This window comes from Rhinolophus sinicus, linkage group LG03 (genome assembly GCF_036562045.2).
Source record: "Rhinolophus sinicus isolate RSC01 linkage group LG03, ASM3656204v1, whole genome shotgun sequence".
NCBI lineage: Eukaryota > Metazoa > Chordata > Mammalia > Chiroptera > Rhinolophidae > Rhinolophus > Rhinolophus sinicus.
The window spans coordinates 199,389,100-199,508,457 of NC_133753.1; the positions used below are offsets into that span (position 1 = coordinate 199,389,100).

A 119,358-nucleotide genomic window follows, 5' to 3' on the forward strand; every position below is an offset into this window, starting at 1 on the left:
GGTAGAGGAGTCATACCACTATATTCCCGCTGGTGGCTGGGCCGGAGACACAGGTAGCAGGAGCCACACGATTTGCAATCCATACTCTGCCGCCTGGCAACTTAGCCACCATCTTCTTGCTAGCCCCCATTTTCTACTAGCGTAACCAAGGCAGTTATATTAGTGGCCAATGGCTCACTGGTTACAGCTGACGGCCAACTAGCCACAGCTGATGGCCATCCAATCACAGTTGATGGCTATTTACTACCTGAGCCAGCACCTTTCCACGTGAGGCCGAGAGCCTGGAAACAGCACTCCTGGCACTGTCCCCCACACACCCACCACTCACTCACTCCCTGTGACTCATCACTGCACAGAGGACAGGCCCTGGGGAGAAGGGAGCAGCACCCCAGCTTGAGTGGGAGGATAAAGCACCTGAGACATCCAAGGGGTGGGCCTGGGGTTGAAACGAGAGCTGAAATGAGAGCTGGTGGGAACAATGGGGTCAAGAGCCCAGGTAAACAGTGGGAATCTGTAGGGTCTAGAAGAGGCTGTTGGGGGAAACAGATGTGGGTGGACCCAAGAAACAGCCATGTACCAGCCCGTAAATGTCCTCATGGATCCCGCCTCCCAGGTGGACCCTGCCCCAGGGGACCCTGGCCCCTAGATAAATCCCGCTCCCCCAGGTACAACCACACAGCAACCCAGCAATCACCCCCAGGTCATCCTTGAGGTCTCAGTGTCACATAAACACATCTTTCATTTGAATGAAGTTGGGAATGTTTAAGAAAGTAGTGCATCCGAGTGGAGTCCGCAGTGACTTTCTGAGAAGTCTGACCACCATTTCAGTTGCCAGAAAGAAGCTGCCTGAGGCTGTCGCAGGAAGCACCACAAACTGGTGGTTTAAAACAAAACATTAGGACCAGACATCAGAAGTTGAGGTGGGAGCAGGGTGGCGCGCCCTGTACCTGTAGGGTCCTCCCAGCTCTGCCATCTCTGCTGCTCCTAGGCTGGCAGAAGCATCGCTCCCGCCCCCCATCTTCACCTGGTATCACCTTGTAAGGACACAATCACATCAAATTACGGCCCCTACCTCCCCTCCTCATTGTGTCCCCGGTCTGTGCCCTGGTGGCACCTGTTGTTGGCTGCCATCCTGACCGAGGCGTGCCCTCACAGGAGGGCAAGGCAGGGCAGCCCTGGGGTTCCCCCGCAGCCACGACTGGTCTCCTCTGCACAGACACCCCCGCGCTTTCAGGCCCCGTGTTCTGGGGTGTCCTCATGGCAGCAGCCTGGCCTCTGCGTTACACATACGAGAGGGCCAGCACTCCAGGTGTGGCTGACTGGCAACTGTACACACGTTCTCATCAGCTAAACCAACACCGTCAGGAGCCCCCAAGTCAGAGAAATTTACTAACTTCAAAGCTGTTTTTTCAGCCAAACAGCAGGTGTTTTTACACAGTGACCCAGAGACTTGGTGACTCGATGGTGGCCCAAGGCAAGATGAGGTAGTTCCCGGTTCGGGCTGCAGGCTGCCTGTCCTTAAGCTCAGGGTACTTGGCAGCCTGTGCGAGGCTGGCACTGGCCTTCAACGTGGACACCCATTGCCCACCCACCAGGAACACGGTTCCCCCCACCGTGCCAGCACATCCGAGCCTGTCCCCGTGATCACGTGCACCCACTGCGGGGACTGTGCTGACACTGGCATTCAGCTTGGCAGCCAATGCTTCGCCCACTATTCTGCGGACGTCCCCAAAGCGGGCGTGACCAGTCACTGTCACAATCAGAACAGGACACCGGCCAACACAACACGTACCACTTGGGTGCTGTCAGCACCTGAACACTCACCCTGAACATTTACTCCAGAAGTAGCTTGCAGTGAAAAGAATGTATTTTTATTATTAAAGGGGCAATGATCAATGACGATAAACAATTACTTAAAACTTCTTACTGCGCACTGCCAGATGCCGTTCCAAGCAGGTCGGAAGTAGGACCCAGATTAATACATTTCTGGAGACATAGACGTTAGCTTGACACCTTTAGGAAGGTTCCATCGCTCCTGAGCCAAGACTTGTAAAAACGGCATCTAATTTTCAGTTACTCAGTTCCACTTGAGTTTTGATTCTATTTGTGAATTTTTCATGAAATGAAAACGCCATCTCGGGCATGTCTTAGAGGAAAAAGCCCGTGTCCACTGACCCTGCACCTGAGACGTCCTGCAGGGGACAGAGAAGCTCGGGCGCCTCCTGCCTGAACTGGCCAGGACCTGGGGACCTGTGCTGCACACAGACACCAGAGCACCACCCGTCTGCAGAATCTGCTCACTGACAGCGGTGAGGGGGGTCATGGGCTCACCGTTTGTCCAGTGTAGCTTCCCATGAGCCTGGTGTGGAGATTAATGTGTAAAACAGGGCTACCGCTGAAAGCAGACGCCATGGAAACGGCTGAATGACAGCAAGGTCTCAGGGACCCTTGTCAGGAGTAAGCACGGCTCCCAGATCCTGATAGCACTAGATGGAAAGCTGCGTTCACGTTGCTGTCACTGGACCTGACACTGCTGTTCGCACGGCCGCCCCTGCTGGGTACCAGGGCTACTGCCTAGTTGTGGGGACACCAGTGGGGCCCATGCGGTCGCCCGTAAGAAACCTCACGCCGGCACATTCATGCCTCCAGCTCTGACCTTTATTAAGCAGCAGAAGGTCAGAAGGCGGGCACCCAGAGGGCCCAATTCATGACTCTCGTCCACAACAGGACGAGGGGCCAGAAGCTGCCACCACAGCACCTGTCCTCTAGGGAGCCATGTGCTCGGCACCGGGGCGCTGGCTGTCACGTTTCCCAGGGTGGGTGGAGAATGTGGGGTCAGACTTGGGCTGGAAAGCGATGGGCTACTTGAGGAGCTTGGCCACATTCAGACTGGGGACCATGATCTCCCTGAAGATGGGCACGTAGTTTGGACTCGCCTGCGTGGTGCCCTGCTCCAGGCTCTCGATGATGGTCTGCTTCATGTCCCGGCTGGCGTCCCCTCGCACGGCCAGCAGCGCACCGATGTGGTCATCCCTGGGAGGGGGAGACGGCAGGGGTGTGGGGTGCACTGCACTCGCTCGGCCCTGCACTGACGTGAGCCTCCCGGCCCCAGGACTGGGTGGACAGCACAGGTGACAGGTGCACCCCGACCCGGCCCCCATGTCCCATCAGAGGGAGAGAAGCCTGGGTTTTCCCACAACTGTGGTCTTTTTCTTACTCGAAAACCACAGTTTATGTGCAGGTTGCTTCCCTAAATATTTTTAAACGGACTGACCACAGCGGGAGAACGCTGCACGGCACAGCAGCACTGGCTCTGGCCCCTAAAAGCCAGCCCAGAGCAATGGCTGGGTTGGAAGGTGTCCTGGCAGGCGTGGCACACAGGCTCCCTTCTTTCAGTCCATCACAAGCATAGCACAAGCTTCCTAAAACCACGGTGCTCGGCCACCTTCCCACGCACCGCGAGCTCCTGCCGGGCCCACCCACACTGTAACCCTTATGGGGTACAGGGACCAGGGAGGGCTTGCAGGATGGCACAGGAGACATCACACATCCGCCACTGCGCCCAGAAGCCCACCTTGCTCACAGCTGGCAACTGCCCAGCTCATCCCTGAAGGAGCCCGGAGCCGGCATACTGTCACCCCTGGGGTCACACCTAATGCCCAGGACCCCGAGGAAAACCCTGCCTCTCTGCTCCCCACATTCCAGCTGAGACAGAAGCGTTACCTGAGGTCTGGGTACTTGCTCACCAGAGTCGACACCTCCAGGTAGAGCAAGGAGGGGTCCGTCAGCTTGATCACCTCGGCGACGGCGGTGATCGTGTCACAGTACCCAGCCGCGTCTTCGCCAAACCCCTGCAGAGAGCACGGAGGCGGTGAGCACAACCTGTGGCTCTCACTCTCTCATGACCAAGCCGGCCCCCTCCCACAGACACCTCAGACTCATCCCCACAGGGCGGGTCCCGTGAGACACTCAGCAGAGGCGGGGTTGGGGTCACCAGCACCTCCCATGAGGGAGGGGATGCTTGAGCACTGTGTCTGGAGCTGAGGTCCGGCTATTGCTGCCCTGCCAGCAGAACAGTCTACAAGCTGCCGCCCTGAGCATGTGCCCCAACCCCCAGGTCAGATGTGCACACATCTCTTCCTAGTCACACAGGAACAAAGAGTCACACGGTAGCTTGGTTCCTGATGAGACTGATGTGACCACTGGCCTGGAAAGCCCGGGTGGGCCCGGACGAAGCTGCTGAATGGCACCTGTTAGTGACAGCTCGGGACAGGGCACGCGCTGGCGGTGGCACTCACAGAAGCCAGCTTCCGGAAGAGGAAGCGGAGCTGCTCGGCCTCCCGCACCATCCGGTCGGCGCCCTCTTTACGCTCCTCGGGGCTCCGGAACGAGATACGCTTCTGCATGACGGCCCGCAGGTACTCCACCACCACACGCCGCTGCGCCTCAGCCGTCATCCGCTGGGGACAGGGACAGTCAGCGCCGTGCAGCCGAGGCCCTGACCACACTGCGAGCACAGCCGAGTACAGCAGGGCGCCCCTCCTGGTCCCCAGTGAACACAGGAACCAGACTCTGGAGAAGTGTGCCAGAGCCCTCAGTGGTGACCAGAGCTGTGGACAGGGCTGCAGTGGGCAGGAGCCACGCAGTGGGCACCACGGGACTGGCCCTGCACCTCAGCGCAAACAGGATCGAGTGCCCCGAAGCCAAGCCTGCCTGCAGCCCCTGCTGACATGTCCCTCCAGCAGCAGATGCCACTGCAGGATGGCTTCCTGCCCACGCGTCAGCACACCCCTCTGGTGGCCCGTCAGCCGCTCTTCACGCGCCCAGCTGTGCCTGTCTCCCAGGCACTGCACGGGGTGTGGAGTGCGGGCTCCTGGGGGGCGGGGTCCCAGGCCAGTTCCCGGCCCCCACAGGCCGACATGCCTCAGCAGAGCAGACACTGTGCCTTGTCCAGAAGGCTGTTTAACTAGTGGTCTGTGCAAATGGTGACAGAGCTTCAGAGAGAAGAGGAACCGTCCGCACATTTGGGGAGCTTCAGAGAGGCCATTGCTTTCTTCACAACACCTGAGCACACAGTGGGAGGTGGCACCAGGCAGGCACCACAAACGTGTAAATAAAGCTGCGAAGACAAGCCTCACAGCATCAGTCCCAGGCCAAACAAGCTGTGTCTATTCCACTCCCTGCGCCAAAGGGAGGGGCCCCATGGCCCACAGAAGACAAACAAAGTGGCACCCAGCAGCCGCGTGGGGCCACCAGCCCCAGGTTCCGGCAGAACAAACGTTCTCTCTTCAGGCATGAGCTCCACTCATACCAGGAGACAAGTCCCCAGGACAGGACGTCGGCCAAGACCAGCCCCCGGCCCAAGGACTCCACACATGGGATCAAACACCAACTATTAACGCACAAAATGTATGAAGAAAAAAAAGCAGAACCCCCAAACTGTGCAAACAACAGGAGATTCACCACTCTCCGCACCAGAGGCTCCTGGAGTTTGAAGGGACCCGTCAGCCAGGCGGATTTAAGACACCTGGGTCTCCCTGCTGGTGCCATGTGTCATGGCAGAAGAATTTCAAGTTATGAATTAGACAAGGATGCTCCATGTCCAGAGCAGCAAGACAAGGAGAGGCCATAAAAGCTGTAAGGACCAGAAATGAACACAGTCATGGTCATAGATGAACCACCTGCCTGCAGAGACCAGAAAGGACCTGCAGACAAACCCAGGATCAATCAGAAAGTTTTAGTGTCTGGATGCGACGTGAACATATCAAAACCACTCACATTGCCTCAGCCGGGGGGAGCGCAAGACTCGTAATACCAGCCTGCGCCAGGGAGCTGTGTCCTACACAACTAGACTGAGAAACAACGGCTTGAACCAGACTGGGGGGGGGGGGGCGGAAGAAAGGGGGGAAAAGAAAACAAAACCACTCACGTTCCTAAACAGGTGGAAAGCCCGATTTTACAAAGTAACACTTTTAACAGCTACACAGCAAAAACCAGGCAGGGCCCTGAGTACACCTGAGAAGGACACCCGAGCCCTGGATGAGGACCCTGGCTGGGGACACAGCGGTGGCTTCCGGTAAGACTCGGAGACTCCAACAGCAGGTGACGCATGGGCTCCCTGTTGTCACGGGGCTTCTGCTGGAGGAGAAAGGCTGGCAGCCGCAGGGTGCCCTGGCGGGGATCTGGAGAGGGGACCACGCCTCTTGGGCCACTGCCCCACCTGCAGGGCTTGGCATCTGTGGCCATGCGCCAGTGTGGGGTTAGTGGGGTGTCAGAAAGCATGAAGGTAGATGCATGGTCCAATCTTCACTCAGGAGCCCTATCACCTCCACCGCCATCTTCTCTTTAGACACTGATGGCCCCTACCTATCTTGGGTCAATAAAACCTCCTGTGAACTTCTGCTCCAGAACTAACCTGACACTGCATTCTACAAGACAACACGTGGGCTCCAGCACACAGGTGGGCTCCCAGCAGGTGCCCGCCCCACACTTACCTTTTTATACGGCGTTTTGATTTTGGCAAAGTCATTGAAATAGTCCTCCACGGTGACACAGATGGTGTCTACAGCGTTCGAGCCCAAGAGCCACTTCCTCGTCATCAGCTCACTGAGGTGCTGCTGCAAAGCACAGGCCAGTCCACGTCACCTCTACTGTCCCCAGATCACGTGCGTCAGGAGGGAGGCGCTGCCTGCCTGTTCTGACGTGAGTGTGCACGGTTGTGAGCACACTCCTCTGTGAGGTGTACAGACATGGGTGCACACATTTCCTTCAATGACTACGTGTACTTGTGACACGGACATTTGGTCATCTTTTTACTCAATTCTGACGGACATTTACAATTTCTCACATTTTGCAATTACAGAGAATGCTGCAGTGAACTTGTACATTTGTGCAAGTGAAATTCCTACAAATGGAACTGCTCCAAAAGTATGCAGACTAAACCCCGATTCAGTGTTTCCAAGCCGCCCCCCCCGCACGGGTCAACTCTACACAGAACACACAGCAGCTCTTCTCATGCCCTGACGACCCCGAGAGCTAGCGACAGTCCCTCCTGCCATCCTGCCAAGCTACGAATGCCAAGTGCAACGTGCATTTCTCTGAAGAGCAGTAACACTGGGTGTGTGTTTCATGCTTAGGACACCTGTGGTCCTTTGTCAGTGAAGTGGTTATTCACATCCTTTAGCTACTTTCCCATTGTCTTTTGTGTATTTTGAAATGATTTCACAAAGGCATACATTTCATTTGTTTTCCAAACCATTTTCGAGAAAGTTGCAGACACCATGAAACAATCCTACAAGCTCCATCATCCAGGAGCTCCTTCCCAGGGGACCTGAGGTAACCATGGCTTTATTCTTTAAACATATTTTGCTTTCTGCCCACATGTCTACAAAATGCTGAACCATCTCCATAGCTCTAAAAGAAGCCTTACTTGTTCACAGTGTATCACGCCTCTGACACAAGGCTAGCTGCATTTTGTTAATAACTTTGGTTTCTATCTTTACTCAGAACTGAGCCTGGTCTAGGCGACGTGAGCGCCAGGCCCACACCTGGGCTGGCCTGCCACCAGGCTGTGCTAGGAAGTGCAGCGTCTTCCCTCGACACGAGACTCCACTGTAACCACTGCAGTTACTGAGAACTCCTAGGCAGCTGTGCCGCAGAACCACAGCGGGTCTGCACCACACAGAGCACCTCCACAGAAGACCAGGGCCCTGAGCATGGGGGATGCAGGCGCCCACCTCCAGGTCCAGGAAGACCTCCTCCAGCAGGCTGCGGCAGCCCTCGTCCGCGATGGCGTCCAGCACGCCGTCCATGCTGGGCTGGCTCAGGGCCACGGCCTCCTCCCCACTGCTTTTCAAGTATTTCCTTTTCAAACTGACGACTGACTCCCTGTGGGAACAGGGTGGCTCAGGAGACTGAGGTACCCGCCGTTGCACCCCGGCCCGTGGCCCGCCCCCACCCCCCTGCTGCCCACTGCCCCGCACCTGAAGGTCTGGCAGTTGTTGATGATGGCCACCATGTACTGCACGTAGCAGGGCGGGTTCTGCCGCTCCCGCAGGTGGTCCTCCTTGTACAGCTGGGTCTCGTCTCTATACCTGGGGACACGGTCACCGAGCGCTCAGCGGGCAGGGGCTGCCGACAGCACGACCCATGGCACCCCACAGGTGCGTCCCACACCAGACACCCGACCAGGTGACTCTTTAAATAGGAGTACAAGAATTTCTGGATGCCCTACACTAACGGGAAACTGGAGATGCTGCTTGTTTTAAATGGACCAATAAAAGCTGTATCTGTAGCACCTCTGCAATGGGTGCCTGTGTGCAGCTGGGGAAACACCAGCTCATTTTATCTGTCACAACTCGCCCAGAAACTCATACAACAGTCCTGGGAACACTGTCAAATGCTGGCTGAAATGTCCCTTCCTGAACCTCTCCCTAAATGCACCAAATGAGAAATCAATCAGTCTTCAGATGTCACAAACACCAATGGCTGACATGGCCACATGCCATTGGGCACGCTCCCACACGCCCCACCGGACACCACGGCATGGCAGGCCTTCCGAGGGGGCCGCACTGGCACCACATACAGGGAATCACTCGGCACTGCCTGCTGCCCGGGACGCTGCGCAGGCACAGGCTGAGATGAGGGGACACCCTCTCCTTACAGCACAGGGCCACCTCGTCCTCTAAAGGAATGACCGCCTCGGGCCACCAGCCCGAAGGAGGCTGGTGGGGACTCTAAGTGAGGGGCTGGCTGTCAGCTCTGGGCCGGCAGGGCAGAGGGATACACACGGTGACTGTGCCGCCACATCAGGGCTCCTGCAAAGCAGCAGTGAGCAGGGGGAAGGGGGGCACACCAGCCTTCAGAGCCATCTGTGCTTTGCGGCCGACGGGACCTGGAGCAGGCAGGGGGAGGCTGGTCACCCTACGAAACAACCAGTGAGGCCCCACCAGCCAACGGCGTGACGAGGAGGAAGGGTTTCTGCCCTGCTCCAGAGACCTGAGAACCCAAAGGACCCCACGCCATAAAGGGAGGTGTCTGCAACCCGCTGTTCGAGGGCCCGTGGAGCGACCATGCGCTTTGTGTGGGACGACAGCGCTCTAGCCAGGGTGGACAGCGCTGGGGAAACGCCGCCGCGTCCCAATGTCTAGGATTTCCCTTAGTCATGTCAGCAGGGGAGGGGAGGGCCAGGGGAGGCACAGGGGGACTTGAAGGCACAGCTTTTGAACCTGTGTTTATGTCGTTCCGTCTACTTCTGCACAGGTCTGGAATTCTTCACGAGCAATTCCAAGGGAAGGAGGTGTCCTGGAGACAAAGTTCCCGAGCCCCTGATCCAGGGCTGGCTCTGCTGGAGGGGCCCTCCCCGTGTGGGAACATAAGTGACCTCTGGGCCTGGAGCTGTCCCCCTGCCAAACACCACCCCACCCCCCACCCCCGGAAATTCAGGCAACAGGAAGGGTAGGTGTGTAAGGAGACCCTGACTCCTGGTGACGAGGCTGGCTCTCAGGGGACTGCGTAATCCGCTCAAAAGGCTCCGTGAATCAGAATGAGAAAGGCTGCGTTTCTATTAACAGAAGACGGTGAGTACGATCACCCGGCCTTCAGTTCTCTTCTAACAGCAGGCGTATTAGGAGCAACACGTTTTTGCTTCTAATTTTTAAAAACATGCATTTTCAGAATGAGCACACTGGCAAAAATACATACCTACTTAAGAAAGAGCTCATTTGCTGAAGACACAGAACTAGTACCTTTGTTTTCAGATCTTCACTTATCTGAGCAGCAACTTGGAGATTCTGCTCGAACATCTGAAAGTTGAAGAATTTATGAGTTAGACTCAGAAGAGCACAGGTTTCCCATATTACCCCCTCGTCTGCTCACTAGTTGTTAGGACAGTTTAAATTCAGAGAAAAAAATGAAACCACTTGAAAAACCACAGAATTACTTAAACAAACAACTTTCTCATCAGGTACAAAACCAAGTGAATCATTTCCTAATTACCGCCAACAGGCAGGTCTCCATGTGGGGGAACCTAACAGAGATGGGGCCCAAGGAGGTGGTGATACGGGTGCCAGGGGCTGTGCTGTGAGCTGTGCCGTGGATTTGTTAAGAATTAGGAGGACACACTGCAGCTGAGGGGCAGGGCCGGCAGGTAGTGCTCACTCCAGGTCCTTGTCAGAGCAGCTGTCATGACGCCACAGTTTCCAGAGTAAAAGAAAGGGTGAGGACCTATAGCTAACTAATGGTGGCACCCAGAGAAAAACACAACCAGCACTCAGCTCTGTCGGCTGGAGTCCCGGCCCTGTCAGCAAAGTGCCACATGAATATTCCAACAAGACTCGGCCCCCTACTGTCAGCACCACACTCAAAGGGAGAAAACGCCACAGTCCAGAGAACAAGAGGAGGGCACTGGTGGCCACCGGCAGGCGGTCTGGCATTAGAAAGTAAATTAACCGTAAGAAGGCATGACTCTTGCTCAAGTCTAAAGGGCTCTTTCCCAAACCCGTCAGGTTAGACTCAATTTTGTGGCATTTATGGAGACACACCTTGGCTGTTTACAATATCAGGAAACTCCAAACAAGCAAACTCAGAAATCTGAGCATCGCACACCAACCAGTAACACAGAATTAGGTTCCATATCAAGTCCAAAAGGATTAGGAAAAGTACGGTGACCCTGGGAAAAGTACGTGGCAGGTACGATCCTCAGTGCCTTCAGCTGCAGACACAGCAGGGTCTGGGCACTGGGCAGGCTTCGCTACGAAACAAGGCACCTTGTTCACCTGTAAAACCCGCAGACCCACTAACTCCCCGGAATGAGCCCTAGACTCGCACAGATGGTACCTGGAAGACGATAGCCGGGAGTGTCGTCTGGTAGTACCCGTCTTGGTCGGCTTCCGGCTCGGTCTCTTTTACCCAGTCTTTTTTGTCTGTTTCTAGAGCTTTCCGCAACCAGGCAATGATGTTTGACTATGGAAGTGCAGCATGATGGGAAGGAAGAGAAGAACAGGCCCCTGAGCCAAGGGCACAGCGGGGCAGCTGCAGATCCAAACAGCACCCTGGGAATCCCTGCTACCCAACAAGGGGACGCCAGACAAGTCGTCCCCAGGGCCGATCGCAGTGCGTGGTGCCCCCGCCAGCTTCCGCCCACCAACCCTGCGTGGGCAGGCCGGGTCTGTCAGAAGCACATGGAGCAGAGAGGCGGACGGCCTCCGGCAGGCCAGACCGTGAAGACCAGACACCAGCTGTCACCTCGGAGTGCAGAGCTCCTCTTGCTTCCGGGCGGGGGCCTCTGTCTGCAGGTGCGGGGGCCAAGGAAGCAGGGCCTGACCTCATCTTGCTCTGAGATTGCCTGGGGTCACTGGGCAGCACTCGGTGCCCTAACTGCCACCTCCCACTTCTGGACTCAGCCCTAACAGGCTGGCCAGCACCACTGCCCATCAGTGGGGCATCGGGGTCTCGCCAACCTACTGGGGACAGGACACTCCTCTAGCCAGAGGCGGGGGTCCGCACCTGTGGAATGCACACCCCACACAATTTCCAGATCCAGGACTGGACACGGGGCCACTCTCCTCAAGTGACCAGCGAACCCAAACTCCCACAAACAGCCAACGTCAAGGTAGGGTTCCGCCCGCTTCTGCCGCTGCCTCCAGTCCCAGTCTGACTCCGAGAGCCGGCGCAACGGCCGGCACTGCGCACAGCCTGTGTCAGGGCTGCACACTGCTCTTTCTACTCACAGTGAGAGTTGACATGTACGTGTCCAGCAGCTCAGAGACCACGTTTGGAGAAAGCAGAGGCTCCAGGGCAATGACATCCACTTCCGGGGCCAGGTCCACGTTCCCCATCATCTCTGTGCTATGGGAGAAGCAGGGATGAGAAAGGCTAACGACACAGGCAGACAATTTTCCGGTAAACGCTGCCGTGCCTTTCCACACGCAGACACGTGCACCCTCACAGCTGCAGTCAGTGCGGGGAGCCCCGTGAGGGCGAGACCTGTTTGTTCTACGCTTGGCGCCTCCCAGGGGGGCGGGGGGCAAACAGGAGTGCAGAACAGATATGTTCTATGAAGTTGGAGAGCAACGTCCAGAGCAGAGAACACGACATCCACAGTGACACCCAAGTCAGCGCGAGTGTCACTGTGCCAACGCCCATGCTTAGCGACAATGACAAGAAGGCAGGGGTGTGAGCGAACCTTCAGGAAAAAGTGTTCCTAGGAACACTTACTACCTGCGCACATGGGTGGCTTCTAAAAGCCCAAGGTTCAGCTGCTCAGAAAATTCCTCTGCCTTACACTGCGTTCCCTAAGCACGGACTGAAATGACACTAGTCCACTTCACATAGGGAATCCAAGGTCTGGCCGACTGAAAAAGCACTTCATAAAATTCCGCAAACGTTAAAAGACTATCAACTTAACCTAGATTATTTTCACCCAAGAACCGGAACTCAGCGTGAAAATGTCTATAGCATGAAGCAGCCCAACTTTTCCTAGAGCGTGCGCTGGGCTGGGACAGGTGACCAACAGGACAGCTGTCCAGAGTCCCAAGGTCCGGGAAGTGCTCCCAGTGTGGTAAGAACAAAACCACCCAAGAAACTGGGCATGTCACACAGATGCACGCCCCAGGTCAGGTGGCTGGAGCATGGACGAGGGCCCAGGGCCTGGATTCGAATCCTATTCCCACTCACAGGCCGTGTGAACTGGGCACATGGCTCCCTGTGCCTCAGTTTCTCCACATACAAAACGAAGATGATCATAATGGTGCTTCCATGCGGATGACAGGTGTAGTTCACAGCTGCAGGGAGGGGACTACCGGCTGGGACTCCCTGGCTGTGCGAGGGCAGCACAGGGCTCCGAAAGCCCCAGCCACGATAAGAGTCATTAAGAAGATACTGTCTGTTTTTCTGTGTTAAAATGTACACATTCTCTACTATAAGCAGTTACCAAACAACAAACAAGACACAAACAAATCCTGAAACCTCACTGCTACTATAGGGGTTTAATTCACTTCTGCACACCAGTGACAAGACAGGCTGAAAGAATTCCAGCGCAGTACTTGTACCGTTTTCTATTCCCAAAATGTGCTTTCCTCTCCACTAGCGAATCTTAAAGAATTTCGGGATACCCCCCGCCCCGCCCCACACTGCCTCGTTTTTCAAACCCTACCTCAAACTGATGTGCACATGAAGTGGTTCATGTCCCTTTTGTGAAATGACGAAGCCCCAAGGCTGAAATGTGAAAAGGGTAAGTGATTTTTCTAGCAAACCGGTGAGAAGAAACCAAACCTGGGGGAGGAGTGCACAGGTGTCCCACCAGCCAGGGGACTCTGTAGGACCTCTGGGCCCCATGTCCTCACCTGCTCACAGCGTCCCAATGGAGAGGAAGTGGCTAGGGCACAGCGAACACTCAGGACCCAGTGCACCCTGCCCTAGACTGCCGGACATGGGCTGATGTCAGTGGCCAGGTGACACAGACAGAGACACCCCCGACACGAGCACTCACCCAGCCAGAGGCTGGGTCCTCACCTCCAGGATGAGCTCCCCACAGGCGGCCTAGAAAATGAAGCCACTGCCCCGAGCAGAGCCACAGCACCTGCCTACGTCAGTGTCCACAAAAGAAAACACAAGACCAAGTGCAGCTACCTGGTGTAGGTGTTTAAGACCCACGTCAGCAGGCTCACGATCTCATTTGCTTCCAGGTCTTCGGACGCGAGCTCCTGCATCCGCATGCTCAGGGCCTGGTGGTACATGCCCAGGAGTCTCCTGAAGATGTCGTACTGGGGCGGGAAGCACTGAACCATCAGGGTTTTGGCGACGACGAGGTCGTCCAGGACGTATTTCCTGATGATTTCCAGGTGGCGGACAAGCCACATCTTGTCGGACTCCCTGGTGTCCGCCTGCGTGCCCTCGATCCTGGTGGTCACGGTCCTGTCCAGGATGGCGAACATCTTCTCCTTCCAATTCTTGGGCCTCCCGGGAGGGACAAAGCCAGTTTGCTTTTTGCGGTCCAGTATGCGCCTGTCAATCTTTTCTTCCCTCTCAATGATCCTGACTACGGACACCAGCAAGGTAGGGTCACGGCGGACGGTGACCAGCGACCTCTGCAGCACCATCCACAGCTGCTTGGCCAGCTCATCGGACAGCCCCTGCGTGCTCCCGAAGTAGCCGTGGATGAGAGTCATGTCACGCGTGTTCCCGCTGTCGGTGCGGTACTGCTCGTACATCAGCCCGTCGCGGGAGCACTCCAGGTCCATCAGCTTCCGGTGGGCTTCCAGGAGCGCCCCCTGCTCGATGAGGTCCTGGGTCTCCCGCACAATCTCGGGCACTAAGGAAAGGCACAAGGCGGCACTGTGAACACTACCCAGGGAGGTGCAGGATGGCAGGAGATGGCGGGGCAGGGGGCACCGGGGTCTGCCTACCCTCCACCCCCACCCCCCCAACAACTTCAGAGTCTACCGAAGCCACCGTCCCCCAGCCCCTGCCCCAGCCCGTCCCGTGTTCCTGGCGCAGCGCGCACACAGCTTGGGTGGGTGCCAGGGGCGCCAAAAGGACCCTGCGCTCCAAATCCTGGGGACTGTGCTCCAACTGCTGTGGCTGCTTCTGATCCCAGAGGTGCACACACAGAAGCGGCCCCTTGTTGCCACCCCCCCATTGCTGAAAGCCCTCCCCCTCCAGAGGACTTCCAGGACCAGTGCCTTTTACCCCCTTCAATTTTCTTTTTCTCTTTTGGAAGGCAGATGTTTAAATACTAGGTCATTCCAAAGCAACTTCACATACAGGGGAACTGAGAATGTGGCTGCACAGCCCCAGGCGAAGGCACAGGCTCAGACAAGACCTGCGAAGACCTTAGGTTTAAATCTCAGGCTAATCCTCAGCACACACAGCCTACAGCACTCAAAATAAACCAATCAACCAATGAACAAAAATCGGCATACTTGGGGGAGGAAAGGAATCTGATTTCAGGTTATCTCACTATTAGATTCAAACGTCCACTGTTCAATGAAAAGAATCACAAGGCAGACAACAGCATAGGACAGTAAGGAGGCTCGAAGGAAGAGCTAAACCAAGAGAAGCTGTCCTCCACGAAGACTAGATGGCAGATCTACTGCACAAAGACCTTAAGCCTGCAAATGCTCACAGAGCTAAAGGAAGGTGTGCAGAAAGTCAAGAAAACGACACGTAAACAAAATGGAAATACAACTATAAATGAAGAGAGAAGTCTAAAAAGAAACCACCCCCCAAAATTCAGGAGCTAAAAAGTACAATAACTGAAATAAAAAGTTACTTCAGGGATTCAAGGCCTATTTGAGCCAACAGAAAAGAGAACCAGCAAACTAGCAGACAGCATGACGAAAACTGACTGAAGAAGCGTGAAAGGAGCCCACAGGACCTTCAGGACACTAACAAGCTGACCAACATGCACACGGGGGAGCCCAGGAGAGAGAAAGGGGAGACAGATTATCTGAATAATGGTGGAAGTTTAACAAATTCGGTGAAAGACATGAATATAAACAACCAAAAGCTCAATAAACTCCAAGCAGGAAAAGCTCAGAGACCCACAGTGAGACACATAATCAAACTGCTAAACACCAAAGACAGCAAGAGAATCTTGGAAGCAGCAAGAGAGAAGCAACTCATCACACACCAGGATCCTCAGTAAGATTCTCATCAGAAACTTTGGAGCACAGAGGACAGTGGGCTGGTGTATTCTAAATGCTAAAAGGAAAAGACTGTCACCCTAGAATCCTATACCTGGCACAAACTTCCTTCACAAGTGAAGGAGAAATTCAGACAGTCCCAGATAAACAAGAACTGAGGGCGTTATGACCACTAGACCTGCCCTGAAAGGGAGTCCTGAAAGTGAAATGAAAGGATATTAGACACTAACTCAAAGCTGTATGGAGAAACAAACATCTTGGTAAAGATATGTACACGGGTAACTGTAAAAGCTAGTACAGTGGTACCTCGGTTCTCGAACGTCTCCGTTGACGAACATTTCGGTTTACGAATGCCGTAAATTTTATGGATCTATGGTATCATTAGATAGTAAAATTCATGCTAAATTTGCAGTTTTAGGGGTTGATTTTAAAGGCGTGGAACGGATTAATCCACTTTGCATTACTTTCTATGGGAAAAACGTGCCTCAGTTTTCTAACGTTTCAGAACTTGAACGGTCTTCCTGAACGGATTATGTTAGAAAACCGAGGTACAACTGTATTATTGTAACTTTGGTTTGTGATTCTATTTTTTATTGTATGCAATTTAAGAGACATTTAATACATTTAGAGAAAAAAATGATTAGTCCAAATATAGTACTGCTGTAATTTTGGTTTATAATCCCACATTTTGTTTCCTATGTAATTTGAGACTAAAGTATTAAAAAAAACCTTGCCTATGTTTTTGGAAATTATGGTTTTGGTATTAAAAAAAACTTGTCTATGTTTATACACAATGTATAAAGATGCAATTGTGTGACATCAACAACTGAAAGGAGGTGGGGACAGAGTTGTAGAGGAACAGAGTTTTTGTATGTTATTGAAATTAAGCTGGGATAAATTCAAATTAGTGTTATAACTTCAGGATGTTAAATGTAATCCCCACAATGTTAACCACAAAGAAAATAGCTATAGAATATACACAAAAGGAAATAAGAATTAAAATGTTTCAGTAGAAAAAAAAAATTCAACGAAACACAAAATAATGCAGAAAACGGACAAAAAAAGCTGTAAGGCACAGAGAAAGCAAATGGGAATTTGTCTCCTTATCAGCAAGTTGGTAACTTTATATGTTAGTGGATTAAACTCTCCAATCAAACGACAGATTGGAAGAATTGATTAAAAAAATCATACACTCCAACTGTACGCTGTCTACAGAGACTCCCCGGAGATCCAAAACACAGATTGAAAGTGAAAGGATGGAAGAGAGTCCATGGAACTCAGTAATCAAAACAGAGCAAGGGCAGCCAAAATAGAGCTGAAATAAAAAAATTACAAGAGACAAAGAAGTATATACAGATGGTGCCAAAAATATGTATACACATTTTAAGAAAGGACAAAAACTATTAAAAGTGCAATACTCAACATAAACCAATATTAAAAGATGACTACAAGTCATATGTATACATTTTTTTGGCACCCCTGGTATTAATAAAAGGTTCAATCCAGCAAGACTATACAACAACTGTAAACATTTACACACCTAAAGACAGACCATCAAAATATACGAAGCAAAAACTGACAGAATTGAAGGGAGAAACAGGGAGTTGTACAATAACAGTTGGAGTTTTCAATACCCCACTCACAACAATAGCTAGAACCAGGCAGCAGGTAAGGAAATAGAGGATTTAAACAACACAAGAAAGCCACTAGATCTGACAAACATATACAGAACACTCTACCCAACAGCTACACACATGTTCTTCTCAAGTGTATGTGGGACATTTTCCAGACACACCATAGGTTAGGCCACAAATTAAATCTCAATAGATTTAAAAGATAGATATAATACCAAGTGTCTTCTCTGACCACAATGGATCAAGTCAGAAATCTGTCACAGATGAAAAATTCACAGATTTGTGGACATTGAACAATACACTCCTAATCAATGGGTCACAGAAAAAAAAATCACAAGCGAAATTAGAAAATACTGGAGACAAATGAAAATGAAAACACGAAACACCAGAATTAGGCGACGCACGGGAAGCAGCGCTCAAGGAGAAGTGGACAGCTACCAACACGTGACAAAGGAGAAAGCTCTCAAATCAACAAGGAACTCGGAGAGAAGAACAAGCTAAACCCAAAGCTATGGGAGGAAGGAAACAGTAACAATTAGAACAGAGCAAAACAGAGAACAGAAAAATGATAGAGAAAAATCAACAAACCAAAAGGTACTTCTCTGAAAGATCCACAACCGACAACCTTTAGTTGGATGGGTCAAGAAAAACAAGAACACAGATTCCAGTACTCTAATCAGCAATGAAAGTGGGGATATTACTACCAATTCTAAGACATAAAAAGGGGAAGAGAATACCACGACCAGTTCTGTGCTGACATACTGGATAACCCGGATGAAGTGGCAACTTCCTGGACACGCACAACCTACAGAGACTAAATCACCAAGAACAGAACATCTAAGTAGACCTCTAACTAGTACGGGGCTGGCGGGAGCGGCAATGGGGGGCTCTCATTTAATGGGCGCAGAGTTCCAGGGCCTTCTCTCCCAGTTCTGAGCTACAGTGGACATACAGCACTGTACAAAGAGGTTCAGTTGTGTGAGATGCAGCGTTCTGGAGAGGGGGGTGGTGATGGCTGCACACCAATGTGAAAGGACTTCATACCACAGAGCCGTTCACTTGGTCAAGGCGCTGAATTTCGTATCATGTGTATTTTACATTGAGAAGCGTGTGCATGGCAGGGGGTGGGAGGGGTTGTGTGCATGGCACCACTGAACACAGGCAACGTGTCAAGTCTACGGGAGCCAAGCACAGCACCCTAATAAGACACATACACATGGAGGCATTTGTTCATCAAGGGAACAGGATTATTTTCAATCAACTCTGGGGATGAACCGCTTCTGGTAAAGGAACCTTATGGTCACCTGGCATTAGCGTTACAAGGTGGAAGGAAACAGGAAGTGTAAGCGGAGGGACACTAACTGGGAAGGCCCTGGCTGAGTGTCATGACGGAGAGGCTAGCGTGGGGACTTTGTTCCAGCTGCAGGCTGTCACCAGTCATCCCCCCGCCCCAGTGTTGGCAGTGCTGTGCCGTTCCTGGGGGGACACAAGAAGCAACTCGGTCATGACCCCAGGAAGATGAGGACGCAGGAAGCAGTAGGGCCAGGTATTCAACAGTGCTGCCACCAGAATCTGCCCAGGTGTGAGGAGTCCAGGACACAGGTCCCCAAGGTACGACGTGGCAGGAGCGAGGCCATCACAGCAGTGGGCAGACGGGAAGAACCACACCAGGCTACACTCAGGGCTCGAGCAGTGTGTGGAAAGGCAGAAAGAGCTCGCTCAAGGCAGACATGGGATGAAGGAAAGGAAAGGGCCAGACCATCCAAGGCAGGCCTCTTGCTGGGATGTTGGTGGCCATGACAGAGGCAAGGGGACGAGGGGAGACGGGCCCTGGGGGGCGGATGAGGAGCTCCTGTCACAGTACCCGTGAGGCGGCTGTGCTGCACCGGGAGACCCCCCCCCCCCAGGTGACGGCAGGCCATGGAGCATTCTTCCCACACTATGGGGGTGTTGGGAGATACTGTAATAAAGGATCACCCCCACACCACCCCCAGGAGCCCCAAGGCCCCACCGAGTCCGGCCCCTCCCCTGTCCCCACTCTCCTGGGCCCTGGCCTGTGCCCACTCTTCCTCCGGGAAAACTGCTACTCTCCTTAACCACCTCTCCCTCGGGGGGTTGCTCACTCCGTCCCATCTGGGCACAGGGCAGCTCCTCCCAGACCACAAGCTCCTTTCAAGGGGATGGTGCCTCTTTATTCCCTGCACCTGGCGGTCCGGTTTGCCCACTGCTCTCCCGACAGCCACACGGCCGCTGAGGGGTGCTGCTGACACGGCGCTTGCCTTGTTACCCATTTCTGTGCCAAGCAGAGAACTACGCACCGTTACTTGCTCAGCTGACCATTTCCATCCACGTTCCAAAGCAGCAACTAACTGCAGGTGGGAACCACACTGTCCCCCCAGCACAGAAGCGGGGCCTGGCTACCTGAGAAGATGTTCTTGAGGTTCTCCACGGCGGCGGCGAGCTGGCTGTGCCGCACCACGGCGTCCTTCACGTCCTTGAGGCTCTCGATGGTGTTGATGCTCTGCCTCCAGTCCTTGCTGACGTCGGCCAGGGACCGCTGGATGTCCTTCACGTCGTTCAGCGCGTTGTGCAGCTGGCTCAGGCCCGTGCGCACCCCGTCCAACTGCGACTGGATCGCGGCCTGGGGGACAGCGGGCGGTGAGCAGGCGAGGGACACACCCCATAGGCCCAGCAGGCTCCAGCGCACAAGACATTTCAAAAGCAGGGTACAGTTGGTACCCAGAAAAGACAGAAACTCTCTTGGGCCTGATGCCCAAGCAGCGCACCCTTCTTTTCCGTGGAACAGAACAACGCCTTCCAAAGCTTTCTGAGGAAACCTCACACCTTCCTAAGTCCAGACCGTCGGCCTGAAGACAATGGACGCCAAGCGTGTGCCCCGCGGGTCCCGCTGTCACCCCTCACATGGCAGGTTCAGAAGGGCCCATGCATGATCTCCCAGGGGGCTCAGGTGCCTACCCGGCCTTCTTAGGGGCAGAAACTGTCAGGACCGGCTCCTCAGCTCTGGGGGGAGGAGCCTCCTGCCATTCAGCTCCAGGACGGCCAGCCCCAGTGCAGACTGCAGCGACCCCTGGAACGCGGACTTACTCCGTGGGTCCCTCAGAGTGCCCCCCAGTGAGCCGTACAGTCAGAAGGGACGGAGCAGTGGCAGGTGGATTGGAAAGGAAAGACCGGGTGGCACAAGAGGTCAGGAACACCTTTCGCTCAGGAGTCTTAAGCTGCACTTAGAAATAATTAACAAACTAAACAAGGTTTCTAAGTCACTACTGATCATCGCTGGTTAATCCCACAAGTTTCAGAACAGATTAAAATTCTGACTATAACTGTAGCAGGTCCACACTCTTAAAATTAATATGAAACTGCCGTTCCAAATCCATCCAACGGATTTTGGGATGCTTCCTTGTTACCACTGAATGGCCTCGGCTGTCTCATCCAGCAGGCCATGACCTTACCTGGATGCTAACAATGTTTTCAAGTGGAGAGCAGACCTCACTGCCATAACGGTGTGAAAAGTTAACTTTCCTTGAAGACAAATGCTCAAGACCCTTCTGCTGCCCCCTCTGCTGCCCACCAAGGACAGCAGGCCAGGTGTTACCGTCTTTGTAAGTGCACTGGGTACGCGTTATTTCATTGAAACTCACCTCTTCATACGAATTAAGCTAAAAGCCAACCCAAATCATGAAACACCTAGAGAAGAACGGTTTTCTTTCTCACCCCACTCTCACACATTCTGGGGAAGTGTCTAACTCTGCTCCCCCTCCCACCCCAGGGCCAGCAGGAGGGCACCTGCCACAGCATGTGCTGACAAGATCGAAACAAAACGCTCTCTGGAGGCACTTCGCAGACGAGCTCCTAATAAACTAAGAAGAGCTGTTACGTTTCTAGTATTTTTTTTTTAAAACGTTTGATAGACACCTCCAGGTGCTTAAAAAGGTTGTTCCGCTGGTGATTCTAATATTCCCACATCTTGTTTGTAAATCTACTGATTGGTAACATCTTGTCAGAAGGAATGTACTAAGTGAGGTAATGATCCACTCTGCCTTTTTCCAAATTACAAAATCTAATTTGTAGCAAAATTACGATAATGACACTAAACAGGAACCTGAAACTCGAAATAAATGGCTGTCCTGCCTGGACGGCAAGCAGGCGCCCACAGCCTCTCCGGCCTCATACCTTCAACCTGGCCTCCACGGAGGCCTTCTTGCGGGCCTCTCTTCTGCGGTACTGCTCCACCTTGTCCAGCTGGTCCGGGCGCTGAAGCATCCCAGCTACCCTCTGGACCGCAGTTGCAACAGCCTCCCGGTCTGTCTCCTTCATGGTGAACAGGCAGGCCGGATCTCTGAAACTGTCATAGTAGAGGGACCCTGTGCGTGGGGGAGGGGGAACAGGAGAGTTAGGAAGGGAGAAATGTTAGGTGCAGAACTTACCCCCCAATAGTCATAATGGAGCTATGGGGACAGCGTTTGAGATCATTCAGTCACGAAGCCTGAAGGAACGCTAAACTAGGATGACCAACTCCTTCATTAGAAACACAAACCTTCCGATCACAAGTATGGAGAACGCTCTGCCTTTAAATGGCACGGGGTAATCTCAGGGATAGGAGGTGAGCGAGTGGAGGGCATCTCTGTGGACCCCAGACCACTCAGCGTATCAGATGTCAGTCTCCAAGGTGCTTCTCTCACCCAGCCAGGGCCAACCTCTCAGTCCGGGGACCTCCACACCAGCCCGTGGCCATGCCCGTGGGGCAGCTGCGCCAGGACGTCTCTGAGGACGCAGAGGCACAGGACAGCATGCACCTCACCAGCCCAGCGGCAGTCCCGGCACACATCCTGTCTGCAGCACCCAAAATACCATCTGCTACTACTTAACAGCCCTAGACAACGGGGAGCGTGCAGAAGGCACACGCCCTGCGTAGCTCAGGTACAGAGCACAGACGCTCCGACACCAAGCTGACCTGCCTCCACCCCCTGTGCCACCAACACCCCGCTCATGGAACCAAAAGTGTATTTGGTGAGTCAAAGGAGAGGGTTCAGGAAGAATCCGTTCCCCTCGACTCCAGCTATGGAGCCTCCATTTCCACGCACCTTCTCAGTCACGAGAAAGGCCCCCCCCACGTTTTTCATTCCCCATTCCCACGCTCTCAGAAAATCACGGACCGCAGGAAAGCTTCCACTAAGCCTCTGTGTTAAATAATGCGCATTTGTGCACCACATGCTTTTTCATTTCTTTCAAACGGAACCAAACTGCACCACTGTCTTTCTTTCCTGATTATGAAATTATGGATAACGATGCAAAAAACCTGAACAAGGCAGAAAAACACACAGACGCCAGAGGCCGCGCCTGGGAGCCGGCGTCCTCCTAAGCGGACGTCCACCCGTGTACACGACCCTCATCTGCTTGTTTGTGTTTCCGTTTAGCTTGGACACGCCGTCAGCCTGGCCTCCGCCACCAACACCTGCACGGCCTGCACTGCGGGGCTGGCGGGCCGCTCGCGGAGCACAGCCGGGCGGGGCGCCTCAGACGGCGCCGCGGGCCTGGGGGAGCCCGCGCTCCCGGCCGTCGTCCCCGGAGGCAGCGGGCGCCCTCGGCACCGGACGGGCACCGACGCGAGGCGGAGCCCGGCGCGAGGGAGACACGGCGGCGCCCACGGGGAGGCGACGCCCGACCGCCGCCGGAACAGACGCGGGGCCGCGGCGGCCGAGGCGCTGCAGGGCTGCGCCGTCGCCCCGGGCCCGCGCCCGCCCGCCTGCCCGCCGAGCCCGGGGAGGGACCGCGGCGGAGGCCGGCGACCACCCCCTGGGGGCCCGCGCCCGCCCCACCCCCGCCCCACCCCCGCGTCCGCAGGGGCCTCACCGTCCGCGCCACCGCCGCCGCCCGGAAGTGAGCTGCCTGCGCCACTTCCGCTTCCGGCCGCGCACCGGAAGGGCGGGCCTGGTGGCGTCTCTGCCCACGAGCCGCGCCCACCGGCGGAGACTGTCGGGACGCGCCTGGCGCGTCCTGCCCGCGGGGCGACTGCGGGCGGGAGGGTCGGTGCCCGCCCGGCCTCCGGCCCCCGGCCCCGGCCCGGCCTCTCCCGTCGGGCACCGGCGTCCCCCCTGCGGACCGCGTCTCCCGGACTCCCGTCACCCGCGGTGTCGCGCACGTCCCCTCCGTGGCCGTCGCTGACCTCTCCGGGCCGCTACCTTTCGCCGCACCCGGTTTCGCGCGCCCTCCCCACGGCTGCCTCTGCGGCTGCCCCCGTTCTGTGTACGTCCGCCCGCCACACTGTCGCAGGGGCTCTGTCTGCAGGACAACGCTTGGCACGCGGCGGGCAGGCAGCAAACGGGCGACCGAGGCGGGCAGCCGTCGGACACCCTCCGTGTCACCCGGCAGCTGCTTCGTGAGCTGGAACGAGAAATGGTCTCCGCCCGTCTGGGAGCGCGGACAGATCGGAAGCCCGCGTGGGGGCAGCCCGCGTGGGGCTGGCGGTCACTGCTGCGCGGTCCCGGGACCGGCCGGGGTCCTGGAGCAGGGGCTTCGCTGGCCGGTGCTGGAACGGAGGCCGGAAGAAGCCCGCGGACCAGCACCCGACTCCCCGGCGAGAAAACGTGCTAGAAAGGTGTCGGGGCTTGTGTGTTGTGGGAAGAAGCACTGTCTGCCGCGACTCGGACTGAACGGGAAGCTTCTCACCGTTGCCGACTGGACTGGACCACGCACCGCCTGCAGGTCGGCGGGTGCGGCGGGAAGGAGTCGGGAGGGAGGCGGGGACGGGAGCGGAGCGGCGCGGAGGGAGGCGGGACGCACAGCGGGGGGGGGCAGGAGGATGGAGGTGTGCGCGCCCCCCGCCATCGCCACAGCCGCACAAACACAAGCTGCCAAACAGCTGACCAGGGGCAGAGCCTCGCTGTACCGAGTCGTGGCAGGTACTGTTTCGTCTGTACCTAGGGATTGTGAAAATAGAGCACTGTGTTGAGCGATGAATGTAAACAAGTTAAAAACACTTTGGAGGTATACCGGTAGTGGCATTTTGAAAACTAATGAAGAAAAATTTGCCAAAATGATCAAAGCTTTTAGGACTGTCACTGCACAACACAGCAACATTAAACAGGACGTAGGAGACGCACGCAACCCGCGTCCCTAATTTCCTCGGTTCACCAGGAATGGTGAAAAATGTGACGCTTTATCTGGCCTCCAGAACCGTGACAGAATCAATTCCTGTTGTTTAAAAAAACAGTAGTGTGCTGTGTTAAAGGACATTCTTTTTTTTCCTCCTTAAAACTAAAACCACAAAACCTTGATTAAAGACCTTTTTTTGGCTTCTGTTTTTGGCAAACCAAATAACTGAAAAAGCCTCCTGTAAAGAACAATAAAAATAGCGCTCACCTTTTTAAATGCACAGGAGAATTCACCAGCAAGCACAGGAAATCACTGGGGGAATGGGGTGTGGGGGTGTGGGGGGGACAGAAGCAGAGAGAGGAGAGAGTGAGGTGGGGAAAAACTGCAAAACCATTGCTGGAGCAGGAGTGTGGGGGACACCCAGGATGGGGTTTTCATACCGATACGGGGCAGATGGGGCCACAGCTCCAACCGGTGGCCTCCGACACTCCTCCACGAAGCCAGGATGCTCAAAGGGTGCACCCTCAGTGCGAGAGTGGACCAGGGGAAAGAACAAAACCCCAAAAGCAGATTTTTTCCAGGTACTAGGAGCCCCAAGTCGGGAAAGGCCCCCAAGAACTCATAGCTAGGGCCTGCAGTTCACTGGGGTTTATGCCCTCCTCAGCCTAGAAGCTCTCACTGAAACTCACCCCTTGGCAGAAGCAAACTAGAGAGGCCCCTCCACCTTGGCAGGAGCAGGAGGGGAGTGAGGCGGCTTGTTCTGCAGCGTCCTGAGACCCTTGTCTGTACTGGGGGAACAGGGACCTTAATTAGGTCCAACTTAGACTTTGTGAAACCCACGTTAATAATAACCACTGAAGAAACGGAGCTGTGACTTCCAAACAAATGGGGGGGAGGAACACAGGAAACAAGCAGTCCCATATGGATAGTAGGAAAGGCAGAAATGCCCAATGGTCTCTATAACTACGAACACAAAACAAGTAGAGATATGTCCAAATTTATCAATTATCAGAACACAAGTGGATGGATTTTAACACAGCAAAAGTTACAAATGAGGAAACCTCATGAATAAGGGCTCCTTAGGCGTGGAGGAGGTTTGCACACGGCCATTTGGGGCCTAGAAAGCTGGTGTCAGACAAAATGGGCTTTATGTCAAAAACAGTTACTTTTCTTAAGATGCTAAATGCATAGACTACAAAGAGATAGTTTGCTATGCTAAAATCTTAGACTCTTGCATGATTTTTTAAAAAACCTTAAGTGAAAAAAAAAAAAAGCTGCAGACTGAGTGAATCTGGAAGTGCAAAAACAACCACAAATCCCTGGGGGGTGGCGGGTGGGGGGGATGGGAGCTATTATAACAAGGGCCTGTGGGTGTTGCCAGGCCAGCGTCCTTAGGGGGCCATGAGGGCCCCCTCCTGCCCTGCAGCACTGGACACCTTCCAACCACAGCCCAGGGGCATTCCCACTCAGGCCCTGCCTCCCTTCACACCTGTGACCTGCCAGCCCTACAGGACCTTGTCCCACCCTCTCCGCCCCTCTCCCTCACCTGCTGGTCACTTCAGGTCTTGGCTCAAATGGCCTGCCAGCTGGCCTTCCCACAAAACTGCCAGCAGGCATGCCCCCCCCAACCCCCGCACACACACACACAATGTGCTTGTGTGGCACCTGTCCCCTTGCTGTATCACAGAAGTTGGTGGTTCTCTGGTTACGTCTCTCCCCTCCCCCATGCACACACTGTGTCAGATCCAGCATGGCACTGATGTCTGCCCCTGCCATGTCCCCATCACAGGGCCTGGCATTCAGCAGGGACCGAACCACTACTGTTGAATGATGGGAGGAAATACACATAAAACAACTGCCATCTCATGCCCTCTGAAGGACAAAACCAAAGCATGTGACAACACCCAGTGTTGAGGGGACATGAGCCCCAGGGGTGCTGGTTGGGTGTTGCTATAGTCTGAATGTTTGTGTCCCCCAAGCTTCATACGCTGAAACCTGACCCCAAAGGTGATGGTGTGAGAAGGTGGGCTATGGGAGGTGTTCAGGTCTCAAGAGACCCCCAGCACCCCTTCCAGTGGGACACAGCACCCTGGTCTCAGGGTCCAACCTCCAGAATGTGACAAATAAGTGTCTGTCGTTGATGAACCCATCTGTGATGTACGTACAGCAGCCCGAGGAATGCAGCAGCAGGGCCACGGGCAGCACTCTTGGGGTGCCCTCAGCCCTGAGAAGCACACCAGGGGTCTGGGATCGACCCCCATGCCTGGCTGTCCTCACAGGAGCGGGGTAGTCACGTGACCGAGTGAGAGTGGGTGGCCCCCATCTCAGGTCTCAGCAGAGTGAGTCTGAAGAGCACGAGCCAGACAGGGAGGGGAATGGGGGGCAGAGGGTGGGCAGGCAACCACTATGGAGGGAGCAGCTGGGTGTGGCCCAGCTGGCTGGTGGGGGGCTGGCTGGTCCTCTCTCCCCTGGGAAGGACATGGGAGCCTTAGGACTGCAAAGTCTGGGCCTGCCGGTAGGGGCAGATGCGTGCTCTGTCCAGGGTACCTGAAGCTTGTTCAGTTTGGGGGGTGTTCTTTGACCAAACGAAGGAAACCAAAGCACCCGTCCCTGGGCCTTGGGAGGGTCTCTGCCTGAGCTCTGATGACCATCGCCCACACCTGCCACCAGGTCCTGGGCCCGGCAGGGCTGACCCCACAGGGTCCCCACACACACATGGGGTGGCGTGTATCTGCTCCCTACAGAACAGGTCAAATCTGGGGTGTCCTGAAGGCACCCTCAGTGCTGGGCAGGAGAGCGGCTGGTGGACAAAGGGAGGTAGCGCTGAGAAGCACTGCTGGGCCACAGCAAGAGCTGCCCAGGTGGCCTCTCCGTGCGACTTGGTTCCGTGTTCATGTTCATTTTCATTACCACCTTCCATCTGGCGGGAAAAAGACTGTCTTTGAATGGAAAGTAAGCAACACACACTTTAAAGGAAATAAAGCAACTTCATTTGAAAAATCAAGTGGGTGCTTCCATTTATGGTAAACACATATTAACGTGATTTATTTTACACCAACATTGCAAATGTAATGGAACTACAGTATCGGAAATATATTTGAAAGCTCTTTTAAAAGGCACCGAGAAAACCACAAAAAGTTACATTATAGTGCATCCATCTGTAAAATTCAACAAATCAGTCTAGATACCTTTTTCTTCCCTAGAAACTGCAAAAGCATAAAATAGAATTTGTGTTTCCTCCCTTCCATCCGTTTCCACCTTCTGCTTGATTTTAGCGTATTTCAGCTACACAGGCCAAAGCTACAGATGGCAGAACCCACATCTGTAATTGGTCCCTGCTTCAGAGCAGAAGTGACCACATCTGCCCCTTCTACATCCCATCAGTGTCTTCCCCAGTTTTCAGGATATAAAATAACGGAGGTGCTGACTCAGGAAGTTCTGTGGCTGCTGACCCAGCACAGGAAGGGCCTGGGCCGAAGCAGCATAATGAGCGTCTCAAGAACACAAAACCTGCGGAGTACAGGTGCAGGTGCTGAGTACAGGTGCAGGTGCTGAGTACAGGTGCAGGTGCTGTGTCTGCATCGACGGAGCGTCACCTGTCTGCCCACCTGCGACCAACTTGGTGCACGTGGTCCAAGGAGAATGAGGACTCACGGGTTCTTGAATGTTGAGAGGAGATAGGGCTGCAGGACGCCACGGCCCTGGGGGGCAGGACGGCTGAGTGCGTTCGGAAGGGCTTCTCCTCACATGAGGCTCAGGCCTGCAGCTCTTCTTCGGTTACATGGGGTCTGGCAACATTACAAACATGCAATGACAGCTCTGAACCCCGTCAGTCCCATGTGTCCCCAGTTACATGTCACACGCCTGCAGAACCGCCTGTCTGCTGCACCCTAGAGGGAGGGCAGCCCGTGTCCCCTCAGTTGAGTGAAGTGAGAGGAGGTGCTGAGAGCCCTCACCAGCAGGAATGGAAAGGGACAGCTACTTCTGAGGACGCGCGGCTCCCATGACAAGTTGCTGGCTGGCACTCGCTCTGCTCGGGAAGGAAGCAGGAAGACTGCATTGAATGCATGGAAGCCCCAGGAGCAGAGGCGTGCAGTGCTTGGCGAGACCTGGGTGGACAGGGGACGCTGGGCCTCCTGAGAAGCAGGTGGTCCTCAGGGTGGTATCTACTGCAGCCCAGGACCTGGACACTAACACCCCAAAGCACCGATGACAGAGGACAAGCCCGGGCTGAAGAGCAGAACGTTCCAGATGGTGGAGCAGCAAGTCCTCACCAGGGGGCTCCTGAGACGCCCAGGCAGAGGGGACTTTACGGACAGCTGTCCTTGTCCCGACTGCCGCCTCCTGCCTGGTGCTGGTTCCCACACCCCGAGGTGATGCCCTGGGGACCCCTGGAACTTTGCCAGCAGCCACGAACCATCTCTGGGTGGGGGTTGGGAGTCACCTTCACGTTCTGATTTATGCTTTGTATCCAAATTTCCTGCAATCAGAACACATTACCTTTACGACTTTTTTTTAAACATTATAAATCTAATAATTCTTCCTGGGATGGTGATTGGAGTCCTCATTAGAGAAACTGTAGACAGTTGGCAAGACAGCCAGACACCGCAACCTCCCGCTTCTTTCCTGTTTTCACCTTCTGTGCCTCTAAACCCAGACTCTCTGGACTCTGGGTCACATGATGCACGAGACTTCTGAGCCTATTCAAGACCCTGGAGAGGCTTCCAGGAGGGACAGGGCACCACGCCGTGACTCTCCACTGCGGGTTGCGGAGCACACGCTGCAGGGCCGGCGCTCACAGCCCCACCTGCCTGGAACTTTCTAGATTCCTTCCGTGAATAGGTGCACAGTCCCCTACAGCTCAGTTACAGCCCTAACTGCCGGTCTCAGCCTACCTGGGTGCGGACACCTCTGCAGTCTCGGAGAGCTGCGGGCGAGGTGGGGCTTCGGGACATCACCTCACACTGTCCCGCACCTGGACGTGACTGGCCACAGGCAGGGCTGCAGCCTGGAGGCCACCCAGCAGGCCCACGCAGCTGACTTTGGCCGCTTGCTGAAAAATGCTAGTCCCTCAGAGAGAAACACTGTCACTTGAACAGACTCAAGGCCACTTTGCATCTAAGGACTCTGGTGATACTAGAAAAATATAGACCTGCTCTTGCGTCTGCTGCCCACAGGTGACAGGCAAACTTGTGCGAGACTGCAGAGTGACAGGAAAGAAGGGCTCCAACCCACACCCGCCCAGCTGACAGGAAAATCGGAACACGAGCGGACGCCACGTTTAACGAGCGCCCGGCTCTATGGCAGGAAAGTGCATTCGGAGGCTGTGGGTGGCACCAGTGTCGCCAAGGCACCTTTAGGGAGCATCCCAGGTACCCCACCCTGGCTGTGAGAGGCCCACGGCGGGGAGTCCAACGGCTCACGCTTGATCATGGGTGGGGTCCCGGGAGCTCTGCAGTCACAGCCCAGAGCCGGGGGCTGGTGGCCCCGCACACAGAGGCAGCGGGGAGGCTCCAGGCACACACAGGGTGTACAGGGTGCAGGGTGGACTGGGGCCAGCTCCCTGCCGGGCCTGGGGGCAGCCCTTGGCATGCCGTGCCCCAGGTGCGGGCCGTACAGGTGGTGCCTAGAGTCTGGCTCTGTTTTCAGGTGCATCCTGGTCGGGAAAGTGACCAGCTGTCTCTTGGCCACATCACTGGCTCCCAGCCACACATGGCTTGGGGACAGGGAGTAGCCATCTGCTGCGTCCTCGGACCCAGAGTCACCCTCCATCTTGATGGGCACATCTAGGGACAACATGGGATTGCACGGGGCCCCTGGGGGCATGGGGACACCTCGCAACTTGATGTCCTCGGTGGAATAGGCCCCTGCTGCGAGACGCTGTACGCCAGGCTGAGGGAGCCGGTTCTCCATGCTCCCCTGGGGGAAGGGGCAGCTGGCGGGAGGGTGCACCTGGCCCTGAACACCATCCCGCAGGGCTCTGCTGGCCCGGCTGGCGTAGGCACTGGGGGGCTGGTGACAGCTGGGGGAGTTCCTGAAGGGACTGACACCACTGGCAGGGATGGTGCCCGGGGTGCCGGGGTAGGGCATGCAGGAGCCCCGGGGCACAGCGGGCATGGAGAACACGTCACTCCTGCTGGGCTCCAGCTTCAGCTTGGCGCCATCCTGACCATGCTTCCCTGTCACCCAGTTCAGGTGCTTCGTGGGTCTCGGTGTCTGGAAGCGGCAGTCGTATGTGTGTGTTTCCCTCCGCACCCTCAGCCCTGAGGAGGCGCTTGGCACCTTCCCGTGCTCCTGTCGTGCCCTGTCCCTGTGGAGAGGAGAGGGCGCATCAGACAGAGCAGCGGCGGTGATGCGGACTGAACCTGCCGTGTATATGCTCATACTGCGTGCCCTCAGCCTGCACACAGCCCTGCGAGGCCAGCACCAGCATCCTCCCTTCCTGTGTGTGACCCTCCCACTGCCTCCTGGGCACCTGGTGGGGTCCATGAGGTGCACGCACGTGGGAAGGGTCAGCCACACCAGTGACTACTAACGGGGCAGATGGGGCTCTGGGTGGTTTCTGTGCACCAAGCCCTGTTGCTGACCATGCTGCTGCTACGCTCATGACATGGTGTGACATCACTGTGACAGGGAAGACGGTGACAGGAGGGCGAGGTGGAGTCTGGCAACTGCATAGCTTGGCCCGTCCTCCAAGAGGAGACCCACTGGTCAGGGAAGGGAGCCCAGAGCCGGGGTGGGGTGGGGCAAGCACAGAGGGTTTCTGAGCAAAGGTGAGGGTGGAGGACAGGGCGGTCCCCCAGGGCCCAGGCTACAGGCGGAGGGGGAGTCCAAAGGCCCTGGCAGTCCTGGCTGACGCTCCCACTGTCCCCGGCCAGTCCCCATACGTATAAAGACAACTGCTAGGACAAGAAGCATGTCTGGGTGTGCTCCCTGTGTATCTGCAAGTTCCACTAACAGCGAGATTTAGTTGTCATGGTCAAGGCCACCAGACCTGCCACCAATCACTCTTCTTTCTTAACCCCCGGCTGTGACTTAGCGAGGCTCCGGGCTGGGCAGAGGCACCACTTACCCTACGGCCCCCTCGGGGTCAAGGACGAGGTCAGGGCTGCCCCTGAGGCACAGGCACATGGCCCTGGCTGGGACCCGGGCCCAGCGACAGGCGTCCATTTGTGCCCTGAACACCGAAATGCCGTTTTCTCCATTGTTCCTTCCTGTCGGGAGTCAGAGAAGGGAAAGCCGTCACTGCGTGAGCTGAACGGCGCCTGGACTGGTGAGCGGCTCTGATTTCAGTGGTCGTGACTCATGCGGTTCCTCGGAAATGCACAGACCAGTGCCCATAAGAGCTGGCCATCGGCCCAGCCTCGCTCCTTCCAAACGGCATTTCCATGGACTACGCCACGGTATCCAGAGGAAGGGACAGCCTCCAAGGGACACAGACGACACATTTACCCATTTTAGAAAGATGAGATAGTGAACTTTTAAAAGTACCTGCTAAGTAATTGGGTTTTCCGCTCAATTCTGACTCATACAGACTCCTGGTAGATTTTGCTCTGCGAAGAACAGATAACAGCAAAACAACAAGCAGATTAAATGGGTTGATGAGGGATGTCAACGACATGGTGTGACGCCCAGGCAGGGAAGATGCAATAATTCACACTTTTCAACTTCGTACAGATTGTAAAGCCTTTTCTCAGCAATAGGTTTGCTGAAAATTCCAATTTACATCACGTTTGAGGCCAATAAAGGGTTAATGAATCTGCTTCAGAAAGCAGACGGGCACACAGAATGGGTTTTCAGTGCTCTGGCTTTATCGTGGATGGCCAGAGCAAAAATACAGCCGACTTGTGACCTGCAGCACTCACGTTCTGCAGGTCCCCAGGATCACTAGGTAGGTGAGGACTGAGCCCTCGCCCTAGTGTGCACACACGCACGCACACACACGTGCACACATGCACACACGTGCACACACACGTGCACACATGCATACACATACACACGTACACACACGTGCACACACGCACACACACATGCACGCACACACAGTTTACGCACAATCCTAAATCCCAAAGAAACTCCTGCTAGATTTTTTTTTAATTACTTTTCAAGAGAAAAACCAAGGCTCAGAAGCGTTAGGGACTTGCTTGGGGCCACCCCTCTAGCAGCGGCAGGAGTGGGAACCAAATCCCCTCCATGTGGCCGGGAGCGCTGCGAGGCCCAGCTGTCTGTCCCCTGGTGGGGAGCAGAGACAGAGAGGAAGGGGTGGCTCCCCCAGCTGGATGGAGCAGGCCGCTGCGAAAGCCCTGGGCGTAGAATCCGACGCACAGGTAAGTGCTAGGGGCAGGCGATTCACACATACAGAACGCGGGGACAGCCGCGTGACGGCCGTGTGACCTGAACGTTGGCTGATGAACCACTCAGAGCAGCTGGGAGTTCCCCCATCCAGAAAGTCGTTTGCTTCTTTCCTGAAAGGCTGGGTGCAGTCAGCCTTCTCCTAGGGCCTTTGCTTCCCCTTCCGAGTTTTACTAATATTCAGCACAACGTGGTGTCAGGTATTGACTCGGCTGTCGTCGTGTGTACCACCTTCACGTCCGTTACTGCCTCCCCGGAAGGTGTGCGACCACGCCGCACGCAGAGATGCGCCCGCGCGCCCCGCTCAGCCCCGCGGCCGCCTGTGCAGCCAGCCTGCGCTTCCCCACCCGGACGCCAGGGGGCGGCCGGCCCTGCCTTGCACCCCACCTCTAAGAGGCGGTGGGAAGGTAGGATTTTCCTCTCTGGTTCTGTAGGGCTGGAAAGACATATGCAAAAGAGAAAACTCCTTGTGTGAGTTTCCATTATAATTATCAAGCCGCAACAACGTAAAAAGCAGGAGGCTCCGAGACAGTAAGTGAAGAGGGGGAGCACTTCAGCGTCGCAGTGCTAGTGTGCGCGGTGAGAAGGCGGGCGTGAAGGTCACCGCAGGGCACACATGACCTTGGCCCTGGGCTCTGCACAGGTGGGCTGGTCCCTGAGCAGTAAGCTCTGCTTTGGCACACTTTTGGCATGACTTAGCTCGCATCATTCTGTACTGTTTCTCCTCCCTTGTATTTTACGACATTTTGCATCTTTAAACATAAGAAAGCATATCTAATTTAAAGCTGCTCCACAAAACTGCTGTCTTAGCATGCAGGCACATGTCAGAGACCAGGAGGACCGTCCCAGGCTCACAGTGGCTCTGTCCCTGGTAGCCACGCTCAGTACAGGCGTGCGACAGCAGCGGCAGAAGGCAGCGGCTCCAACTGCAAGCCCGAGGCTGACCACATCACTGTCACCAAGGGCAGAAACGAGCAGGTTAGTGTGACAGCCACTGTGGCTGCGGTCGGGTTTTCTAATCGTCTAAATGGTCGTGGGAGGCGTCACTGGTGAACTGTGGACGCTGAAGAGGACTGGACACTCAGACTCACCAAAGGGGAGCATCCTGAAGGTGGCCTCTGGGGCTTGAGAGACAAGCCTGCGTGACTAGACTGCCACGGGAGGACTTGGGCACAAGTGGCATAGGCAGTGTTTGCTGCCACAGTTCACAAACGTTCTCTTTCCTAACAGTGGCTTCCATAATGTGCTAGCTTAGAAAGCACCACACTTCGCATTTTATTGCTTGCTGGAAATGAAGGAGGAGTAGACAGGCAGTGCTGCGTGCCGGGCACCTCGCTATAAGCACCAGCCACCATGAGTGTGGCTGCTGAGGGGCTCTTACTCACTTTGTGTCCGTCGTGGCCGCGATGTCTGCCCTGTGCTTTGCCCTCAAAAGCGCGCCCTTCATTTTCATTTCTGCCACAGAGGGTAGGAGGACGGGCGCCACTACGCAGAACAGTGAGAGCCGAGGGGACAGGGCTGTCCCCGACAGCGCCTTCCTCTTCTGTCCAAACAGGAATTTTAGTTTTCCTTGAAACTGCATCGTCTGGTGTTTTAAAGACAGAAATGTGTTCACAGAGCAAATTAGCAACACGGTCAGAGGACGCAGAACTGACATTCTCAGAGCAGAAAAAAGGAAAAGAATCTTTTCCTGAGTCACTGAGGAGACATGAACCATCCCCTCCATGCTTGGCTCCCTTGGGACACGGACTGTCCCAAGGCCCTCGGATTGACTCACGGTTTCTCCAGAGCCTCCGTAATATCCTTTAAGTGACAACCGTGTTTTTGGGTGTGTACTCTCGAGCCACCCTCACACGGGGAGCGTGAATGTGCATCAACTTAGGCTGTCATTGACCCAGGTTACAGCCACCAGCCAGTCCCCCAGTAGCATTTGCTGGAGTAGATCATTTCTGAGGACTGTTCCAGCTTTAACCGCCATTTCCAAATTATCTTTCCTTCACTAATGATGCTAAAACTTAGGGACAGCTCGATTCTGTTTATCTACAGCATATAGTGTGAATTTAAAAGCCAGCAAGTAACTTAGGACTTTGTGATAAAATTTTTAAAATCTCAAAATAAATAAGTAAAATTTAAAAAATAAAAAGATCTCTCTACAGTAGAAAAGTTGATCTATAATTGAGTTAGTCACCAAGTGCCTTCTGGGTACCCCTGGCCATTGATGCAAGAATGACCCCACATGGCCCCACTCTCTCCCTACCCAGCCATCCATTTATCCATCCCTCTATCCATCTGTCCTTTCATCTCTGGTTCCCCCATCCATCCATCTGTCCATCCATCCATCCGTCCATCAGTATTTTCTTCTCTCCTTCCCCCATCCAGCCATCCATCAACCATCCATCGATCCATCCATCCATCAACCATGCATCCTTTCATCTGTCCATCCTTCCATCCTCCTATCCATCCATTATCCATCCATCCATCCTTCCGTCCACACACACATCCATCTCTGTATTTGTCTATGGATTACTGAATGAACAAATACCTGCAAAGCACCTAAGCTACTATATGCCAGTCACATGGTGTGAAGGATTCAAGGCAGTGCTATGCTGGGGGGTGTTTAACATCAGGCTCTCCAGAGGAAAAAAAAGACTCAATTTATACTGTTTGCCAAATATTTAGGTGTAAGTATTTCCACCATCACTGATTACAAGCTACCAACCTAACGTCACCTGGATCTGAATTCCTGAAATGTTAACAGGCTCCCATGCACAGCACCAGCCAGTTCCATGTCACAACACCTCGCCCAAACTGTGACAGGGGGTTTCCACACTCACAGGTAGAATTGGGAAGGGCCTGGAGGCCATGCAAACGCTGTGCTGCCCACGGGCCTATCCTCAGCTCATGTATTATAAGCACCCGAGCACTCTCCAGCATGTGCAGTAATGAAGTTAAGGGTAAGATATAATCCGACACTTTTCAAACTAATGTCTGTTGCTTGTTTCCTCTACTCAGTGTATTTACAGTTTCATTTTAAACCTATGTTTCAATGTCTGCTTGAATGTATAGGAAAATCTAGCTATATCTAGCTATATTAAAACTCTTAGTTTCCTGCAAAATTTAGAACTAAATATCAAAATAAAAGCATTTATGGACAACCAACTGCCTAAACAAAAGACGAGCAATTGTGTGTATATCAGGATCGTGGTACAAATGAGCAAGTGCTTCTATTATGAAGGGTCCTGGGCGGGGGGGGGGGCGGGGGGGGCGGCCTGCAGCAACAAGAGATCTACCAGATGCTTCTGCTGTGGGGCTGGGCCTGGGACTCAGAGCTGGTTCAAGAGACGTTCCCACTGCCAACCACCAGCAACCTCCTTCACTGTCCCACTGGATAAAAAGAAGAAAATCCCAGGACCAGAAGCTATCACTTCGTTATCCGACGGTTGAAGCCAAAATATTGCCATAGACAATATGGTTGCCCGGAGGCAGCCAGGAGTGACTCTCTAAGCTGCTGTCACTCTGGACAAAGTCAAAGCAACTTGGCAGGTTGGCTGGCCTGAGGCAGGTGAAGTGGGCCCAGAAGCACAGCATCTCTGGTGGGACCCCAGTTTGGAGAGGTGTAAGCTAGGTGAGGCTCAGGGAGAAACACGTAGGGCCCAGGAGCTCCAGGACACACAGCCTGGGAGGGAGGGCAGGTCCTGAGTCCTGGGAAGGGTTTCAGAGACCCAGCAGCTCAGCTCCCTCACTGGTCAGGCGGAGCCAAGAGGGAGGGACATGGGGAGGCAAGTGGAACCAGAAGGGGGGGAATGTCAGGAAACTGGGTGGTGACGTCTGGAGAAGGGGCCTGGGTGGAGGCAAAGGAGGGATATTTTTGTTTTTCATTCTCTACTGTTCTGAAGTGACTGAGTTTGTATCATGTACAGCAATGTTTTCATTAAGAAAACAACAACCGTTACTGCAGAAACAAAACAACCAACAGGAAAAGGTGAATAGAAACTGCACCACCGGTGCTGGTCACGGGTCTGTCTGCACTGAGCCTGGGGAAGCCTGGCTAAGGCTCCTCAGGCCAGACCCATGGGCAGCTTGGAGGTGGGATGGTCTGGGGGTGCATTTCCTGAAAGCGGCTGGGGGTGGCTCAGAGGGCAGTGAAGCTGCTGTGTACCGCGTGGTGGGCTCCAGGCTGGAAAAGGCCGGCGCGAAACAAGCCCAGACAAGCACCGATGGGACACGCCGCCAGCGGCACTCGAGGGCTGGTGTGCAGGGGCTGCTCTCTTCCCCAGAGCCATGTAGAGGACAACCCACAGACAGGCCACTGGCAGCCACCCACCTTGCCTCCCCAGATGCACACTGAGCACCTGCTACTGTGTTTCCCCGAAAATAAGACCTCGCCAGACAAGCAGCTCTAATGCATCTTTTGGAGCAAAAATTAATATAAGACCCAGTGTTGTCTTATATTATATAAGACCCATTATATTTCTGTTCTATTCTATTCTATAAGACCCGGTCTTACAGTAAAATAAAACCCGGTCTTATATTAATTTTTGCTCCAAAAGACGCATTAGAGTTCATTGTCCGGCTAGGTCTTCTTTTCGGGGAAACAGGTAGGAATCTCCAGCATAGCCCTGGCCCAACGCTCGGAGGCTGTGTCAAACACCCAACACCAAACACCAGGGGTACGTCCCTCCCAGGGCCACAGCTCAGGTGGGGAGATGGACCCCCGAGGGACCCACAGGGAGGGTAGGCAGTGGTTGGGAGTCTAGGGGCAGCAGAGCACATACCCGATGGGGCCGGAAGCTAAGCCTGAGAGGCCTGCCCTGTGGCACTGGTGGCAAAAGGCCCTGGGATCCTGGGGTCAGAAGGTCGCCATGTTGAAGTGCTGCCCAAGGATGCGGCAGTGGGGTTCTTGGGAGGCTGTGACCACAGGAGAGTGTGGGCACTGGGCTGGGGAGGGGCAGTAGTGGAGGTTGTGGAGAGCGACCCAGGCATCGGGGGTTCAAGAGGCAGCAGGGTCTGGCACTGGCTGGGGCCCACTCTGCTGTGCCCCTGGGAGGGCATGTCCTCCTTGCCCCTCGTCCCCTGTGGCGAGGAAACAGTCAGATAGGGGAAGTGGAAAGCCCAAGAATTGATCTGCAAGAGCCATTCAGCCCTAGAGCCTGGGCAGGAATGGAGGCCCGGGACCTGTGCCGAGAGGTAGGAGGCTTTGGTGCCTGTCGGTCCTGGGCAGCGGGGATGTGGGGGCTGGACAATGCTCTGAACAGGAATCTCAGATAAAGGCACCGTGAACGCAAACCCATGACAGCGTACCAGGCTGCTGCAGGCTGTGGCACTCTGCAGCGTCTGTCATGCGTCAGCAGCCCTTGTCACCACCTGCTGAGAACCTGCTCCACCTGCAGCCTGACCCTGGCCCGGACGTGCTCACTCACCAGGAAGCCCGATGTGCTGTCTAGGAGGCAGCGCACGCGGCAGATGAAGCAGCGCGTCAGGAAGGCCGAGAACTCCGAGGGGCCCGCACGCCCGTCCTGGGCCCTGAGCAGCCGCCCCAGGACGGCATCCTCTCCTGCCCACGTGGACCAGCAGTGACCGAGAGAGACCATGAGAACACTCTGGTCAGCAAGGTGGCACATGTGACAGCACGCAGTCACCACGCCGCACACACGCCTGCCCCATCACGCACAGCCACACAGCTTGCACTCCCTGTGCCCCCGCCTGTCCCCAACCCCATCCCCAGAGACAGCTGCTGTGATAGGTGTGCTCAACATGGTCACACGCATGCAGGACACCGCAGTTGTTTGCGTTGCGCTTCATAAAACAGCGCCATGTGTGGGCCCCTGGGTTACTGTCACTCAGCTTCACGAGAACTGTGCTGCTGCAGCTGCTGTGTGCAGCTGTGTGGGGGACTGTCCTCCAATCAGTTCTAACTCCTGGAGACGGTGAGAGAACCGGAGTCGGGCCCTAGGGCCCCGGGGACCCCACCCTGTGTTCCAGCGTCCTCTTGAGGGCCACCCCCCTGCCAAGTGCGTGGCCAGCAGGCAGGGGTCTTGCCCATAAGGAACAGCATCTCTGAACAGACAACAATCCTTTGGGGCTTTTTCCAGGTAAATCTAATGTGGGCCAAAGGGATTTCCCAGGAGGCATGCGACCCGGGGACACAGGTGCCGCAGCTTCTTGGCAAGGTGTCGGAGCGCACAGAGAGGTGACCAGAGATGCCACCACCCAGGGCCCAAGGGCCACGGGCCACCAAGAAGGCGAGACAGGAGGGAGGAGGTCCCTGAAGGACACAGGACTGGCATACCATGCTCAGGGTGAAGGGAAGGAGAAGGGAAGCAGGTGGGCAGTTCTCAGGTGCATGTGTTTATGTGAAGGACTCCAGCCTGGGGAGACGCACCTGGCTCTGAGCACAGGGGCTGCCCACACGCCACCTGGGGGGGGTCCATGGCCCAGTGCAGCTGCCGGCAGAAGTCCTGGCGGTCGTCCACGTGGATGTAGTCATAAATGTTTTGGTGCATCACGTCCGTCTGAAACATCACAATACGTGTCAGATTTACCCTAAGTGAGTTCTCACCCATTTCCAGTGACTGCCACCTGCACAAACGGCTCAGCTATCTGTCAAGAGGACGTCACATCTGTGAAGGGAAAGTCCACAGAAAAGACAGGAGCTTGGCCTCGAGGCCATTCCCTCCCTTGGGGGACGCACCTCGTGGCCTGGAACATAGAGCCACCAGCCCCTCTGCCACCCGCCAGGCCGTGCCCTCAGGGGTTGAGCAGGAGGTTCAGAGACCCAACGTCTTCTGGGGCCAAGACACCCACTTTTCTAATTTGACGCCGATCCTCCATGACTCGGAGGTCTCTCCAGCTATATGATTTGGGCACTCTCAGCCTCTGTGCTATACTCGAATTGCCCAAGTTTACCAGGAAAGTGTCCCTGTGAGGTGAGGGGTGAGCCGCCAGGTGAGACAAGAGCTGGGCCAGCGCCTCCTGGTGACATCTTTCTTCCCAGCACCTCTAGGCCTGACTCTTGCCCCTTCCAGGATGCCACAGGACCCAGAAGCCCGCAGCCTTCTCTCTGGGCCTGTCTCCCCACTTGTCTCCCCACTGAACACAGGGGCTGACCCTTGTGGGCATCAGGTCCATACTGGGAAGCCACCATCTGGGCCACAGGCTGTGATGATAGGTGCTGCCGTTGTAACAACGTTCTCAGAGTGCGTTGGTGAACGACGCACGCCCGTGCACGTCTCTGAGTTCTCTCCCCTAACTGTTGCTCTGATGCTCCCAGGAAGGTAGAGCAGGAAGGTGGTCGTAACTGCAGGGTGGACTCTATCACCTGTGCACTCCACAGTGCAGAGAGACTATGTTTTCACAGAAAGCAGTGGGCACAGAGGTCACAAGTGGTGTCCTTGTCAGTGCCCAGGATCATGAGCTCAGGGCATGAACGTGGGACTGACAGACAGAGACCAACTCCTGGTGGAAGTGGATACACCAGGCTTTCCCTCCAGGTCTGAAACTGCCGACACCCGCCTCACCTGATGGCTCTAGTCTTACCTGATAGCTCTAGTTTCACCTGATGGCATCCGCCTCACCTGGTGGCTCCCGCCTCGAGTCTCACCTGGTGGCTTCCAGCTCACCTGAGGGCTCCCACCTTACCTGACGGCTCCATGATCACAAGTACACTTCCCACAGGGATGTTTTCCTAATAAACTTTTCTGATTCAAGCATAACATATAGGCTGAAAAATGCCCAAATCATGAATACACAGCCTGATGGGTTCCCCGTATGACCACCACGCAATCAGGAGACAGGACAGCAGCAGCACCTCTGAGACCCTTCCCTCCTGCAGGCGGGGTCACGGGCACGGCCAACAGCACTGAGAGGTCTGCAAACGGAGCACTGGGTTCCCTGGTGCGTCCTTGCTCGCTCAGCATCCCAGCTGTGACATTCACCCAGTTTTTGCCACCATTGCTGTATGAGTTTCACTGTATGAATACCTCTGGTTAATTCCCGCTACGGCTGATGGGCGTTCAGCTGCTTCCCGTTGTGACTCGTGGCCTGTGGCATGTGACGCAGCCACATTTCTGACTGCACACCCAGAAGTAGAGTCGCTGGCTCACGGCAGCAGAGTTTCAGTTTCAGTAGATAATGCCAAACAGTTTCCCAGAGCGACTATACAAGATGCTCTCCCACTGTGGCAAGTACGAAAGTCTAGTGGCTTTACTGGCCAACATTTGGTGCTTTTAGCCTTTGTCATGTGAGCCACTGTGGCGGTGTATCACAGTTTCTTGGAATGTTTTTAACTTGCACGTCACAGACACTAATGAAACTGCATCTTCTCACGTCTGTTGGTCTTTAGATGCAAGTGTGTGTGCGTGCACACATGCGTGTTGCCCATTGGTGTCTTCTCTCCGTTTTCCAACGAGCTGTCATGCTGTTTTGTCTCTTTTTTCCTGTTCTGGAGACGAGGCCTTGGTTGCAAACATCTTCTCCACTCCCTCTCTGCCTCTCTGCCCTCTCAGTGGATGTCACACAGCTTGTACATCAGTCTTTCCTGAGAGGGTTTTATCCCAAGAAATCTTTTCTCCTAGCTCTCCTAACTCTGCCCTGTTATCTTCTAGAAACTTCTACCATCCACCTGATATTTACTGTGTATGGTGTGAGGCAAGAGTCAAGACCCCTTTTTCTGCCATGCAGATCTGGTTCACCCAGTTCCATTGATTGGCAAGACCACCATTTCCTCACTGCTGACAGGGCCACCTTTATCCAAACCCCACATCCGTGCACACGTCTGCTTTTCTCCAGTTCTCTGATGGGTCCACTTATCTGTCCTTGCTTGGGTCCCACGCCTGTCTTACCTGCTGAGATTGTAGAAGGCTTGCATCCGGGATCATAAGTGTCCCGTGATCGTCACTGCTGCTCCCCAGCCCCCTCACAGGTCTCCTGGGCCCCTGCACTTACAGTTAGCGTGTCCGTTTCCACCCAGAAAAGCTGCTCAGTTTTTGCGTTGATGTCATTAATTCTATACCTTGATCTGACGTCTTTATAACAATGTTGAGTCTTCCAAGTCCTAAATATGGCAGACACTCCATTTAGCTGATCACTTTGGTTTCTGTAACGAATGTTTTGCCTTCTGTGTGGAGGCATGACACATCATTTGACTCATTTGGGAATCTGGTGTTCTTCCATCCTACTGCAGATGGCTGGCATGTGCCCTCTACGGTTTCGGGAAAGGGCAAGATGATGCTACCCTCTGACCTCTGAGCACTGGCTGTCACCATCCTCAGCAGGCTGCATGTTCTTCTCTCGTGACTTTGAGTCAGTGACCCCAAGCTCGGCAGAACCCTGTTTGTCATGTCCACACTTTAGTTACCTACCGAAGGGGCCATGTGGAATTAACATCCTAGGCAAGTCTGTGGCTTAACCAAGCCGCAGGCGAAACATGAACTTGGAAGAGAAACTGGAGATGACACTTCTGACCAAGACCAATCTGAAGACATTCCATGTGAATATTCTTTAGCTTGAGGAAACAAGTCTGTGTTGTAATAATTAGTGTGGCATGTCTGACCACTCTTAGTCTTTCTTAATCTCCCAGAGTCTGGTTACTACGACGTGAGGTCAAGAGAAATAAATGGTGAGAAAAATGTGAGGAGAAGATAGAATGATCTAACAACTATTCAAATGGACAAAAACAAACATGGTTTTGATCAAGTATAAGCAGTCGCTATTCTAGCTCCAAACCATCATTTATGGAGTTAAGAATGAAAGCATTATTTTAACAAACTGCCCTTTCCAGCATCTTCCCTTTTTTGTGCAAAGTGTGTGTGTATCTGTTACCCTAACTGCTCTCATCAGCAAGCTCTAATATCACCCTGATTCACACAGGGACAAGTGCCCCCAGCTGCTGGCCTTGGAGAGAACACACCACTTCAATCAATACACACTGACAGCAACTAACAGACACATCGAAACCCACGTGTTCATCCCTAAAAGTGCTGGACTTGAAGACAGACAATGGGCTCAGATTGTGACAGGAAGTAAGTGGTTCCTGTCTTTTTGTAAAGTATTTTACACTCGAACCTCACAATAGCACAAAGCTGTTCCAATATTTTCATGAAATATTTTGCATATGTTAGAGGCAGTGCCTGATTTAATGGCCTTTGGAAATAATTTCCTTACAATAAAAGGCAAAACTTTTTTTACTTCTAACTCTTGGAGGGAAACGATCAAGCTCCAAGAAAAAAGAGACCCGATGACACATTCAGACCCAGAGTCAAGGTCGCTGTGCAGGACACTGCCTCAATCACGATGCCAAGGCCTGCTGGATCTGCGAAGCATGGCCGGAGAATTCATGGGCAGCTCAGGAGACGGCCCCCAGATAATGCACACCGAGGGAGGTCGTGTCCTGTGATCTCAGCGCTGTGCCAGCAGTCCCCCAGCGAGCGAGCCAGCCACCCTGGCCACATCTACCAAGCTAGTGGTCACTTAGGGTCCTTGGGCGCTGGTGGCCCTGTGACTCCAGACTCAGGAGCCTGCGCTCTGTGGGGTGGAAGTCTGCGTTTGGGTTCAGAGTTCTCCTCAGAGTCTTCCTTCCTGTCCCAGAGGCCGGGCTGAGGCTCCTTTTGGTCCCTGGGCCGTAGCCCAACCCCTTGACGCACCTTTTCTTGGAGGCGCCGCTGCCATCTGGGTTGAGGTGTGAGGGGGCCTCAGCCCCAGCTCGCAGCCCCACCTGGACCCATCCCACCTGGCTGGCCTGAGAGACTCCCTGGACACAGGCATACCTCTTGCCGTGACCGAGCACTGGACAAAGCTGGGGTGTGGAAACCCTTATCTGATACAAGCTCCCGGTAAGGAAAGCTTGATTCTGGAGACGTTTACATCTTGAAGATAACGAGCATTCGCAAGGGAACAGAACCCACCACGAAGCAGACTGAAGGCTGTACTTACCTGATGAAAGCCCAGGTAGTCGGCGATCGTGGCCGATGCGTAAAATATCACCCCTTCCGCACTCACGACCAGAGCAAAGCCGTCGAGGGACTGCAAGAAACAAAACTCGAGTTGGCTCCAAGATACGTCCATGTAGTCAAAGTGGAAAAGGTGGAAAGTTTTGTATTCAGCTTTCAGCCACTTCTCCCGTTTTGTGGTCTGTATTGATAACCCTAGAAATGCCTACTTTCCATTTATTTATGACCATTTGCAGCAGTTCCCAGGTTAGGAGATGACATGGGACCATATAAGGCTCAAGACTAGGGCTCCTGGTTTTCTGATGTCCACAAAATTGACGTTTCATAAAATGTAAACATCATCAGGACAGGATGAGACACATTAGTACCTGAGACAACACAGGGCAGGAGCCTTTCATTTCTCGTGTGCTTCCCCACTCACTCACCTTCTTCCACCTGTGATTGGGTTTTTCTGAGAGGTTTTACCATGAACACGTGTGGAATTCCATCAAGTGCTATTTCCATCGCTACTGAAATAATGACACACATTTTTGTTCACCTATTAATGTGGTGAATAGATTTTACGATGAAGAATCATGTTCTCCTGCACATGTGGGGCAATCGTATCCGCTCCTTGGCCTGGTTTGCTTCGCCTGGGAGTCACTCGTACACATGCCCCGTATGTAAGGAAAGACCAGGTCATCAGCATCTCTGTTCTGCAGGTGTCAGCGCGTGTGACCATCAGCGCGACCTGGACCCTCCCCCTTCCTTCGTTTTCTGGGCCCTCTTACTTAAGACAAGGATCATGTGTTTCTTGAGCGTCTGGTTCACCTCAGCTCTAAGACGATCCAGTCTGGGCACTTTCAGGGGAGATGGTAAGTGAAAATGGGTAGATTTATTTAGTGGTTGTTAGCGTATTCAAGTTTAAAATGATTTTCTTGTATCAATTATGGCCTTTTAATGTATTTTCTAGCAATGCATCCATTTCGTCTTGTTGTTAAATTTATTAGTGTATGTGTTAACAATGTTTTTATGATTATCAAATCTCAGTTTTATCTGTAAGTATTGTAGATTTTTTTATGTTTGGAGAAAAGCAGGGCATCTGCCTGTTGTACTTGACTTAATGTCTCCCTTCATTTGAAAAGCAAGCCCTGCAGCCCGTCTTGCAGTGGCTTCTCAGAATCGTCACTAGTGAAGATGCACAAGGGACCAAAGCCACCTAACTGCATGACCAATGAGCGTTCTAACTGCTTATCATCAGTCATCCATCTATCCTCTATTGACCTATGTATCTAGCAACATCTATCTGTCATCTGCTGATCTATCATCTATCTATCATCTTGATCTATCATCTATTGATCTAGTACCTATCATCTATCATCCCCTTCATTGTCACAGTCACCACAATGAAGAGCACACCCTGTATATGTCCTTGTGAGTGTCGGGCACCCTACGTGGAATATCTCATTCGATTTCATGTCACCTCCATGAAACAGGCACAGTTATGACTCTTCTCCACCAGCACAGAAGCTGCAGGTCAGGGAGATACCCAGACAGTGGAATTCAGAAATGTTTCAATTTGTATCTTTAAAACACAGACATTTAGAGACTTTAAATTAACTTTCATGAAGTTTGTGGCCATCAGCAGTACATAATAATACTTACTTCTCTTAATTCTTGACCATCTCGGTACTCTCTTTTTTTCTTTTTGTAAACCTTTGCCAATTTGATAAATTAGTTTACATTATTATAATTTTCACTTCTTTCATTATTAATGAAATTGAAAACACTTCATACATTCATTGGTGACTTGTAATTCTTCTTTGGTAAATTGTCTGTGCACATTGTGTGCTAATTTTTCTATTAGAGTTTATAAATATCAACTTCTATGAGCTTTCAAATTACTGATATTAAAGCTTTCTGGGCAGCCACCTACTCCAAACCCCCACACTTCTAAAACCGAATGGAAAGCCGTGAGAACAAGCAAAGCTACACCGACCCGTGCATTCCAATGAAGACACTGGAAGCCGATAAACTTCAAATTACTCATAAGCAGAAAAGGCAATACCAAGTCTCAGGGAGCCTAAAAGACTCTTTCAAAAGGGAAAAATGTAGAGTCCCCCCTCAACAAACTAGGAAAAGAAGCCAATGAAATACACTCTAAGTAGAAGGGAGGAAAAGCAAAATAAGAGTGAAAAAAATCAGTGAAAATTGTCTAAAGCAGTCACATGATAAAAATGTTCAACAAAATCAAAATCTGGTTCTTTGAAAAGATTATTAAAATTGATAACCCCCTAGTAAGATTGCTCAAGAATAATACAAATTACTGACACTGGGAATTTTAAAGACTACATCATTACAGATCCTGCAGACACTAATAGGATAGTAAGCAAATATTAACACTGATAATCAATAAATTAAACAATTAAAATGAAATGGACAAATTCCTTGAAAAGCACTAAGAAAAGTGATAGAAGAAGAACTAGAAAATCTCAATAGCCCAACGTCTACTAAACAATTTGAAGTTGTGATCAAAACAATCCCACAAAGAAAATTCCAGGCCAAGACTTAAAAACATAAACTACCCAGGAATAAATCGAATGAAACATACTGAAAACTACGGCACAGTGCAGAGAGGGGACCTAAGTAAACTGAGACATGTGTGAGCTCCTGGATTGAAAGTTTCTATAGACACAGAGCGGTCCAATCTTATCAAGGTGGGCTTTTCCCATTTTGTAGAAATTGACAAGCCGATTCTAAAATTCATGTGGAAAAGCAAAGGGCCCAGACTTGCCAAAGCAACCTCGTGAAAGAACCAAAGTGTAGGATTTGTACTAACTGCCTTCACGACTCACTCTGCAGCTGCGGTAATTAAGGCCACGCCGCATGAGGACAGACTAACGATCCCTGGTCAAGGTGGCAGGGCCGTCCAGTGGGGAAGGCACAAAAGCATCTGGGACAGCTGGTTCTCTGGGTGGAAAAAACGAACCGGCTCCTATCTCATTCCAACACGTTCAACTATTAAGGTATAATTCAAACAGGAGAAGCCACAGCGCTGCTGAAAATATGAAATGAACACATATCGAAGAGTTTAGTCAAGAAGGAAGCAGTGAGGCATCCAAACCAGTCTAGAAAGTGCTGGGAAGTGGTGTCTCCAGGCTGAGGCTGCCCTGGATGCAGAGCCAAACCCCCACGGACCCCGAGTGGCCCTGCTCCCACCTGTCTTGGAAAGGACGCGCCACCCAACTTCCTGCCTCATTTCAGGTTCGGTAACTTCCAGGCACAGAGGTGTGAACACCAGTGTGATTCAGACTCCCTGCTGATGTTTCTGAACAAGGAGGCCCAGGCGCCCCGCTGCGGCGCCCACGGTCCGTGCCGGGCCCCAGATGATGACCACAAATCTTTGCAAAGCCCGTCGCCAGCCACCGGCCCTGGATCTCAAGGGACTTCTAAAGAACAGGAAACTGACCCATCCAACCCGGGCGCCCAGCAGACTGTGTCTGGGAACTAAGTAGATTGTGCTGTGTGTCACTCCAGGGAGGAGCGCTGGCCCCACTGTCCTAACGTCTGAGCAGGGAGGGACGGGCAGTGGCTGCCGGGACCTTATCCCAGGGGCTATTCCAGAGTTTGCAAATGTGCCAGTGTCCCCAGGGCCTGTGCTATCGGACACACCGTATTTCTTGGGGGAAAACCTATGAAACATTGGAGATTTGCCTGTTTACATCACTTAACAGAAGACCCGGTCTGCCTGGCACGATGAGCACAGAAGGACACAGCTGTCCCCACTGTCTTTGGCCACTGTGACTAATGCTGTTATGACCAACGGCACTGTGAGACCATGAGCACAACTTCAAGAAGGCAGGGATGAGATTCACTTCAAGAACTCTTGACTGTTCCCTGCCATCCCTGCCTGGATGAAAGCGGCCCGCAATGAGGTTTAAACATGCCGAAGACAGCACCCTGGCCTCTGGCCGCCCATGCCCGTCGTGCGCTGGCTTCCATGAGCTTTGCTTCGAAAACCCAGGAGCTCCTGTCTGCCTGGGTTTGATGGGAACATGGGCTTGCACCCTCCCTGCCCCGAGCTCAGCAGGACCTGGGCACACCGATGGGGACGAGGGCTTCGGGGCCTCACAGGGAGACTGGGGTTGGTACCACCCTCTTCCCGGGCAGTGACAGGGGCACGTTTGGGCAAAGCAGGACAGCCGAGCGCCTGGCTCCCATGTGGGCTCAGTGGATGAGGTGCTGTCACCACAGCAGCTCATGCGTTATCAAGAGCCAGCACCAGCGTCACAGGATGGGGGACCCCACAGACAGCTGGTCCAATGCCCACCCCTTCAGTCTCCTGCAGCCCCACCCCTGGGATTTGGGCAGAGTGGGGGTGATGCTGGGTTCTACCAACGGTTGTCAGAGGACAAGGCATCAATTTTAATAGACCATCAGCGACCGTCTGCTGTCACAGCAAAGCCCTAAAACACGAGACCTGATGGAACCAGCGGGCCGCATGGCCAGGTTAACATATGCTAAAGGGCAGCGGCCAGAGTCCAATCGCATGCCGGGCAGTGGTGGCATGGAGAGACCTCGAGTTCGTCACCTGGAGGGGAGGGGGTGCAGCCACGGGCAGGCACGGAGCCTCCCGGGTGGAGCAGGTAGGCGTCCCCGGGTCTCCCAGTGCTGAGGTTGCTGTGCACGGGCGATGTGGCACTAATAATAGTTTCAAGACCAAAGAGAAGCTCGAGGCTTCAGTGTTTAAAACGCCTTCTTAAAAAAGACTTTATGAGATTAGTCACAACCAAAATAACCTTAATTTTAACTCACAAGGCAGAAATTTAACAAAAGAAAAGAGCATAAAGTGCGGTTTGCCCCGTCATATGGATCCAATATCGAGTGACTTGCTGGGCCAGTCATCACGCCAAATGCCTTTAACATGTGGGCCCATCTTTGAAATATGCACCGCGAGCATTTGTTTGTTTTCTCTCCCACTCTCTTTTTAATCCTACAAGAGTTTTGTGTTTTTTCAAACATGGTACATGGAAAATGAGATCACTTTTCCAAGTGGAAAAAAGGATTTGGCCCCAAGCACCAGGCTGCACTTTTTTAAGGGGAAAAACATGGCATCTATTACTGCAAGTCACGGAATGTGCACCTGCCACTTCAGGGCGAGGGTCCAGGTGCCAGCGCCGCCCGCCCGGCTCAGCCAGACACTGTCTCTGCCCACAGCCCCTCTGTGGAGACAAAGGGGTTGTCTGAGAAAGCCGGGCTTCCTTTGGCCAACCCTTTGAATATCCTGATCTCTTCCAGTCCTGTGGCAGAAAAAACAGCCAGCAAGTACTTCAAAGATGGTTTTGTCAAGGTCACAGCAGAGGGGAAAAAAAGGGAAAAGAACAATTCCCAGCCCCTCATTGCTCCTCCCGGAATAAAGGGAAGCTGGGGGGGTGGGGGGCGTGGTCCCCTGAGAGCCATCGCCACGGTCACGGTCAGGGAACAACACCACCAGGCCAAACCCACTAGTCACGCAAGCGAGTGAGGGGCACCGACCGGGTGTCAGGCAGCTGGCTGGGCCTCCTGGAGCCAGATCACTCACTGGGCCTCTGGCGGCTGGCCGTGTGCGTGCGAGCGAGTGAGTGAGCGGCCTGCCTGCTCAGGGGGTCGGGGGAGTGGGGGAACTGGCTGTTTACAGATCCCACAAACAGTAAACTCAGCCTTGAATCTCTGCCACCAAGCAGGCACAGAACTTGAGGGCCATCCTTGAAAGATGTGGTGAGGGGTGGGCTGGCTGGTAAGGCCATGAAGATGGGCAGGTGGCCCCGGCCTCCTCCTGCTAGCCTAGCTGTGTCCCGGCAACCACTGCCCTGGGCTCTCGGCCTGTCAGGTCTGGGGAGCGACTTTCCTGTGGCACCGACACCTGCTGAGCAGAGGTGGGGACCGTGAGGGTTGGGTCCTGGCCCCCCAGCCCTCCCTGGCTCCCCGTGCTGTGCCAGCAGGAGTGGAGCCCAGACCTGGGCACAGACATCTGGTTCCTTCCTGGGTAGAAGGTTGCTATTTCAGAAACACTTCAACCAAGTGCTGCCTTTTCCACTGTGTGACCTTGGGCAAGTTAATTAACCTTTCTTGGCTTGGGTTTCCTCATCTGAAAAAGTGGGAATGTCAGCGCTGACTACCTGTGAGGGTTCAGCGCACACCACGCAGCACAGCACAAGCCCAACAGCAATGCTGGCTACTGTTATTATTATTATTATTATTATTATTGTTATTATTATTATTATCGTCATCAGAATGCAAATATTTGTGCTGCATGTGTGATTTGACATCAAAGTGTGACAATTACTACTTTTTAAAGAGAAGAAAGCCTGGTTTGAAAACTGGGATCTGCTTTCTGAATGCACGCATCTCTTAGTGTGAAGTTTCGCGCATGAAAAGCACAGCTACCATCAATGAGCAGACAAAGGTGCTGGCGACCCTGATGGTGAAGAAAGCAGGGCGCCATCTGCGAGAAGCGGCTCATCCTGCCAGGGTCGGGGGGGGGGGGGCTACACCACTGATCCCTGAAATTCTGACCTCACTCTGAGTGTGCCCTGCACCGCCGGCCTCCGCTTGTCCCAGACCTTCTGGGTTGGAATCTGCCTTTGGACAAGTTTGAGAGCTTTCCACTGCACGTGGGCGTTAGAGCTGGGGTGGCGTGGGGACAAAGCGCCCCTGTGCAAGTGTCAGCGAGAACGAGGCCCCGCAGACACTGGCAGGGTGCAGCCACCTCTTCCCACAGAGACCCGTAGCCCCTGGGGTGGTGCTCATACTGGGCACCACCTGCACCAGCGTCCCCAGTGTGCCCCACATGGTACGGGGCTCCAGGACAGAGCAGGCCGGGTCCCCCCAGGGCACCAGCACACCCAGGTGACAGGCAGGTTCTCAGGCTCCCCTGTGAGCCCAGGATGACCCTGAGCCAGCCAGAAGGTCCTCACAAACGTAGGTTCTTCTCGTAATTAAAATGCCTCAGGCCAACAGAGGGCCGCAATTTCTCAGTGTTCAGCAGATTAACAAATTACAATGGCAAAACAAACAGATTTACGCTTACAACCAGTGGCATCTAACCATGACCCAGCACTGCCGTGCTCCTTACTTGGGGTCCTCCCTTCAAGTGGCTGGCCCTGGTTGCTCACCCCACTCTGAAGTCCCCTCCCAGGGATATCTGCTCATCAAGGAGAGTGTCCAAGTCTGGAGAGCCCAGGGGAGAGCAGGGCCTGAGTGGTCACAGTGAGCAGTGACCAGTGAGCTGGGCTTAGTGACCGTGGACGGTTGGGGTCTCATGGTGGATGGTGAGGGGGTTCACATGGAGAGTCCTGGGGGTCAAAAAGGCACGGAGAGGCCAGGCTTGGCCCGGCCCCAGACACGGGGACCATCTTCTGGGGCGGAGCGGGGAGCCCTGTGCTTCTAACCAGCAGTTACAAAAGGCAGTAAAATGTGATTTCTCTGAGCAGGAAAACTAAGGAGGCCCTGGAGGGGAGCCAGAGCTGTGGGCACAGGCGTGGGGTCGGGGAATGGGGTCTCTCAGGGAACCCACGGGATGCAATACGTGTATCTAGAAAAAGCTGTGTGTGTGGGGGGCAACTGATGTAGTTTCTGATGTAGTTTCCTGGGACAAAAGGGTTCAAGTCAAACACAAGATTTAAGAGGCACAGGGCACTCAAAAGCCTGTCACAAAATTAGTAGTCAGCCCCTGACGCCTGCCACACCCTCTGCCACTCAGAGCGGCTATGCCCTATTCCTGCCCTGGGGCCGAACCATTGCCCTGGGCTGACTAAGCTGCTCGCTTACTTAGCGCTTGCTGCGTTCCCAGGTCAGATGGCACCGTGAGCGGGCTGCCACGTGTACCTGCCCCCTGCCCTGCACACGCCCCACTGTGTCGTCATTGTGCTGAGGTCCATGTGCTGTGTTTGTGTTACTATAGACGTTTCTCAGCTGAGCCAGGTGGCTGCAGTTTGAACACAACAGTGCTCCTCAGCCACGTGTGGCCCTGCAGTTAACAAGTGTCTGTTTGCTGACTTATGTACTCTTCCCCCGACTGCCCCCCAACCTCCCGAGAGGAGCAGCCTTATCTCTGGGGGTATCCTGTGCACCAGCTCCTTCTGGAAGCCTCCCTCCTCACCCTCTCGTGGGGCCTCAGGCTCCATTTGATGACGCTGGTTCTCCTGAGAAGCTACACAGAGAAAGTGGAACTTTTGAGACCAGCACGTCTGAAGCTCCCTCCATCTCTCCTGCACCCATGGAGCAGGTGTCTGCAGGTCCCAGGTGGGGACACCTTCCTTCTGCCATCTGCAGGCGAGTCCTGGTAGCCTTCCAGCCTCCAGGTTCCTGCTCCCTCTCTGGGAGTAGGTAGGTTTACTCCTGATCCTGGGTGTGGAATTTCATAAAGGCAAACACCCTCGTGCTTTTGTCCATCATGTGGTCACTCAGTGGGAACTTCCAACCAGAAACGCAGTCCTCATTCTGGGAAACCTCCCAGAGGTAACATCACATGGCAGAAGGGGCAAGGGAGCTCTCTGTGGCCTCTTTTACAAGGGCACTAATCCCACTAATAAGGGCATCCCTCATGACCTCATCTCCTCCCAAGGGCCCCACTTCCAAACACCATGACATTGGGGCTTAGATCTCCACATATGAATTGGGGGGAGGGGGTACAAATATCCAGTCCATGGCAATGATCAATGAAACTAATAGCTGTGTCTTTGAAAAAAAATCAATAAAGCTGGCAAATCTCTAGTCCAACTAAGAAAAACTAAGAGAAGACAAATTACCAATGGAATGAAAGAGGAGACATCACGACAGATCCGACAGGCATGACAAAGACAATACAGGAAAACCATGAACAACTCTGTACCCACCAATTCAACAAAGTAGGTGAGATGGACCCATTCCCCGAAAGACCCAAAATACTAAAATTCACACTAGACTAAAGAACGTGAATAATCCTATATCCAAAGAAATTGAATTCATAGTTTAAAATCTGATAACAAAGAAAACTCCCAGATCAGCTGTTTTCACTGGTGAATTCTACCAAACATTTCAGGAGGGAATAATACCAATTCTACACCATCTTGTCCAGAAAATAGAAGAGAAGGGAACACTCTCAACTAATTTTATGAAGCCTTATTATCATGATATCAAAACCAGACAAAGACATTACAAGAAAGAAAAATACAAAAATATTTCTCATGAACATAAACACAAGTATCCCCACAAAATACTAGCAGTATATTTCATCCAGCGATATATAACTAAGATCTATCCTAAGCATGCAAGGTGGACTCAACATTTGAAATTCACAATATTCGGTCAATGTAATTCACAATAGTAACAGAATATTAACAGAAGGAAAACCACAATCATCTCAATAGATACAGAAAAAGCATTTGACAAAATTTAATATCCATTCACAATAAGAACTCTCAGAAAACAAGAAACAGAGGGAGATTTCTTAGTCTGATATCAGGCATCTTCCAAAAACAAACCTAAGCTAATGTCATACTTCAGGCTGAAAGACTGAAGATTTCTCCCAAGCCCAGGTGCAGGGCAAAAGTGTCCCCTCACCTCTCCTATGCTACATGGTACTGGAGTCCTGAAGTGCAGTAAGGCAGGAAAATAAACCATGTTGATGAAGAAAAGAGACATAAAACCGTCTCTATTCTCAGGCAACACGGTAATCTATGTAAAAATTCTCATGGGGTCTACAAAAAAAGCTCCAAGAACTACTAATAAAGTCAGCAAGGTAACAGATGCAGTCATCCTAGAAAAATAAATTGCATTTCTGTATATTAGTAGTGAAAACTGAAGGTAAATAACAGTTCCACTGGTAATGGCAACCAAAATATAAACTACTTAGGCATAAATCTAACATATACACAGGGTCCGTACACTGAGCACTACAAACACTGATTACAGTGATAGGAGGCCAGAGCGAGCAGAGAGATACACTGTGGTCAGTGCTCTTAGGGCACCAATTCTCCCCAAAATGACCTAGACATTTAACACAGTCCCCACAGAAATCCTTATAGATATCCACAAGCTGATTCTAAAGTTTATATGGAAAGACAGAGGAACTAGAATAACCAAAACAATTCTGAGAAAGAACAATAAAAAAGCAAAATTCCCACCATGTGATTGCAGGACTTATTTTGAAGCAACAGTCATTAAGATGGTACAGTGCTTACGTGTGAAAGGTCAGACATACCACCAATGGGACGGAATAGAGAGTCCAGAAACAGACTCACAGAAATACGCCAACTGTCTTTACCAAGGTGTGAAGGCAAGTCAACCGAGGACGGACAGTCTGCCGAGTAAATGATTCTAAAGTGACCAGACTTTCCAGCCCAAAAACAAGACCCTGATTGCTGTCTCACACCACGTACCAAAGTTAACTAAAAAATGGAACATGGGCCTGAATGTAAGACGTAAAACTATGTAAGTTTGGAAGAAAACATTTTGAAAAAAATGTTTGTAACCTTAGGTTAGGTAAAGAGTTTTTAGATGTGACACTAAAATCATCCCTATTAAAAAATAAATTGATAAATTGGACGTCATCAAAACTAAATATTTTCACTCTCTGCAAGACCCTGTCAAGAGAAGGAGAGTACAAGCCACAGGCTGGGAGAAAATACTTACAAATCATGCATAAGAGAAAGGACATGTGTCCAGAATACATCAAGGACTCTCTGAACTCAATAGGAAGAAAGCGAACAACTTGATTTTTTAAACAGGCAGTTTACAAAGAGGCTGAGGGTGTACGGAGGGCAAATAAGCAGGAGAAGCTGCTCAGCATCGACGGCCCTAAAGGGAACTCGAATACAACGGTAACGAATCCCAGCACACGCCTGTTTCATGGCTTTGCGAAAAGACAACACGCAGCAGGCCCAGAGGTGCAGCGGCCGCAACGCCCATCACAGCCGTGTTGGGAAACAGCGGGGCAGTGCCTGTGAAGTAAGAAATGCACTTAACCCGAGGGCCCAGCGCTCACACGTAGGTGTTACCCAAACAAAACGGAAACCTGTGTTCAGAGAAACACCTGTGTGAATGTTTGTTGCAGCTTCACTCATAAACACCAGCGCCGGGCGACGACCCCAGTGTCCACGCGCGGTGAGAGGGTCAGCACGCGGAGACCCGTCCATGCACCCACCGAGGCGGCGACAGGGCGTCACAGCTACGTCTGGCCGAGCCGGGCAGCCCAACGCCCAAGGCTGCGCGCTGCGCGTGGCTTGCGGGTCACGTGCGGGGGGTGCAAGCGCAGCCGTGGTGCCCGGGTGCCCGCGGGTGGTCACGGTGGCACGGGGGTGGAGGTAGCTGGGGGGGATGGAATTGTTCTGTCTCTTCATTATCCCAGTGCTCTCACCCCACTGCCAAAAAGGATGGATTTTAGTGTGCATAAATTTTAAAATGTTAGAAAATGTGCCATGTAGCCACCATGCACCGGAACTCGCCAGGGTCAAGTGGTCACACCGTCACTCTGACCCGTCCCCCCTTCCACCACCCCCGCCCCCCCCCCCCAAGTTCATACCCCTGTGAGCACTAAATACACAGGCCTTGCAGTCCACCTTCAAAGCAGCCAATACAAGCCCAGGCACCCCCAACCGCTGGGGCTCACAGCTGCACACCTGAGGTGCACGTGGTGCTGGGGCCCTGATGGCCCCACGCCCTCCTGGCTTCTCCTCCAGGCCAAAGCTCTCTTCTCCTCACCAACGGCACACCCCAAACCTCTGCTGCCAAGAGTGCCCGGTGCCTGTGCTAGCATGCTCCGTGGGCAGTAGCTCTGTCTGTCTGTCTGTCCCGGCTTCCCTGGGGGGGGCCGAGGTTTTGGAGCCACTGGGCCCAAGAACCACTAAAGCAGACAAAGAAACTCCGTCCCGCCCCAGCTCCAACCCTAGCGCCAAGGGGACCCTGGATGAGCCCCTGACAGCTGCATATCTTGGTTTCATCATCTTAAAATAACAGACATCAGACCATAAGCACTCTGCAGTCTGCGCCAGCTCTAAACTTTTATGAATTAGTGATGTGCTGCTATAAACCTCTCCTTTTTTCCAGTTCATCTTCAAGAGATTGAAGATAGGAAAGAAAAGCTGGATTGTCTTGTGATTCTTGTGTGGTGTGCCTGCTTTTCTTTTTCGGAATAGTTTTACACTTCAAACGAGTCTCTGACCTGACATTTGAGAGCGCAGGGGGTGAAGAAGGGTGCTCACTACATAACCTCCCTGATTCCAATCAAAGGAAACTTCCAGAAACATCCTGTGGCCACAGGGACCAATAAACAGGAGGTGGCAGAAGGCGGCTTCGGGAACTGCAAGGGTACGCTATCTGACCTGGCCACAGGACAGCTGGCAGTGCTCTAAGCAGCCAGGCAGGGTCCCTGGTCCCTCAGTCTCGGGGACTCCTCCTCGCCAAGTCACACCCTGGAGGGGAGCTGCAAAAACATCCACACACAGAGGGTGGTGGGTGTCCCTCCCTCCAGGCCCTGAGGGCGCTTGTGGGGACCCGAGTGTCCTCCACCAGCCTGTCCTCAGCCAGCCTGTCTAGAGCAAGCAGAGCCGCAGGGAGGGCGTCTCAGGCGCGCAGGCAGCCTGGGGGCTGCTCTCTGCAAACCCCGAGGCTGTGAGGATGCTCCAATATGAGCAGAACAGCCTCCCAGCTCTGGGCAGTGCACACAGGCCTCTGCAGTGACAGCTCAGAACAAATGTTTTAAAAAGAGCTTATGATTAAGGTTTTATTAACTTTGAACGTGAATAAAAAAAAGGCAACGCCAGTTATCTCCGCCAAGAAAAAAATGCAAACTGTTACATTTCCTGCTCCAATTTTACTAGCAGTGACCAAAAAAATTAAAGGAAAAATGATATTTAAGAGTTGGCTTCCTAAACCCTGACAAATAATGAAGAATGGAAGTATTTCCGCTGCTGAAAGCATGCTATTTCCAAAAGCTCTCTGCTGTTAGACTCTGCTCTGCTCCAGACAACTGAAACGGTACCTGCCCTGGGCCAGGAGTCCCCCAGAGGGTTTTTATGGAAATTACACATGAAACCAGCAAACTACAAGAATGTACTTCCTCACATATTTTTTACAAAAGGAAAAGATTTATAAGCTCATTCCTCTTCCTGAGAGCACATCCAAAGCCTTCAGAGGGTGAAGAACTTTGGAGGTTGTGGGGGTCCTGGGGGGTCATGGGTCCCTGTGGGGATCGTGGAGCCCTGGGGTGCTCTGGGGGCTGGGTGGGGTTGTGGGGAATTGTGGGGAGTTGTGGGGGGTTATGTTGCTCCTGTGGGGACCATGGAGGTCATAGGGGTCACGGAGAGCATGGGAGCTGGGCGTGGTCATGGGGGCCCATTGGGGGCAGGTGGGAACACAGAGACACCAAGCTCCATCTGGCACCAGTACCCCCAGGCCCTGTGCTGCAGACCTCTCCAGTTCGCCTGCTCCTTCATCACTCTAGACATCTGTCTGTCAATCTGTCCAGCTGTCACCCTCCCTGGATCCCAGCTCGGCCACTCACCCAGGTACCTGGAGAGGGGAGAGCTCCTGGCCGGGCAGATAGGAGGCCAGTGCAGGGCCGAGAGGACACCCAGGGACCAAGAAGTGACGGAGTGAGGGAGGGGGGGAGGGCGGGTCTGAGAGGATAAAGCAGAGCGGGGACCTAGGGGCAGGGGACGAGGAGGAGCAAGCTGGCCAAGCTGGCCACCACAGAGGCCCAGCCACAGGTCCCTGGCCATCCATTGTTCTAGCCTCTCTTCTGTGTAAGCATCTGAACGTTCTAATAAAAAGCTGAAAGTGAAGAAGGGGAGTGGGTGCCAGTGTCTGAGGGGCCTGGCTGACTCCGACAGAAAAGCCCCGGGCAGGCTCCCCTTCCTCCCCGAGGGGGCTGCACGGATGTGAGGACTACAGATGATGACTCGATGATTTCAAGACCTGAGATGATCAGAGGTCACACCACAGTCCCCCTCCCCCAGCCCACATGGGGAAACGACTGAATTAGAGGCTGATCAGGGAAGCTGCCAAGAGGACCCAGAAAAGCATGGAGGGAGGGACCTGGAGTGGAGAAGAGGCTGAAGGGGCTGGGTGACCCGAGGGCAGGAATGCACCTGGTGCCTCCACCTCAGACACCAGCCTCCCCAGGTCCGCAGGTGGCCTGGTGCTGCTCGGGTCAGTGAGCCCACAGTGAGAAGTCGGGTCCTAAGGCCAAAGTCTCTGGGCGCCAGCACCTCCTGGGTTTCCTTTCAGGGTCTGCCTGTGGTTCTGGCAGCGGGGGGAGCAGCTTGGTGTGGAAGGAGCAGCTTGGCGTGGAAGGAGCAGCTCGGTGTGGAAGGAGCTGCTCGGTGTGGAAGGAGCAGCTTGGCGTGGAAGGAGCAGCTTGGCGTGGAAGGAGCTGCTCGGCGTGGAAGGAGCAGCTCGGCGTGGAAGGAGCTGCTCGGCGTGGAAGGAGCTGCTCGGCGTGGAAGGAGCAGCTCGGAGTGGAAGGAGCTGCTCGGTGTGGAAGGAGCAGCTCGGCGTGGAAGGAGCAGCTCGGCGTGGAAGGAGCAGCTCGGCGTGGAAGGAGCAGCTTGGCGTGGAAGGAGCAGCTCGGTGTGGAAGGAGCAGCTCGGTGTGGAAGGAGCAGCTCGGCGTGGAAGGAGCAGCTCGGCGTGGAAGGAGCAGCTCGGCGAGGAAGGAGCAGCTCGGCGTGGAAGGAGCAGCTCGGCGTGGAAGGAGCAGCTCGGCGTGGAAGGAGCAGCTCGGCGTGGAAGGAGCAGCTCGGCGTGGAAGGAGCAGCTCGGCGTGGAAGGAGCAGCTCGGCGTGGAAGGAGCAGCTCGGCGTGGAAGGAGCAGCTCGGCGTGGAAGGAGCAGCTCGGCGTGGAAGGAGCTGCTCGGTGTGGAAGGAGCAGCTCGGTGTGGAAGGAGCTCTGAGCTGCCGCAGGCTCAGAGGGCGGGACTAGAGCCAGCTGACAGGTACCAATACATCTCCATGTCTGCCCTTCAAGTCATCAGCCTAACAGACGACTGAACTGGGGGTGGGGGGGTAGAGAAGGTTTCTCCTGGAGGGACAAGCAGGGCTGGGGGTGGGGGGGTGGCGAGAACCAGTTCTGCTCGGGACACAGGCGCTGAGAAGGATGCAGGGGAACATGGGGTCCCCTCTCCCGGGCACCTCAGCTGCTGGTTACTGGGCATCTGCCACAAGCTCCACCCATGTGCCCATACCCTCTGGTGGAGGGACAGCTGCATCCTCCCAGCCCCTCCTGACAAGGGACAAGCCAGGGCCTGGGGTGCTCGGTGTCTGTAACTGGTGAGGCAGCGACACCCTCATTCTGAGAAACACCAACCTGATCCAATCCGAAAAGTCCCTCACCATCTCCTCTCCTTAAGAAAGGGACCACCTGACAGGGTCAGGGAAAGCACCCCAGAATCATCTGAGGTGAAAAGGCCCACCCGGCCCACCATGCCCAGTGTGTAACACCAACAAACGGACCAACCGGGCACACCTGCCAGACTCCAGGAAGCTTAATGTGCCATCTTCCACCCTTCATCTGAAAGGAAAAAACCCGCTTCACCTTTTATAGGCTCTCCCATGGACAAGTAAAACCAGAGCACGCAGAATGTAAACGGTCCACAGATCTGAAGTGTGGCCACGACGTCACTGGCCGGCTGTCTCTGTCTGGGCAGCTCACACAGAGCAATGGCGCCCCAACCTCCCAGGCAGCCCTGGGGCCTCCCACCCACACCTCTCAGAGCCTTAACTTCTCGCTCAGTGTAACCAGTCAGCACCTGAGGGCCTGGACGGCACAGACCCTCTGCGTGTGACCAGAGGAGGGGGGCTCACCTCCAGCAACAGCCTCCCCTCCAGCACAGCTAATGCTCCTCGAGGACCGCTGTCTCCTGGGGAGGGGGCACTGGCGGCCGGCTGCCGAGGGCACCGCTCCTGCACGGCTGTCGGAGAGAAACAGAGCAGTTAGCGCCCTTCCCGGGACCCCGGCCTAGTCATGAGCCTTCCTTACATTTCACTTCTCTGTGCTTCCCCAACTTTCACCCCGCTGTTATTCACTGCTACCCTCCATAGGCAGAGCCACCTTCCCAAGCTGACCTGTGGCCGCAGGGACGTGGGAAGAGGGCAGTTGGCAGGAGCTGGGGCAGCAGGTGGGAGCATCTTGCTAACATCTGGCAGAGGACATCATGGCTGGGTCTAACCCTGAGGACCCACCCGACCTTCTCCCTAGGAAGTGCTCTGTTCCCTCCACAAACCCCACAGGGACCCCCCATGTGGAACAGCTCACCCCCCACAGGTGTCCGATACCACACTGAGCCCTCCAGCCCCAGGAAGGCTCGCAGGGCAGTGTGACACTGCCTGTGACACCAGTGGACCCCTGGCGCCTCCCCATCCCCCACCCCCACCCCCCAGGCTGGCCTCATCTCCCCTGTGGAGTGAAGAGCCCAGCCAGTCATCCGTGACGATCAGAGACAGACGTCACCCACACCCAGCTCATGGGGCTGGTCGGGGACCTCCAGCTCTGCCCGCGGCATCCTTGCTGGCACCAGGAATGATGGGTAGAGAGAACCCATCTGAGGTAGCGAGACAGGCAAGTGGAGGGGCCCCGGTGGAGCTCACGGCCGTGCCGCCCCAGAGGGCAGGTGGGGAAGCCCTTGCAGCCTTCCATCATTTCTGAGACTTGCAAACTGAAGCTACAGGTGATATTTATGTAACCAAATGCCCAGGGCCCATCTGGACGTGGGGTACCTGCAGTTGGGATAAAATATAAACACAGCACTTCAACCTGCAGCATTTTCTTTAAAAACCGGTAGTCGTGCTGGTGTGTGATGCTTGTCTTATCCATGGATTGTGAGGGGAACCACAAAGCTCTATCTCAGCCCCCACCGTGCCCCACAGACGCAGGGCCTGCCTCCACTACCAGCACCCTCACCCGCTGCTCGTGAGAGTGGGGCAGCATCGGCTCCCAGGGGTGCCCTGTGCCCAACCCACAGGGCACAATGTGTGCGCTCCAGCTGGAGCAGTCTAACCCTCCCCCACCAGACTGGACCTGCAGAGACCATGCTGGGCCCCTTCCTGGAAGGGGGCGCAATCGGGAGGGCCCGGGCAGTGGCCTCACCATAGCAGGCTGTGGTCTCTGGTCTCTGGTTTCGGGTCTCCGCCCCTCCTCCCTCAGATGCCTTTGCACCATCACCATCCTCTCCTCAGCTAATAGTACACAGGACCTGCGGTAGAGGCACTGAATGTGACAGGAAAGGAACCATTTCCTCCCGTCTTCCGGGACAGTGGCACCTGGGGGTCCCGGGGGATCTTGGCAAAAGCACACAGGCTGCCCCGCCACCCTCCCTAAATGGAACTCTCACAGCAACCAATACCCCCAATGACTGCTGGGTTTCAAGGCAGTGACACACTGAGCTCCGACCCCTGAGATTGTTTTTAACCTTTTGCGCCGTACTGTGTACTCCAGACCTCTTCAGACACTGAGCTCTGAGCACCCTGAACTGCAGAGCCCTTCCCCTGAAGGAACCTGGTCTTCCAATGCTCCGGAGGCTGAGGTGAGCTCCCACAGAGGCTCTCACATGACCAGTGTGGTTCTCAGATGCTGAGAAAGACGTAGGAGAAGCCATGTCCCAGAGACAAGGAGGCCTCCTCCGCCCTCCCACCCCATCCCTTCCTCTCACAGCTCCAGGTGGCCCCTATGGCCAGGCTCAGCCCACCCAGACGGTCCTGCCACTTCAGGGCTTGGTCTGGATCCGATAGGGTGGGGGCCAGGCCACAACCCCTGGGAGGATTTGGGGCTCAGTAAAGGTCAGGAGAGGTGCCGGGGGGCAGGGGCAGGGCCCCCACCTCAGTGCACCCAGTTTGCCTGCTGCAGACCCAGACCTCCGAGCTGCTCTACGGAGGTCACCCCACCCCCACCCCAGCTCTAGTCAGCTACCGCCCCCAGTCCTTCCCCAGCCGCACTGAATTGAGGGAAAGGGGAGGTTTGGGGCTGGACTGTCCCTGCCTTGCTACGCTCTCCCCACGCAGACGCCAAGGGTGGGAGAGACTGACTTGACTCCTACAGTTGTGAGGCTGGGGGAGGGATCCCCAGTCGGTGACATCGTGAGTACGGGATGATGACCACCCCCAACCCCACACTGCAACGTGGACAGTTCATTCCCAGACGCACAGGGGCCGTGGCCCACGCAGGGATCAGAGGGAGGAGGGGAGAGGAGGGGGGCATCCCACCCCAGAGCTTCTCCCCGCTCCCACGCACATCTCTGCACCGGGACACCGACCCCCTGCATCGCGTGCCCGCCCCTTGCCGCGGGCACCCCCACTTCCCTCCTCCGCAGCCACATTCCGGGCCACGCCCGGCAGCCTCCTCGGTCCTGTCACGCGATGGGGCCTCAGCGCCGCAGTGACAGCCGCCTGGACCCCGGCCAGGGCCTCGCGTGCGAGCAGCGCCGCCGCCCCCACCCCCAGGCCTGCGGCAAGACAGAAAGAAACTGAATGCGATTCGGAGCCAGGGGGGGAGGGGGGGAGCTTTCCCGAAATCCATCTGAGCTGACAGGGGCTGCCCCCTCATTTCCCAGGTCCTCAGATTCAGGAGGGCTTGGGATGTTGAAATGGGGCAAACTCCATTGGGGGGGGGTCACAGTTGGGGCCCAAGGGCTCCGGATCAGTTCATTCCTGTTACCAGTGGGTGAAGCTCATGACACTGCAGCCAGGTCACCTGGAGCAGCCCCCACCCCACCCCCTACAGGCCCCCAGGCCCCTCCCAGCAGCACCTGCCTCAGCTGCTGGTCACCGGGGTCAGTTACTCTATCTCAGGGGCTCTCCTGGGTCACTCTTCTCCCTGGGACGCAGGGTCTCACCTGAGGGTCTGACCTGGGAGGGGGAAACAGAGGGGTTTCTGTGGGCAGGGGCCGCCAGCTCTGGCCAGAGGACTCTGCACAGACCCCAGCCCCACTGCTGGACGCACTCTGGAAGGGCCCCCTCTCTGTGCCTGTGTCCTCCTGTGGGAGGAAGGAGAAGCCCACCACCAAGGTTCCGGCTCCTCCCACCTGACTGTCCACATAATGGGTCAGGGGAAAGGCTGGCAGGGAACAGATGCCAGTGTCCTTCCAGGAGCTGCTGAGAGTGTGGAGAGAGCGTGGCTGTGCCCCCCACAAAGCCCAGATGGGTGAGGCGGCGGTGTTCCAGGCACGAGGGTGCCCCATGGCACAGGGTACAGGGAGCTGCCCGTGGGACCGACCAGAGACCGAGTGGCCTGAGCACCTGCCCACCTGCTGGCCCTGCCCTGTCCACAGACTGGAGGCTGAGCCCTGCGAGATGGGCTCCTGCCAGGACCCCCCCTGATGTCCTCCTCCCACCTATCCTGGACTCTGAGGGACAGTCAGAGATAGGAGGCCTCCAAGACCCCAGTCCCACGGAAGCCCACCTCGCCCTGGGAGGAGCCTGGCGCTTTCCACACTGGTCAGACTGAGCTCAGGACCATGTGGCGTCGGCCAGGGCTGCCCACTCAGGTCCACGCAGCCGCCTGAGTCCTGACGGAAGTCTGAGCGCTGCTGTCCTTCCAGCTCCTCCCCCACTCCGAGTCTCCAACAACTTGAGACTCTCACTGCCCCATCCTTGCTGTCCACCAGCTGGCTGCAGAACTAACTGGAACTAGCCTTTCTCTGATTTCATTGATTTCTTCCTTCCCTAAAAAGGTTCATTTGAACAGAGAATTTGAAGATTATCGTAGAGACAGTAGACATCCCTGTGAAAACACTACACCCACAGGCTGTGTACCCATGCAAGGTGAGGTGGGGGCCTCCCTTTGAGGCTCAGCCCTGGGCTGACTGCATCTTGCCAGCCCCCACCCGACACCCCCAATCCTACTTGCTAAGATACCTCCATCTCCTTTGCACAGAGATGCAGGGCAAGGTGCCACCTTGGCCAAACCATGTGCCACAGGGGCCCAGCCCCCCACCAGTGGCTGCTTAGGGGTCGCATGCCTGAGTCTGGCCACTGAGAGGTGCCACATGTTTCTGGTGGAGGAGAATCCAGAAGATTCCCCACCTCTGCCTCTGGATGGTGCTGTGACGCCCAGAAGGTGGCAGCCACTTTGCTCTCAGCTCAGGGGAAGCCAACTCCTTGGTGGACAGGACAGGTAAGTCCAGGACAGGTGAGTCCAGGGCGTGGGATGCACTGAATGGAAGACGGGGTTCATGGGGCTGTGCATAGGTTGGGGTGCAGGACTCCTGTCACCAGGGGGTAGCGAGCCAGTGGCCCGTCTGGACTGAAAACCTGCTTCTGACCAGCTGCTCTTCCTGGAGTGGACAGGTCCACATCCAGAGACCGGGCCCCGCTTTAACGGAATGCATGCCTGGTAAAACCTGGCCCTAGGTTGTGGTGAACTTGAGAGCCCCAAGGGCTCTGCCCTGTGTCCCCACCAACCTATGTGTTTGGGGCGGTGCCCACAGCAGGTGTCCTCTGGGAGCTTCCTCTCCAGCTCCGGTCCAGGCCACCCCCACACCTGCAGCTCCGCTCTGCTCGTCCCTGGCTGTGCTCAGAGGTCAGGTAGAGGGGACACAGGTGCACATGGAGCACCCGGGTAGAGAGGGCGGGCGCTCTGGGGGAGCGGGGAGGGTCTCCCCACCTCTGACCCTGTCCCCCATCCCAGCTGTGTCTATAAAACCACCTGCAGCCTTGACATCAGACTAATGGCCCACACCTCATGGTCCTCAGGCTCAGGTCTCCCTCCGTTGGTGTTTCCAGAACTAAAAGATAAGCTTGTTTTGCCTCTGGGAGATGGACCTGGAAGGGTACCTGTACTTGTGCTTCTAGATGGCTACCCGCTGTCTGTGGAGGGAGCTCCGGGCCTCAGGCACCCCCTGCACAGCTGGTGTGTCTGCATGGGGTGCAGGCGACTGGGCCTTCATATCACTGAGCAGCTGGCAGGGCCATGGCCCCAGTGTCCAGTGTGCCTGCTCTGCATGGGGAGGGGTTCTCTGTGCAGGAGACTCAGACAAGCACAGCTGTCTGCCGAGCACCCCAAGGAGGTGGGGTCCCCCCAAATAAGTCAGGAGTGTCCAGGTGGGTGATAGGAACGTGCAAAGGCAGACTTGACTCCAGCTGCATGAAAAGAGACCAAGGGGTAAGTGGTGGTTCTGGAAGGGCCCCAGCAGCTCTGGACAGCATGTTGTGCACACACAGCGGTAAAGATGTGAGGGACATGCTTAAATCTTGCAGAGCAGGCGAGTCCAGCAGGTGTGGGACACCAGCGAGACGATGGGGGTCCTGGAGAAAACAGGGCAGCAGGAGAGAGGGGGCGGAGCTGTCCGTCCAGGCTGCCACCTGCCGGTGTGTGAAGCACACCTGTCCTGTACCTGCCGTCCTGGGGAGGGTGGGCCCCTGGGCCTTGGAAAAGACGCAGTGGCTCCCCCTGAGCTCCCTCCGAGGACCTGTGGGGATCTCGCCTGCTGAAGGGCGTTGGGCACAGTGCATGTTGCCACAGGTTCCACAACATGCCCCAGAGCTACAGGCGCCCAGGGCGTTTCTGGAGGGAAACACGGGTCCCTCTCCTCCACACCCCGTTTCCGCTGCTGCAGCCCAGCCTGGAGGACACAACTGGGGCAGTGCCGGGGGACAAGCCAGCAGCCCCCCCCCGGCCGCATCCACACTGTCCCCCACTGCCCAGCAGCCACCCTCGCCAGGCAGTGCCCCTCCTGCCAGTGGGGAGAGGCTAGTCCCCCACCAGCATTTACATCTCTTAATCCTGCATCTCGCCAGCTTACCAGGCGGGCCCAACAGGTAAAGAAACCAGCTGGGAGGGGTGGGGAGGAGGAATAACCAGCAGGACGCATGTGAATGCAGCGTGTAACACTCTGTGTGTGTGTGACACTCTGTGTGATGCTGTGTGTGTGACGCTCTGTGTGTGTAATGCTGTATGTGTGTGACGCTGTGTGTGACGTGTGTGATGCTGTGTGACGCTGCGTGTGTGATTTTGTATGTGTGTGACACTGTGTGTGATGCTGTGTGTGATGCTCTGTGTGTGTGATGCTGTTTGTTTGTGACACTGTGTGATGCTATGTGTGTGATGCTATGTGACGCTGTGTGTGTGTGTGATGCTGTGTGTGATGCTGTCTGTGTGTGTGATGCTGTGTGTGTGACGCTCTGTGTGTGTGTGTGATGCTGTGTGTGTGATGCTGTGTGTGTGTGTGTGAGACACTGTGTGTGTATGATGCTGTGTGTGAACGCTCTGTGCTGCATTACGAAAATGGATGGGAGAAGATGACCCCTCGTGCAGGGTACTTTGCACATAGTGGTGCTGGCATGTTTTAACAGTGTGTCACACGTGGGGGTGGGGAGTGGGTGTAGGTATGTGTCCTTCCAAATGTGCATTGCCCTCCTCACCGCCACAGCTTGTGGGGAGAAACGATCAAGTCTGCCACTCAAAGCCCTCAGAAAGAAGACACACAGGAGCATAAACACACTGCTTTCACGGCATTTACAAAACGAGAGCCTGTGCCAAGGTATGGCTTCAGTTGTTGATGTTTCACAGCAAGAACCTTCGCGTTTTCTAAGATGCACCAGCAGGCTTTAGACGGTTCACACCCCAATGCAGCTGGAAAGGAAACAGCCAAATGCTTTTCTCAGAGCTAAGCGAGGCGGGCAGGCAGCAGCTTTCTGCGTCTATCTGGGGAGAGGATGCACTGTAACCACCTTCTGAGGTCACTTGTCCCCCGGCCCACAGGACTCTGTGGGAACTCGGGTCACAGGTCCTGCAGCAGAAACTGCACCCTTCCTGCAGTCCCCTCATCACAGTGCAAAGATGCAACCAACAACACTCTTCGGGAAGAAAAAGAAAAAGGAATCTTCTTTCTACTCATCACATCCCTTCATGGTGTGAAGCACCTGGAACAAGCCAACTATGTATTTGGGCGTTTTGTTACGTTTCAGCACATTGGACAGAAAGGACACCAGCATTGAGCCGAGGATTCAATAAACACTGTACAAAATGAAAACAAACCCAGAAAGGTGTGCTGTGCTTCCCAACAATCAAATCGTTACTCAGTGAATAACTGTGTGGTGTGCTGGTGACAAGCACGCATGGGGCACACGCAGTCCCAAGTACCTGGCACCAGCGACCCTCAGGGAACCGTGGTCTGAGCTCAGGCACACAGAGCCTCACAGGGATGCCCCACGCCGTGTCCCCAGCAGCAGTTCCGATGACCACAGGCCCAGGGTCCGGGACTGTTGAGTGCCCAGCTCAGCTGTCAGGCAGCGTCTAGTTCCTGTACGAGTAGCGGATTTACAGTAAATTTATAGACACCTCCACACACTCAGATTTGAAAATAACCCGGCCTGCTTGTCAGTCATCATCACCTAATTTCCTCACAAGTTAATCGCACGTCACTACAGGTCAGGGGTTCCTGTCAGTCACGTATAATACCCATCACCACCGGCAGGTACAGACTGAACTAAGAGTCTGGGGGACTGGAGGCCGTGGCTGTAAGAAAAGTGCAGGTGTCCTGGGCTGTCAGGAGAGCACCCCACCTGAGGCACCCCGTCCTGCTGGGGCCACACCCTTGTCCCCTTGGCCATCGCCACCCACTCGCCTGCTCAGACCACATCTGTGAAACAGGTGGCCATGGTGGCCATGAGGAAAATACTGGCTATTCTTATATTTCTTTTTACAAAAAGAATGGGTGCCTGAAAGTGCCCTGTGCTCCTGCGAGGTCCGAAGGTGACTTGCCCCATGAATACTTATGCGCACACCATGCCCCCCACACCCACCCTGGGAGTCCTCCTGCCCACCCTCCCCACTGCCCCAGGGACTGCTCGGCCCATAGGCCCTGGGAGCCCCCCACACCGCAGAGCAAACTTTCGGTTGCACAGTTTTGTTTGTTTTGAGACAATGTCAGATGTACAGAAGTTATAAGAACTGGACAGAGCCCCCTGAATACCCTTTGCCCAGACTCTGTACTAGTTTCACCAACGGTCCCACTAACGTCCTTTCAGCCCAGTGTCTGGCCACCGTCCCACCCTCTGCTCCTGTCCCTCCAGAGTGCTCCTTGGTCCTTCCGTGACTTCCACGACCTTGACTCTGAAGACCATAACACGTTATTTTGCAGGCTGCCCCTCAGTCTGGGTTCATCTGGTGTCTCCTCATGACTAAACCTAGGTGATTCATCTTCGGCCGGAATACCACGGAAGGGACGGTGTCCTCTTCCCAGGCATCCTGTTGGGCGTCACAGGATGGCACTTTATTCCATTCTTGGTGGGGTCCAATTTGATCACTTAGGACAGTGTGTGCTAAGTTTCTCCACTTTAACTTTGTTCATTTTATAATAAATCCGTATTTTGTTGACAGAAAGTTCAAGACGACCAAAATCGCACTTTTCACCCCACTCTGACACACTGCTTTTAGCATCATTGATGTTTCTTCCTGAACTGTTCCTACACTGGCACCAGCTGGTGAGTTCCTAATTCACCTCCTCTCTCTGTCCCGTCTGCTGTAAGGAGCTTTCTCTCATCACTCCCTCCCTCCCTCCCTCCCTCCCTCACTCACTCACTCAGTGGACTCACGGAACTCCATTCCACTCACTGGGGTATAACCCATCACCACCCTTACTCACGTATATGTCCACACTGTCCCACGTGTGGCTAGTGCAGCCCCTTTGGATGGCTCTGTCCCATGACATCCCCTCACTGTCTGAGCACAGCCTTGCTTTCTGGCCTCTCTTGTATTTTCCCTGCTCTGACTCTGGAAGGAGGCCAAAAGCCCTCATCGTTTTTCATGGTGAACAGTCTAGGCCCCATGATCTGCATGTCAGCTGTGCTCTTTGGTGCTGTGGCCTCATTGCTCCCAGACCCATCAGTGGACAGAGCAAGAATACACACACAGTCACACAGATATTTATGTCTGCATCTATAGATATTAAAAACCATGAGATCACACCAATATCTCTAGTTCCAACTCAACAGGAATCAGCACACAGCGAAATTATTTCCCTTTACTATTTGGTAGAAACTGCTCTAAAACTATCTGGGCCTAGATTTTCTCTGTGGGAAGATTTAATAACTACTGATCCAGCTTCTTCAATGGTCACATGACTATTCAGGTTTTCTACTTCTCCTGGAGTCAGTTTTAATGAGCTCTATTTCTAGGAATTTACTCATTTATGTTTTCAAATTTATTGGCATAAATTTGTTCATAGTGGCCTCAAATTATGTTTGAAATATCTGCAGCTTCTGTCATTGTGTCCCTTTGACATTGCTGGTACTTTCTCTTTTCTCCTTGACCACACTCACCAGATCTTTGTGAACTTTATCATTTTAAAGAACTATATTGTGTGTGTCTTTTCTATTTCACCAACATCTCCCCCTTTATTATTTGCCTTCTTTGACTCTTTTTGTTCATGTTACTTTTCTTTATCCAAACTACTAAACTGAATGTTAGGTCATTAATTTTCAGTGTTTCTTTTATATACAGACACTGAAGGTTATTTATTTCTAAGCATTGTGTTAGCTGCATCCCACACATTTTGATTTGATTTGTAAATATTTTCTAAATTCCATTATGTTTTTTTCTTTGATCTATGCATTATCTACAAGCGTGTTTATTGCCAATTGTACGGGTTTTCCGAGTCACCTTTTCATTACTGATTTCCAGCTTAATTGCAATGAGGTCTCACCATGCATTCTTCATGATTTTGTCATCTGAAATTTATCGAGACTTGCTTTATTGACCAATATGTTTTAAATATGTTTACAAGTTTCATGTGGACTTGAAAAGGTGTAAATTCTGTAGTTTCAGACTAGAGTGTTTTATGTATGTCCATTAGATTAACCCTTTTTTTGCATTGTTCAAATATTCTATAATCTTTGCTGGTTATTTGACCTGTTAAATACGAAGAGAATTATTTAAAATCTTCCTCTCTGTTGATGAATTCATGTATTTTTCCTTATAGTTCTGTTGATGTTTGTTTTATGATTTTGAGGTTATATTATTAGAAGCACACAAATTTAAAATTATTTTACCTGCTGGATGAAATGAATTTTTTAACCATTATGTAGGGCCACTCCTTCATGACCTCCTTTAAGGATTTTACCCAAAAATCGAGTTTTTGACATTAACACATTTTTTGCAGGAAACGAGTAAACTCGTCATATCGCCTCTAGTTGGAACCGGCAAAAATTTTGCAAAGTAAATAAATAGAGACCCCTTTTTAAACTAAAACACTGAAAGTTTCATAGAAAAATATCAAATAGATCGAAAGATATGAATATTTTACGGAAAGTCTAATTTTGGCGAGAAAATGTCAAAAAAGCCCCGCGTTACGACGTGATTTGGCGGGAAAATGCCCACTTACAATTAATATGGTTTCATTAGATTTTTCCTGGTTGGTACTTCACCATGTCTGCGCCTTTGGAGCAGATGCAGTAGAGCACTGTGATGGCCCCGGTGCTCTAGCTGCCACATGCAATCCGTTGACATTTTCTATATTTAGTGACATAATTGTTTTGTGCTTTCTATTTGTTCCTCCGTTTTCACGTTTCTTTTTTCTCTTTTCTTGTCTTTTCTCTTTTGATTGATAACATTTTCTCATTCCATCTTTTTCTCTCTGCTGGTTTGAAAGTTAAACCCCATTTCTCTTGTCTTGATGTTTACCCTGGAAATTTTATTATAAATTAGTTGATCCACCTCCAAAGGTAATTAACACAGGAACCGTTGAGCTGTTTCACCCAAACTCTGGCTCCAAGCTGACACATGTTATGGCTCCTTTCCGCTCCCACAACCTCTGGCTGCAGCCCCCCACATCGGGGCTTGTTTGGTTTCCTGACACGTCACCACCTCCTTGCAGCTCAGGTCCTGGAAATGAAGACATGGCATGTGGAGCAGACCTTACCCGCTAGACTCCAAATGCCAGGAGGGCACTGTCACAGGCTGTTAGTGTGGGACTCTTCGATTCTGAACTGTGGCCGGGTCCCAAGAGAACAGGTGCCAACTATATTCAGGTCCCAACAGCGACCCAGGCAGGGCTGCCAGGGGGTATCAGAGATGAGATGCACTCGGAGCTGGAGGAGGGCTTCCTCGGAGGGGCTGTGCTGTGATTCCCATGCCCCCACCTGCACCAGGAGAAGCCGGGGCACTTCCTCTCCTCACTTTCTGCCCAGGGAGAGGGGCTTCCTGAGGACTTCTGTGAGAGCCGGCCCGTGCTTCCTGGGGCTGGCAGGGGGGATGGAAGGCTGGTGTCTCTCTACACTCAGGAAACCCAAGGGGCACAGGCTGCACCTGGAGCTCCTGGCAGGCAACTGGGGGTGGGGGATGGTCAAAGGTGCATGTTTCTGGGCAGCAGGGGGGCCACACATCCTGTCCTCCCAGGAGGGGGCCTGCAGGCATGAGAAGAGGATGGAAGCACCATCCCACACTGGGCTAAGGAAAGGAGCGCAAGGGACCCACTGGAAAGGATGGGTCACCCTGCGGGCCAACCACAGCACATGTCTCTCAGGACACCGGGAGGCACCCAGGAGCCCTGGATCCCGCCAAACCGTGTATGCCCGCTGCTCCCTGCCCGTGGCTTGCTGCTGCTCAGCCTGCGTGGAGCTGTGACCAGAAGACTCTGGGTCACCTGGAAGGGGCCAGGGACATGCGGGGCAGCCAGCCCACAGTGGTCTTTGCTGGGGCAGCAAGAGAGAGACAATGCCAGTTTCTGCTGACCTGCATCCTGCCTCCTCCTCATGTCCTGGGGGGTGGACAGATGGACAAAGGGTCCATTGAGGGCCTGCCCTCCTCCTGGCCAGATTTACCTTTCAGAAGTTAGGAAGAGATGGTACGAAAAATATAACCAGCACATAATATAATCAAGAGTGATCTTTCCACAGGGCAGTGCGGGGATAGCCTGGGGCCCTGGGTGCACAGTTGACACATGCCTACTCTCTGTCCTGAATGGTTCGAAACTAGTGTGTCTTTGCCGGAAACACCCTTGGGGGTGGCTGTCTTTGGAAGTGGCTCTGGCAGCAATGACCCACATCCATCCGTGTTCCACACAAAGAAGAGAAAAGACAGGTCCCAAACTTCCCACCACACCTCAGGGCCACCTTGGGCCACTCACAATGCCACGCAGGGCAGCTCACACAATTCTGGAGCCCGGACGTCAGAGACCAGGGTGCCGGCAGACTTGGTTTTGGGCACGGCTCTTTCCCAGGCCTGCAGACGCTGCCTTGTCACCGTGTCCTCGGGTGGCCTTTCCTCAGTCCCACGGGGATGGGGAGGGTTGGGGGGGAGGGAGCACAGGACACAGACCTATCTATCAGATCAGTGCCCCACCCTGTGACCTCCTTAGCAGCCCATCTCCAAATACAGCCAGCTGGGGGTCAGGGCCAATATGTCCATCTGTGGGGACACAGATATGCAGTCCATACAGGGCTCACGAGGGAGGGACTCTAGTGAAGGCTGAGAACCGAGACAAGTTAGTCTAGTGGTGGTGTCCTCTTCAGGCCTGGTCACAGGATCATTAAGGGTCCAAGGGGACTTCGCTCCTGACACACTGACCAACATGACGCCTGCGGGGAGGTCGCAGGACACACGCTTGTGATGCACGGCCTTCTGGGCCGTCCTGCCTGGGGGACCAGGCAGCCAGGAAGGGCTCCCAGACGAGCGTGTGCAAGTGGGGGCCAGAGGCAGAGTACAAACAGTCAGAGGGGACCGAGGCCCAGCCGCGACCACAGGGTGCGGGAAGAACGGGGGCTACTCCTCACAGCATGAAGGGTCGCCAGGGCCTTTCATCCTCCCCTTCCCAGTTTGGTTTATGAGGCTGTGCTCCCCATGGATGCTCCCATCTGCGCGACTCACTGGGGACACCGTCCACGGGCCAGGCCTGCGTGGACATCAGGCCCCCCGTTATCTCTGCGTGCTACTTCCCACTTGTCCCTCGGAGTCTCTCGGATGAGCCGGTGCTGCTGCTTCTTAAGGTGGGTGATCCAACTGACCACTGGGCCCAAGTGAGCGGTGCGGGGCTTCTCAGACCCACATGTGCTGGGGTCTCGGTCCTCGAAGGAGCCTGGGTGCAGCCGGCCCCCCCTCGGGCATCCTTCTTCTCATCAGCCTCCAACGTCCCCTTGTGAATCATGAGATTTATGGGTGGAAAACCCCGCTCTTAAGTACAAGCAGAGTGTTTGTAATTCAGAAGTACTGGCCCTGTGCTCTAAGCAAAACTCAAATAAAATAAACCCACTGCCTTGTAAAAATCATGGAAGCCAACACATTACAGGGAACATCTCAGCCATCATCACCCTGAGGCTGGAGCTTTCCAGTTCACGTCCTTCCCAAAGGAGACTTCTAATGGACGCTTGAATGAAAATTACTGCACCCGTTCCTGAGTCAGGAAGCACAGAGTAAGAGCCAGTTTTTAGAGCTGCGTGGTGGAAATGAGTTCAGGAAGCATTTAGAATCTCCCCTACAATGTACAATTTTGGAATCCTTGATAGAAAAGGTGTGACGCAGAAATCAGGCTTGTTGTCACTCAGCAGTAACAGTCACAACGCCAGCATGGCAGAGCTGTGAGCTGCGCAGCGGGGATTACCGGCAGGGAGTGTGGAGTCAGCCTCACAGGCTCAGGCCGACGGGAGAGCGTCCCTGCATCAGTGGGGGCCATGGGACCGGCGGTGACATGGGAATGTCACTGTGCTTTTGTTAAAAGCAAGGCACTCATGGGGACGCTTGGACAGACGTCTGAACTCCGGGGAAGAGCAGCATCCGAGCCTCTCAACACCACCAACCCCAGCCTGGCTGGTCGCAGGTGGACCAGGCCGGAGAGCTAGTGACCAGTCCCCTCCCAATCTCCTGGCCAGGAGGTCCATCTGCGTGGAGTGTCAGTGTGAGGAGGGTGAAGCGACAGCCCCCAGGGCGGCCCTGAACTCGGCCCGAGCTGTCCTGACAGCCCAGTCGGTCCATGGATAAAAGACACGAGGCGAGTGTGGGAACCGCACCCCCATGTGCTGGTGCCATGCTGTGGCGCTGTGCCACTTTTCGGATCACTACCTCAACTTCTCAGTCACGTCCTGGCCCTCTCGGAAAAGCACAGTGGTCCTGCACAAGTGGTAACACTCCAGGTCCCCGCAGGAAACTGACCTCCACACCTCTGGGCTGAGATGACACTGAGGAGCCCGGGTGAGGGACACGGGGGTGGCAGCCCCAAGGCACTGATGGACGGCCATGTGCCCACGGCCCATGGCACGTGCCCTACGTCTGAAGGCAGCTCGGCCATCCCCTCGAGCAGCCATCGGCTTCATGGACACAGCCCCCGCCCAGCGTCTCCTCAGCAGGTGTCCTGCGCCCCGTGGCCACCCTGCTCATCCTAAAGGGTATAAATTATGGTGACACTCATACACAAAGAACTAAGCAATGGTTTCAGCAGTGATTTGACTAATTTGAGCTCTCCAGCCGCAGCACTGGCATGAGGGGTGTGCAGGACAGGGACCAGAGCCCCACACCAGGATGGCAGCAGCGCCGAGATCTGCTTAGCTGCTTACACATTTGAGTTTTTCCTATTTATAAAGTTAATATACTTCAGCAAAAAACTGAAAAACATGGAAAGTAAAACAAAACCCCTGGAACGTCTCCATTCAGAGAGACCTGCTATTAATACGTTCGCGTGTCCAGGCCCAGGGGGATGGGATGGCCAGGCCTGTGTCCACTGTGGGGTCACAGATGACGCTGAGTGCTGACACGATGTAGGTGCCCTCCTCAGTGTCCCCGCAGGCGACGCCCTTTACAAGGGCATCTGAGGTGTATGGAGGCCAGCACGGCCGCTGGCGTGAGCTATCACACGCGCCCATGACAGACCTCCTCCCTGAAGGACGCAGGAGAAACAGAGAGAAGCCTGTCCACACACCGAGTGACAAAGCTGACAACACACCCTCAGCCCCTCGGATGCCCTGCTGGCCAGATGACTGTTGATTTTTAATTCAAACCCACTTGAGGGGACGCCACTGTCAGCTCAGTTTCTGCTTGGAACACAGAAGCCCAAAGCCCGAAGCTCCACCTCACCTCCCAACAGCACCGAGAGATCTACAAGTTTGCAAGTTCTCGTGGGCCCATCAGAGACCCGAGGCCCCAGGGCAACCAATAACCTGAAATCTAGGAAACACAGAGCCTTCCGGGGACAGACAGGACACAAGCCAGACATTGTAGACATGGGAAGGAGACTCAGACGAAACTCAGAACAATTCTCAGTGTGACCAATGAGAAAACCCAGAACCCCGGCAGCTACTGAGGTTCGGGACGGTGATCGGCGTCCTCCAGGAATCTCACAGCTGCTCGCAGAGAAGAGGGGACCTGCCAGGGTCCTGCCGGGGGTAGGGCGAGCAGAAGAGGCCCCGCCTGAGATGTAGCTTGCAGATGGCACCTGGCCCCTCACCTCCTCCAGGAAGCCCTCCAGCCCACATGGCCCTCCTGGTGACCACCACTGAATCCCACATAGTAGCCCCCGTTCTCTGCCGAGCTCCAAATCTACTTTTGTGGAAGTGTTTCAGGAGCTTGCACCTCCAGCCACGGGGGTCTGGGTGACAGACACCTGGATGGCAGGCAGCCTTTTCACCTAAAGGAAAAGTGTACGGTTTTCCAGAGAGGACCGATCTGGGTTGGGTGCTGGGTGAGCTCGAGGCCCGGGCTGCCAAATCACAGTTCACCGCTGCTGCTATAAGCTGCCCACAGGCAGGTGGCCTGGGGAGGTACATGTGTGCAGGGGGAGCAGGGTCACCCAGAGCAGCCTTGGACACGGCTGACACCTCAGCCACCAGCCCACAGGACCAAGCGGGCTCAGCACACCCCACGGTCTCATGGCCTCACGGCCTTCTGTGATCAGCTCACAGAAAGTCAGAGATGAAGGTGGCTGAGTCCTCTGGAAAACTGCCTCCCTCTCCTGGGGGGACCAGAGAAAGCCAGCAGGGGGAGCTGCTGAGTCCCACCTAAGACACGTCACAGTGCAAACTGCTCCCACTGATGTGGGCGGTGGGACAGACCTGGTCCACACCATCCTGCCTCGGCCCTTGCACGCCGTCCATCCTCACTGTGGCCCAAGCCGTTTCGTGCAGCAGCAAGAGAAGGTGCCAGGTGACGCCCCAGGTGTCAGGCACAGTGGCCCCTCTCCTCCCTGGTGCCCGCACCTGCCCACTGCAAATATTACCACCTGCTCCCGAAAACATAGCGTAAGTTCATGATTTTGTAACAAGTTCAGACTTAATTCAGGGGTAATGGCGGCAATCACAGGTTTTCATAGGGTGGTGACAAGCAGCCTTCTTTCTCAGGCGCTGAGCCAGGCCACACAGAGACTAAGGGTCGCCTGGAGTGGCGATGTGGACGATTGCCAAGGCTACTGCAAGGGTCTGACACACAGGCATCCCAGGTGCCAAGAGGGGCGGGGGCTCTCAGCAGCCCCAAGACAGGTGAAGCAGCAACACGACATTGGCCACCAGTGCTTAACCCGTTAACAGCAGGACAGGGCCTGCTGAGCTCAGCTGCGTCCTGCCCCACCACAGAGCAGACCTGCCGGGTGCCCAGGGCCCTGGCAGTATGTGAGGCCCCGGGGGCGACCGGCCCCTGCCTCTTCTACCAGAGCTGCTCCAACTCAACGGCGCTCAGCGAATGGTGACCCAGGAGAAGAGGCGCAGCCTGGCCCACCCCAGCCTGGCACGATGTGCATGGGTGAGAGTCCTACCTTGGAAGAAGCTCTTTACCCGGAGGTAGCTGACGCTGAGACGCAGGACTGAAAGCTTGTCCAGCTTGGAGACAACGTCCGGTGGCAACGGCAACAGGCTGGCCAGGTGGTCCAGCTCAGCGTTGAGGCGGTCCCGGTGCCGCTTGGAGGGGTTCGACCTCTCGGCCCCCACGGCGGGCTTCCTGTGGGGAACCACCACAGTCAGATGTGTTTGTCCACCAGAGGCCATTGGCCACCCAGGTGGGAACCTGCTCCAGGGAGTGACCTTACTATCAGCTTCAAAATGGAGCTGCCGCCAGGACAAAGGTGCTGAAGAGGATGAAAAGTCATGCATCCCTGAAGAAGTGCGTGCAACAAACTATCACCGCACATCATCAGCGACTGCATACCATTACTGGGAGCGAAGGAACAGGGATGAAGGGCAGGGAGCCTGAGAGCACGGCTGTGTGCCCCCAGCACGGTTCCTGACCTCTCTGTGCCGACTTTCCCTGAAGTGGGAGGACAGCCGCCCCGGCGTGTCTGTCCAGCCTAAGGTCACAGCCCTCTCAGGGCCCGTGACCCCTCGCCCTGCAGTTCAGGTGTGAGTGGCCACTCTGGGCCTCAGTTTCCCATTCCACAGCGGGGCTGAAGGGCTGAGGTGAGGGTAATCGCAGACTCAGGAGAAACGAACACACACATCCACACAAAGACCTGCACACAAACGCTCATAGCAGCTTCATTCGCCATGGCCCCAAACTGGGATCAGCCCAAGTGTCCGTCTGCAGACGAACAAGTGGAGGTAGAACTGCTCCTGCTGGGGCGCGACTTGGCCCTGGAGCTCACGGTGATGTGGCAGCCGGGGGATGGGAGGGGGAATCTCAGAAACGCTATGGCCGGTGAGAGAGCCCAGCATAACAGCGTATGACTCCATTAATAGAAAATTCCAGGAAATGCAAAGCAGGCTACAGGACAGAGCATGTCAGAGATTGCCAGAGACGAGGTTCAGGAAGCAATGACAAGGAACCTCTGGGCGTGACGGGTAACTCTGTGACCTTAGTTTCAGTCAAATCCAATCAGACTGCACTTTGAACGTGTGCAGTCAGGGTACTTGAGTTACAGCCCAACAAGATGGAAAATGTGGGCAACAGAAGGGAAGGGCCAGAGCTCACTCACCTCATGAGCTCAAAGTGTCATCCAGGGAGGGAGAGCACGCGAAGCGCCACAGGACCAATGACACCGAGGTCCACTCTCTGTGTCCAGCCCCGAGGGACAGGAGCAGGTTATGCCCAGCAGCCAGGTGCCTGTGAGCCCAGGTGAATCCACGTCCACTGCTGACCCACACTCCACAACTTTCATCAGGAGAAGGATGGGCACGCACAGATGTCCCCACCCCACCCCCCCGAGGACAGGGCCAGACCACAGCCCCACAGCCTGACGGTGAGGACGCTGGGACCACAGATGGGACATGGGGACATAGCTCACACCAGGAGGAGCTCAAACATCAAAAGCAGGTTTTGTCAGGCCCCCAGTTTCCTGGTGGAGACTCTCGGCACACACACACACACACACACACACACACACACGGTTCCCTGTGGGTGTCTCAACTGCATGTCTAAAATGCTCGCTGCCACTGAAGTCAGTGAGGAAAAACTAATGATTCAATAAAAGTGTAGGAATGGCCGATGGCCATAGGGAAAGAATAAGATGGATTCTGACCCCACTCATCATACCAGGAAAGGTTCCAAGGGCTCAAAAGTTTAAATATATATCTATGTATTTTAAAGAATACAGAAAAGTTTAGAAGAAACATTGGGAAAATTATCTTATAAACATGAAGCAGAGTAAGTCTTTCTATTCATGATGTAAAATTAATTAGCCACAAAGGAAAAGATTAAATTCAGCTCCATAAAAATTAAAATTTTCTGCACGGCAAAGGACACCATAAATAAATTAAAACTGGGGGAAATTATTTGAAACACATAATAGACAACAAGCTTCTAAGAGTCAAGAAGCACAAAGTCCTAAACTACCCAGGAAAAAATGAGCAGAAGTTATCACCACAGACAAAGAAATACGATGGCTGCTAAACCGCACTTGTAACAACGGCATACAAATTACCAAAGTCTGAAACACACCACGTGCCCAGGCAGGGGAGGGGGCGTGTCCCCAATGCTGCCAACATCACAGTCGCCCACACCATTACTGAGTGAACCCACTTCCAGGTAGCACGTGCACATTAGGTGTGGGCCGTGATTTACCTACTAGCGAGTCCGTGGATGCTGGCAGGAGGCATAAGTGTCCCAGGTCAGAGACAAAGGACCCATTGCCCTTGGTGCCGCAGGTGCCTCAGCGTGTTTACGTCATTTATCCATGTCCTCAGGTCCCATGAGGGTGACAAAGAAGGTAACTTTGCAGGGGTTTGTGCTGCAGTCGCTGAACTGGGGGACCCAACGCTTTCACAGTGAACAGTAAACATGCTTGCTCTGCCCCAGGGAGACCCCTCAAAGTCACTCACTCCAGACACCACCCTGAGAAGCGGCCCAGGTATTGACGGGCCAGGACACAGGCCACGCGGCCGCTGCCTCTCCCAACAATAGGATGTGTGCCAACCAATGCCCAAGTGTCCCCCACGCAACGTGAACAGAGTCACCGGGCCACGGAGGGTGGTGTGGTCCCAGATGCCCCACAGCACATGCAGAGGGTAAATGCACACCAACACTGGCCCATTGTCACATAAACCATCTCCGGGCCATTCACCAGAAGCTTAAAATTTGTGCCAGGAACCAGGTAGAAGGACACTTTTTCTGTTCTGAATTAGATGAACATACTATCCCTTCATAACATCAATAAATAAAAGGTATTTTACAGTGAGTGCCTCAAACTCATTATCTCAGACCCTGTCACTGGAACAGAAACATGATAAAAGCAGGAGAGTTGGTTCCTCTGCCCCTGGACTGTCCACCCCATGGAACACGCAGGCATCACCAGCTCTTTTCCTGCCCTGTTCAACGTGACAACAGCGTCCGCCCAAGAAAATCTGTCCAGCACCCTGCTGGGGACCACATCCTACCACAGCCCTTGGGGGCCCAGCTACGGAACTGCCTCCGCCCAGGTGGGGGGCCCACAGCGCCACCTCCGCCTGCCCAAGCCTCACCTTCCCCGCAGACCAGCCTGAGCCCATGCTCCCGACAACAAGCCTTGCTGTGCTCCGCAGCTATGGCGGCCACACGGCGGACTCAGATGACAGATCCACCAAGTCCTGGAAGTGCACACTGTTCCCAAATAAAGTCCTGTCCCCCTTCTCCAATAAAAGAAAAAAAAAACATTTAAAACAATCCACCAGTCAGAGTCCAGCCTCGCAGGCCTTTGCTGCCTGTCCTTGCGCTAGTGGCACCATGTTCCTGAGAACCTCCCCCAGAATCCTGTACCCACTGGAGGCCGGAGGGCCGCCCAGGTCACAGAAACACAGACCCACATACACTGTAGCCGTGTGCACGCGCACACACACACACGCAGTCACTCAGAGCTGTCTCAGCACACGGCTGTATTACATACATGCACACACACAGCCCCAGTCGACGCTGGGCACCCTGCAGGACCCCTGTTGGAGGAACCAGGCAGCCGTGGGCCCTGGGCCACTCTCTGCTGACCTCCCACCAGGACAGCCCCCAAACCCCGCTACCACAGACCTCACACCTCGGTGGCCCATAGCTCCACTAGACCAGCCATGGCAGACAGAGGGATGGCGGGGGGGGGGGAGGATGAGCTCCCCATGGTCCCCCCATCTGTGGTGAGGCCAGGCAGAGAACGGCTGGATTCTCACCAAGGACCATGGTGATATCGTAGCCCTCCATATGGCCTTCTGGGCAATAAGTGTCACGGGCCCTCACCGGACCTTCCATCACAGTCAGGAGAGCAGGACACCGTCCTGCCACCAGGCCTCCCACACACGCGAGCCGCCAGGCCTCAGCAAGTCCCTCCAGCCCTCCACCGAGCCTCTCCCTCGCTCACTCGGCCCGAAACTCACGTCTCCCAGTGGAAACACAACGCGTCCCTCGTGAGTGGGCCAGCAAGGGCAGGCGGGACACTTACTGCTTCTGCACGGGCTTCCTTCTTTTCCGCCCCGCGTACATGCACTCCCCTGACGGGATCATCGTCCTCAGGCCTAAAAAGAAAGGAGCGTCAGGCTGGTCGCTGTGAAGGAGCCCCATGCCCGCATGACTGCCTGAACCCCCAGGGCAGGTCCTGGCCGTCACACTGGGGTCCCGTGCCTCCATCGCACCCACGGGCGACGACCAGGCTCCTCTGGCACAAGCCTGCACTACTCGCGCCTCACCTCATGCGCGCGCACGAGTAGGGCACCACGGCCCACACCTCGCCTTGGGTGGCAGCGTCACTGTCCCCCAGCCTGGCCCGAGGACCCCGTCACTGCATCCCTACCAAGAAGAGAGCCCTGTGCGCCTGTGCCGGGTGGACAAATGTCACCACAACACAGAAACACAGACGCCGCTGCACACAGCAGTGTGAGTGGGACACACACGGCCAAGGCACATGAGCTGCGTCAGGGCTCCGCGCAGGCTCAGGGCGGCCATCCTCTCCAAGGCATCTGTGGCGGCCTAATTCCTCTTCCCATTCCTGTCGGTGGCCCTGAACTTCTGGGCCAACAGGCTTCCTCTTTTCTGGGTAAAATCACTCATTCGACTCCACTAACTCTCAGCTGCCCAAGCCGGCCAGCCTCCACCAGCAGCGCTGGGCACAGGTGCCTTGTCCTCTGCGCCCGAGGCTGGTCAGCTCGCCCTCACTTCAGGTTTCCGTGCAGTGAGGATGCTGAGCTCACACACGTCCTGCAGACCAGCGTGCAGTGACCACTCATTGCCAGGCTCCTGCGCCCACAGACTTGGAGACGAGGATTGAGCCCTCACCTGGCCTCAAGCATGTACAACCTGGAAGAGGAGGCAGACACAGACACACAAGTTCCACCCTGCTCTGAAAGTGCCGTGAGATTCTCGGAACTGTGTCATCGATCTGCTTTAAAGGTAAGAAACACACTTTGAATATAAAGACACAAGCAGGTAAAGTAAATGGATGGGAAAAGATACACCATACAAACACTAACCAGAAGAAGCTGGAGTCGCTATGACTGTCGGACAAACTAGACTTCAAAACAAGGAGTATTACCGGACAAAGAGGGACATTATGTGATGATAGGCAGGGCAGTTCTCCAAGAAGACATAGCAATCCTAACTGCACACACCTGACGGCAGAGCTTCAAAACACATGAAGCAAAAACTAATGACACTAAAAAGATAATTCACTGGAGACTTCAACACTGCTCTCACAGTAATCAAGAGAATAAGTAAACTGAAAATCAAAAAGGATACAGAACATCCAAGCAGCAACAGACTTGGACTAATTGAAACTTACAGACCGCACCATCAAACAATGCAGGGTACACAGAACATTCACCAAGAGAGACTGCCAAGAGAGACTGTATTCCAGGACTTAAAACAAGTTTAAAAGAATAGAAATACAATGTATGTTCTGTGACAACTATGGAATTAAACTAGAAAGATTATGTCAAAAATTCCCTAATATTTGGAAAGCAACCCATTTCTGCTATTTTCCCCCCTTTCTTCTGCCACTTCACCCCCCACCCCCATCCCCACTCTGGTTCAAGCTATTGTTTCTCAGTCTAGTTGTGTAGGACACAGCTCCCTGGCCCACGCTGGTGTTATGAGCCTTGAGCTCCCGCTGGCTGAGGCCGTCGGTCGGCCGCTCAGAGTAGCTCTTGGTGGCTGCTGGCTGCTCACAATGGCTGCTGGCCACTCATGCTGGCCGCCAGCCACTCACACTGGCCACAGGTCACTCATGGCAGCACATGGTAGCCCACGGAGTAGCCAGCGGCAGCTCATGGCAGCCCAGCTCCAGGGAGAGCTGTTGTTCATAATCTTAGATGTAGAGGGCACAGCTCACTGGCCCATGTGGGAATCGAACTGGCGACCTCGGCGTTAGGAGCATGGTGCTCCAACCACCTGAGCCACCCAGCCTTCCCGCAACCCATTTCTAAATAACCATGAGTCAAAAAGAAAGTCTCAAAGAAATTTAAAAGTATTTTGAACTGAATGAAAATTAAACTACAACACATCACACTTTGTAGGATACAGCTGAGCAGTACTTTGATGGAAACTGAGAGCATTAAATGTTTATATTAGAAAAAAAGGTCTCGGATAAATAATCTAAGTTTCTACTTTAACTAGAAGAGAAGCTAAATCCAAATCAAGTAGAAAGATGGAAATAATAAAGAGGGGGGGAGTCAATGAAACATGAATAGAAATGTCACAATAGAAAAAGGGAAAAAATCAATGAAACCAAAAGTTGGTTCTTTGAAAAGATCAACAAAATTGATGAACCTCTAGCCAGACTGATCAAGACACGGAAACACAAGTTACCACTGTCAGGATGAAAGAGGGGACATCACCACAGACCCCACAGATACCAGAAGGAAAATAAGAGAATATTGCATGAATTTAATTGTGTCCCCCCTCAAAATCCATGTTGAAGCCCTAACCTGCACTTGACTGTATTGGAAATAGTATCTTTCAGGTCATTAAGGTTAAATGAGGTCGTAAAGGTGGAGCTCTGGTCCGAGAGAACCATTACCGTTATAAGAGGAAGAGACCCAGAGGTCTCTCTTCACCCTTGGGAAGGTGCCCATCGGCAAGCCAAGAGGAGGCTCTCACTGGCACCTTCCTCTTGGACTCCCAGGCTCCAGAATTGTTTGAAATAAATTCCATTGCTTAAGCCGCCCAGTCGACAGTATTTTGTTATGGTCACCCAAGCAGACTAACACAAATACTATCCCCACAAATTCAATAATTGAGATGAAATGGACCAATTCCTTGAAAGACACAAACTACCAAAACTCACTCAAGAAAAAACTAGATAACCTGTTTAGTCCTGTATCTATCCCAACAATGACGATTTTACTAGCAAATTCTACCAATTTAAGAAATAAGTAATACCAGTTCTCTGCCACCTCAGGCAGAAAATTGAAAATAAAATTGAAAATTGCCGACTCATGTATAAGTTCAGCATCACCCTACTACCAACAGAAAAGTACAGATCAATGTCAGTCATGAAACACAAATACAAAAATCCTTGATGAGACACTAGCAAATGGAGTCCAGCAACACAGAGGAAAATACATCACAAGTGAGGTTTATCCAAGGACGTCAAGGGGTTTCAACCTCCAGAAGTCCAGCAATGTAATTCACTGTATTACTAAAGAAAAAATATGCACGATCATCTCAACACATGCCTAAAAAGCATGACAGAATCCACATCATTCAGAATAATGAAGAAACTCTCATCAAGCTATGAATAGATGGGAACTTATTTAACCTGAGAAAGCGCATCTACAAAACAGCAGCCAACCGCAAGGGGCTGAGTACCTCCCCTGAGATCAGAATGAGGCCAGATGTCCAACAGCCCCTTCCATCAAACATGTCACTTGTGCCCCAATCAGGGCGGCAAGCCGAAAAACAGAAATGCCATGAAGCCAGGAAAGGAAGAAAGATACTCTCTGTTTCAGACACACGGTGTGTATTTCAATCATTTTACTAAGACAAATCTCTTATAACCAATAATTGAGTTCAGCAAGGTCACAGCACAAGGACAGTACACAGGAGGCCACTGTGTTTCCACAGACCAGCAGCGACCCATCAGAATACAGCCTTTTACATTTACAACAGCACCAAAACAAAAATGAAATTCTTAGGTATTACAAGAGGTCTCAGGTGTGGAACTGGGGCCCCAAAGGATAGGAGGGTAAAGAAGGCAACAGGAAAAAATTGTAAGAAATGATAGCAGAAATTTGTTCAAATGTAATGAAAACTGTAATCCTACAGATTCCAGAAGGTCAGTGCATCAGAAAGCATCAGAAACACAAAGAAAATGACCCCATAATCAAGGGCTTGCAACGAGTGACAAACAGAATAACCTTTAAGCCACCAGAGAAACAAAAGTGAGAATGACAGCAGAGCCTCATCTGAGAAGACAGTGGGCAACGGCATGACAGTGCGAAAGAAACAACACCGAGACCTAAAATTCCACACCCGGGAAAATATCCTTCAGAAATGAAGATGAAATAAAGACTTTTTTCAGACATGCAGAAGCGGAACGTATGCACTGCCAGGTGACCACACTATAGGAAACGTGAAGGGTATCTTCATGCCAAAGAAAACGATATCAGATGGTACATGGACCTACAAAATGGAACAAAGATGTGTTCTCGCTATTAAATATCTTCTCAAGGTCATTGTTCAGAAACGATGACAGGGACGTAGGGGCTTCATAACACATGTAGTGGTCAGGGTGTGGCAACGTGGGATGGGGGTGGCGGGGTGGGCTCCCATGCTACTCACGCAGGGCTCGGATGGTCCTGCAGAGTGTGCCAGGCGTCCACTTAGTGCCCTGGGCTCCAAACCCAGCCCTTCTGGCCTGCTCTGCATGGATGGCTGCACCCTCAAGCATTCCTGCTTTGAGGGCAGCACAATGTAACACTTGCCAGTGGAGGCGCAGGAGGGTTGTGCAGGAGTAAGGGGCTTCTGGCTCTTTTACTGGTTCTGCCTCCTGCTTCCAGAGGCGGGGACTCGGTGAACCTCTCCCCTGTGTCTGTGGGGGGCGGGGGCTGAACCCCAGCTTTGGGGAGGGGCCTCCACGCCCAAGTGGGCTGCTTGGCATGCTGCCAGAGCCCGTTAGAACGCTCAGGGTGCCCGGTTCACCCCTATAATTACTCCACTGCTGTAGCTAATACTCCTTTATATTAAGTCTCTCAAATCACACAAAAAAATAAGTTAAAAATACAAAAAGCTAAGTTTTTAAAGCCCACATAATTTAGAGATACACATATGAAAGAAACGAGATGTCAGGTACTTGATGCGTCAACCTGGGGGCAGAGTGGGGTTTAGATGAAACTGGATCAGTCAATATCGCCTGTTACCTATCTGTGCTGGTTGAGGAATAAACTGGGCTCATTATAAAATTCTGTCTACTTTTGTAACAGATTTGAAAATGTCCATAATGGAATGTTTTAAAGCATTAAAAAGAGAAACTGTAAGAATAGACATACTATGGTCAATTGATTTTCAACAAGGATGCCAAGGCTATTCAATGGGGACAGAATACTCTCTTCACAGATGATGCTGACACAGCTGGATCACCAGAGGACAAAGCTGTATCTTCATGACCTCAAATTTAGCAATGGATTCTTAGATATGTTACCAAAAGCACATGTAGGAAAAGAAAAAAACAGACAAATAGGACTTCATCAAAATTAAAAATCTGTGCTTCAAAGGACACTATCAAAAAAGTGAAAAGTGGGGCCGGCCCAGTGGCTCAGGCTATTAGAGCTCCATGCTCCTAACGCCGAAGGCTGCCGGTTCGATTCCCACATGGGCCAGTGGGCTCTCAACCACAACGTTGCCCATTCAATTCCTTGACTCCCGCAAGGGATGGTGGGCAGCTCCCCCTGCAACTAAGATTGAACACGGCACCTTGAGCTGAGCTGCCTCCCGGATGGCTCAGTTGGTTGGAGCGCATCCTCTCAACCACAAGGTTGCCGGTTGGACTCCCACAAGGGATGGTGGGCTGTGCCCCCTGCAACTAGCAACGGCGACTGGACCTGGAGCTGAGCTGCGCCCTCCACAACTAAGATTGAAAGGACAACAACTTGACTTGGAAAAAAGGCCTGGACGTACACACTGTTCCCCAATAAAGTCCTGTTCCCCTTCCCCAATAAAATCTTTAAAAAAAAAAAAAAAGTGAAAAGTGGGCGGCTGGTTGGCTCAGTTCAATTCCCACATGGGCTAGTGAGCTGCGCTCTCCACAACTAGAGTGAAAACGACTTGACTTGGAGCTAATGGGTCCTGGAAAAACACAGTTCCCCAATAAAATAAGTGAAAAGAGAACCCACAGAATGGGAGAAAATATTTGCTAATCAAGTATCCAGACTATATAAATAACTCCTACAACTCAACAACAAAGACAACCCAATTTAAAAATGGGCAAACAACCTGAACAGATATTTTTCCCAAGAAAATATAGAAATGGTCAATAAATACATGAAAAGATACTAAACATCAATAGTCACTGGGGAAATGTAAATCAAACCCACAATGAGCTACCACCTTGCACCTGCCAAGATGGTGACAGTCAAGTGGATGGAAAGTCACAGGTCCTGATGAGGGTGGGGGAGGTCGGGACCCAGTGTCCAGCTGGTGGCATGTGCAGGATGGCAGTTCCTCCACACGTGAAGCAGTCACTGTATGAGCTGCAGCCCCGCTCTAGGCCTGTGCCTGGAGAACTGTAACACCATCAGACACGGTCAACCTGGCACAAACGCTCACAGCGGCGTATTCACAGAACCCAAACGTGGAAGCGACCCAAGCATCCACCAAATGTGCCGGGTGAGCGAGATGCGGCCTGTCGCAGGGTGGAGCATCACTCGTCTTTCAAAGAGTGGCGTCTGATGCGACAACATTGGTGACCTCGAGAAGGTGCCGAGAGAAGCAGCATGAAAGGGCACACAGGCCCAGTCTCCATCCCAAGCCCCTCCCCACAGCGGGACTAAGACAGGATCCAGGCTCTTCCATGGAACCCTCCCCCAGCCTTTCATTCCCACCCCCCACACACACACAAAGCCACGTTCTTCCTTGGTGTCTCCAGCTCAGTGCAAGGCCCTAAAAAACGCAGATTATGGCAAAAAGCACCAAGAGCAGAGACCTGTCTCCAGGTACCTCTCCACTGGGGTGAGGCAGGAATCAAAGGAGCCTGCATTGCCTCCCCGCCATGGTCTGAGCTGAGTAGCTGCACTTTGTGGAGTTCCTGGCAATCGCACACCAGGTCGGCACTCTCGTGGAGGCTGCTCCGTTTTACTAAATATTTGTGCTCTCTCCTCAAAAAGATGAAGCCTCCTCCGACTAAATCAACCTCCCCTGTGAGGTGGGTGTGGGTCCCAGCCCAGGACCAGCTTCCTTCTCTGCCTAAGGGGGCCCGGGGACTCTCCCCACTGGGCTCCTTGTGGCCTGTGACTGCCTGGGGGGCAGGGCCCCCCTGCAGCCAGGGTCCCCCTAGCCATGGACAGCACTAGGGTGGGGGTGTGCAGAGACTTGGGGGGGCCTGAGCGCTGCACAGGTGAACACCCCGCCACGCTCTGAGCTGACGGTCAGAGAAATCAGACTTTTGGATGAAGCTTCCTCTTATGGGAAGAGTAGTAACTGTCCCTGTTAGAGATGAGCGACAAACAAACATAAACCCTCCCCACGCAGCAGCGCCCCTCCTTTCCACAGGGCACACCGCGCTCTGGGCAGGAGCCTGGGCCAGAACCACACAGTCTGGGTTCAAACTCCATAGTTAGGGCCTGAAGTCCCCCATAAAACGGTGACTTCCAGCCATGTCAGGAGGGCCCCCTCATCCATGCCACTCACTGGCCCACAAGTGGGGACAGTCTGCACATCACCGATGGTTTTCCCTGCAAAACTCAGGCCTGAGGCCCTCTCAGCGGACTGGGGGGGTCGGGGGAAGAGTACCCTGGAAGTACACACTGGGGACAGATGCCCAGGGCACACACTCACGCACCGACATTCTGCACTGAGCCCCTCCAGGACCAGAGCCTGTGGCTGGTCCCACAGGCCCCCCCTCCCATGATGACACTCAGGCGGCCACAGCTGGAGGCCTCCTGGCCACTTCCTGGGGGCAAATACTTGCAGCCCCAGCCCCTGGAGCCAACAGGGAAACAGACAGAAGGAGGGACCCCAGGGCTGAGTGGCTCAAGGCCTCTGACCTCTGACCCTGACCAGCACGGGCCCCTCCCAATGGGGGTCCCTGAGGGTCTGTGCCACTCACAGAGGGTCCACAGTCTGGGATTTTCGGCCACTCAAAATAAGACTTTAGGGAAAACAACTTTCTTGGTGCCATTGACTGAAACCGAGTGAATTCCTGGAACATGGGCCCTTCCGCCTACCCTGCCCAAGTGTGGGAACCAAACCTCACGCTCCCAGCCCAGAAGGATCCAGGGGCTGAACTGTGCCACTAGGGCTCTGGAACCCCCAGCCCTGCGCTCCCTGCCCCCAGCTGCCCTGGGGAGGGCTCAGGGCGTGGGTTCAAAGCCCCCACCAGCAACTGCCCAAAATCTTTCTGAAAGAAACCAGGCTAAGTGCGAAGGGCAATTAGCCCAACTGTCCCAGCAGGTCACAGGCATAGAGGGGGGACGAGGGCTGCCGCTCCCGGAGCAAAAACTGAGGGACCACAGCAGTGGAAGGGCACCGGGCTTCCCCAAAAGTCCCGTTTTTTAATTTTTAAGTGAGAAGCTGCCCCTTGGACCCAAGGCCTGGAGACGACGTGGGGATGGGGTGGGAAAAGGGGGATCCAAGGGATGATGGGGTTGGAAGGCCGGCGGGAGGAGGGTCCCCTCAAGCGTCTCCACGGCGCAGCGGGGGCCTCGGAGCCCGCCCACAGCACTTACCGGGCCAGCTCCGCGCGGAGGCTCAGGCGCGCACGCCGGGGCAGCCCACCCGGCCGGGAGCTGTGGCAGTGCGGCTGCCGGCTGGCGCATCTAGGGGACCAGGCTGCGGCCGGGAAGGACAGCCCCACCCCGGCACGCGAGCCCGCCCCGCCCTGGAGCCGGCGGCCGGGAGGCGACAGGGGGCGCGCGCGTGCATCCCCGCTCAGGCCTCTGGTCCTGCAGGTCTGTGTGCGCCTCGGAGGGGTCGCCGCGCCCTGCGCCCTCCGTCCCCAAGGCCTTCCCAGGGAGCTGTCCACTCCGGCGTGGGTAGCGCCCTGCGCCCCTCGAGGGCCCGAGCTCCCCGCAGACCCTCTATGTCTCGCCCCCGGTCACGCAGCTGTCTCACCTGCGCCGGACTAGCTTGAGCGCGCACCTGCCCAGGGTGCCGAGGTGCAGGGCCCAGGGTCCCCTGGGCGCGGCCAGGATCCCAGAGGTCGCGATCTGAATAGGTAACATGAGGATAGCGTTTCCCACCCCGACTGCTCCAAGGGGTTGCTGTAAGAATCAAGTTTTACAAACTATAAATTAGTAATTCATACTTTTGACCCTGAACTTTCCAGGAACCGCAGCGTTGCTCCTGCGACGTCCCACCAGGCGAGTGCGCTGGTACCCCGTTCGGCAGAGGGCAAAGTCTCCCCCTCGCCCTCTCCTCCCTGGGCCTTCACCTGGAGTCCCCACTGACCCCTCGGACATGCTTCCCCCTCCTCTTCCACCCGGCGGTCATCGGCCCCTCCCCTCCTCCATCCTGGCTGAGACCTCCGACTTTGACACCCCCCACCCTCACGAGGCTCGGACCTGTGTCTACCCGATAGCTCCATAGACACCCCGCAAGCCTGGGCCTCACAGCCTGAGGTCTCTGCCCAATGTCTGAGGGGCCCCAGAAACTGGGGCCCATTCTGGCGCCACCACGGTCACCCAGGGCAGTCATGGGGTCGCCCTGTCTCTGCTCTTTCCCAAGCCATCCCTCGGTGGTTCCTGGGGCCAGCCCCTCAGCATGCGTGAGCACTTCATCCAACCCCACCAACCCCCAGGCATCCTGCAGCCAGCCCTGTGGGGGCTTCTGTGCCCGCTCCCACCCTCCAGTCACAACCAGAGATGTCACTCCAGGCCCCCACCAGGTTCTGAGCAAAATGCGATCTCCCCAGAAGCCCCCAACCTCCTTTCCAGCCTCACCGATGAGCTCTGAATGAGCAATGTGCCGCTGGACTCTTGCACTTGCTGTCCCCTCAGGACAATGCTCTTCTCCAGGTGCTCCCAGGGCCAGCCCATTCCTGTATCCTGAGACAACAAACTCCCCAAGTGGAAGGCCCCCCCTGTGCACCTCCTCTTGCTGCTGCTTTTCATGGGCACACTGCAGAGATTACAGCAGGTGTCTACTCCTGGGTCTAAGAGGTGAGACCCGCAGGGCTGCACGGTCCGCCTCTGTCCAGGGGAGAGCTCGGCGTCCCACTGCAGCACCAGGATTGACATGCTGGCTGACTAAAGTTTTCACAATATGTTTGATGTGGGACAACCTGCAGCCATACTGCTGCATCTGAAGTAACTAAAATCAGTAGTTGTGACTTGATTCAATTTCTGTAAAGCACATTACAGAAACGCTGTGTGGGCCACCAGTTACAGGTGAGATTTAACTTCTTTTTACTTGTCAAAATTTCTTAATTCTTGAACATTTTTGCAAGAAGCATGTGGTACTTTTATACCTTTTTGGTAGATTTGTGTTGTTGAAGAAAATAAGCACATGCACGATGCTGCAGGGACACCTCTTGGAGTGGCAGCATTGAGGTGGGTCTGCCCTGGGAAGTCCAGGCCTGTGGGGGACCCCTGGACCCAGGGGTATGGGTGGAGACAACTGGGTGGGCATCCGAGGACTTGGAGCTTTGTAGTAAGAGCCACACTTACCCTGCCTGGGAAGACAGCACCCCCACAGCTCCAGGAAACCCCCTGCTGGCCTCGTAGTCCAGATACGTCACACCCACCCGTCCTGGAGCCAGACACCTCACGCTGCCACATCCCAGCAGGACGAGGACAGGTGAGCCCATGCAGCCCAAGATGCAGAAGAAAACCAGTGTCCGCCTCCCGCTTTTCTCAAACTGCCCCGATGGGCACAAGCCACCTGCCCCGCTGCCCCTTGTGCCTGCCTCCAAAACAGCCTTGGGCACTCAAGGGGTCTGAGCAGAAACTGGACGACCGTTCCCAGGGAGGCCGCTGTCCCTGCAGCCCCAGGGCCCCAGGAGAACGCCCTTTCTGGGAGCCTCTGGGCACCCCATCAGAGGGTGGCTCCCACCCCCAGCCAGTGTTCCCAGGAGCTCAGCAGACATGGCTTCTTTCCCAGCAACTTCCCATTCGCACAGGCCACGAGAGCACACAACAGTTTGCAGTGCACAGCAGGCCTCCCCTGTGCCTTTGCATGGCGACCACCGTGCTCCCATTCTCACCAGGTGGGTCAAATGCAGCTGGACACACCCCAAGCGCAGCACAGAGACCCTGACCCAGAAGGCCTTCTCCTCAGACCCTCCCTGGAGACCCCCAACTGCAAACAGGCTCCATATGGCTGAGTGCCCCTGCTCCCACCAGCAGGGTGGCAGGGATGAGAGCTGGAGAAAGAGAAAACCTGAGGTGCCACCCTCGCCCATCTGCACGGGATGGGCCATCCCAAGTGAGACCTCGGTCGCCATGTGACAGTTAAGTGAACCGGGACGTCTTCCAGGACCGCCTGCAGGGCTGGCTGCTCAAGGCGCTCAGCGCCATGCTGCTCCCAGCGGCCACAGTGGCGTCCGGTCCGGAGCGTGGGTGCAAGGACAGAGCCGCTCTCCATGGGCTGCTCCCAGGTCTGCCCTCCTGCCTTCCCTGCTGGCTCAGCAGCTTCTGTCCACAGCCTCTCCCTCAGGCACAAGCTGGCAGCAGCAGCCAGGGCCGTCCTCACAGGCACATGGGTGTGCTGTCCTCAGCATCGGGGGCGTCTCACCCACGTTGACCACTTTGGCAGCCCTGGTTCACATCTGTGTTTTCTTTTCCAGGAGGCTGAGAAGACTCTGGAGTAATTTGTCAAGAGCTGTTAGGCTCCCTGATGCTGCCACTGCGGGCTGGCCTTCGTCACTGCAGTCCCTCCTGCCCTGCCTCACCTGCAGTACAGCCAGGAAGGGCTTCCTGCTCCTGGGGCACCAGCACCGGTGCCCAGGTGGGAGGGGCAGCCAGGGGTCGCCATGGCCAGGGGCCCAGGAGCCTCCTTAGGAAGGCACAGGCTGCCCAGCTGATGTCCTCCCCAGGAAGCCAGGAGCTTCCTCACCCAGGGACCCTTGAGTCAATGACATGTGATTCTGGGATTGGTCCTGAACACCAAAGACGGTGGCTGTGGCCAACTGGCAAACAGTACAGGCGAGCGGGAGGTGGTGAGATGCCCACCAGGACCGGGCTGGTCTGACGGCCACGCACCTGGCCTCCTAGCACCTCCACCTCTGCCACCTGATGCCTCTCAAAGGTGAGTCCTGGCCCCACCAGGTGGCCGTGCTCTGCAGGGAGCCAGGCCGGCTTCCCCACCTGAAGCAGATCCTCAGGGTCCCGCCCAACAGCAAGAGCCCCTCCAGGGGCAGAGAGCCCAGGCCTGAGAAGACCCTGCAGGGTTCCCAGGTGCTGTTCCCTCTGACTGGATGCTCTCCCCCCACACACTGGCCTGTCCTGCTTCCTTCAGCTTAAAGGTCCCCTTCTAGCAGAGGCCACCATGACACCCCTACCACGCGACATTGGGTGTATGGCGGGGAGCAACGCAGCACCTGTCATCCACCTGGTACCCTTGCCCTGTAGCCCAAAGAGGGAGGGGGAGGCAAGGGGAGGGAAGTGGGGGAGGGAAAGAGAGGAGGGAGGCCCGACTTTCTGTGGCTTGCTTCCTGGCATACTCGCCCTTTCGTGCAGCGGAGCCCCAAGAACATGACTCATTTGCCTGGTTTCTTTGAACTTGCTCTGTCCTCACATCCTTGTGAATTGCCCTGAGTTCCGCAGGCTCTATGAGTCAGAACCCCTCACCCCCTCCCACAGGGACAGCTCCCTCCAGGCGGCTGCTCCCCCCCCCCCACTTCCCTTGGCCTGTCCAGTGGGTCCCACGGTTCCTGAGTCCCAGGCCCTCCTCCCGCGTCACACGGCACTCGCTGTGGCTGGAGCACATCCTCCAAGAACTGAAGGAACCAGACTTTCTGGGAGACTCAGTCCACCTCCACAGCTCATGGCCGGCTGGGCAAGAACAGTTGAAGGTGGACACAGCTTTTGTCCCACGCCGGCCATTTTCCTTTCCGTCTGTGTCTCTGGAGGGTGAGGGTCTCCCTGTCCCCAGCAGGTGGGTCTCAGCGTGCCCTTCCAAACTAGCCTCACCTCCATTAGTGCTGGAAAATGTCCCCCTTTTTTAACATTTTCTCCTCTACAGTTCTCTGTTCTTTCACTTTTTTCCCTTCCAGTAATTCTGTTTTTAATATCTTTTTGTAGAATGGGCTGTATTTTTCGTGGATGCAGGGTCTTTGGTCTCTGAGGTGCCGCTGTAGAGTGTCGGGTTCCAGATGCTTCTTTGGTCCTGAATTGCTTGGGCTTCCGTAGGAGAGTGGCACTACGATGACCTCCTGCCTGGTGGTGGGGGCTCGCCCTGCAGGGACACCTCGGGACTCCCCAACCCCATGCTGCCATCACCCTCCTGAGCCTCCCAGGACGGCACCTTCTCCCTTCTCCCCCAGAGGTCTGGGGGCACGTGCCTCCTGAGGTCAAAATAGGCTGAAGCTTTGTTTCCCTCTCTGGTTCTTTGCATCGTTGAGGCCAATGTCAATGGAAACTCTGCCATCTTAAACTGGAGGCAGCTGGTGTGAACCTCCTCAAAACAAGCTGAGACCCAGGCCTGTGGCCTGTGTGTCATCTGCTGGGCAGAGCTAACAGGTCAGATGTGTCCTCTGCACTCCCCAGGGTCCAAGGCCCCCTCCGTCCAAACCCCAGCCTAACCACCACTGATCATGTGACCTCGGCCAAATTATGGGCTCTTCTGGGTCTCCGTTTTCCTGCCTGTAAAACAAAGGGAACAGAACAAAAGGCCCAGAAATAAGCCCTCACGTATGTGGTCAATGACGTTCGACAAGGGGCCCAGGCCCTTCACTGGGCGAGAAGACAGTTTCTCCAACAAATGGCACTGGGACAGCAGGGTCTCCACAAGCAAGAGTGAGACTGGACCCTGACCTCACACCACATGCAAAATTTGGTCAAAATGCACCAAAGATCTAATCTTAAAAGATAAAACAGAGGAAAACGAGGAAACTTCATGACATTGGATTTGACAATGATTTCCTACATAACACCACTGAAAGCACAGGCAACAGAAGGAAAACAAGCACCTCAAATTTTACAACTTTTGTGCACAAGGGACACTAACAGTAGAGTGAACAGCTGTCATAGAATGGGAGAGAATAATTGGCAGTCGTATACCTGCTAAGGGACTAACATCCGAATACATACAGCTTCTACAAGTCAGCATTAAAAATACAAACAACCAATTTAAAAATGGGCAAAGGACTGGACACACAGATGGCCAGTAAGCACATGAAAAGATGCTCGTCACTAATCAACAGAGAAATTAAAACTAAAACCACAGTGAGGTACCACCTCACAGCCATCGGGATGGATATTATAAAAAGCAAAGTGACAGTGGGACTGTTAAGATGGTACAGCTGCCATGGAGAACAGTATGGAGGTTCCTCAAAAAACTAAACACAGAACCACCAAATAACCCACCACTTCTGGGTATGTCACCAAAAAACTGGAAGCAGGGACTTGAAGAGGTATTTGTGCACCAAGTCACGGCATCATGACTCACAAAACAGTGGAAACAGTCCAAGTGTCCATGGATGGACGATTAGCAAAGTGACGATGGAATGTTATTCAGCTGTAAAAAGGACACTCACATGCAGCTAAGTGATGGACCTGGAGGACATCATGCCGAGTGAAATGAGCCATCACAGCAACACAAATGCTGTGCGAGTCCACCAATGTGACATCCCCAGGAGTCAGGTTCACAGAAACAGGAAGTGGGCGAGGTGGGGGGCGGGCACCGAGTGTGTCATGGGGACAGTTTCCACTTGGGAAGATGGAAAGTTCTGGGGATGTAGTGGGGATGTTCATCACAACGTGAATGTACTCAATGCTGCTGAACTTACACTTAAAATGGGTAAAATGTTCAATTTTATGTTCCATATATTTTCTCACACACACACACACACACACACACACACACACACACACACACCACTCTTAGAGGCAGATATGGGCTGGCTCCCTGGATCTCGAGTCTACGGGGTCAGACATTGATCAAACAACCACATGTATACACTCGCACTCACACATGTGCACTCGTAAGTCTACACTGCATTTAAATGCTACGGAGAACTCCGAACTGGCTGCAGGCGGTCTGTCAGGTGGGGTAGGGTGAGGGGCTGGGTATGAGGGCTCACAGGGCGCAGCCCTTCAGGTCCCGCATGGGGCACCTTGGTCAGGGGACAGAACCCAGCGGTACTCCGTGGGGACTGAGCCACACAGCAGTGCGAGTGGAGCTGGCCTCTGCTTGCCTGCAGCCCAGCCCTCCCGGGAGGGTAACAGCCTCCACCTCCGCCCCGTCCCATGGTGACACCTATCTGTCCCCAGATCCCATCTGCTCTCCTCCTTGGACTGTGACAGGTGCCTCTCCCAGCTGGCGAGGCTGACTTTAGTGCTTATCTGGGGGATTAGCCAAGGTCCCGTGTCCTGATTATTCCGGGACTATTTTCCTCTTGTGAAGAACTGGGGGAGGACTCCAGGGCCCTGAGCAGGCTCTTATTTCCCCGTAGTCACATTAGGAGCTGGGTCATCAACACACTGTTCAAATGGCAAGGGAGCCCTAAGACCAGGTGACAGAGCAGTGACCAGGGGGATAGCAATGGAGGCCTGGGGGGTGGGGGACAGGCGATGGGGGACAGGGGACTAGGATGGGACAGTAGCGGCCTCGGCAGCTGGCCAGGCTTGGCCTCCTTGTGCCCTCGCCGAGGCCAGGCCAGCTGACTGGCAGTGCGCTTTGCTTGTCCTACACACCAGACTCCCAAGTGAACCCAGTGCAGCTCGAGCTGAGCGTTGACAGATGAAAAGCTGTGAGTCAGTGTTGCTCTAACTTCCTAGGGCGCTGTAGCAGTCCTCAAGATTTGAAGCCCCCCGTCCCTGGTTTGTCACTGGCTTCTGTGAATCCACGCTGGCAGGTTGGGAGAGGCACCTGGGGACAGAGGGCAGAGGCCCCTACACGAGGCGTCACTGCACTGCCCCCGTGTGGCCGGCAGACCCTGCACCGGCTTCTTTGGCACCCTCACCTTCCTGACACTGGGGGGCAGCCTTGCTCTGCATCCTGCAGGTAGCGGCCCCCAAAACCCCAAGGCCCCTTGCCTCTCTTGCCTTCCAGAGAGCCGGGCTGTGTCCCTGCTGCCCCCGCCCAGCCAAACCCCTACCACATTCACCATCCCCCACTCCTCACGGTGCCTCCACTGGCCGAAGCCTGACTCTGAGGGGGTCCGTGCCACGCACATGGGTGTCTGCACCACACACCTATGTGCACCGGTGCCACACCCTGAGCACATCTGTACCGTACCTGAGAATATCTGTACCACACAACTCAGCACACGTGCACTTTACCTGAGTACCTGCACACCTGAGCGTATCTGTATCGTACCTGGTAGTATATGCACTTCACATCTGAACACATCTATACTGTAGCTGATAGTATCTACACCGGACACCTAGCACATCTGTACCTTACCTGAGTACCTGCACCACACACCTGAGTATCTGTACCACTTACCTAAGCACACCTGTGCCGTTCCCGAGCATGTGTACTATACACCTCAGAGCATCTCCACCTTGAGAGTATCTGTACAACACACCTAAGCACATCTATACCCTACCTGAGAGTATCTGCACCACACACCTGAACGTATCTGTACACCTGAACGGGTGTACCTTACCTGAGTATCTGCACACCTGAACACATCTGTACCACACCTGGGTATCTGCACCACACCTGAGCACGTGTAACTTACCTGAGGTATCTGCACACCTGAACACATCTGCACCACACCTGAGCATGTGCGTAACTTACCTGAGGTATCTGCACACCTGAACACATCTGCACCACACCTGAGCACGTGCGTAACTTACCTGAGGTATCTGCACACCTGAACCATACCTGGGTATCTGCACCACACACCTGTGATTTGCTGAGAAGCCCACACCATACCCGCACAGCAACAGCTCTCCCTTCTAGTGAAGGAAGATGAAACCTCTTTGGAAGTCTCCATCTCACCTTCCCTACAACAGGAACGCAGAGCTAATCGCACATCACACCATCTCCCGGGGTGTTCAGTGTGAGAACAGGCATCCACTCTGGACTGAGGGATCCACAGAGATTAAACACCAACTGTACCTGGGTGAAGGTGCCTCACCCAGGCTGTGAGCCGCCATGGCTTGAAGACCAGCTGGATGGGCTCCAGCTTCTGGGGCCATGGGTGCAGGGTGTGTGGGGTGAGGGGTGGGAGGGAAGGCAGCACGTGGAGGATGGGATGTCGCCTGGCTACGCTGGATGGCAGCTGCGCCTGCTGTCCTCTCTGCGCTTGGGGTCTTTGCAGGCCTGGGACCCAGGACGTAAGTAGTGTTTCCACAGGCACCTGTAGCAGCCGCTGTACGGTGTGGGCATGCGGCTGGGGAAGCTGCGTGCTCACTGGGTGGGAGGTAGGCGGGTGGGGTTACTGGCAAGAAGAGGTGAAGTCCAGAGTGTCTGTGAGAAGTCAGGGTGTGTGGCACTCACCGAGTCGGGAATTTGGGTCCTAGGGTCTGACGGGGCCTCATCGGGTCTGGAGCTTGGGGCCTGGGGGTCTGAAGACAGCTTGCAGTTATGAATTTGGAGTTTGGGGTCAGCGAATTGACCTCACTAAAGCAGAACCTGGGGTCATGTGCTGCTGCTGTGTCACAAGCGTGTTGACATCTAGAGACGCACCCAGCTGAAAAGGGGTGGAAATCCCCATGGAACCTCCCACACAAGGCCAGTCTGAGCCCCCCAGATTGTGACCTGTGACGCTCAGATCCCTCTAACAGACACCACAGATAAGAAACCTACAGCTGCCAAGGCCCCCAAGCTCGGACCCTGAAGTGCTTTTTTTGATGTCGCAGACCCATTTATGAATCACTGACACCCACCAAATTCTGGTGTGGGGAAGCACACTTAAGGGAGAGGGGTAGAAACAGCCTAAAGCGATTCTGTGAGCGGCAGGGCCGAGGGCCACCCTAGTGATGCTGGTGACCAGATGGGCGGGCTGACCACTCGCTCCACTTTGATGTTTGAAAAGTCTAACAGACCATCGCAGGGCACAGAGTGAACCATCAGTAAATGAGAGAATCCCACACGCCTCTAAACCACATCTGGATTTTAAGTCCAAAGTTTTTTTTGAAATTGAAACAAACTCCCGTAACAGGATGGGTGGTATCTACACATTTCCCCAAGCAGAGCTGTGTCCTGGGCCCTCCGGAGGCGCCTCACGAGTGCGTCTGAGACAGACTGGAACAAGGGGCACAGTGCTTACATTGCATACTCGAGTCAATACAGTACACTCCTTCTTAAACAGTAAGGCACGAAAAGCCTTCTGTGCAAGTTCCGTATGCTTTTAAAACTCCTACTGGCTAATAAAGTATTTCCACTACAGAACTGAAGCCATTTGGAAAGCACATGATGAATTCTTTACATGCAGAACACAGGAACGTACGTATATCTTACCTCATGGCACAATCAAACAGCCCCAAATCCAATGCTTGTATCTGAATGACGATACAACTATTGTTACGACTATAAAACTGTTAATCAGCTTATCCACATATGTACAGTGGGGTCCCCAAATATTAATTATACAAAATCTAAAGGAAGAACAGCGTCTACTGCATCCGTGTTCCATTTCATTAAAGGGATTTGGCATTTTCGGTCTTTTCTCCGCACGTCATGTTGCTGTTTGCAAAACGACAGTGTTATACGATGCTGAAGACCATGGAAAGATACTGTTCGTATGACACCTGAATCCAGCCGTCCTGATCCGTGTCGTAGCGTCTGAATATATCTGTCAGCCTCTGGAAAAAAACACAGGCATTTAGATCCTGACATTTACTAAACGAAGGAACAAAATGTACTTGGCAAAGAGATTCAGAACCCCGACTTCAGAAGCGTTCATGTCTCCACATCCCCTACCTCTGACAGATCAGCGCAGGGAGGCACGTGTGTGTGGGGGGGCTCCTCTCTAGAAATTGGCCCCACCCAGCAGGTGACAGCATGGAAGGGATCTCCTGCCACCCCCAACGTCCTCCTGTCTGCCACACCCCTCCCCTACCCCAGGGTGCCGCCTGAGTCTGGTTCACAAGCCTGACCATCTAGAGGGGGACCACTGTACCCAAAAGCAGGGACAGCTTGGTAAGTGCTGGCCCAGAGAACAGAGAAGGGCGAGTACAATAGGTCTGAAGCCTTGCAGGACAAGAGGAGATGGGCAGTTCCGTGACAAGAGAAGAAAACAGCGCCCAGCTTCATCCTGACCTTGGTGGCCAGCCGGCTGCCCAGAACCTGGCCATGTGAGCCATGCCCCACTCCAGTGCTAGGGCAGGTGAAATGGCCACAGCAAACGGGGCCTGACACAGGTGACCATCCCTTCAGCGTCAGGCAGAGCATCCTAGCATGTGTGAAAAACAAATGGCAGAAACCACCAGCGCTTAATTGTGGCTTGAAGAACAATGGGCACCTTTTCTTAGTTTATGTTTAAATTGTAATTTTTAAAGATTTCTACAAGTTTTCATGTTATTTTGTCAAAAGCAACTTCAAGGGGCGGACGGGTGGCTCGGTTGGTTAGAGCACGAGCTCTGGGCAACGGGGCTACCGGTTCGATTCCCACATGGACCAGCGAGCTGCGCCCTCTGCAACTAGAATGAAGTCAATGAGCTACTGCTCAGCTCCCGGATGGCCAGATGGCTCAGTTGGCTGGAGCACGGGCTCTCAACCACAAGGTTGCTGGTTCGACTCCTTGACTCCCGCAAGGGATGGTGGGCTGCGCCCTCTGCAACCAAGATTGAACACGGCACCTTGAGCTGAGCTGCCGCTGAGCTCCCAGATGGCTCAGTTGGCTGGAGCACATCCTCTCAATCACAAGGTTGCCGGTTCCACTCCCACAGGGGATGGTGGGCTGCGCCCCCCGCAACTAACAATGGCAACTGGACCTGGAGCTGAGCTGTGCCCTCCACAACTAAGACTAAAAGGACAACAACTTGATTTGGAAAAAAGTCCTGGAAGTACACACTGTTCCCCAATAAAAAAGTCCTGTTCCCCTTCCCCAATAAAATATTAAAAAAAAAAAAAAATGTGAACAGACCTGTCACTGACGAGACTGACCAATGCAGCCTCACCGGGAAAGAGATGATGACGTCAGAGAAACTGCACTGCTACTGACCTACCATTTTAACAGGAAAAAAATCGGAGAATATTTTCCAGAACTCCAAATTAAATGTAAAAGCCTCATGTGTTCACACGTCTCAGTGTATTTTGAAGCTGACAAGGCGTAAGCTCCACCTGGATTCACACCGCAAGGGCTTACATTCTAGAGGGTTCTACGGAGACCTTGCGGGACACATTCACTTCCCATTAGTAGGAACAGTGGGGGCCGTGGAGTCACCCCATTTGTGGCCATGAGTCTAACCGCTGAGCCTGAGTGACGGGCACATAGGCTCATTTTACTGTCGTCTCTGCTACCAACATTTTCTTTGAAAATTTGTCCTAATAAAAACGTTGAGAGACATGTAAGATCTCTGGGGTGGCAGCCCGTGCTAGGGGTGTCTCTGGGCAGGCTCCCAGGCTCCGCGGCCCTCGCAGTCCACTGGCTGCACGCCGACAGGGACGGGCAGATGCACCCCACACAGGAGGCAGGGCAGAGGGAAGAGCTCGAGGACAGCTCATGTTTCCTGAGAACAGAAGTACAACCAAAGCTCCCCACACACGTAAGTGACTCGCTGGGAACGTGAATCACAACCTCTCCCAGACTCACGGCTGCGAGAGCTCCCAGGGGAGAAAGGACACGACTGTTGACAGCTGTACTAACAGCAGTAACTCCACAGGCAATACTAACTCGAGGAACTCCAGAAAGTACTGTCCACACACCTGGCTCCCTCCAGTCTGCACTTCCAGAATACGCGGCCCCACCCGCCTCCCATCAGTACCTGTAGGACAATGCAGCCCTGGATGAAGTCGTCAAAGGCAATCTGGCCCCGGCCTTGTCTGTCGAACTTCCGGATGAGGATGTCGTGAAACTGGTCGGATAGCCGGTAGCCTGCAAGACGACCAGAGTAAGGCAGCCACACAGGTCTGGTCAGCACCACCTCCCCCGACACCCGCCCTGTCCCCAGAGCCGATAGCCCAGGCTGGACTGGACACACACAGCAAATGCATTCAAACGCACTCTGCACGCAGCCAGGCAGCGGTGACCACTACCCGGCTGGAGTGTCTTCCTGGAGGCTGACGAGCCACCCAGGGCAGAGGCTCACGCAGTCACTTGTGTGTCACCATCTGTACTGCAGAGCTGCCACTGGCCACTCCTGCCCCACCGGGCGGATCTGCCAAGCTCCAGAACGCAACCAGTTAGCACTGCAAAGAGCCCTTCACTGATGGGCTTTACGACGTGTATTACCTACGTGCACACGCTGAATAACTCGGCTGCCCTGGGTTACTCAGTACCAGAGAACACTGTGACAGACAAAACAGCATCCAGGCCTCCAGTGACACAAAATGTAAACTGAAGGAAACAGGATGTTAATTAATGGACTCTCCCCCACGCAAGTTAGCAAGTGGCATTAGGAAGCTTAACATTACCAGGAGTAAGGCAGCCTCACCAAGTTCAAAACCACAGAGGGGTCACCAAATGTTACGGCAAAGAGTCACCAATTCCATTTTCAATTTATTGGACACGTCTTGAAAAGGTCTCCAGCAGCAGATGGCTCTGAAGATGGGACGCAGAGCCCCGTGTGTGCAGGACACCCCAGGGGGCCACTGTGAACGAGAACACCTACTTCCTTCCCTTCCCTCTCCACCCCTACCTGTGTAACCATGGTGTCCTTACTTATTCAGGAGACAAGATCCAGGTGCCCAACACTGTTGCTGGTTTTCATTCTTGCTGCAATCTTTGTAAGGAAATGTGCATGTACTTTCTGAACGTTACAGTTAATTACCTGTATGAGAACTTAACACTCTACAGAAAAGAGTCAAACATGCAAACATGTGCTAGTACCTTCCTGAGTGGTCAGCGTGCTTTGCTCATCTGTGACTGAAATCCAGGGGCCCCCGCCCTGCAAGCTGAGTAGAAGACAGAATGCCTGACTTAGTCAGGAAGAGACAGCATGTCCTGGCCCCTATTTGTCTCATCTCCTCACGCCCAGCACTGGTGCCTGGGGTCAGATAAGACAAAGACAGCGCTAGTGAGGGCAGAGCTTGGAACAGAGCGAGCAGGCATGCCCATCCATCACTGCGCGATGGTCTCCTGCCCAGCCTGGGAAAGGACAGACGAGAGCAATGATGATACAGGGTCTCGCTCCACAATCTACAGACGACAGCGGGAGCAACTTCCAGTGCCCCTGGGCCTCAATATTATTGCCGGAAAAACAAAGGCAAAGGAAGTCAGACTAGAAAATGAACAAACCACAGAAGGAAGGCGAAATCTGGGAGCAGCCATTCCTCCACGAGCACCCCCCCAGTGAAAACCCAGGCAGTGATGACTCACAGGGTGCTCTCTACATGCGCCCCCACATGGCGCCCTGCTCAGGGCTGGCCACCCTCCAGACCTGGCGTGCTGGCTGCTGGGCCACACCCCGACCTGCCAATGAGCACCTTTCCACCTCAGCATAAAAAGAGGACAAAGCAAGAGCAGCAAATGACGGAAAACAGTTGAAAATGAGTGAGGAGTAAATGCAGGGTCATTCTACTCTCATCGAGTCTTCTAACCGACACCAGACCAGCTTAGTGGCTGCCAGGGGCTGGGTAGAGGGGCGGCGAGGAGGGGCTTTGGGTGTGGAGCCCCACGTGCCTGCCCGTTAGGGTCGCAGCACTGCCCCCAGGAATGGCAGGAGTGAGGGCCATACTGCTGCGCCTTTCCATTTCCAGGGCTCTGTACCTGGCACGTAGCATGTATTAAGAATAAAAAGCTTCTCAAATGAATGGATGGACTACGAAATCCAGCACATGCACCAGTCCGGGTCACACAGTGCTACTAAGGCTGGCCTGAGACCCCACGTGGAGCCGACAGAGGTCAGAGGGCACCTTAGGGATTGAATCCGGGCCCCCTCACGCGTCTGCTAAACTAAAACACCCCCTGCTTACCACAGGCAAGATGCTTGTTCTTCGTGGTCAAAACTGAACACGACGGTCTGCTTCTGCGGCACGTCACCTAAGTCACTACCCCAAGTCTTCCAAAACCACCAATATGGGAAAAGGAGGACAATGACCCCTTCACAGAAGACGGCTCCAGAAAAGTCCCTAGGATTGAAGAGCTGAGCACAGGAAGAAACTTTCGGGAAAAAACTGAAATGCTGAAGAACCCTTCCTTTCTCCAGAAAGAGCTCGGCTGTCAGGAAGGACCTGGCACTGACGGTGTGAGGGGCCTGCCGACTCCAGGACACCACTCCTGCCTTGCGTGTTCAGTGGCCGCACACGGCCCAGGTCTGACGGGGACCAGGAGTGTTTCCACCGGGAGCGCTACGGACCCAGTGGTCACAGCACCAAGTAAAGAAGGCTACAGGCCTGACAGGGTGAAATAACACAGCTCCATGACACCGGAGGTCACTTGTCTGGAAATCACTCACAGGACCTACTTCCCCCCAGAACCCCCAGCTTGGCCAGGCCTCCAGCTCCTTCCCTGCAGCCCCCACCTGTCCCCAAGGGCAGAGCAAGGTCAGCTGCATCCCAAGTTCCAACTCCTAGAACCCGACGTCCACGTCCTGCCCACACCCTGACCCTGACCCTGAGCCACAGCTGGAGAGCTCCGAGCAGAATTCCTCTAGCTGACACACTATGGACGAGTTCCTAAGGCAAGAAGGACAGTGAAGGAGGACAGGCAGCATCAAGTATGTGACCAGAGACACACGGAGAGGGCGGGAGCCATGCTGAGAACGAGAACTGAAATCAGCTTATATCAGTCAACTCCAAACACCTACAACATAGTACATTATGATCTAACGTTTCTTATTTTTCTAGAAGGCATTTGTAAGCAGCCTTTTAAAGACAACACACAGGTGGTTTTGTAACACGGGCCCAGTGAACAGAGGGCCGACTGAGACTGTCCCAGAGGAGAACCTCAGCGTGGCTTCACACCCTGAACCAGCCCATCGCATTTTAGTTTTCCCTCCATAAATAAAAAGCCCAACCTCCTCTCAGACCCAGCACAGGTATCAAAGGCCCGCTGACACTCTGGAAGGGACCGTGCGGCCACGCCTGACAGCACAGCACCCACGCAGGCCTAGCACGCACGTGGCGTGCGTACACTCAGGCTGACATGCACGTGAGAATGGGGGCTCAGCTGACTCCAGTGCCCCATGTGAGGCAGCGTAGAGCATCGCCTCATGGGTATTTTATCATCTTCCTGTGTCTTCTGTTGTACCTGGAAATATTAGCGGCCCTATACTGGTTTTTCCACTTATTCACTTTGAAGTATTGCAAAGCCACATTCTCAATGTGCTCGTGATGTCACTCCACTCACAAAAGATAAACGATTGCATAGCCCTTATCTCATTTTGGATGAAAAGCTGCATAAAAGTCTCCAGTAATACCAAAATATGAATCTGTATGACATAAACAAAAATTTCACAGACTGGGTTACAAAATCGGTAAGCTGCACAAAGTAAAAGCAACTGGAACAGCACTTAGGTTCCAAAATGAAACACGCTACACAATCAAGATCAGTGAATTACCAAAACCTGAGAGTGCTTGCTTGAGCTCGTTCTTGTCAATCATCCCGGAATTGTCCCTGTCGTAGGTACGGAAGACGTTCTGCCAGTCTGTGATGTACTTCCAGACGCCAGTGAACTCGTTGAAGTTCACGCCAGCCTTGTTCTCTCGGTCAAACATGGCTGAGACAAAAAACAATGTGAGTAGTACGCAGCAAACACAACCCCAGCATTGGTCACAACACCTGCAGCCACAGCCGAGCCCTCCCCACGTCCTCAGCAAACCCAGGCTTCTCCGGAACCAGTGTGGTGCTTGGCCAGCGAATCCCTAAGTGGGGCTAGTCAGTGCTTATTGTCTGGGTGAGGGGTGTGGAGACTGTCACCCAGCCATAGCCTCTGTGCAAAGTGCACACAAAACACACTATTAGAGCCACAATGAGAAGTGCGTCGCTCTGAAGCACGACCCCGTGCTTTGCCAGCTAGGTGCAAAGGGGCAGAGTTAAGTGGCCCCCAACCCCTGGCTCTGGGGCTAGAACACAGGTCTAATTCGCGAGCTGCCCCCTCCGTCCTCCAGGAGCTCAGAAGAGCCCTCTGCGAGGGAGGCCACGCCAGTGACACACACTCGACTGGCTTTAGAGGTGTTTTTTTTGCCAAGACCTGCCTTCACTAAAGTCAGCTCAGTTCCAGCTCCAAAGAACCTACAACTACATGTAACTGCAAAACATACACAGAAAAACGCAGTCTGAATTACTGGTTTAGAGAAAATGAATCACTTGGTGTCTTTTCAGGTACAGATTAACATAAGGCCGTAACATGAGTGTCCTCGGTCTGGTCAGAACTACATCTCAGCCCAGTGAATTCCACAGAGGGAGAACTCAGGCGAGAAGGCAGTGCCAGCGTTCCCTCCTGTCACATGCAGCAAGTGTCCTATTGCCTGGGAGCTTGAGGGCTGGGGCCTAAAGGGCAGGCCAGATGTGGGCTGGCTGGAGCCGGGAGGGACAGCAGTGCAGGCCCTGGGTAGCCCAGGAGGGAGCGCAGCCCCCACCCGCCCGCCACCCAGGCAGGACGCCGGTGCCCATACTCACATATGATTGACCTGACAGTCACGGGGTTAAATGGAGTCCAGGTGCCTGAAAACGAAAAGGAGCTCAGGTAAGAGAAATCGCTTGTACTGGAATCCCCTGGTTCCCAACCTGTAATACGCGAAGCTGATGAGCATGAGCGACGTGCTTTTACCGCTGAGACTAGAGCAGCGGTTCTCAGCGAGGCACAGTGGGAGGGGCTGTCAGTGAGGCGCCGGGCTCCCTCCGCCATTGCAGGAGCCCTCAGGTGCCACCCGACACTCACAGCTGTCCACCAAGGTCTGAGCCGGACAGCACGCCTGTGCAGCTTCACCGAGACACGGCTATCTCTGATTCTCATACGTTCCGAACTTCCCACAAACGCAGCCACCGGTGGAAGCCGGCACTTAGTATCGTTAGGAATGTCAGCAACTACACCACTGCTCCCAGTCCTGGAGCCCCCAGACACCCAGAAATTCTACACACAGGCACCACGTGATTTCCTGTCCCCTTTGGCAAGCATGCCAAAGCACACGGAGAACACACCACAGAACCAGGCCTTAAAATATATCAAATTCCATCTGGGCATCATACTGTTTCCTTGGAGATGAAAGGTCGGTCACATTACTCCACGATTCACCTCAAAACAGTGACAGGATGTCACCCACCGCATTTCAGAGGGGACTGCTGCACTGACAGACGTGAGAACTTGGGAGTGCTGCCATGTTCATCACATGCCCCTACGCCCAAGAACGTGTTTTTGTACCTTTATCAATGTTTATCCTCAGCACAAAGCAAAAACATGTTTTCAATGTGGAGGCCAAGCAGTGTCTCTGCCCCCACCCCCCACTTGTATAAAACAGCCCACTTCTTCTACACACACGACTGCTCCAGTTCTGGGGACACACGCTCCTACACACCTCTCACCCACACGTGTGCCCCTCCAAACCCATGCACTGCCACCGACTCCCACCTCCCCTTTAAGCCTCAGGCGACACGCTTCCTCAGGAGGGGCTTTCCCTGAGCGTCCCACACCCCCAGCCGCCCCCTCAGCACACCTGCTGCCGTCAGGCCAGTCGGGCCGCTCCCCCCCGAGGGCAGGGGCACAGCTGTCCCCTGCTCAGCACACAGCAGCGCTGCACAGCTCCTCTGCGCAGGTGTTATAGGAGCACATGCAGAGGGACTAGAAGTCAGAACCCAGGACAGAAAGACAACGGTTACAGGAAGCCCCCCCACACCAGACCCCTAACTACAGCTGGGGACCCAGGTGTCCGCACTGGAGCCTCTCCCACCACGCTCCCTCCTCCACCTGCCACAGGTGACGTGGCCAATGGGGGCAGTCCTGAGCGCTGGCTGTGCAGGGCAGAGGTGGATGCAGCTGTGGGACCCCGCCTGAGGTCCCTCCCGGCTGCGCAGCGACTTGGCCAAACAGTGCTGAACGGAAGCAACACAAGTACCCGGGCTGAGGCCACACAGGCTCCTCACGGGGACAGATGCCCGGGCAGGTGCACGTGCAGTGCAGAGATGACAGGCCCAGGGGGACCGGCGGCCGTGCTGCAGGACTGAGGATGGCAGGTCCCGGGCTCAGGAGAGCAGAGGGTCAGCCTGGCCAGTGATGGAGGTGGGACGGCAGAGCCAGGCTGCACACCTGCAGTCCTTCTGTTACCAAATGGGGCCCGACTCTCCAGGGAAACCCAGGGATGCCAACAGCTAAATGACTCCGCATGTGCTAGTCCTGTGACCCGGTTCCCAGGCTTCACATCAAAGCTTCCCAACCCACCATGAGGCGCCGTGCTGTCCGGGCAGAGGTTTAATACCCTGGTCATGAACGCATTAAATGTCCCCGAGTGTCGGCCGAGAGCTCCGTACTTTACACCTCAGCTCTGTCAGAAAGCACTCCGGGAGGCAAGAGAAGCGTGCGCACTGAAGGTGAGGCTCTGCACAAGCCCCCAGCGCGGCGCCCCCGGCGGTCTGGGCCGGCCCCAGTAACCACCGTGCCCAGGAGCGTCAGAACCCCTCAGCGTGCAGATTTCCTGTCTGACTTTTATGCAGAAACGTATCGTTACTGTACCCGTCAGTCTTGCCTCAACTTCATCTCCAAGAAGCAAAGAAAACAGAAACATATTACTGTTTCCGTCAACTGAATGCACAACTTTTTCACCCAGTTTGGGGACAGTGCTAAAGCGCTGAGAAGCAGCAGCGATGGGCGTGTGGCACCGGCACGAGCCGCAGCTCACCACTGTCACCACCAGGCGCTTCAGCATTGCCCCACCAAGCTCCAGCACAAATGGTTTTAGGAATTGGTATCTGCGCCCCTTCTCTAGCTGGGAAATCCCGTTCTGTGACAGTATTTTGTCTTTTTACTCTCCAAAGAGTTTTCTTTCTTGAAATGCCCTCTTCACCACAAACGTAAGTTTGGTTGATGAAGACTCCGCAGGCGGTAAAGGGTGAGGCCTCTAGCGCACACACACCTGGGACACCTACTGGGAATCTCTGGGGAATAACCAGACTTTTCCTTCATCACTGGTGACTTCTGCGCACTCCAATGCAGCAGACCCGAGACTCCGCCTTCCTGCCAGAGGAGCTGTGCATTGGGGGGGGGGGGCTCCCGAGGGCCCCACAATGCACGCCATGCAGTGCACAGATCTGCCAGGACTTCGCCCCCCCCCCCCCCCCCCCCGGCCCGGCACAGCACCATACCTCACCAGTCATCTCCAATTACGGCTTCAAACAGCCATGACCGCAAATATGGCCTTTCTGGAAAGCAATTTGACGATGCCTATACCCTCCGATCTGATAATGCCACTTCTAGAAGCTTGTTCTATGGAACTTTGGGTCAAATCAGCACAGTACTTACACTAGTGGAAATCAAAACGATCTAAGAGTCTAACAGTGAAGACTGCAGACCCAGTCCTGGGAGGTCAGTGTCCCCCAGTTCAGGCAGACGCGGGACCTGGAGCGCTGGGCTTGGCTGGAGGGGGATCTAAACTTCCAGGTGCCCTATTCTGCACCTGAAGACACGGCGCCAGGAATACTGTCACCTGCCCAGGCTTGTGGAGTAACCCGTAGGCAGAGCCACGTCACCCAGTCCCAACCATCCTGTGTTTCCATGTGGCACTGTGGTGGGCAAGTTCCTGGGAAGAGCAGACCTGACAGGCTGTACTGAGGGGCCCCAGACCTCCCTCAGGCTCGATGCCTAGTGAGGGCCGACAACATTCATGGCCACAGCTTGTTAACAGTGGAAGGGCACGGGAAAACCAGCAGAGGGAAAGGCACGGACAAGTTGTGGGGAGACCAGGCAGAGCTTCCAGAGGCCCCGTGGTCACGCAGGACACGCCTGATTCTGCTGTGACAGGCTGAGGACACATGTGAGAGGCTGCCAACCAGGAGAGCGCCCCTGAGCCTGAAGCCCAGGGCTTTTCTCGGGGGTCAGGCAGAGGCTCCCGACGCCCAGAGGGAAGGTAGGTATTTGCTGTCACCATACTCGCGGTGGAAACTATCCAGGCAACGGGGTAGGATGAGCTCAAGACTCTCAGTGGACAAGACACCCTTATCAGTCAAACATTCCAGAGGCAGCCCGTCATCAAAGAGGCCCTTGTTGGAAACTGCAGGCTCTGAGCAGCCCAGCCTGCTGAGTCAGGCCTCAGCCATGCACCACAGATCGCACACTCCCTGTGCAGCCGACACGGCCACACCACTGGGCAATGGGTCGGGGTGGTGATGAGACCTGATCAAAGGCAGCAGGGAAGTGTCTGCTTGGATGGTCTGACTTCTCTCCTTAATATGGGATTCCCCAAGGGAACTGGAACTCTATTTTGATAAAAATACCTTTAAAAGAATACCAATTATTTTTTTAAAACACAGCTAAAAAATGCCTCCTCAAAACACAGTAGTGTGCTAAGGCAAACCTCAAAGCACCAAGAGAAGGTTTGAGCAGAATTAACTCCCTTAATCCCAAGAAACAACGTGAAAGTGAAATAAGCACCTAAAAGCCGTGCTAGCTTGTGACAAAGGCATGACAACGGCCCTCTTCTGTCCCCTGAAACACACAGACCACATGTCCCCCAGAGCAGGCATTTCTAGAGGCTTTCCTGTGGCAGTAAGTCCATCCGGGACCTGGTCCCCACAGCACCCAGGGTGCTTTCAACTGATTCCAACAGAGCACTTGGGGCACGATGTAGGCAAGTGAGAAGCCATGCTGCTCTGCAACTCCGGTTTCCCCTCCAGCAATCAGTTAACAAAACTGGGACCCTGAGAGCCTAAAACCCTAGCTCTCACACGAAAACAAGCCCGTTCCTGGGAGGAAAGTCAGACGCCGAAGTAACTTCACTGACATCAGCTGTGAGAGTTCAGGGAGGAGAGTGGAGAGTAGTGACATGTCATCCAGTGACCAAATGGCCTTAGTCCAGGAAGAGACACTCGGAGCACGATTCTGACAGGAGGAAGGAGCGCATCAAAGCACCACAGGGGCTCAAGGGCGGGGCAGCACACCCACCGGGAGGTGGGGCACAGGGTGGCCTGCTCCAGCAACACTGCGGGGTGCCAATCCTGGCTCTGCATATGATGGCAACTGGGCCAGCCAAATGGTAGCGATACTGTCACCTGCTCTGTGGCGCTGTGAAAAGGACCAGAAATCTGTCCTCACTAATCACCTGCCTTGCTGCAGAAAGAAGCGAAGTTTATGAAAACAGTCAGGCAAGTGAATCTGAATCTGTGGGACGGCAGGAGGAAAGGAGGCTGAGCAAGTGAGGAGTCTGAGGCTGCGCTCTGAAGCTCCCCTCTGAACGCGCTCCACTCTTGCTACACCTTAGCAGCTAATCTGAGAGGAACACATAACTGGGTAAATGAGTCAGGGTTTATAAGACACGAGCAGCACCTGTGCTCAGAGCGCACACGGCACCAGTCCCAGGCAGGAGTGAGCCGGCCGTCTCCAGGGCAGCCCCCTCTCTCAGGGCTAAGTGACTGCTTCGGGGGGCCAGTTCTTCATGCCCCCAACAGAAGTCGAGGGAATCCCACAGGAAAATTCAGGAGAAGTGACTCTACAAGGCCACTAACAATGCTGTCGGTTGGGTTATACCAGGTACTGACTGCAAATTACCTTAGGAAAGGGGACTGAACACGCTTTGGCAACTGTTCCAATTCTCTCTCAGGCAGGCTCCTGGCAGAGATGTTGTCAAGTGGGGTTCAAGACCGCAGCCTGACATATACAGAGCCATGTGCTCTGAACCCCACAGGGACCAGGGGCAGCACTGTCACCCTCTAGTGAAGCGACAGGAGCCTAAAGCCACAGGTCAGACAAAAGGCCCCCACACCACAGGGCACAAACAGCTGCTGTGGGGTGAGGTGTGCTAAGCACCTGGCAGCACCCTGGTAGGTGGCAACCCCACCAGCACCAGCAGGTTGAGAGAGCCCATCAGGACCCGAGCTGGCTCCTTGAGAGTGCCAGCAGCAGGCACGCTGCACTCCTCACGCAGTCAGCAGTGCTGAGCCCCTGCTCCACTTGGCCTCCCAGGAACTGTGGGACCTGCAAGGTCAAATCCTTGCTCCAGGCCACATTCCTAGCACTGGTACAGCCAGGATTTAAACCCAGTGACCCCACTGAACCCCAAGATGGGCCGATTTCTAGTATCTGACCATGACTCCCAATTGAGAAGGTTTCACACAAACCTTAAACCTGGAAAGCTCTCAACTCTTACAGCAAACACACAAAAAGGAGACGTCCAAACAGACCATTCACTGGGGAGGAGCTCAGAAGGAGAGCCCTTCCTGCCGGTCACTGCTGGGCACCCACGCTAACATCCAGACACCTGTCTGTCACACATGATGTGAAGAAACCACCCATTTGGTCAGCACTCCAAAAGTTTTAAGCCAGGATTTGCCAGACTGCAGCCTGCTGGATTCCAGATGCTCTTAACAAAACAACACAGAGTGGTTAATAATGGTCAGAGAAGAATCGAGAAGCCACACTTGTCAAGGCAGAAATAATGGCATTTATTAATTTCCTGACATCAATCTACATAAATACACGAGAAGTTGTGCACCATATCTGTGGCCCACAAATGTTCAAAGCTGGAAATGAAGTCAGTGGTACCTACCACTCTGTAAAGGAAACGTGCTCCTCTGTAGAAACAAACCCTTGGCTCACGTAAACCACAAGGCAATCAAAACACCCAGCACCTGGGTCATGCTAACAGTGGGGGGCGCTTGCTTGAGCCCACAGCCTGCATGGCAGGGGTGGGGGTAGGGTTGGCCTTCCCCACTACCCATTTCAGTCTTTCTACAGCATCAAACTTCTTCCCCCCACCAAAGTGCCTTTCAACATCTTCACATATCAAAATCAATCCCTTTCTAGCTTAAATGGCATGCCTCTAGAAAGGCAGGCTATAGATACGAGAATCACAAAAGACAGCGGCATCAGAGGAATTAAAGAAAGGGCAATACAGTCAGGACGCTTAATGAAGCTAAAGGTCTCTAATGGTACTGAGACCTTTAGCTGAAACAGGCAAGAAGTCCAGCACAAGGAGAGCCCCAGCACACCCCCCACAAGAGCTGTGAGCCCTGCACCCCTACCTGAGTGCCCAGTACTCCCTCACTGACAGACACCCCCCACACTACCCGGCGCCCAGCATCTCCAACACACCCCAACAGCTTCCCCCTTGGAGCTTCTGGGACCTTGATGACTCTCCCCAAAGAGGCCACAAAGATCAGACACCTAGAAAATTCAATGACCTTCAAGATTCCTGGAGGCTCTGTGCTGTACAAAGCTAGACTCCCTCCCCCTTCCCCAAACCTAAGCCCAGCCTGCATTTCTTTAACAGGGTTTCCCTGAGCTCACCCAGTCCTTCGTGTAGCTCTGCAAGGCGCTCGGCTCAGAGCAGCACTGAGGACAACCAGGAAACCACCTGGCAGAATGAACCAGAAACATCCCACCGCATGCCAGTGAGAGTAAACAGGTCTACAGGTGGGTCAGCCTGGTTCGGTTCAGAGGTCCTGAGGGCCAGGTCCCAACTCACCGTTGGAGAGTGCTTGCTGGAGTTCATTGTCGGATATCACGCCGCTCCTGTCTTTATCAACCCTACAAAATCAAGATCAGTTCAGCTGGGGATCCAAAGTGCACGAAAAGCAAACGTGGCAAGCCCAAAACTTGACCCGCGACGGTCCTTCCTTCCTCAATCCTGGAACCGTCCTTCCCAGGGACCTTTCACTTTGCTCTGCTGGGGAATGAGGCACCTGAGCGTCCTGCACTCATCCCAAGCACTCCACCTGCCAAAGTCCAAGCTGTTCCTCCTCCAACACGCCCAGTCACTTCTCCAGCTCCCCCTGCTCCGGGCTTTCTCTTCTGTCCTCCCTTAGCCTGTCTGAAGTCCACCCGCACCAGCTTCTCTCTAGTTCACAAGCAGGAAGGTGCTCTCAATCAGTTAAGTCACTCCCTGAGCGAGTCACTCAAGTTTCAGTCATTCATCCACGGTAGGACGTCCCTGAACAGAAAGAGCTCAGGTAACGGGTCACCTGCCCCAGCAGCCCCCACGTCCCAGCTTCCTTCCCGGCTGCTGGCACGTTACAGCTCGGGAGCAGAGTCCGTGTGTCTGTTTACCTAAAGCTGGCCTAGCATCGCCCGCCGCCGCAAGAGCCGGCGACAACCCCCCCTCCACCGCGGCCGTCTGGCTGGGAGGGTGGGGCGTGGAGGCCGGGCGCAGGGAGTGCCCAGCCCGCTCCGACCGCGGGACGGCCGGCGCAGGGAGGAGCCCAGAGCCAGAAGGGGGCGCGGGCGCGGGGACAGGACTGCGGGAGAGCAGCGGCCGGAGGCGCTCGCGGCCGGGGTGCGACGGGCAGGCGGCTGGGGAGGAGAGCGGCGGGGGGCCGGGAGGAGGCGGGCGCACGGGAGGCCGGGAGGCCGGCGGAGTCCTCAGGCGCCCGCGCGCGCAGGCCTCACCTCTGGAAGACGTTCCACAGGAAGCTCTGGTCCGGCAGCGCCGCGCCCGCGGCTGGGCCGGGGGCGGCCCCGGGGCCCGGGCGGTAGGGGTAGGCGGCCATGGGCCGAGCGCGCGGCGGAGCTGGGGAGTCGGCGGCGAGGCGAGAGGGCTCTGGGCGTCTCCACTTCCGCCTCTGCGGGGTCTGGGCCTGGAGCGCACGCCACTTCCGGGGACACAGGAAGTGCGTGTCTCCGAGCAGGTCACGGGGCCGAACCCAGCCAATCCCCTCGCGGCGTCGTTGCCAGGCAACGCTCGAGTCCCGCCAGCCCCGCCGCGTGTCTGGCCTGCGGGGCGGGTACCTGCGCGAGCCTCCCGCGGCCTGCAAGTTGTGGTACCGCTCCCTGCGGAGCGGACGTGAGGGGCGGAAGGTATTCCACTCGGGCACGTTTAATTCTTGCGTCAAAAGAAAGTCCTGGAAGCGAGCGTGACCAAGGGACGAGCGCGCGTGTGACACTTGCGCTTCTCTGGCGTTTCCAGCCCCCTGCCTCACTCCCCCGCTTCCTCTCGCCGGGTCACCTGGGTCCCTTCGCCCGGGCCTCACCAGCGGCTCTCCTCGCCTGTGGACCCGGGACCCCTCTCTTGCTCCCGGCCAGGGCGGCCCCTACTCCCGGGGACAGATACCGCCCTCATCTGGACACCAACGACGCGGTTCCGCGTTTTTAGCGAATTCCCAGCTTTAGAGCAGTTGCTTCAGCCCCGCTGTCAGCCAGCCTCGCCCCTCCCGCCCGGGTCTGGATCAGGACGCTGGATCTATTCCTGTCCATAGACTGCTCCGGCCTCGCGGGTTTTTAAAACGCTGACTTTTCCTCCTCGGAGCTGGGAAGCATTTCGTGCGGGAAGACGAGCTCGTTGCTTAGCAGGACGTCTAAGGAAGCGGAGCCAAGGGTGGCCTCTTACGGGAGGCACCTGAGACTGCTCCCAGTGGACACTGATCCATTATTCAGCGCCCTGGGCTCAGCCGTAGCTCTGACCAGCTGTCATTCTTCCAACTCTATTATCCTCTGTCCCATTTTTCTTTCTCTCGCTTAACCGCGAGGCCACATGCTTGAGAGTTCTTTGAAATTCTTCAAATAAATTGAGACAGTCTGTGACTTTGGCATTCACCGGAAGTATTAACCTACAAACCTCTTCAACAATGTGGATTTTTTTCTTGTGACGTTGGGAAGTCAAGTGGTTTCTGGTTTTTCTCCTCAGAAAGTATTCACATCACTTGTTGAACAGTTCTTTCTGGATTTTCCACATCTTTTTGATCTGCAGTTTCTGAAATCCATGTATCTTATATCTCCCACCTCTGGCTCCTCTTTTGTTCTCTAGAAGTCTACAAAATTAATAAGTACGATTTTGCAAGTTTTCCAGCACAGCATGTATAGCAAACTGTCAGCAGGAAACACCTCTGCGACTGCAGCAGGCCTCGGCCTGCCTCTCCTGACAGTGTCACCAGCTCAGCTCCAACACTGGCCGAGTCCCCAGCTGGACTGGCACAGCCAACACCTTCTGTGGGACCCAGAGTGCTCCGTTCCACTTTGTGTTTAGCTCTACGGGTGGGTGGGTGGGGGTGGGGGGTCGTGAATCACTTCCTGAAGGCTTACAATGAGCTAGCAGCTACTCTAGGGTTTAAATGCTACATTATGGAATCCTCATGCTAGCACCTGGTCCACATTTCACTGATGACAAAACCATGGCTGGCCTAAAGTCAAGCAGGCAAAGGAAGGAGGTTTTGTCTGGGCTTTTCCTGCATGGTCTCAGCTCTGGCAAGACTGACTCTTAAAAGGGAGATTAATCACTAGGAAATAAGGGTCTATAGAAAAAGTCACCTCGCCCATGTGTGCTCATATAAGTGCACAAGTGCATCTAGGAGTCATCAGAGACTGGCCTGGTGCGTTCAAACTAGGCAGCCTCAGTCCCTCCCTCCACCTCAGCCCTGATCTCTGAAGGGCTACGTGTGAGCACTACACGTGAGTCACAGCCCTGTGCTGGCTGCTCGGGCACACCTTCACCCTCGAGTCCTCACCATGGACCACTGCCATTGATGGGAGGCATTGCCTTGAAGTCCTGTCGCTACTTAAGAAAGATGTACGGCAACCATGGAGAGCACCTCTGCCAATAGAAAGAGGCAGACCATGTCAACCCTGCTTCTGCTGATTCTTTCATTTAAAGTATTGATGTGCTTGCCACTATCTCCTTGCCTCCATCGGATCAATTCCCTGCTAACCAGGTGTGTTCTAAGCTTTCCATTTAGACGGTGCTAATGGAGGGAAGAGGAAAGACAACACTGCTTTCTTCCTTACCTTAACGTTGTATCACAACTATCTAGAGTCGGGCCACTCTTTCCTTTTGGTCTAATTCTCTGAGCTCATTGGCATGTTACGCTCAGAATTTGTCTAAACATTGGCTTTCTGGAAGCCAGCATTCCTAGCAGTCTCCACAGCCCACCCTCTTGTTCATGCTGCCTTTGGTGTTCCGTAAGCTCTCTATAAATGTTAAACGATGACCAGTTACGCCCCTTCTTCTGTCCCGTGTGAGTGTGCACGTGCACACACACATTTTATATCTACCCTCCGAAGGCACTGTGACTCATTACCTACGTCTTGTCAGCTGCACTGGGACATTAGCACAATGGAGAACCTCCCTTTCTCAGTCACTTTCCCTTTTAGAGCCTCTAGTGCAGAATTGTGGAGAACAGAGCCCACTGCACCCAGCCTCCCCCTCCCTTTGCAACACTGGCAGAATTCAGTATGAAAGGAGGCCTACACTTTGTGTTTATCAGGCTTTTTACTGAGTAGTGGTGGTCAGACCCTGTGTTTCCCCGAAACAACAAAGACCTAGACAGACAATCAGCTCTAATGCGTCTTTTGGAGCAAAAATTAATATAAGACCCGGCCTTATTTTACTATAAGACCGGGTCATGTAAGACCCGGTCTTATGTTACTTTTTGCTCCAAAAGATGCATTAGAAATGATTGTCTAACTAGGTCGTATTTTCGGGGAAACATGGTATGTGGTGTGGAGTATGAGACGATTCTAGCATATGTCTACATAATGCTGGCCACTGAAACTTTCTGCATTGATAGCATTGTTTTGTATCTGTTGTCCTGCATGGCAGCTACTTGCCACATGTGGCTACTGGCACTTGAAATGCATCAAGGTGATGCGGGAATAGGATTTTAAATTTGATGTAAGTTTAATGAACTTAAATAGAAATAGCCATGTGGCTGGCTGTTGCATGGACAGTGGAAGTCTGAGTATGTTACCATGTTCTCCTTTTTGCTTCTTTTAGTCTGTGTTAGAAATTATCCACATCTTCTCTTTGGGGAGTATTCTATTTTTTTTTATCTTGATTCGTATTTTTTTCCTTCTCTGATTTATCAATTTCCCTAACACGTGGTTTCATTTACAACCCGTCATATTTGCAAAACCTTTTCAGTGAAATAGTCTGTTCCAAGGCTCATTAACTAGTGGAGTCCCATAGACACATTTCCAGACTACCCACCCACTGGTGCTTTTGTTGGTCTCAGAATACACATGAAAGTAGCCTGAAGGTTCAGAAGTAGCAGGCAGACAAGGAAACTACTCCCATCAGTTATTTCTTTGAAACCGAATTGGCCTTTCTATTGTCATCTTCTCATGCTTCAGGAGTACCTGTGCTGGCTCTTAATTCACTGCCCTAACACCTGAGTGTTGCAGAAAGCCCATGTGAACGCTTCCACTCAGCTCCCAAAACGCTTTGGCAGACTTTCTCATTGCGTGTGCTGGCTGGGATGAAGTGGTCTGAGGTCATCAAGAAGACCTGCGGTCTTTCCACCTGTTTTCTCCTGAAAATTGTCTCCTTCATGTTTGTTGGGCCACATCATTCCATGCAGGTACCAATTCTCAGGCCGTACCCCAGGGCCTACTGCATCACAAGTTCTGGGGTGGGTGGGGACCCCAGCAATCCCACAGAGTAACTCTGGTGCACATTCAATCCAGACCACTGCCTTAGGGATTGCAAAGTGGTGACCTCAAAGCCTATCACTCCTTACTCACATCCTTACGGGAATCCCTCTGTAAAGAATGTTCCCTGATCAACTGGGTTATCATTTAACTAGTTTCCTTTAATTGTTCATTTGCAGTGTTAGAAGTTAGTACCCTATTTTTAAGAGTGACCAATTACATATTTTTGTTTGGTTTTGGCTGTTTCATTTTTTTTAAACTATGAGTTTACATTCAGTTTTTAATACATTCAATCTGATTCAATCAGATGCTGCGATCATTATTGTCTGCTGGCTCCCACGCACCGTCTGACATGGTCTCCTGGCAGTCTTTGATGGTCTCTCTGCTTTCCAAATCGGGAAACCATTTTAGGCTCATCTTGCACATTTCCTCCCAACCCAGGAATCAGCAATTTTTCACGGAGCCCTGGTTTATTTCAAGGGGGTACAGTACACAAGCTGTAGTCCAGGTGCTTGGGGTGTCTACTACTGCGGGCAGAGCTAGGAAATATGTATTTTGTAGAAGAACAAAGAAAAGAATGAGTTTACACTTTTATTTCTATTCCAAATTTAGCATTTCAGGGTTTTAACCTCTGATTTTGAATCTTTTTCCTTTCTTAGAAAAAAAATTAGTTTTAACATGAATGTAGTCATTATTAGCTTTAACTCACACTATACAATTTTAAGAACTAAATATCGACACTTCTACTGTGTTTTCCCTAAAATAAGACCTAGCCGGACAATCAGCTCTAATGTATCTTTTGGAGCAAAAATGAATATAAAACCTTGTCATTATATTATTACATTTATATTATATTATATAATATTAGACCTGGGCTTGTATCATAGTAAAATAAGACTGGGTCTTATATTCATTTTTGCTCCAAAAGACGCATTAGAGCTGATTGTCCGGCTAGGTCTGATTTTCCGGGAAACACGGTAGTAATGAGATTATTGATGGACATTTAGGATTTCTTAGTGGCTCTATTTGTCATTAGACTATGTGGCTCACTAACGTTGCAGACTCAGTTCCATTTGAAATAACATTCTCCTCTGTGCCTGTCACAGCTAGATTTGCAATTGGGTTGCAGATACTCATCTGTCCCTGACACTCCTCACTTGTGCAGCCCCAGAACCCACCACTGTGCCTGAGCGCCCTCTGGTGGCCGAAGTGTGGCAGGGAGCAGGCTAGGAGTTGTGACCCCTGACGCAGCCCTCAACCTAGGAAACACAGCAGGCCCCTCGCGCATGACAAGACACGCTGCACAACTTCACTTACATAAAACGCAGAGACGATGCAAACTAATCTGTAAGGACAGCGAGCAGGTCAGTGGTTCCCTGTGGACGAGTGGGCAGGAAGGGGGGAGGAAACGGGGGTGGTGAATGCGTTATCTCCTGCAATTATACCTTCAAAGAGATGTTAAAAATGCTAATCAGAAAAAAGAAATATACGAAGGTAAAATCTGCCACCATGTGAGTGGTAA

General features: G+C 53.9%; 3 protein-coding genes and 1 long non-coding RNA gene across 12 annotated transcripts; 1 reads left to right on the forward strand and 3 right to left on the reverse strand.

Annotated features, from left to right (window-relative positions):
- Positions 1-2,636: 2,636 nt before the first annotated feature.
- Positions 2,637-23,244, reverse strand: EXOC3 (exocyst complex component 3). 5 transcript variants are annotated; one of them, XM_019744596.2, is made up of 14 exons: positions 22,596-23,089; positions 21,834-22,060; positions 21,470-21,660; positions 19,700-19,919; positions 13,630-14,311; positions 11,730-11,847; positions 10,837-10,962; positions 9,703-9,803; positions 7,983-8,093; positions 7,737-7,887; positions 6,495-6,617; positions 4,299-4,460; positions 3,724-3,851; positions 2,637-3,033 (listed from the first exon to the last, which is right to left on the reverse strand). In XM_019744596.2, exons 3-14 carry the CDS (start codon positions 21,611-21,613, stop codon positions 2,862-2,864), a joined length of 2,238 nt encoding a protein of 745 aa, XP_019600155.2. In that variant the 5' UTR covers positions 21,614-21,660; positions 21,834-22,060; positions 22,596-23,089; the 3' UTR covers positions 2,637-2,861. The 5 variants fall into 5 exon arrangements, with proteins under 5 accessions (XP_019600155.2, XP_074185258.1, XP_074185259.1 ...); XM_074329157.1 differs by lacking the exons at positions 21,834-22,060; positions 22,596-23,089 and adding an exon at positions 23,150-23,244; XM_074329158.1 differs by lacking the exon at positions 21,834-22,060 and having other exon boundaries at positions 22,619-23,089.
- A 3,780-nt stretch (positions 23,245-27,024) lies between these two features.
- On the reverse strand, positions 27,025-88,983 carry AHRR (aryl hydrocarbon receptor repressor). The gene is made up of 11 exons (XM_019744617.2): positions 88,851-88,983; positions 80,420-80,492; positions 76,349-76,530; positions 59,490-59,596; positions 43,673-43,762; positions 39,126-39,255; positions 38,164-38,297; positions 34,129-34,328; positions 31,883-31,944; positions 31,464-31,605; positions 27,025-30,701 (listed from the first exon to the last, which is right to left on the reverse strand). The coding sequence occupies exons 2-11, from the start codon at positions 80,479-80,481 to the stop codon at positions 29,690-29,692; spliced, it is 2,121 nt and encodes a 706-aa protein (XP_019600176.2). The 5' UTR covers positions 80,482-80,492; positions 88,851-88,983; the 3' UTR covers positions 27,025-29,689.
- Positions 61,087-66,678, forward strand: LOC141570748 (uncharacterized). 3 transcript variants are annotated; one of them, XR_012495229.1, is made up of 6 exons: positions 61,087-61,207; positions 63,350-63,440; positions 63,553-63,792; positions 64,106-65,435; positions 66,047-66,157; positions 66,379-66,677. It is a non-coding gene; the product is annotated as an uncharacterized LOC141570748 (long non-coding RNA). The 3 variants fall into 3 exon arrangements; XR_012495228.1 differs by having other exon boundaries at positions 63,553-65,435; positions 66,379-66,678; XR_012495230.1 differs by having other exon boundaries at positions 61,153-61,757; positions 63,553-65,435; positions 66,379-66,678.
- Positions 88,984-98,332: 9,349 nt separating the features above from the next.
- PDCD6 (programmed cell death 6) lies at positions 98,333-114,073 on the reverse strand. Of its 3 annotated transcripts, none has more exons than XM_019744612.2 (6): positions 113,868-114,069; positions 112,948-113,009; positions 105,959-106,003; positions 104,904-105,056; positions 101,163-101,272; positions 98,333-99,038 (listed from the first exon to the last, which is right to left on the reverse strand). In XM_019744612.2, exons 1-6 carry the CDS (start codon positions 113,966-113,968, stop codon positions 98,940-98,942), a joined length of 570 nt encoding a protein of 189 aa, XP_019600171.1. In that variant the 5' UTR covers positions 113,969-114,069; the 3' UTR covers positions 98,333-98,939. The 3 variants fall into 3 exon arrangements, with proteins under 3 accessions (XP_019600171.1, XP_019600170.1, XP_074185260.1); XM_019744611.2 differs by having other exon boundaries at positions 104,898-105,056; positions 113,868-114,068; XM_074329159.1 differs by lacking the exon at positions 98,333-99,038 and adding an exon at positions 102,227-102,291 and having other exon boundaries at positions 104,898-105,056; positions 113,868-114,073.
- Between the last annotated feature and the right edge of the window lie 5,285 nt (positions 114,074-119,358).

Bases quoted from the DNA above. Each gene is read 5' to 3' on its own strand.
- PDCD6 (XM_019744611.2), bottom strand. From the start codon at position 113,968: ATGGCCGCCTACCCCTACCGCCCGGGCCCCGGGGCCGCCCCCGGCCCA. The intron at 105,057-105,958 runs GTGAGTATGGGC...TTTTTGTCTCAG, and splicing joins GACTGTCAGGTCAATCATAT to CCATGTTTGACCGAGAGAAC. The intron at 99,039-101,162 runs GTACTGATGGGA...GTTTTTTTCCAG, and splicing joins AGGGCTGCATTGTCCTACAG to AGGCTGACAGATATATTCAG.
- EXOC3 (XM_019744594.2), bottom strand. From the start codon at position 22,689: ATGAGGGTCGTGTACACGGGTGGACGTCCGCTTAGGAGGACGCCGGCT. The intron at 6,618-7,736 runs GTGGGCGCCTGC...TGTGCTTTGCAG, and splicing joins AGGTCTTCCTGGACCTGGAG to CAGCACCTCAGTGAGCTGAT. The intron at 3,852-4,298 runs GTGAGTGCCACC...TGCTCTCTGCAG, and splicing joins TCTTCCGGAAGCTGGCTTCT to GGGTTTGGCGAAGACGCGGC.
- AHRR (XM_019744617.2), bottom strand. From the start codon at position 80,481: ATGATCCCGTCAGGGGAGTGCATGTACGCGGGGCGGAAAAGAAGGAAG. The intron at 43,763-59,489 runs GTGAGCCCCCCT...TGTTTCTTGCAG, and splicing joins AGGGGAGGCTGTTGCTGGAG to TCCCTCGACGGCTTTGCTCT. The intron at 30,702-31,463 runs GTAAGTGGTGCC...TCCTCTCCACAG, and splicing joins GACCCCGAGGGGGCCGTAGG to GGACAGGGCACGACAGGAGC.